Genomic DNA, 144,179 nt, shown 5'->3' with positions numbered 1-144,179 from the left:
CAGCTCAGAAGTTCATGTGACGTGTAAGGTGAGTTAATGCCACACTGGCACCATACTTTACCACAATTCTGCCCAATGCTACCGTGGACGTGTAACACAATCGGAAGGTCATCACAACCCCTCTTACCCACATCTCACCCTTTTTTTGACGCCTCTGGATGGCGGTCATAACCATAATGCTCAGTGTTGAAATCATGTAGTTTTTTTATGAGTGGCCAATGAAAACATTTGAGACACACCTCCATTGAGAATTGGCAAGGAATGGCCACAGGGGGTGGCGTAAAGGATGTCAATGAAACCACCCTTCCTCTGGGTTGTTGATTCCCACACATTTTGCTGTCGAAAACAGTTCGCCATGTGATGAGCAACAGGAAGATGTTCTTCACAACCTTTGACACTGCTGACACCCTCAGGTGTTCTAACCCATCTCTAAGGACATTGTGGGGCTGCATCCTCATTGAACGTGATAGCACCCATTTGGAGGGCAGCACATCCACAGTTTTCGCTCTCATGTACAGGCCAAAAGCCCTACAGACAGAACCCATGACAAAGTACTAGGCACTTGCAGACCAGCAAACCCTTCAACACTCTCAGATTCCAAATGGCCTAATGTCAGGCGTAAGAGGAGTATTGAGCGGCAAAAGAGCAGCAGTATAGCTTGCCTGCAGGTATCTGGGACTCTTTTATCACAGGTTCTGTCTTTACAGGTACATTTTTAAAATTATTAATAAATGTGGGTGGCCGAAGTGGGGAGTCTTAGAGGGACCCTTTGCTATTTCATTCATGCATGTATGAATGTCGCATTTCCCCATAATCACATCACAGGAAGGCACGAAACAGAAGTGTTAAAAAATCAGTAGCACCCTTTGCTGCTTCACATCACAGTCAAATTTCATTGGATGGTCACTAGTGGTTCCAAATTTTAATACAAGAGCAAGAACTGCAGCAGCGTTGCACTCCAATGGGTGCAGTCACATTCAATGGAGATGCAGCCCACATTGTCCTTAGAGATGGGTTGAAATGCTCGAGGATGTTAGCAGTGACAAAGGTTGTGAAGAATGTATTCCTGGCACTCATCACACTGCGAACTGTCGTTTTCGACCACGAAATGTGTGGGAATCAACACCCCAGGGAAAGGGGCAGTTTCAATAACGTTTGTACCATCCCCTGCTGACATTTCACACCAATTCTGAGTAGCAGTGTGTCTGGAATGTTATCCTTGGCTACTCATACGAAAACCATACAATTTCAATGCTGAACATTGCAGTTTCACCTCCATCACATAGGTGTCAAAAGTACGGGTGAAGTGGGGATAACAGAGGGAGTGACGACCTTCCAATCATGTGATATGTCTACTGTGATACTGGGCAGAATTGTAGTGAAATTTGGTGTCACTTCGCCATCATTAAGGGGCTCCGGAAAGGCTCAAAATCATGAAAAGTTCAATTTTTACTTTTTTGCGTTTTCTGAATCTGCAGACTATTACCTTTTAATAGATATATAATTTATTCAATTCCGAAGACTACAACTATTTTTAAATTTTTTTTTGAAATGTGTTCTACATGGGCGTGACCCACTGTGGCGCTGTTAAACTGCTGTCAAATGGTGTTATTATTAATGTCCGTGTTCATCAGGTACATTTTAGTGATGTGAGATAAAGTATGTGTTGTGGCTAACCTGTGATGGTTCAATATATATCACTGGTGTGATTGTCAATTGTTTCATGTTTATTTACTCTGTCGTTATCTCGAAAATATTCGTAATTAATTCTGTTTCTTGAGTCTCTGTTTTGTTGAAGTATAATAATGAGTAAAAGTAAAGTTATTAGAAATCCTCTGAAGGCTTTTAAGAAAAGGAGAAATGTTGGAAAGCCAAAGGTATGTGTTATTACTGTAAACAATAAACATGATGAAAATCCCCAACATAGCTTGTGTCCCAAAGAAGAAGACAGTTGGTGTAAATATAACAAAGGATTGCTAACTGGTGAAGTGTACACTCATAAGCATAGTCTGCCTCATGCAATAATGGAGGTGATAAAACCTACTTTCAGAGACTTAGCAGCACCTGAACTGTTGAAAAAGTGTATTCACGGAAAAACTCAAAACCCCAATGAAAGTGTAAATAGTGTTATATGGTCGAGAATCCCCAAGACTGTATTTGTTGGAATAGAAATACTTCACTTTGGTGTGTATGATGCTGTTGCGACTTTAAATGATGGCAACATTGTAAGGTGCAAGGTATTTAGAAATATGGGAATGAAGATAGGTTCTAACATGGTACGAGCGATGCTTGCCTTAAACAAGGAACGCCTTCGGGCTGCAGACAGGGCTGTAAGGATTCTAGAAATACAAGCAAGAGTAAACAGGAGGAGGAACAAGAGGAAGCTGGAGGAGGAGTTTGCAGAGGATGAAGATAATCCATCCTATGGACCTGGAATTCACTAAAAAGTTAATCCAATCTTTGTCGCTCGATTCCCAAAACTTTTATTTTCTCATACTAATTACATGTTTTCTAAGGATCTTCCAAACATATTTGTTTAAAACTTTCAGTAAATGTTACACAGTACCTTCTGCATAATTTAACACAGCCTTTTTCCAAAAAACTGTATATTTTTGAATATATAAATAAAAAATTGCAAAAAAATGTTGTGAATTTTCATTACAATTGAAAAAAAATCATCTTTAATAACTGAACTAAAATTTTGTAAAATCCCTGTGTTAAGTTGTAACCCATATTCCAATAAATAATCTGTAAAAAGTTCAACTTCCTACCTCAAATACTTTGTGAAGAAAGATGTAATTTATAAGAGTTATTTTAACATTGCAAGTATAGGGCGTTCCGGAGCCCCTTAATCCAACTTATGTGTCACATGAACTTACTTCTGAGCTATGATATTTTTTCCTCATGTGGCGACAGTTTGCTGCATGAAGCATCGTAAAATCTGAGGGTGGCGTCATGTTGTTGTGGTCTTCAGTCCTGAGACTGGTTTGATGCAGCTCACCATGCTACTCTATCCTGTGCAAGCTTCTTCATCTCCCAGTACCTACTGCAACCTACATCCTTCTGAATCTGCTTAGTGTATTCATCTCTTGGTCTCCCTCTACGATTTTTACCCTCCACGCTGCCCTCCAATGCTAAATTTGTGATCCCTTGATGCCTCAAAACATGTCCTACCAACCTATCCCTTCTTCTAGTCAAGTTGTGCCACAAACTTCTCTTCTCCCCAATCCTATTCAATACCTCCTCATTAGTTACGTGATCTACCCACCTTATCTTCAGCATTCTTCTGTAGCACCACATTTCGAAAGCTTCTATTCTCTTCTTGTCCAATCTGGTTATCGTCCACGTTTCACTTCCAAACATGGCTACACTCCATACAAATACTTTCAGAAACGACTTCCTGACACTTAAATCTATACTAGATGTTAACAAATTTCTCTTCTTCAGAAACGATTTCCTTGCCATTGCCAGTCTACATTTTATATCCTCTCTACATCGACCATCATCAGTTATTTTACTCCCTAAATAGCAAAACTCCTTTACTATTTTAAGTCTCTCATTTCCTAATCTAATCCCCTCAGCATCACCCGATTTAATTTGACTACATTCCATTATCCTCGTTTTGCTTTTGTTGATGTTCATCTTATATCCTCCTTTCATGACACTGTCCATTCCGTTCAACTGCTCTTCCAAGTCCATTGCTGTCTCTGACAGAATTACGATGTCATCGGCGAACCTCAAAGTTTTTACTTCATCTCCATGAATTTTAATACCTACTCAAAATTTTTCTTTTGTTTCCTTTACTGCTTGCTCAATATACAGATTGAATAACATCGGGGAGAGGCTACAACCCTGTCTCACTCCTTTCCCAACCACTGCTTCCCTTTCATGCCCCTCGACTCTTATAACTGCAATCTGGTTTCTGTACAAATTGTAAATAGCCTTTCGCTCCTTGTATTTTACCCCTGCCACCTTCAGAATTTGAAAGAGAGTATTCCAGTTAACGTTGTCAAAAGCTTTCTCTAAGTCTACAAATGCTAGAAACGTAGGTTTGCCTTTTCTTAATCTTTCTTTTAAGATAAGTCGTAAGGTTAGTATTGCCTCACGTGTTCCAACATTTCTACGGAATCCAAACTGATCTTCCCCGAGGTCCGCTTCTACCAGTTTTTCCATTCGTCTGTAAAGAATTCGCGTTAGTATTTTGCAGCTGTGACTTATTAAACTGATAGTTCGGTAATTTTCCCATCTGTCAACACCTGCTTTCTTTGGGATTGGAATTATTATATTCTTCTTGAAGTCTGTGGGTATTTCGCCTGTCTCATACATCTTGCTCACCAGATGGTAGAGTTTTGTCATGACTGGCTCTCACAAGGCCATCAGTAGTTCTAATGGAATGTTGTCTACTCCCGGGGCCTTGTTTCGACTCAGGTCTTTCAGTGCTCTGTCAAACTCTTCACGCAGTATCTTATCTCCCATTTCATCTTCATCTACATCCTCTTCCATTTCCATAATATTGTCCTCAAGTACATCGCCCTTGTATAAACCCTCTATATACTCCTTCCACCTTCCTGCCTTCCCTTCTTTGCTTAGAACTGGGTTGCCATCTGAGCTCTTGATATTCATACAAGTGGTTCTCTTCTCTCCAAAGGTCTCTTTAATTTTCCTGTAGGCAGTATCTATCTTACCCCTAGTGAGACAAGCCTCTACATCCTTACATTTGTCCTCTAGCCATCCCTGCTTAGCCATTTTGCACTTCCTGTCGATCTCATTTTTGAGACGTTTGTATTCCTTTTTGCCTGCTTCATTTACTGCACTTTTATATTTTCTCCTTTCATCAATTAAATTCAATCTTTCTTCTGTTACCCAAGGATTTCTATTAGCCCTCGTCTTTTTACCTACTTGATCCTCTGCTGCCTTCACTACTTCATCCCTCAGAGCTACTCATTCTTCTTCTACTGTATTTCTTTCCCCCATTCCTGTCAATTGTTCCCTTATGCTCTCCCTGAAACTCTCTGCAACCTCTGGTACTTTCAGTTTATCCAGGTCCCATCTCCTTAAATTCCCACCTTTTTGCAGTTTCTTCAGTTTCAATCTGCAGTTCATAACCAATAGATTGTGGTCAGAATCCACATCTGCCCCTGGAAATGTCTTACAATTTAAAACCTGGTTCCTAAATCTCTGTCTTACCATTATATAATCTATCTGATACCTTTTAGTATCTCCAGGATTCTTCCAGGTATACAACCTTCTTTTATGATTCTTGAACCAAGTGTTAGCTATGATTAAGTTATGCTCTGTGCAAAATTCTACCAGGTGGCTTCCTCTTTCATTTCTTCCCCCCAACCCATATTCACCTACTATGTTTCCTTCTCTCCCTTTTCCTACTGACGAATTCCAGTCACCCATGACTACTAAATTTTCGTCTCCCTTCACTACCTGAATAATTTCTTTTATCTCGTCATACATTTCATCAATTTCTTCATCATCTGCAGAGATAGTTGGCATATAACCTTGTACTATTGTAGTAGGCATGGGCTTTGTGTCTATCTTGGCCACAATAATGCGTTCACTATGCTGTTTGTAGTAGCTAACCCGCACTCCTATTTTTTTATTCATTATTAAACCTACTCCTGCATTACCCCTATTTGATTTTATATTTATAACCCTGTAATCACCTGACCAAAAGTCTTGTTTCTCCTGCCACCGAACTTCACTAATTCCCACTATATCTAACTTTAACCTATCCATTTCCCTTTTTAAATTTTCTAACCTACCTGCCCGATTAAGGGATCTGACATTCCACGCTCCGATCCGTAGACTGCCAGTTTTCTTTCTCCTGATAACGACGTCCTCTTGAGTAGTCCCCGCCCGGAGATCCGAATGGGGGACTATTTTACCTCCGGAATATTTTACCCAAGAGGACGCCATCATCATTTAATCATACAGTAAGTTTTGAAAAAGTGATCCTTTAATTCTGTTATGCAATGTAATTAGCACTGTTCACCGGAGCCTGTTGCTCTTTACATGCCATATGACTTTAATGCCTCCTCCCCCTTTCCCTATTTTCATTACTTTTATTCTGTTATTACTTTAGCTGTTAACCATTTTGTTGTTGGAAATCAGGTGCTGGGTGCTCAGGGTGGCTTTGAGTACACTCATTCACACAGTAAGCACCACCTACCCTAGATTACATATCACCAGTGCCTGCACATCCTAGTCAGTCTGCTAATGTCACTTGCGTAGCATGTGCCACACTAAATGTCTGTTGGAGACAATGTCATGTGTATTCTGTTTTAAAGTTTTATGACAAAGCCCTAAAGTATTGGGCTGCTACCTTCAATTATGCCTTTTAACTGTTGATTTTGAATTGCACATGTACTAGACAAGAACCTTATAGCTTCAACATCCATATTTGTAAGTATTGTGTAATAATTTGTTCAGTAGGTCCATTTTCCTACTGGAGAAGACAAATTTATATCTGTCAAGTCCATGGTAAAATGTTTTAAAACTTTAATTCTGCAATTGGTTGGCTGTTATTTTCCAGTCCTACCAAGTTTCCACAGTTGTTGATAATGTTGACTGGAATATGTTACTTGAAATTCTGTCAGCTGTAGGGATAAATTACAGGTCGCAAGAGGTTAAATACAACTTGTACAGCAACCAAACAACAATTAATCTGTACACTGAGCAAGCAATAAAGAAAAAATCCGAAAGAGAATAAAAGTTCAAGGAGAAGAAATAGGTCTTGCTGTTTACAAACAAACTGTGCAGTGTTGTCAGCAATGTGAAGGTGGTTTGGATACTTTCCATTAGCACATATTCCTTCTTTGTTTTCTCACTTCACAGACCTGAAAATTTAGTTTACAACAGCTGATATTAGTTATAATGACATGGAATCACTTTGACTGATTCTCCTTTCAATTTTGAATTCCATCAATTCTTATGAAATCTAATGCTAGTGTAGTATTCATGCATATATCAGAATCAGTGTCTTGTATCTCAAGGACACATAACATTGATTTTGTCAAAATTGAGCGAAAAGCTTTCATAAAATCTATGAATCCTACATAAAGTAATAAGTTATACTTAAGGAACGCTTCTGAGTCAGTCCATGTGCGAAATCAACCAGTGGTCTGGTTCTTGATCTCTCAGATTTTGATAATTTTTGTTATGTTTGTAGTAGTAGTTGTTTGCATGAAAAACTCCAAATTAAAGTTTTTTCGGATCTTTCTTATTGAGTCATTCATTTTTAAAACTTTCAGAAATTATGCATTTTTTGTTACATTTTGGAACCTTATTATCACCATATCTCAAAAACTATTTGACTTACAAACCTAAAATTTGTACCATTTTATGCAGTTTCTTAAAATCTTTAAAAGTATGTGCTAATTGATGACATTCACAACAATGCTGACTTAACCCTGCTGAAATATGTCAAAAACCAATGCTGTTGAATCATTATTTTTTATTTAATGACCATCACTTTATTACATTATTAGAATTACAGTTTTTGAATTCACATTTGGATTTCCCACGTTAGCTGTGAAGATATTTCAACATACAGCATGACAAAATATGCTCAGGAAAGATTATGTGTAATTTACTTAATTATCCCATCAGTCCATGGACACATTATTATTAAGCAATGTTATCATGTAAACAATGATGTACCTGTTGTTATTTAACAATTGCTTTTCAGTGCCTAGAAAAGTGAAATTTTTTACTCATCTTCAGCAAGAAATATGTTATTGTGGTTCACTAACAATCTCGTTAAGAGTCTACAATGATGTTTCTTTCAAACAATATAATTGTCCCCCAAGCAATAATGTGATTGTCTATACGATCTTCCAGTGGCTTTTGAGGGACTTAATTTATGAAGTATGAAGTAGGTTTTTTTGTGTGTGTGGTTTTTTTTTTCCCTTCAGTCAATTTATCTGCTTTTCTTGGTTATGGAAAAGAGAGAGCTGATCAACACAGATGTATAAATAAAAGATAAACTTTCACTTTTTATGTCTGGATCCCACAGAAGCCATCCTCCATTTGTTGTCAGAGGCACAAGCAACAAGTTCTGTAATCTCTTCAAAAGCATGCAGCATTTGGATCCATTTGATTTTTATGAATATCAAAACCTTAACATCAGAAACAATTTCTGCTTTACCTTTGGCTTTTCTCATACAAATACATGCATGATACTACTGCATCCATGTGACTGCAGAGGTTTGATAAGGCCTTTTTGCCAAGCTTCTTTTTTATGCTGCATGCTGATGATTTAACATACAGAAGTGACTAATGGCATGTAACCTTCATCCCAACCAAATAACTGGAAAGAAGTTAATAATTAATCATCTGTGCTTCTGCAGCTGATTAAGAATGAATGTTAAGAAAACCATTTCAGCTACTCACTTACGTGCACTTAAGCCACTGTTTTCATTCTTGATGAACATCCTCAGGTGACAAAGAGGCACAAATGTACAGTGTTATGATTTAAAACACTTAGTTTACTAATAAAACACTGAACTGCACGTCAGAACATGACAAGTAAAATATTCCATTTTGTGCCCTTGGTACTTGTTATATTCCAACAAGTGTCCTTCAACATTTTATTGGGCGATTAAGCATTTTAACTCATGACACCAGGTTTTTTTTTTTTTTTTTTCCACTTGATCCCCTGAGCACATTTGCTTAAAATAGTTATACATGTACAAAGCAGCCTGGTGCTCTTTCCCTCACCAGTGCTTTGCTAATTTTATCTCAATAATTCATCTCTACTGAATTGAATTACTGTCAATACAACTAAAACTACCATAAACTAAATGTTACCTAAAATGCAAAGTTCAAACTATCTCTTACATTGTTTATGTTAACTGTTATAAGGGGTGGTTTATAACAATTTTAAACGATAAAGTGAAGTTTGTTTACCTAGTATTCAATAATTTCATTTTAACAGTAGTTTAATGAACCAGCTTGAAAACCAAGTGCAGTTGAGAGATATTCAGCAATACGAATAGTATTAAAATAAAATTTATTTCCATACGTTTCCTTTGGAATACCATCATGAAACTGGCACACATTATATGATTTAACATACTCTTTTTTCAAAAAAAAAAAAATTGAAATTTTCAAAATTTAAAAAAGCTTTGGGTTGGAAAAATTTACATTTTAATGAACTTGGTCGAGTAGCACATATTTTCAAGGCCTATAAAAACTGAATAACATATGTATATTTTAGGTTTGTATGTCAAATAATTTTTAAGAGATGGCCATTTTAAGGTTTCGAAACATGGCAAAATACACACAACTTCGGGAATTTTAAAAATTAATAACTCAAAAACAGAATGTCCAAAAAGTTTAATTATGGATACAATAAAATGACAAAAATTATAAAATTCTAAATCATCAAGATTAAAATTTTTCTTTTTATTGGTTGATTTAATATGGAATGACCCTACTATAATTACATTCACAATATGCAAGTGATCGTTTTACAACATCTACTCCTTAAGCCAGCTTACTCCTTTATTTAATTAGGATCCAATTTTCTTTCTTCATAGTTGATGAAAATTTTAGTGACTCTCTTGCACTTTACACAGAGGAATCTGATAAGTCTATACTTTATTATGTGTTTTCTTCTTCCTTTCTTTTGAAATAGAACAAGTACACGTCTGTCACAATTTTGGGCACAGCCTTCTCCTTAGGTATGCTGTAGATAATTTTGGAAGTTCTTTACGTAAACAGTTAACATAATGAAAATTTCATGTTTTCAATTATAGACTTTTAAAAGTACAACAAGCATTCTGAAGTCATGTGGGAAAAAGAAAGATGTTGACAATAAAGTGCGACAGAGACATTTCAACACCAGAAAAACAGTAATAAGTTGTAAACATGGTCAATGTCAATGAAGCACTATTACAAATTTCTTATTAAGCCTTATTGTCTCCTATGGACAAAAACGACAAAACAAAACGTAACACCAAACAGCAGAAAAGTACTAGTAGGCCAAAAATAAGTACCTATCAACCAGCAAGAATAGGTAAAATTAGTCTAAATGCAGTTAGCCATGGTCAAAATTTAGCTGTGAAATTGAAAAATTGAAGCAGTCGCAATATAAGGAGCACAGCAAACCCAAGTGCGAAATTTCAGGCAGGGACTTTTATGAATCATCACGATATCAGCATCGACAAACAAAGGCATTTTTGTGATCTTAGTTGGAACAAATGCTGCAGCAAGAAATGAAACAAAAGCGCTAGCATTCTCACTCAAAAGAAGACTACACATGCTGAAAAGCACCAGTGTGATCATCTTCCCTTCTCCACATCACACCACTTATCAAATTGCTGTATGTAAATAAAGAAGTGGAAAGTGCAAATAAAAAGATACAAAGTATGTGTATGAGACTTAAAAATGTAATATTTATTAACACAAGATGTATAGGAAGAAGATTCTATTCAGTGCACAATCTATATTTCAATGGGTTACGGAAAGAATGTAACAATACGGAAAGGATAGATTACTACTCACCACATAGAGGAGGCACTGAGTCACAGATAGATGCAGTGGAAAAGAATGCTAGAAATATTGAGCTTTAAGGCTCTATTCTTTATAAGAACTAGAAAACACACACACACACAAGCGCAATGCACATACACAGATGGCCACGGTCGCACACACAGGGCCCAACTGGCAGGCGTTCGGACATGATGGAAGTTGTGTGTGTGTGTGTGTGTGTGTGTGTGTGTGTTTTAGAGAGAGAGAGAGAGAGAGAGAGAGAGAGAGAGAGAGAGAGAGAGTCTCTACATCATGAATACCATTTATCTTTTCCATATTGTTATTATTCTGTCCTGGACTTGCCATTGTTAGATTATGGCATGACTTAATAATAACAAGGATTCTAGAAATAGTAAGCAATAAATTGAATGTGAATCTGCAATGTAATTTCTCTCATGGACAAAAACTGGTTTTCATGTAAGAAAATACCTGTGTGGGGTTGTTAGATCCCTCCTAGGGTGCCTACCCAGGCAGAGGATAGGGGACAGCTTCCCAGATATAGGTGGTACTGGGGACATGAAATACCCAGGACAGACCAAATACCATCACAAAACTGGTATCCAGCAGCTGCTGGTCAGCGTTTGTTCACCTAGTCGGTGTGGCCAATAAACATACAGCTTGATCTCAACATTTAAGTCTTACACTCTTGTGATCTCCATCAGAGATTACCCAAAAATATTGTTAAAGTTGAAGCACTGGATTCCCATCCTGGTAATAGGATTCTGGTGGACTAGACATGTCACACAGAGAAGGATTGGAGCTTCTCAAAACCTCTTTGAAACAAAATTTTTTTTTTCATAGGTACACTCAATGTAAATACTTCACTGAAACAGGGAAACTGGACCACCTAACGAATACGCTGGACAGGTTCATCATCAAAGTTATGGCATTGGAAGAAATCTGGTTTACTGATGAAAATCACTTTTACTCTGAGAACTACAGGTTCTATAGCAAAAAACATGCAGTGCAAATCAACATAGTACTGAAACAATTTGGCACAGGTTTTGTAGTTCATTAGTTAATCGCAGATTTAGTCATTGATTTTATGTCACCTTGAAAAAGACTCTCAACACTGTCAGTAAAATCAGGAAATGAGGATTACACAATGATTAACACGCACACAGCAACAAATGACTACAATAAAAAAGATCCATAGGTGTTAGAGGATTTCTGGAAGATATCACAAACAAAATTCTATTAGATGACTTCAACGGGAAGTTAGGAAACACAGGAGAATCAAAGGACTGTACACCAGCCACAGCATGCCCAAAACAAATGATGAACATCTCATAGGCTTCTATCATAATTTTACTCTCGAAATTACATCAACAGAATTCAAGAAAGCCACACAAAAATCTAAGAGATTTAAATTCCCCAATAAAACACTTGGGGAATGCCACACTGACCATACTGCTATCTCCAGGAGGACCACCAAAGAAGTCCTCAACATAAAAACCAGTAAAGGCTTATTCAAGTCAGACCACCATTACTTCAAAACAAAACAAAAACAGAAAACAGTCAAGAGTAACCCAGAGCTTTTGGACTGATCCCGAATACCTAGGACTCAAGAAGAAGAAAATTATTGGAGAAATCCAAAAGGTGGATACCATTAACCGGTCCGAATTTGCGGAGAAAGTGAAGTGAACAATAAAATTTGGTCAACCTATGAGGAGGAGGAAACACAGGTGGTAGAACATCACATGCGATCAAGCTGTTGAGTATAGGATTAAAGCATGGAATGATTTCAACAGTCATGAAACAACAGGAAAGTGGCAGGTATGCATAGAGTGACAGGGAAACACCTCAAAAATTATTCGACAAGAAAAACACAAATACGATGAAAACAGGTTGATTGAAATAGAAGAAGACTTTACCAAGAACAACACCCACAAGTTTTAGAAGACCTTCAGACAAAATTTAGCTGACTACCACCTCTCAGCCCATGCTCCCAACAACTGATGAATCACTGGAAACAACTACAAAAAGTAATTGTGAAATTCTAGCCAAATATTTTAGTACACTCAACTGCGAAGAGCCATCCGAACAACTCCGATTTGTCAAACCAGCACCAAACCCTGGTTTGCTTCCACTTTCAACAAAGAAATAGCGAAAATAATCATTAAAAAACAACAGAGCACTTGGCAAAGATGGGGTTATTACAGAATTATGAAAATTGGACCACAGAGAAAACAGAGAAAATCCCAAAGGAATGGAAGAGAGCCTTGATACACTCACTCCACACAAAAGGAGACAAAACAGAGTCAAACAATTACAGAGGAATCTCATTTCTCCCAGTAACTTATAAAATGCTTTCTAAAGTTTTCCTGATCTGACTTGAGCCATGAGTCGATCCACAGGTTTGCGAGTATTGCAGGAAAGGGAAATCCTGTGTTGACCAGATCTGGAACCTCGAAACCACACTACGTGTCAGACAATGTCATGATTCTACAGTAACATTTGTGGTTTCAAAAAAGCTTACAATTCTGCTGACAGACAAAAGTTGTTTAACAGCCTAGAAGAATTAGGAGTCAACAGAAAGAAAGAGCTGTCATCCAGGACACTATATCAGAAACCACCTCAAAAGTGAAATTCACACAAGGGTCCAACAAGGAGATGGCTTATCACCACATCATACTGGAACAAATATTCAGAGAATGAGAAGAGCGTCTCAAAGGTATCAAAATAGGAAAAGAGAAAGGAGAAAAATGCCTTTGTGAAATGCTTGACCTTTGCTGATGATCTGGCTATGTTAACAAAGATGAAGCCAAACTAGCACTAGATATATTACATAAAATATACTACTAGGTATACAAAATAAAATCTCCTGTAAAACTGGACTCCAAATTTTCTGTGAAAAAACTCAGAATATAGGCCGAATCAACCCAAAAACTTCCGTGAAAACGAAGTATGGAAAAATCTAACAGGTCACTCACTTCAAGTGCTTAGGAGAAACCACCCAATCCATAGGCCTGAACAAAATCTTCAGCACAGAAAGAATATTCAAACAGCTAAAGGTGTACAAACTGATGTGGAATCACTACAATGAAACAGTAATATCTCACAACACAAAACTATGGCACTACAGCATGGTCATTTTACCAGAAGCCTTGTATGCAGTAGAACCCACAGTTTGAGGGTGATGAAGACTCATGACAGAGACAAATAAGAATGAAAAATTCTTAGAAAAATCCATGGTGCTGTTCTCTGAACCGGAACATGAGTCAGATGACCCACAAAGGAACTCTACGCACACACAGACGCCACCATAGATAAATTTAGAAAACAACACCTGTAGTTCTATGGACACCTATGAAGCATGGATAAAAACACTCACAAAGAAAAATTTTTAACACTGTTAAAGCAAGGAAATTGAAGGCCAATTGTATAAAAGAAACACAAGAAGACATGCAACAGCTGAACATTTCAGAAGAATAAACTGAGGACAGAAAATAGTTCAGAATTAAAGGAACATGAACAAGTCTCAAAGAAAGAAATGAAGGGAAAAAATGGGTGGGCGAAGGGAAGGAAAAAATACTGTGAATTAATGAGGAGGTCTTGGGAAGAAAAGAAAAGGAAGTGAAGCAGTGATCGGCTCACATTCAGACAGACTTAAATTATCATAAGAGTAATCTAACTTTTTGTATTACACTGTACAAGGCTTACGTGATAAAATTGATGCTTTTGAATCATTTACTGCAGGAATGGTCCCACATGTATTAGTTGGTACAGAACACCAAAAATTACTACATAACATTCATTAATTTAAATTAGAAGGCTATAACCTAGTAACATCTTGTGCAAAGCACATAATAAAGATGGTGTTGCCATTCAACTGAGAAAAAATAAGTTTATATCCATCACAGAAAAAGTGCTGTGGGTGGGTAGGTTGTGCTGAGAAATACCTGTAAGAAAAAAAAATCTGCACTGAAGTTGGCCAACCAGGCCACCGTGCTTCCCAATTCAAGGAGCCTCACCCATACAATTAGTTTCAGTTGCTCTCATATGGTAGATGATAGCGCACGAGACTGGTCAGCCTTTGGCTTGGGCTCGATCCTTACTACTGTCCTATGTCCTATTTTTGTACTGCTCTCATTTGGTTTTAGGGAACCAAATGAAGAACGTGTTTGGCAACACTGTCTCTGGTGGGCCACTCGAATTTGCGTGCCCAATAGCCTGATTGGCTAATTTCAATCCTAATTAACTCGGAAACGACACAACATATGGAATTTTTTCTCAACCATTATCTCTCAGCACAACCTACCCTGCTACACTCTTACAAGCTTTTAAGACTGTTTCTGACAACCCTGTATAAAGAATTCTACGAGGACTGCAAAATCAGTTCTGTAAAGTCAGGAGATTAAAAGTAAAAAGAATCAGCTAACAGACACAAAGCTCAGATAATGTTTCGAAGTCTTGCTAATCAATTGTAAATAAGATCAGTAGAAACTAAAATTAATAATGGTTCAAATGGTTCAAATGGCTCTGAGCACTATGGGACTCAACTGCTGAGGTCATTAGTCCCCTAGAACTTAGAACTAGTTAAACCTAACTAACCTAAGGACATCACAAACATCCATGCCCGAGGCAGGATTCGAACCTGCGACCGTAGCGGTCTTGCGGTTCCAGACTGCAGCGCCTTTAACCGCACGGCCACTTCGGCCGGCTAATTAATAATGTACAATTAACTGTGAATAATGATGATATTTCTGATCCCCTTCTAGTTAGTAATATTTTAATGATTGCTTTATAGATGCTGTTGAAAGTGCACTAACAGACAGAACTGCAGTACACTGCCTACAGTATTTACTAATGACTTTCTGCGGCTTACTGTTAGTCCAGACACAAAAAATCAACATCATCATTTTGGAACACTGCAACAGTGCTGATACATTATGTGATTTCCAGAATGCTTTACGTAGTAGTTTGACTCCCATGTCCATTACATGCTCCAAAAAATAAATGAAAAGTCTTGAGTAGCAAGGACACTATTCTTGAACCTCTTCAAATTTTACAACAGAGCACCTCATCATGCTCTCTAACCAAAAATTGCAATGAGTGGTGTCACTGGAAAACTTGTGCAATTACTAGAAACATGTTTAAAACGTAGACAACACTGTGCAGAACTATATGTGATAATGAAGAAATAATAGAGAGATGGTCAAGAGCAAGAAATATACATTTTGGTGTCTCTCAGGACTCCATTTTACATCTCTTTCTGTTCGTATTTTGTATACATGATTTACCAAGTTCTCTCAATAATAAGCACCTGATTGCTATGTATGCCATCAGATTTCCATTGTGGTGACGGTGAAGAGTTTCAAAACTTTAGGCAAAAGCTGGTTTTGAAAGAGACAACTTTAAAGTTAATGCAGAAAAATCAAATATTATTGAGTTTAAACCGATTATTCCAAATAGACAAAATATTGTGAATGGTGAGTTCTGTCATAGACCTACCTGTGGTGTTAATTTTTGGATTTATACATCGGTGGGTCTTTCACGGAGGCAACAGATTCACCATGTGTATAAAAAATAACATACTATATCTTTACTTGTCTTATGTAATAATACTATTTGACAGGGCCTGCCGAAATATGAACCAGTTTTTCACACTGTGGAATAGAGCCTTGACGATTATGGCAAAAGTGAAACAAGAAATATCTACTGACTAATTCTGATATCACCACATAACTATTGTATAAATTAATTGTGGAATTTTGTAAAATAACTTCTCTACGTGCACAAATAATATTGTAATTTGTTGATGTCATCCATGCATGTTGTTGTTGTCTTCAGTCCGTAGACTGGTTTGATGCAGCTCTCCATGCTACTCTATTCTGTGCAAGCTTCTTCATTTCCAAGCAACTACTGCGCCCCACATCCTTCTGAATCTCCTTAGTGTATTCATCTCTTGGTCCCCCTCTACAATTTTTACCCTCCACACTGCCCTCCAATACTAAATTGGTGATCACTTGATGCCTTAGAACATGTCCTACCAACCAGTCCCTTCTTCTAGTCAACTTGTGCCACAAAATTTCTCTTCTCCCCAATTCTATTCAGAACCTCCTCATTAGTTACGTGATCTACCCATCCAATCTTCAGCATTCTTCTGTAGCACCACATTTCGAAAGCTTCTATTCTCTTCTTGTCTAAACTATTTATTGTCCATGTTTCACATCTACACATGGCTACACTCCATACAAATACTTTGAGAAAACACTTCCTGTCACTTAAATCTATACTCGATGTTAACAAATTTCTCTTTTTCAGAAACGCTTTTCTTGCCACTGCCAGTCTACATTTCATATCCTCCCTTCTTCGACCATTATCAGTTATTTTGCTCCTCAAATAGAAAAACTCATCTACTACTCTAAGTGTCTCATTTCCTAATCTAATTCCCTCAGCATCACCTGATTTAATTAGACGACATTTCATTTTCCTCAGTTTGCTTTTGTTGGTGTTCATCTTATAGCCTCCTTTCAAGACACTGCCCCTTCCATTGAACTGCTCTTCCAAGCCCTTTGCTGTCTCTCACAGAATTATAATGTCAGCAAACTTCAAAGTTTTTATTTCTTTTCTACGGATTTTAATTCCTACTCCATTTTTTTCCTTTTGTTTCCTTTACTGCTTGCTCAATGTATAGCATCGTGGATAGGCTACAACCCTACCTCACTCCCTTCCCACCCACTGATTTCCTTTCATGCTCCTCGACTCTCATAACTGTCAACTGGTTTCTGTACCAATTGTAAATAGCCTTTTTCTCCCTGTATTTAACTCCTGCCACCTTCAGAATTTGAAAGAGGGTATTCCAGTCAACATTTTCAAAAGCTTTCTCTAAGTCTACAAATGCTAAAAAAGTAGGTTTGTTTTTCCTAAATCTATCTTCTAAGATAATTCATAGGGTCAGTATTGCCTCACGTGTTCCAACATTTCTACGGAATCCAAACTGATCTCCCCAAGGTCGGCTTCTACCAGCTTTTCCATTCGTCTGTAAAGAATTCGTGTCACTTATTAAACTGATAGTTTGGTAATTTTCACATCTGTCAACACCTGCTTTCTTTGGGATTGGAATTATTATATTCTTCTTGAAGTCTGAGGGTATTTCGCCTGTCTCATACATCTTGCTCACCAGATGGTAGAGTTTCATCAGGGCTAGCTCTCCCAAGGCTATCAGTAGTTCTAATGGAATGTTGTCTTCTCCAGGAGCCTTGTCACAACTTAGGTCTTCCAGTGCTCTGTCAAACTCTTCCCACAGTATCATATCTCCCATTTCATCTTCGCCTACGTCCTCTTCCATTTCCATAATATTGCCTTCATTTACAATGCCCTTGTATAGACCCTCTATCTACTCCTTCCACCTTTCTGCTTTCCCTTCTTTGCTTAGGACGGGTTTTCCATCTGAGATCTCGATATTCATACAAGTGGTTCTCTTTTCTCCAAAGATCTCCAAAGGTGTCATGAGCAGAAAATAAAATTTGAAAATTTGATGTATTACTATAGTGTCATTTTTAACCAACTGTATTTTCAACTGAGTTATCCCCAGGTGCATTTCCTTTTTTCATCCCTCTATTGGATTTATACACCGCATCTCGCATTACTTCTGGGTATTTCATTATTACCTGTTTGCTTCGAATTAATCTAATTACATAAACTTTAAAAAAATATTTGAATGCTTGCACATTTTTTTTCCTCATATGATATACCTTCCAGTTAAGCAATCAACAAATCTGAACATGATGGTCTTCTATTAGAACATAACGAGCAGACTGTAGAATGTAAGAAATTTGTAGCCCTTGTGCAAACATGATTTAGTTCATTTCTCCAGTAGATAACGGTGTTCAACATATTGAGAGCAAGTTTCACGTCTACAGGGATATCTTGCATCAGTGTTCATTTAGATCTTGACTCGCTTTAAAAAAAGTTAATTTTGTCATTGGGATACTTGTTTTAATACAGTTCTGTGAAACTTGTTGCACAGGTTACATACAGGCTGACAACTATTGAATTAAATGAAAAAAAATGTAAATTAATTGCAAACTACGGCATGCACACACTTTATTCAACATGTAAACGTCACTACAGATACTCACATTTAGATGATGACATTTTCAATATGCCTGCCATGATTGACGATTATTTGGTGCAGACGAAAAGAGAAATTCTGATTGACCCTCTGAAGTGTAGGAACTTTGATGCTGTCGATGACCTCCTGAACGGCTGTTTCCAGCTCAGAAATGGTTTTGGGGATATTGGTGTACACCTTTTCTTTAATATAGCCCCACAAAAAGGAGTCACATGTGTTCAGATCAAAAGAATACTGTAGCCAATCTAGGCACACGCCAGTGGCCTCTGAATACTCCAGAGCCAGAATGCAGTCCCCAAAGTGCCCCTCTTGGACATCAAACACTCTCCTGTTTCAATGGGGTCGAGCTCTGTCTTGTTGCATGAACCACATCTTGTCGAAACCAGGGTTACTTTGGATGATGGTGATGAAATCATCTTCCAAAACCTTCACTTACCGTTCAGTAGTCACCATACCATCAAGGAATATCACACCAATTATTCTGTGACTGGACTTTGCACACCACACAGTCACCCGATGAGGGTGAAGAGACTCCTCGATCGCGAAATGCAGATACTCAGTTCCAAAATGAGCCAGTTTTGCATATTGATGAACCCCTCCACATCAAAGTGGGATTCACCACTAAATCAAACCATAAAGCACATACTAATTCCCATCATGCTCTGTGACCAACCATGCAGTCTGAATGTCCTAACACAAACCATCCAGAAGTTATGGCAGTTTTATTTAATATAGTTCAATAATTGTGAACCTGTAAGACTGTTTCCAACGATCAAATGCAGGCTGAAATTGTTCAAAACTTTGCACACAACTGACAAGAATTTTGATCATTGGTCATGTTGCTTAACAAAATTCCTTGATCTTTTGAACAAAAAAAAACAGAAGACTTGTCATTCTACTCTTGTATAGAGATGCAAAAGTTGTTTGAGAACAAATTCAACAGACTCATGACACGTACATTTAAAAGAAAAATTTTTGATACTAAAGCTATAATAAATCAAAAGCAAAACTGCAAAGCATGTTTTGAAAGTAAAGGCTCAAGAATTGTAAAGACAAAATAAAAGACTGATTATGTCATGTGCACTTAGTAACTCCAACTGGACCATCACTCACACAATTTTCATGTTGTCATCAGGTTATCAAAGTTTACTTTTGTAGTCAAGGGATACAAGATATTGATGGAAATAAACAATATTGTCTCTTCTGCAATCCAGCAGCCAATATTGTTTTATGACCACAAAAGACTTTATGTTTCTACACAAAAGTGATTATGTACTAAGAATGTGGGTTTCCCAGAATCAGTTGAATTAAATTTGTGACACAAATTGTTAAAGGGATGTCATTCACTAATCACAATGAGTATAGGAATGGGTGACGCAGCATTTAGATTAACAATGTTACAAAATGTGTGGCAGTGTAAAAAGAAGAGAAAACAATAATTTTACAATTAGTAACCTTTTCTACACCTACATCCACTCTGTGCCTGACAGTGGGTCCTTCCCACTGTATCAGTCATTAGGGCTTTCTCTCGTTCCATTCACAAATGGAGTGTGGGAATCTGGCCTTCACGATTCCTACAAGAAAGGTATGTAAGAAGTTGTAGCATATTCATAAATTCAACTCTTAAATTGGTTCTTGAACTATGCTGCATAGGCGTTCTTGGGGTGGTTTGTACTGATCTTCAAGTGTTCATCAATTCAGAAATTTCAGCATCTCCATGACATTCTCACATTCATCACAGATCTCTACTCAAGGTATCTACGGTACACTGTAATTAAAAAGGAGCCTAACTCAAGCTGCAAATTCTGTATAGAATTTGATAGGGATTCCACTGGGCTCTGTATTTAATCTATTCTAATGATTTCAGCCATTTCTCAATTTCACTTACACTAATATCTATATTGCTCATGTTTGCAGTGGTACAAAAATTAAATTATGGGAATAATCCTGAATATTCAGTTGTGCAGCAACCATTTGAAAACAGAGTTCAGCATTTCTGCTTCTGGTTTGATGCCCTCAATTTCTGAACAGTATTTTTGGTCCCACAAACAGGCTTTACAGATGACCAGAAATTCTTTTGAAGAGAGAGAGAGATCTTTTGATAAGATCCTGTTGTAGTAATTGTTGAAGGCTTCATGCATTGTCCTCTTGATGGCCAAATGTGTTACCTTCAGCATCTCTCTGTATATAGCTCAGTGCTTTGTTTTACAGCCATTATGCAGTAGTCACTGTTTCTTTATAAATTTCTTCACAGTGGCTATATACCATGGTGGGTCTCTCCTGTCACGAACTATTCTGCTAGCTACATCTAAATCTACATATTCCTCAAGTCACTGTACAATCTATGGCAGAGAATATCCTGCACCAGTACTAGTCATTTCCTTTCCCATTCCACAATTACAGCGACAGAAAATCGACCATCTATATGCCTCCATACAATTCCTAATTTCTCTTAGCTTATCTTCATGGTCTTTATACACAATGTTCTGAATCGTTCTGCTGTCAGCTTCAAATGCCATATCCATAAATTTTCTCAATAGTGGTCCTCAAAATGAACGTCACCTTCACTCCAGGGATCCTAATTTAAGCTCCCAAAGTACCTCCACAGTACTTGCGTGTTGTTAGAACCTATCAGTAACAAATCTAGCTTCTGAATTGCTTTGATGACTTCCTTTAATCCGACCTGGTGCAGATCCCAAACACACACTCATTATGCAAGAACTGGTCACACAGTTTGTCCCATTTCATACTGCTTTGCAATGTTATGCCTCGTTATCTAACCCTCCAGCAGGTGCGCCTATGTATAAATTGTGCCAGCCACAAATAACATTGTCTTGTACTATTCCCTTGTCGTTTTACAATTGTATGCCCATACCTATTCCTTCATTATTGCCTCAGCAAACACAGTGATAAATTGTGTTGTCAAATGTCCAAGTGAGCAGCAGTAATATAAAATAAATAGCAAGTTATGTGAGAAAAAATTTACGATCTGTGGAAGAAAATGTAGCAGATTCTAAGCTAGCAACACAATCTCATAATGAGGCAGTTATCAATGAGATAATTAGTAACTGAACAAGCGTTTGACTGGGATCTGATGTAACTGTGATTTTAATGCCTAGAGTGAGTTATTACTGTGAGGTAACGCTTATATGCAGCAACGGAGTGATACAATGGAAGTTTATTTAATTATTGCTTAATTAGCAATGTTTTAGCTCATATAAGTTTATTTTGCCATTTTTAATGAAACTAAGATTAAACTGCAATTTTGCTCATAGATGTTTATCTTGATAACGTAATGACAGCCATTCTTTACATGAGTATTAAGTATGCCGCACATCCACTTGTGTAATGAAAATCAGCACACCTGCCAGAGAGTTAATAAACATGACTATGTCAGGCAGCACACTATTAATGGTGTATTTGAACATTATGGGTCAGTTTTTCCTACTCAATTGCATTATATTACAGTTTTTCTACATTTAGAGCTAGCTGCCATGCATCTCATAAACTATAAATTTTGTCTAAGTTATCTTGTATCCTCTTACAATCACTCAATGACAACACCTTCCCATACACCAAAGCATAAGCAAGCAGCCGCAGATTGTTGCTCACCCTGTCCATCAGATCATTCATGGATACAAAGAATATGGGCAGTCCTATCACACTTCTCTGGGGCACTCCTGATGGTACCCTTGTCTATGATGCACACTTGCCACCGAGGACAGCGTACTGGGTTAAGAAGTCTTTGGGCCATTCACATACCTGGGAAACTGTTCCGTATGCTTGTACCTGCATTAACAATCTGCAGTGGCGCACTGTATCAAATGCTTTTTGGTAGTCTAGGAATGTAGAATCTGCCAGTTGCCCTTCATCCATAGTTCGCACGATGTCATGCAAGAAAAGCGCAAGCTTAGTTTCACAGATGTGATGTTTTCTACAACCATGCTGATTCGTGGACAGAAGCTTTTTTTGTCTCAAGAAACTTTATTATATTCAAACTGGGAACATGTTCAAAAATTATGCAGTGAACCAATGTTAAGGATACTGGTCGGTAATTTTGCAGTGAACCAATGTTAAGGATACTGGTCTGTAATTTTGCATGTCTGTTCTTTTACCCCTCTTATATACAGGATTCACCTGCACTTTTTTTAGTTGGTTTGGACTTGTGCAATAGTGAGATTCGTAATAAAAGCGAGCTACATAAGGGACCAATAATTTAGAGTACTCTTTGTACATATCTATCCAGTGCACAGTCCACTATTCTTTCAAACTTGGACCACATTTCTAATGCATGCTCCAGTACAAAGCAATATATCTAAAGTTCCTCAATTAGATATGATGCTACTGCCTGTTCCTCAGTTTCCAACTTCTGCATTTGTATGTGATATAGGTTAGATGTTTGCAGTGCATCTCCATGTCAGGTTGGATGCAGGTAATGGGAGGATGGTAAGGAGTAGCCAATTACAAAATCTAAAGTGGATGACCATCATATGTTGCCAAATATGAAATGCTCTCATTGTGTGGACAGCTCAGCCCTTTCCTCACTTTCTGTTTTCACCTCACATTCACAGTTTTGCCATTGATGTCTATATAGGTAATATACTGAAACGTTTATTAATTATTTCATTTGAAATGTAAAGCCTTTGGCTGTGGAAGTAAACTAGTCTGCAGTGTAGCCTGAAGTCTAGGTTGGATTGAAGGTGATAGTTTTGTTATGTAAGACTAAGCTAACAAATCTCAAATGAAATCTTGGTAGTGCTGACAGACTGATCTGTAGTGTCACACAAGCTCTGTGTTATGTTGGAAAGCAATAGCTTTATTTGCAGTCAACAAAGTGAACAGTGAGAGCAAGTTAACAACATACATCCTAGAACTGTGCTGACTAATCACTGCGGGTCATTCATGGGCTGTGTTAACTAATTTAATATGCACTTACAACTAATTTTTGCAAAGACAGTATCATTTGCTTGCATTCTGAATGCCAGTATTTAGAAGCTGACATCACATTAGAAACTAATACTTACTTTTCCCATGAGTGAAACAAAATCATACTATTAACATGTCACTGGCTGCTAAAAGCCAGGTGCTAATGTGCTTTCTTCATTCCTCTGTCTTTCTTTACAAATATTAGCAATATATGCCTCAAAATAAGTTAGTGGACAGCATTCAAACTTTTACCCAATGAATTGCAACAGTACCATTCATAATTCTCTCTCTCTCTCTCTCTCTCTCTCTCTCTCTCTCTCCCCCCCCCCCTTAATAAAAGTCAGAATATATGCGAATCAAACAATGGAAAAACCAGGATGGAATGTAACAATATTAGAGAAGGAAAGCTGCTACTCACCATATAGCGGAGATGCTGAGTCGCGATAGGCACAACAAAAAGATTCACACAATTATAGCTTTTAGCCATTATATATCTTTTAGCCATTAAGGCCTTTGTCAGCAATAGACACACAAACACACACGCAAAAACACACACACACACGCAAAAACACACACACACACACACACACACACACACTCACGCAAATGCAACTTGCACACGTCTGCAGTCTCAGATAACTGAAACCACATTGCAGTGTAATTTCAGTTATCTGAGACTGCTGCTGTCTATTGCTGACAAAGGCCTTAATGGCCGAAAGCTATAATTGTTTGAATCTTTTAGTTGTGCCTATTGCGATTCAGCATCTCTGCTATATGGTGAGTAGCAACTTTCCTTCTATTATAGAGTATATACGAAATGTGAGGAAAATCCAATACTTGACAGCTGTAATAATTTTCTCATTCTTAGGTCAGAAACTGGCTGTGTTAATTCCCAGACTGAATAACACTTATGAATTTATAGATAAATACCATCAATTGAGTCAAGGTCGTAAAACGACTGTCATGTATAAATATTTGTATCTTGATGGATTCGGAAATTTCAGGGTAAAAAAAAGAGAGATAATAGCATTATTAATTAGTAAGGAATAACTAAGCCATGTTAGTTTATTAATCAACAGCTGACAATTAAAACACACACGCACGCACCCACACACACACACACACACACACACACACACACACACACACACACACACACAATCTCTCTTTAATTAGTAGACACACAAATTCTGATAAATACTGTGGAATGTAATTTTCTTCCACATTCGCCCAATGGACAGAAAACAAAAATTACACATAAAATCACTGAAGGTGCTTGTATGCCAAGTCATTATACAATAGGTAATTCATATGAATAGGTACTAAAAACCTGATATAAATGATGGACGAGATTAAATGTCAGTGCATCAATAAACTAGCAGCAAATGACGAGAAAATATTGCACACAATTTTCTTAAATACAAAACTTGTGATACTAAAGACCAATGATAAGGAATTTGCATATTGAGCTACAAAATATAATAAATTTCTCTGTATCAAACAGTGTACGTAAAATGAGGTACAACGCTGTTTGTTCCACGTATAAATATTTTATATGATGCATGAGACTGAATGAAAGATATGAAAAACCAGTAAAAAAAGTTACTGGAGTGCTATTACTGTGTCACAGTAACAGACTGTCTATCACCGTATAACCAGTCTCTGAATAGAAAATTCTCTCTAAAAAATTGACAATTTCTATGTCACAAATTTCTTTTTCACTAAGCCACTATCTTCATAAATTTTGTATAAAACCAGTTTTCTGTGATAATATTGGCTGCTTGACATGGACCAGCAACTGATTCCACTTTCTCTAGAGTCCTGTCTTCTGAAAGGAGGTAGCCTCATTCACCACTAAATACTGCCAGTAATTTTCAAACATTAAGTCTGTATGCTACAGTCACACAAAAAACGTTCTGTTTTGTAGCACATGTATGAAAACAATCTGAAAAAAAAAAGAAAACACCCATTACTGTTGTATATAGATAACAAAAGGGTGTAAATTAATTACTGAGAGTTTGTAGACTGTGTGTTTCTACAAACAAAAAATTACTTGAATCAATAATTCAGGAACTAGGATCAGCCAATGCAAACAGGAAATTTGTCTGGAATTCAGACTTAGAAAACCTTGGCCACATTCTTCACATGGAGAAAGATTTTTCAACTTCATGTCACTGGATGGAATGGGTTAGCTGAAAAGAAATTTACATGCTATCATAGCAGAAAAATGTCATTATTCAGTTCCACAATTCTTAAGTGGTGACACAATTAACTCTGGAGAGTAAGCTGATGAACTAGTACAAGTGGCTGTAAATTAAGATTAACTTAAGTTTTTGATACTATATGTGTGTCTCAATTATGTTATTTGTGAGTCTGATGTCCATTAAAATAGTGATTTATGTATGCACATAATGAGATAATAAAACTGATTTTGATTCAGAAAAATGAAATGGCACATTGTTCACCTTAGATGTTTATGTTTTTTCTTTTATCAGTTTCTTTGTTTCTTTTGGATGGTTATCACTGCTCTTAAAAATGCTATATGAGACAAATGTGTTTAAAATATATCAGACCAAAAAATGCATGGAACACAAAGTCAAGACATAGTGGCTGACTAATGACTTACACATAAATCAATGCGCCAACCATCTTTTGTGGGAAGCAGAAGGTGCATGGGATAGGAACAGGAATGTAACATGGGTACTAGCGAGTTCATGTGGAGACTGAGCCCATGAGATTTATGGTAACCCCAATATAATAAAGTTTCGCCATGCACCCACAGTGAAATCAACAGAAACTAACAGTAAATAATGTTTATTAGTTCACTATTGTTCAATATTGTACCAATAAAAAATATTACCACATGTAAACAATCCAAAAAGGAAGCAATCACAGAAAACTACAAACACAGATCTCAGAATACAGATAAATGCTGAGTTACACATTCATAGAAACCAAAGAATTGGGGAAATCTTGTTGATGATGATGGAAGACTGTGGGCACTTCAGATGACAAACACTTCATGTAGAAAAATGAATATTCGTTTATTCCCTTCTTTTTTTCATTCACTCTGCAGTAGTTACTGGTTTCAAATTTCAAATATACAGACTACCAATTTCAGAGCCAAAGGCCTCCATCTTCAGGCATCTTAAAATGATGTACGAACTAATTTAGATCAATATCTCTACTCCTGAAGCCACCTTATAGTGTGTGATGGAGGGCAGCGATGGTACTACTATCACAAGTTCCATTCACAAATTGTGTATGGAAAGAACGGCTGTTTATAATGTCTGTGGCTTTTTCATCATGATCATTTCACAAGACATTTGTGGAATGAAGTGATATGTTGCTCAACTCTTCTTCAAACACACGCTCTCAGAATTTCAACATTATGCTCACTTTCAAAAACAGTACCTCTCTGGTAGTGACTGCCACTGGAGTTTTTCGAGCATATCCATGATTGTCCCAAGACTCGATCAAACAAGTGTTTTGCAAGTCACTTCTTTTGTGGATGAATTACATTTCCTTAAGATTCTTCCAATGAATCTCAGCCTGGCATCTGCTTTTGCTACAATCCGTTTTATGCGGTCATTCCACATTAGGTTGCTCTGGAAGGTTACTCATGGGTATTTTATGGTTGTTACCAATACGGTTTCCAATGATTTCTCATCAGTAGCATAATCAAGCAGTAATGGATCTCTTTGGCTATTTACACATATTATGTTACATTTATTTATGTTCATGGTCAACTGCCAGCCACTGCACCAATCATTGCTCCTTTCCTATACAAAACACCACTGACTGCAAAAAGACTCACGGAACTTCCCACGTTACTAGATCATTTATATACAGGGTGGTCCATTGATAGTGACCAGGCCAAATATCTCACGAAATAAGCATCAAACAAAAAAACTACAAAGAATAAAACTCGTCTAGCTTGAAGGAGGAAACCAGATGGCGCTATGGTTGGCCCACTGGGTGGCGCTGCCACAGGCCAAACGGATATCAACTGCATTTCTTAAATAGGAACCCCCATTTTTTATTACATATTCGTGTAGTACGTAAAGAAATATGAATGTTTTAGCTGGACCACTTTTTTCACTTTATGTTAGATGGCGCTGTAATAGTCGCAAACGTATAAGTACATGGTATCACGCAACATTTTGCCAGTGCGGACGGTATTTGCTTCGTGATACATTACCTGTGTTAAAATGGACCATTCACCAACTGCGGAAAAGGTCGATATCGTGCTGATGTATGGCTATTGTGATCAAAATGCCCAACGGGAATGTGCTATGTATGCTCGGTATCCGGGACATCATCCAAGTGTCCGGACCGTTCGCCAGAGAGTTATGTTATTTAAGGAAACAGGAAGTGTTCAGCCAGGTGTGAAACGTCAACCACGACCTGCAATAAATGATGATGCCAAAGTAGGTCTTTTAGCTGCTGTCGCGGCTAATCCGTAAATCAGTAGCAGACAAATTGTGCGGGAATCAGGAATCTCAAAATTGTCGGTGTTGAGAATGCTACATCAACATCGACTGCACTCATACCATATTTCTATGCACCAGGAATTGCATGGCGATGACTTTGAATGTCATGTACAGTTCTGCCACTGGGCACAAGAGAAATTACGGGACGACGACAGATTTTTTGCATGTGTTCTATTTAGCGACGAAGCGTCATTCACTAACAGCAGTAACGTAAACCAGCATAATATGCACTATTGGGCAACGGAAAATCCACAATGGCTGCGACAAGTGGAACATCAGCAACCTTGGCGGGTTAATGTATGGTGCGGCATTATGGGAGGAAGGATAATTGGCCCCCATTTTATCGATGGCAATCTAAATGGTGCAATGTATGCTGATTTCCTACGTAATGTTCTACCGATGTTACTACAAGATGTTTCACTGCATAACAAAATGGCGATGTCTGTCACATAGCTTGCGTGCAGTTGAAGTTGTATTGAATAGCATATTTCATGACAGATGGATTGGCCCGCACGTTCACCGGATCTGATGTCCCTTGATTTCTTTCTGTGGGTAAAGTTGAAGGATATTACAGAAGGAGAACTACTCACTGTTGAGAGGAATGTCATTACACATATTGCCAAATGCATTGAGGTTGACTGACATCATTTTGAGCATTTACTGCATTAACTGTATTTACAGGTAATCACGCTGTAACAGCATGCGTTCTCAGAAATGATAAGTTCATGAAGGTACATGTATCACATTGGAACAACCAAAATAAAATGTTCAAATGTACCTACCGTATTTACTCGAATCTAAGCCGCACTCGAATCTAAGCCGCACCTGAAAAATGAGACTCGAAATAAAGGAAAAAAAATTTCTCGAATGTAAGCCGCACCTGAAATTTGAGATTCGAAATTCAAGGAGAGAGAAAAGTTTTAGGCCGCACCTCCAAATCGAAACAAAGTTGGTACATTGTAATATGAGACACAATTTAGGTCGAATGAATGACGATACAGCTACAGTAGTTTGGTTCGAGTCGTAAGCTTAGCAGTTAAGCTTTACCAGGTAGCCATTGCTATGCGTCAGGCGCTCCGTACGTATTTATACGGGTACCCTTCCTTTTTGACGTGCTTCGTCTGATTTGAATCGATTACTTATTTTGCTTTGATCTGATAAGTGCCGTTTTCTTTGTTATAGGTGTTTACATGACTCTAAGCTGAAAATGCATTACTGTACTGTCATGCATTGTTTGTCGCATTCTGATAGTGCGTGTTTACGGCCTGTCGCCGCTCACGGCATGGCTTGCTTTTGTGCGCAGAGAAAGCTTTTGACAACGTTAACTGGAATACTCTCTTTCAAATTCTGAAGGTGGCAGGGGTAAAATACAGGGAGCGAAAGGCTATTTACAATTTGTACAGAAACCAGATGGCAGTTATAAGAGTCGAGGGGCATGAAAGGGAAGCAGTGGTTGGGAAAGGAGTGAGACAGGGTTGTAGCCTCTCCCCGATGTTATTCAATCTGTATATTGAGCAAGCAGTAAAGGAAACAAAAGAAAAATTCGGAGTAGGTATTAAAATTCACGGAGAAGAAGTAAAAACTTTGAGGTTCGCCGATGACATCGTAATTCTGTCAGAGACAGCAAAGGACTTGGAAGAGCAGTTGAACGGAATGGACAGTGTCTTGAAAGGAGGATATAAGATGAACATCAACAAAAGCAAAACGAGGATAATGGAATGTAGTCAAATTAAATCGGGTGATGCTGAGGGGATTAGATTAGGAAATGAGACACTTAAAGTAGTAAAGGAGTTTTGTTATTTAGGGAGTAAAATAACTGATGATGGTCGAAGTAGAGAGGATATAAAATGTAGACTGGCAATGGCAAGGAAATCGTTTCTGAAGAAGAGAAATTTGCTAACATCGAGTATAGATTTAAGTATCAGGAAGTCGTTTCTGAAAGTATTTGTATGGAGTGTAGCCATGTATGGAAGTGAAACATGGACGATAACCAGTTTGGACAAGAAGAGAATAGAAGCTTTCGAAATGTGGTGCTACAGAAGAATGCTGAAGATAAGGTGGGTAGATCACGTAACTAATGAGGAGGTATTGAATAGAATTGGGGAGAAGAGAAGTTTGTGGCACAACTTGACTAGAAGAAGGGATCGGTTGGTAGGACATGTTTTGAGGCATCAAGGGATCACAAATTTAGCATTGGAGGGCAGCGTGGAGGGTAAAAATCGTAGAGGGAGACCAAGAGATGAATACACTAAGCAGATTCAGAAGGATGTAGGTTGCAGTAGGTACTGTGAGATGAAGAAGCTGGCACAGGATAGAGTAGCATGGAGAGCTGCATCAAACCAGTCTCAGGACTGAAGACCACAACAACAACAACAACCACCACTTAAAATAAAAAAAAGAGAGAGAGAGAGAGAGAGAGAGAGAGAGAGAGGAATCGTCTCATTAGCGAAACAATGGCAAGAGACTGATATTTGTTGTTACTTACACTGCTGCTTTCTTTGATAATGATCAACAAGAACCAAATAATAGAGTGCGTATGATAGAACATGTTCTGAACGAGAGTTAGGAGAAAATTTTTCTCCGTTTGAAAATCTTTGTGGCCGCTTTTTTAGTACATCAAATTCTGCACAGAAATTAGTCATCTTAGATTTAAAAATCTAGTCAGTTGCCGTGCTTCATTTCTGACTGTATCACTATTAGGCACAAGAATAATACGAATATAAACATGACAAGATACATATATTCTTCCGCGTTTGCTGTTGTCTCACTCTAGTTTCGTAGTTTATTAGGCAGACAGGATTTAAATGAGATAGCAGCAAATGCAGTGGTCGAAACTCGGGGCGGAGAAAAAAAGCTCGTCTCCCACCTTTCTTTTTTTTTTTTTTTTTAATTTATTTACTGATGCAGAAGTTTTGGCGCCAGTATTTATCTTTGTGCCTACAAAGCATGGCTGTGCAGCGCTACATGTATTCGACGGCAGAAGTTAGTTGTGGCGGCACCTACCAATATTTTTCCGAACTTCCGCTTCCTTTGCACTCGATTCTAAGCCGCAGGCGGTTTTTTGGATTACAAAAACCGGAAAAAAAGTGCGGCTTAGATTCGAGTAAATACGGTACATTCTGTATTTTAATTTAAAAAACCTATCTGTTACCAACTGTTCGTCTAAAATTGTGAGCCATATGTATGTGACTATTACAGCGCCATCTATCACAAATTTCTTTACGTACTACACGAATACGTAATAAAAAATGCAGGTTCCTATTTTAAAAAATGCAGTTGATATCCGTTTGACCTATGACAGCGCCATCTAGCGGGCCAACCACAGCGCCATCTGGTTTCTCCCTCCAAGCTAGACAAGTTTCGTTCTTTGTAGTTTTTTCGTTTGACGCTTATTTCGTGAGATATTATGCCCGGTCACGATCAATGGACCGCCCTGTATATTACAAACAATAATGGCCCTATAACTCTCCTTTGGGGTACTCCAGAAATTATCTCTACATCTGTCAGTTTCATTCCGCTCAGAATAACACATTGAGTTCTACCTCCTGAAAAATACTTAATCCAGTCACAAATCTGGTCTGATATTCGATAAGCTTGTATTTTGTTCACTAAATGGCAATGCAGAACTCTGAAAAGAGCCTAAGAACATGGCTTCAACCTAGATGCCTTTGTCTATGGTACTCTGGATTTCATTGAAGAACACAACGAGCCATGTTTCACTAGGTCTCTATTTACAGAATACATGTTGGTTTTTGTAGAACTGATTTTCATCCTCCAGAAACACGGATGTGTGGGTATCGAACATGTTATATAATTCTTCTACAGGTTTACGTCAGCGACACAGGCCTGCAGTTAACTGCATAAGTTTGGCAACCCTTTTTGATAACGAGAACGTCCAGTATGTTTTCCCTATCATGAAGTAACCTTCATTGTTCCAGCGACCTATGATGCATTACTAATAGAAGGGAACAAGTTCTCTTGCATAATCTCCATAGAATAACACACAGGTATATCATCTGCTTCAGAAGGCATACATGTTATATCCTTATTCATTTAATGCAAAAACTGTTTTTCTTGTATCAACAAACACAGTTAACCTTGTCTTATTGACACAGCTGAACTACATAAGAAATTGGGTATTATGATACTTTATGAATGTGCTATAAAGCCAGTACAAAAGAGATAACTGTAACAATGCATTATCCAGCAAGGCAAAGTGTACATAAAAAGTTACAAAAGAAATATAAAGCCAAAAAGTGTCAGAACTGTTCTTAGCTATAAATAATATATCCTCTCTTAATCGACAGCATTTTGTGTCACTGAAACTTGGAAATATCTCAATGGAACAGCTGCTCACAATTTTCAGGTGATGACAATATTGTTTAAAACTTCAAGGTACAATATTTATTTATCAATAGAAATCATGAACTGGGATGTTCTACAGTATTACTTTATATTTTGAACCAGTTTTCAGCCTATACGGGCATCCTTCATTTATCCATCCACTTATTCATTTCATCAAGAAAGAGAACCTTTAAATATGTAGAAAGTGTCAAGGTATACACCAACAAAAGCTAAATTAATCGTAGAACCTTAATCTGTCTATCACATCCCTGCAAACTCCCAAGGTGGCACTAGCATCTTCCGCACCCGTATCCTGCTATCGCTCCACCTCTCCACCCCACACCTCTTATGTGTCCCCACTACCCATCCCAGCAAAGATCACTGCTCACGTGAGATACAGTTAGGCCTTAGTGTCATGTGTGTGTGCGTGTGATATGTTCGTGTGAATGTGTCCGAGTTCTGCTGTCTGTGTCTGATGAAGGACTTAGCTTGATAGCTGCATTGTGCCTTCTGCAACCAATGGCTACTCTATGTGATGAGAAGCAATCTAGCCTCTTGTTAATCTGTATACTATATTATACACTGTATTAACAGTAAACTATCGCTACACTGCTTAATTATATTCACACCTACTCTATCTAAACCAAATCCAGAAATTAGAAAGGAAGCTGCTACTTTGAAATAAGCTGCCTCCTTCTCAATTTTACTACAAAACTGCTGTTTATATCCTTTTTCAAAAAAATGATTCTTGCATCTGTACTTGGTGAGTCTTATTTGCAGTACATTACTACCTTTCATGTAGCTTCATAACAAACACTGCTACTTGGCATGGAGCTAAAAGAACTTTCCAATTTCTGAATCTAGACATGCATATTTCTTAGAAACAGTCGCCAATGAGGTACATTTTTAATTTTCTTTTGAATTAGTAAGGATTACCAATGTCTTGGTTTATGGTGAATGGAAGTTTGTTGATAATCTTCCTCTTGTAATTCCTTTGACTGCACTGTTACCTAATGTTGACAGTTGTCTGGCACACAGATTTGCCTGTCTGTACAGTGTAGTACTGTCTTCGTGTAGTGTTCAAGAAACAGTTGTGTCTTCAGTGAACGAACCAATGGCATATGGGTGCACCGATAAAGTGGTTTGTATTCAAGTGCTTCCCAGCTGAACCAATAAGCAATGTTATCCTGCAGTGACATATAAGTTTTTGAATGAACTTTCAAAGTACTATAACGGCCGAGAGGTATCCACACACAGGAGTTCTTCATTGTGTGCATTTCCAGAAGAGTCGGGAACTATTACTTTTTGTGATTTATTTTTACATAATTTGTGCTTAAGAAAATGTGTGTTGTTGAAAAAGCAGACATACTACAGTGGTGACAAGGACTTCTTGGAATTGCAACCCACCCCATGTCGGAACAAGACTAGCCAGGCAGTCCTGCTGAGCATTTCAAGCATGAAGGACATGCAGTTTTTTGAGCTGTGGAAAGAACAGCTTGAGCAGCAGGACGAGCTTGTACTGAAGCTGACAGATTCCGCACAGCTGAAATCACATCTGGTAAACCTGGCTTTCCAGCCATTCAATGAAGCTCTTAGCATTTTATTTCCAGTGACATTAAGTGCTCTGAGCAACAGCAATGCTTGCTATTATTTCCAAATCCACAGCTCTATTATCTTGTGCAAAAATTGTCCTCTTTATCTGACCATCAGCACCGCTCCTCACCACTATTCACTTGTTTTTAAGTGAACATTGTGTAACAAAAATGAATGTGGGGGCTGCCATTTGTTTAGATGTTCTATAACATGGCAACATAACATCAGACAGTTATGCATCATTGATGGCAGACTTAAAAGACCTGACAAGAAAATGCAAGTTTACGTGTGTGTGTGTGTGTGTGTGTGTGTGTGTGTGTGTGTGTAGGCGGGAGGGGGGGGGGGGTGGAGCAGGGGGAGCTGAGGGGAGCGATGACCTCACTCCACCCAGTCCCACACGATGTGGAGAGCATCTCTTCTGCAGCCCCCACGACAGCTCGGCTCCAGGATGCCCTTGTCTGCGGGCAATCAAATCTAAGGCTGAAAGAGGCCTGGATGGCAGTGGTGGGAACACAGGTCAGGTGGTGGAAACTGGAGGCAATACCTTGACGGCATCTAGGCCTGAGAGTGGCAGGCACTCTGCCGGTACACCCTCCATGCACATGCCCAGCCGTGGTACCTCGATCCGAAGCATTTATCTATCCCTGGATGGGGAAGCTGGTGGCAAGGCCAGACTCACCCCTGTGGCTGTCGCAGCTTGGAACAGCTAACAGTGGAAATGGAGGTGGCAAATGGAGGAGGATGGGGGCAGGATAAGCTCTTCTTCTGCCAAAGAGTGGGAAAACTGGGTGTGGTGGAAGAACAGGGGAGAAAGAGGCTATGGGGCACAGCTATGTAATCACAGAGCTGGTTCTGGTGTCGGATGACTGGCAGTCTCCAGAATCAATCGTAAAAATCTGCGGCCTCTTTTGCCGATGAATGGTGGCTGGAACCCAATGATCTTGTCAGCCGAATCCCCAGGCCCACATTGCATGCCACCAGGCTGGAACTTTGGAGAGGCGGGAGGAACAGAGGGGATGGGTGCAGGCAGCAGTAAATGTAGTAGAGAATGGGGTTGGAGTCTGTGTAAGAGCTTCCAAATGACATTGCCCAATATGAACTTACATAAAGTCAGGACATCTTAAGTGGATGAATCTTGGATGTATTTCTTCATCTACTGTTGAATGTCTGAATGAACCTCTCTGCCTCTTTATTCAACTGGGGATGAAAAGGAAGCAAAAGATGTGCTTCACTCCATTTCTAGTGCAGAAATTCTCAAAGGCCTCCATCAGAAATTGTGGACTGTTGCCAGTCGCCAATGTCTGCGTCACACCCTCAATGGCGAAAATCTACAACAGCATCGTCAGTGTGAATTCCACTGTGATTTTATGGCAGTTGACAATACATGGGAATCTGGATAAAGCTTCATTGATGATGAGCCATGTGGTATTCAGTAATGGGCCTGCAAAATTGAGATGCACTCATTCCCAAGATTTGGTGGGCACTGGCCAAGGTGAAAAAACCTGATTTGTGGCCAGCTGCTGTTCTGCATATTTAGTGCCTCGATGGATGATGCTCTCTATTTCTTAGTGGATGTCTGAAGCAGAGCGAGCAGCTTTGCCCTTGTAGTGCCCTTATGCCTCTGATGCAGCAAATGTAGGATCTGCTGTCGTAAGGCTGATGGAATCACAACATGAGGCACAGTGTGGTCTGCGGTTAAAAGAATAACACCATTGTCTAAAAGCTTACAATGTCACAGCCCATAGTACTGGCAAAGAGCTGTAGGTTGTTGCCTGGCCATCTCTCTGGTCACCCTCTCAAGATGAAGGTGCAAACCGTTTGAGAACGGAGTATGCCTCTTTGGTGGCACTGATGCACACTCCCGTAATGGGAAAATTGTCCACAGCTTGTTGCGTCTCGTCATCCACAAAGAAGCACAGAGTTTCCTCCTGATCAAACATGTAGTCCAGCCCCAAGGGTAGTCGGTTAACAGCATTAACATTTACACACTAGGATATGGTTCTGAAATGGATGTCATAGGTATATCCTGAGAGGAACAATGCCCAGCACTGGAGACAATGAGCAGTACAATCTGTGATGTCAGCTGTTGTGTTGAACAATGAGATCAATGGCTTATGGTCCATTACCAGCTGGAACTTGGCACCATAAGGGATGACATGAAATGCCTCCAAAGCGAACATAATTGTCATACTTTTTTCTCAATTTAGTCTATTTTATTTGTACAGAGGTGAGGGTTTTTGAAGTGTACGTGATGGGGTGGTCTGAACCATCAAGACAGCCCTCAACCTGTGGTCCGATGCATCCATTGCAACCACTATGCTTCCTTGGTAGGAACATTGCTAAACAAGATGCTGAGAGTAGACACTGTTTGAGATCCTGGAATTTCGTTTCACATGCAGCCTACCACATGAAGACCACTCCCTACTTACACAAGTGATGTAAAGCATGTGCTATCCGAGATTCTGCTGGAATGAATTTTCCATAATAAATAATTTTTCCCAGAGGCTGGAGCTGTTAGAGGTTCGCCGGCCTAGGCACGAATGCAATTGCTTTGAAATGTTCCAGAGTTGGTAAAAAAACCTACATGGGAACGGATGTTGCCTCAATACTCAACTGAAGGCTTAAAAAAATCACATTTGCTTAAGATGGAATGTAAAAATACCAGAGAAGGAAAGTTGCTACTCACCATACAGCGGAGATGCTGAGTCGTGATACGCACAACAAAAAGATTCACACAATTATAGCTTTCGGTCTTAATGGCTGAAAGCTATAATTGTGTGAATCTTTTTGTTGTGCCTATAGCGACTCAGCATCTCCACTATATGATGAGTAGCAACTTTCCTTCTCTGGTACTGTCACATTTGCATAGGATGTACTTTAATCTTAGCTCGTGAAAAACAAAAAAGATTGACTTCAGGTTCGCTACATGCTGCTCAGTGGTATTTCCCATAACAACAATGTCACCAAAATAGTTAATGCACCCAGGCACACTGTGAAGAACTTCTGGAAAATTGCCAGGGAACTGGAGACCCCAAATGCCAACCACTTACATTTGTATAAACCATAAAGAGCTTTAATCACCAATATCTTCTGTGAACATTTGTCTAATGATAGCTGTAAATATGTCTCAGCAAGGTAAATTCTGGAGAAGAAGTGTCCATTCACCAGCTGTGCATGTAGTTCCTCAGGCTTAGGAATGGGGTATGTGTCCACGCCTACTTGAGAATTCACAGTGACCTTGAAGTCCCCACACAGTTTGAGTCTGCCAGATGGTTTCTTGATGACAACTGATTCGATGATATGGGTTCTATCACAGCCAATCTCTGCAACCTGCCTAATCTGCCCTTGACCTGGCCACAGAGTACACCAGCCAAGGGAGAAAAAAGTGATGTCGTGCTCTAGGTTTCAGCAAAATGTGCGTTTCGACATTCTTTGCTTTTCACAGACGAAAAGGAAAAAATGTTACGGAATTTGGTGCAGAACACATCCAGTTGTGGGTAAGACCGTGTTTACTGTGTCACTGACGGAAAATCTAAAGGACGTCAATGTGTCCAGATCAAAAAGGTTCTCAGTATCAGAACTGCTTATGACTAAGAAAGTTGTCCCTGGGTTCCATTTTTGTAAATGGCTTCCATGGCAAAATTAATCTTTCAATGGGATGAGTTGCTTGTTTTAATTTACCAACTGATAAACTGATGGCTTGAGTTTGGATACGGGCGGATATGGGCGCTCTTTGTATGGATGCCCCAAATTGTAAATATGTTTGAAAATTGAAGAGACTGGCAGCAGCCCCTGTATCACCTTGAAAGCTGACTGTCCATTCGGCCAATCACAGTGAAATGTACAGTTCATCACAGGGACCTCCTTGAATGGATTGTGCGGAACATACAACATTAACATCCATTTGATCTTGTGATCATGAGACGGGAACAGCTTCCTGACAAACACATGCAATGTGACCCTGTCATGTGCATTTAATGCAATCCACCCACTGGAATAGAGAGTTGTCTCTAGCATGCTTCTGAAAACAGTCCAGGCAGGGTGGGTAAGGCTGTCACAACCTGCGACAGTGTGAGACCCACTGTTCCTGTGTGGAGGGACACGTGTGATGTAGTTTGTATACTGTCGCAATGTCACCACTGGCTGCCAAATCTGCCATGTGTCTGGCTTCACTGTTTACCATGGAAATGTCCATCCAGGAATCTAAGCAGAGGCCCGCTGCTTATGTGACTTCGTATGACTTTGCTAAATGCAATACTTCATCTGACAAAGGGTCACCAATTTGTAAAGGTTTTAACTGAAACACTAGCGGGTGCTGCATAGACAATCGTGCCTCTGATCATGCCTTCTGCATAAGTTTCTTTGGTGGTACGCTTAAAATTACTTGCATTCACAACTTAAACCTGGAGTTCAGCCACCCAAGCTTGATAGGATTGACTTGATTGTTTGCAATATTGGTAAAACTCGAGATGAACAGAAATCACGACAGTATCTTTGATAGGGAGCACTTAACAGAGAACGGATTTAGCTGAAAGTCAGTTTACTAAGTTCCATCAGGGAGGACAGCTTGCACAACAACCGATAAGTTTGTGGCAGAGTCCACGACAAGAAAAGGGATTTAGCAGCATCATAGTCATTTGCCTTACACACCCTAAAACGCTGTCACAGCCTTTGTTCATAAGAGTCCCAGTCCTCTGATTTCTCCTCGTGTGGCGGGAATGGCAATGGATTGACCTTCGGTTGCTGCAGTACTGAGGCCACGACATCCTCAATACGCTTTAGACTTTCTGCTTGATGAGCCGTCAGCTATCACGTAACAGAGAAAAGAGATAGTTCTGCCATGGTGACTGGAATGAAGGAAACACTGGTGACCATTCAGCAGACAAGGTCTGTAGCTCACTGAAACGTTCATTGTTCTAAAGTGTTACTCGAGAACCAAAATTTGCACGCCCATTTTCAATGTTCGACGCAAACATGGTCAGTCCACAGTCACCAATTGTGTTGTGGCATACAACACAAATGAATGTTGGTTTTTTATAATCAGTTTATTTGTAGACGACAAAACATGACAGCACAGTGTTCAATAACATGAAACTGCCCGAGCTGATACAAGGTCAGCAGTGTAACAAAGTCCAAATCTTGAGGGATGCACAATAAGTAACAGCTGCCAGTACAGCATAGACTGATGCCACGACATTCGTGTCAGCATAGATATAAACAAGTGTAGACATCACTGACGTGGGTGGCACTGTTTTAAGTCAGCGCATACAGCCAGTGCAGATTTGTGCTGAAGGCAGATGGTGGAGCCTCTGGTGTCGATCTCTGCATCGACAGCTAGCGAGCCTTAGCCAAGTGCTTCGAGTAAGATCTGAGGTGTGCCAGCGTGGTCAGCTGTGTGTGCAGCTGGCACAGCCTATGGTTCTAGAGCAAGGCAGGCAGCGAAAGGTAGTGGTAACTGTGGGTTTGCCACAATGTTAAACATAGTTGTCCACATTATAAAGATGTCTGTCAAACAGGTTCATGCCCGCGTCTTACAGCAAATGTTTGTCTGAGACTGCCATTCTGTCAGCAGTCGAGTGCACAAAAGCAAATAGATGACATCTCAGAGTCAAGTGCACCTTCATGCGATCTTACACTGCCAGCAAAAGTTTATGATACAACTATTTTAGTTCTCTTTGATACAGGGTCCTAGGACTCAATTTTTAATCAGCTTACATATCTCCGATAGAGGTATCAACCCTTACAATTGGTAGCAGGTACGCTGTGGGCTTATGCTCATCATGAAATTCTGAAAATAGGCCAGATAGCTCTGAAATTAATGTGTAAGCATTGAAATATGCTCACTATTTTTATATACTTGAATTTAGCATATTTCGTGACAGTACTCACTTTTCCGTGAAATGTTTATAAGATGATATTTGACTTTTCTGTGTTGGCTTCAGTCGTCTAGTGAAAGTACGATTCCACAATGCTGTTTCGTCGGCTGCAGAAATGACCTGGTTCAATGTGTTTGCCTCATTTTTGGTGCTTCAAATACCATTTCTTCGAATGTGGTTCCTTCTTGATGCTTATATAAAAAAAGTAGTAACATTATTCATTTTTCCTGTTCACTTGCAAGTTATTATAATGGCGACCTGCACATTGTTCCACCGTCACACACACCGAGAGTTCACTGCTGACTGACTACGGTCAAAGACGACTCCAGCATCAAAGACATTTTACACAACACACAAGCTTCTACTTGTAACCAGTCTCTTTGATATTCTTCGTCACATCTACTAATATTAATCAATATGCTGTCACTCTCAAACATATAAGCAAATTAGCATAAAATAAGGCAAATTACAATTCACAAAAGAAATATTCTGACAAAAATATAAGAAAACATTTACAACCTCCCTCATTAGATTTGGTATCGACAAATCCGGTAGAAAATAACACATCTCCCAGATCCATTACAGCATGTAACCAGAACCTTTCCTTCTTTGTAGTAACAGAACCCTCACCGGAAAATATTTTTTTCCTGGATATGTACACAGCCTCTGGATTTTCTATCCAACACTCGACCCAAGCAATTTTGAATCTTGTCTCCAGCCCTGGGAATGGCTTCTAAATGTTTTTTCCCGCATTACATTTAAAGAGTAGGCAATACCAAAATTTTTCCTGTGGACTCTGTAAGAATTGGATCCCTTAGAAAGTTAAAAACAGTTGTTCCCAATTGCTTATTGCAGATGGGCAACACCTTTAGTCCTGTTCATAAACAGCATGGAGCATTACACATTTGTGGGGACTTCAAAAATAGTGTGAATGCTCAATTGTTGGTGCCTCCTAATGAATTATTTTCAAAATTAACAGAGGGTCAATATTTTTCTGACCTTGCAGTGCTGCTAGCATACCAGCAATCTTTTGGAATTTTTGCGAGCAAACTATTACCGCTACGCCATGCTGTGTCACATTCCATAACCCACCTAACTGACACTACATCCTTGCCCATCCCTGCTCCCAATCCCTTGCTCCATGGTTCATATTCCTGCAATAGATCTAGCTGCAAGACCTGTATCACACATCTTCCAAGAACCACCTAATCCAGTACTGTCACAGGCATCTGCTATCCCATCAAAGGCAGAGCCACCTGTCAAAGCAACCACATAATCCGCTAACTTAGCTGCAACCATTGTATGGTACTGTACCTGGGTATGAACACTAACATGTTGTCTGTCTGTGTTGAGTTGCCACCACCATACTGTAGCCAAGACACAGCTAGACCATCCAGCTGCTGAACATACCAATAGCAACATGATATCCCTGACTTCAACAACTATTTCACAGCCTGTGCCATCTGGATTCCTCCCACCAACAGCAGCTTTTCTGAACTACACAGGTGGGAACACTCCTGGCAACCTGTCCTCCACTTCCCCAATGCCCCCGGCCTTAACATTCACTAGCCCAGCCTTCACCTGCTTACCCCTTCTTGGCTCCCATTCCAGCTCTATAAATGCCTTTTATGCTGCCTATGCACCTGAATATTTCTTTCCCCTTCTCTTTTCTTTGGAACGGGTGGTAGCTGTCGAAGTGGAGGTATTGCTGGTGGTTAGTAGATGTGATATGGATGGAGGTACTGATGTAGCCATCTTTCAGGTGAGGGTCAACCTCTAGGAAGGTGGCTTGTTGAGTTGAGTAGGACCATGTGAAGCAAGTGGGCAATAATTTGTTAAGGTTCTGGAGGAATAAGGATAGGGTGTCCTCACCCCTGGTCCAGATCACAAAGATGTCATCAATGATTCTGAACCAAGTGAGGGGTTTAGGACTCTGGGTGTTTAGGAAGGATTCCTCTAGGTGGCCCATGAATTGGTTGGCATAGGATGGTTCCATGCGGGTGCCCATAGCCATACTTCGGATTTGTTTGTAGGTAATGCCTTCAAAGGAAAAGCAATTGTGGGTGAGGATATAATTGGTTATGGTGACCAGAAAGGAGGTTGTTGGTTTGAATCTGTCAGGCATTGGGAAAGTTAGCGTTCAATAGCAGTAAGGCCATGAGGATTAGGGATGTAAGTATAAAGGGATGTGTCACCAACAGTGACGAGCAGGGCAACATGAGGCAGAGGGACAGGAACAATGGAGAGCCGGTGGAGGAAATGGTTGGTATCTTTTATATAGGAGGGTAGGTTCCGGGCAATGGATTGCAGGTGTTGGTCTACGAGAGCAGAGATTCTCTAGTGGAAGCACAGTAACTGGCCACAATAGGGCATCCTGGGTGGTTGGGCTTATTGACTTTAGGAAGCATGAAGAAGGTAGGAGTGCGGGAAGTGGTAGAGGTGAGCAGAGAGATGAACTCTGGGCAGAGGTTCTGGGATGGGCCTAAGGATGTGAGGAGTGACTGGAAATCCTGCTGTATTTCTGGAGTGGGGTCACTGTGGCAAGGTTTGTAGCTGGAAGTATCTGACAGCAGGTGGAGCCTTTCTGCCAGGTAATCCTTGTGGTTCAAAACAACAGTGGTGGAGCCTCTATCCGCAGGTACGATTATAAGGTCAGGTTCAGTTTTTAGATGGTGGACTGTGGTTCTTTCTGTGAATGTAAGGTTAGTTTGCATGTTGAAGGATTTAGTGAATGATGGTGAGGCAAGGTTCCAGGTTAAGGAATTTTGGACAGTTAACAGGGGGTGATCTGGGGGCAGTAGGGGTGGATCACATTTGGATGCAAGAGTGAACTGAGTTAGGAAGTGTTCAACATTGGTCTTTGGTTGAGTCTGATTGGTAGGGTTGGTGGCAAAAAAGTGTTTCCACTTTAGGGACCAGCAGAAGGAAGAAAATTCTTTGGCAAGTTCTGCATGATTGAATTTGGGAGTGGGGCAAAAGGTGAGACCTTTGGAAAGGACTGATATTTTTATGGGGCTAAGGCTTCTGGAGGAAAGGCTCATGACTGTATAACAGGTCTGCTTAGGTTGTGGATTCTGTGTGGTGGTGGGAGAGAGAGTTTTGGAGAGTGGGGTAAGTGTAGTAGGTCTGCGAGACAGGGTTTGTCAGCTATGAGGGGGCATGGGGAAGGTTTGGAGGTTGTTATAGTGGTGTTGGACGGTGGTACTCCAAGGTGGAAGTAGGAAGTGAGCAGGGTGGAGAGCTCTCCACTCTCTACACTAAAAGCCCTAATGCCCATGGCTATACCGCTATTGAACACTACCTTTCCCAATGCCCAACAGATTCCGAACCAACAAACTCCTTCCTAGTTGCCATGATCAACTATATCCTCACCCACAATTACTTTTCCTTTGAAGGCATTACCTACAAACAAATCCGAGGTATGTCTATGGGACCCGCGTGGCACCATCCTATGCCAACATATTCATGAGCCATCTAGGGGTATCCTTCGTAAACACCCAGAATCCTAAATACCTCACCTGGTTCAGATTCAGTGATGACATCTTCATGATCTGGACTGAGGGTGAGGGCATCCTAGCCACATTCCTCCAGAACCTCAACAACTTTTCGCCCATTTGCTTCACCTGGTCCTACTTAACCCAACAAGCCACCTTCATAGATCTTCACCTTCACCTCAAAGATAGCTACATCAGTACCTCTGTCCATATCAAACCTACTAACCACCAACAATACCTCCACTTTGACAGCTGCCACCTGTTCCATACCGAGAAGTCCCATCCACACAGCCTAGGCACCCGTGACCATCGCATCTGCAGTGACAAATGGTCCCTCTCGAAATATACTGAGGGTCTCACGGAAGCCTTCACAGACCTTAAATATCCTCCCTACCTTGTAAAAAAAATATCCTGTGCTCCTGTGCCTTATCTTTCCAGTCTCCCTCCACCTCCCAAAGTCCCACTGTCCAGCCACAGAGGAGCATTCCCCTCGTAACTCAGTACCACCCAGAACTGCAGCAACTGAACTACATTCTCCACCAGGAGTTTGACTACTTCTTGTCGTGCCCTGAAATCAGAAATGTCCTGCCCACTACCCTTCTCACCCCTCCCACAGTGGTATTCTGCTGTACACCGAACCTACACAATATACTCGTCCATCCATACACAACAGCTGCTCCCAACCCCTTACCTCATGGCTCATACCCCTGTAATAGACCTAGATGCAAGACCTGTCCTATACATCCTCCCATCACCATCTAATCCAATCCGGTCACAAAAGTCACCTATCCCACCAAGGGCAGGGCTACCTGTGAAATCAGTCATGTGATCTACTAGCTAAGCTGCAACCACTGTGCTGCAACCAATAAGCTGTCTGTCCACATGGATGGCCACCGACAAACTGTGGCCAAGAAACAAGTGGATCACCCTATTGCTGAGCATGCTGCCAAACATGACATCCTTCATTTCAATGACTGCTCCACAGCCTGTACCATATGGATCTTCCCACCAACATCAGCTTTTCTGAATTGCGTAGGTAGGAACTTTCCCTGCAATATATCATAAATTCCCATAACCCCCTGGCATCAAACTTCATTAGTCATTGTCCTCACCCAACCAGCCCCTTCCCTGTTCCCATTCCGGCACTACAAAACCCTCATTCCACCACTGCAACCCATCTTTTTACATCTCTCCTTTTCCACTCCCCCCCCCCCCACCACCTTTGCCTGCCCTCTGTCTAACCTGCAGCACTTCACTGTCCGCCACCCCTATCCTACTAACCCTCCCCCTCCCCACCCCAGCCCAGTCTCTTCCTTAATCCCACCTAGTCGCTACTCCCATCATGTAGTGGTGCTGCTCTGCTCGCAGTGTGGCCTCATTTGTGAGTGACTGTGTGTGTGTGTGTGTGTGTGTGTGTGTGTGTGTGTGTGTGTGTGTGTGTGTGCGCGCATGCATGTGGTCTATTTTTGATGACGGCCTTACCGGCTGAAAGCTTTATTTTTGACAGTGTTTTTGTTGTGCCTATCCGCAATTCAGTTTCTCCGCTATATGGTAGTAGCAGCTTTCCTTCACATAATATTGTTAGCAATAATTATGTTATTTAAGTGCACCATATCATTTAAGCTTAAATACTATCCCATACAGCTGCAAACTGAAAACTTATTCACAAAAGAGTTTTGTACTGTATAACATTCACAGTTTGGATTTTTCATTGATAAATATGATATTGTTCTACCAAACAGTTATTTATGTGAACAACATATAATACATGTCACTGATGGTGCTTCGAATTTTGTAAAAGGGAAGTATGTGTGGTCAGCACTTTCTTCCTGGTTAATATTAAGATGAGTTTTAAAAGTGCCATTAATTACTGAAGGACTATTTTCAAGTTTCCAGCCAATTTAAAAATTCTATTTATACACAAAATTTTGATGACTGGTCCAAATTCCTTCAGATGTTCCCAGCAGGGCCCTTATGTGTGGTCACTGGCAGTACTCCAACCAGAATATAACTAATGTATTATTGGTTTCAAATCCCTGTTTGTGGTCAAGCTCAACTTTTAGTACCAACCATACACTTTGAGGAGTTGTAGTCTACCACACATAACAGGACTGCAGCATAGCTATATTGGCTAGCAGAATTGCTTTTCTTTTTTCACATTCTGCAGTTTCTGCTCTTCATTTTGGAACATCACAATATAGTGCATAAATTTGGAACAGTCAACTCAGTTGGAAGCCTGAAAACAACTCCTTCGCAAATTTTAGAATAGGGGCAGTGTCAGCCAAAGTATTTTCTCTGTACAATGCTTTGGTGAGCAATGTGTCTGTTCCACGCAGCCAACCATTCTGAAAAAAGCCTCGAGTATCACATCAGTTAATATCACTAACAACTGAAGGATTAAAAGGTCACAATGCAACATGATGCTTATAGGACTTTTCATTACATATATACAGGATGAAGAAAAATTCACACACTCAGACTTTGCAGCGCAATACCTCACATACTAAAAAGTGTATGACTTTGCTTCTGCAGTTTGCCGATAGGTGGCAACAACGGTAGGTAGCGGTCGAAAGAAACAAATCACAGACACCAGGCAGTTAGTTTGGATCTCGGTCAACATAACCTCATTCAAACATTAGTTGATTTGTGTCTGCATCATAAACTTGTTCTTGATTGAAAATTTTAGTTTACGTGCCTAATTCTCATCATTTGCGGGAGGTGTTACTGTTTTGTTTCAATATGGAGAAAACAGCGGCTGAGTCTCATCAAAAGCTCTCAAGCACTTATGGTAAGGATGCTATTAGTGAAAGAAAGCATTGTGAGTAGTTTCAACGCTTCAAGAACGGTGATTTTAACATCATAGATCAGCATAGTGGTGGAAGAGAGAATGTTTTCGAAGATGCAGAATTGGGGACATTGCTGAGTGACGACTCGCATCAAACTCAAGAAGAATTGGCACAATTAGTGGAAGTGACACAGCAAGCCATTTCAAAACGTCTCAAGGCTAAGGGCATGATTCAGAAAGAAGGAACTTGAGTCCCGTGTGAGCTGAAACCAAGAGACACTGAATGGCATTTGTGTGTGTGTGAATAGTTGCTTCAGAGGCAAAAACGGAAGGGATTTCTGCATCGCATTGTGACCGGGGATGAAAAATGGGTTCATTACGATAACCCTAAATGCAAAAAATCATGGGGATATCCCGGCCATGTTTCCACATTGACAGCCAAACCGAATATTCATGGCTCCAAGATCATACTCTGCAAGATAATGCTCTGCATTTGGTGGGACCAGCTCATTGTCGTGTACTATGAAGTGTTAAAATCAAGTGAAACAATCACAGGTGCTTGTTATCGAATGCAAATAATGCATCTGAGCAGAGCATTAAAAGACAAACAGCCGCAATACAGTGAGAGGCATGATAAAGTGATTTTTCAGCATGACAACGCTCAACCCCAAATTGCAAAAAGAGGTCCAAATGTACGTGGAAACGTTAAAATGGGAAGTCCTACCCCATCCACCGTATCTCCAGACATTGCTCCCTCTGACTATCACCTGTTTAGATCAATGGCGCATGGCCTGGCTGACCAACACTTCCGGTCTCATGAAGAAGTCACAAATTGGATTGATTCGTGGATCACTTCAAAAGATGAACAATTTTTTCAACGAGGGATTCGTACACTGCCCAAAAGATGGGAGAAAGTAGTGGCCAGCGATGGAAAATACTTTGAATGATACATGTGTAACCAATTTGTTTCATTAAAGCCTCAAATGTTGGGGAAAAAACGGCAGAAGCAAAGTTGTATACCTTGTAGCAATGCAAAAATGTCTGTCACAAAATTTCGCCCTGAGAATATTTCTGGCAGTAAATGAACGTTAAAGATTGGCAATCTGACAACATTGTAACTACATGTTCATTAACTACCTCTGTCAGCATATAGGATCACCACTGTGCAGTTGGTGTTGTGGATAGCGTTTTGGGTTAGTATGCAGAAGGTCGAGTGTTCGGTTCTGCAAGGTGTGGATGCAAACTGTTTCACACCACTGCATCTACGAGATTCCGGACTTGTTTTCTGTGTACATCCACAAATGGTCCCATCGATTATTGTTCTTACCATGTTCAGGTCCATTACATTCCATTAGGGCCTTATGTCTCCAGTAGTGCTAGCAACGTCCTTTGCACATAGTTTCCAAACTCGGTTACCAGTTATACATATCACCATGGAACCACTAATTATGCCTTTTAACACTGCCTTTTAACACACATTCTGTTTAGTATCTCCATACGGTATTACTATTATTATCTTCTTTCCTTTCTCAGACCTTAGGTCTGGTTAAAAATGGAAAGTGACGCGGACCTTGATCAAGCGTGACTTCCTTTTAACTGTACGGTATATGTTACATTGCATTTAGGAACTTTAGGATAATTGAACATGTATCAATAATTACAGATTTCTGTACTTGTATATATACGTTTAGATGTAGCTGTATTGCGTTGATGTACTGGTGGATATTGTGTGGTATGACTCCTGTAGTTGATAGTATAATTGGTATAATGTCAACTTTATCCTGATGCCACATGTCCTTGACTTCCTCAGCCAGTTGGATGTATTTTTCAATTTTTTCTCCTGTTTTCTTTTGTATATTTGTTGTATTGGGTATGGATATTTCGATTAGTTGTGTTAATTTCTTCTTTTTATTGGTGAGTATGATGTCAGGTTTGTTATGTGGTGTTGTTTTATCTGTTATAATGGTTCTGTTCCAGTATAATTTGTATTCATCATTCTCCAGTACATTTTGTGGTGCATACTTGTATGTGGGAACGTGTTGTTTTATTAGTTTATGTTGTATGGCAAGTTGTTGATGTATTATTTTTGCTACATTGTCATGTCTTCTGGGGTATTCTGTGTTTGCTAGTATTGTACATCCGCTTGTGATGTGATCTACTGTTTCTATTTGTTGTTTGCAAAGTCTGCATTTATCTGTTGTGGTGTTGGGATCTTTAATAATATGCTTGCTGTAATATCTGGTGTTTATTGTTTGATCCTGTATTGCAATCATGAATCCTTCCGTCTCACTGTATATATTGCCTTTTCTTAGCCATATGTTGGATGCGTCTTGATCGATGTGTGGCTGTGTTAGATGATACAGGTGCTTGCCATGTAGTGTTTTCTTTTTCCAATTTACTTTCTTCGTATCTGTTGATGTTATGTGATCTAAAGGGTTGTAGAAGTGGTTATGAAATTGCAATGGTGTAGCCGATGTATTTATATGAGTGATTGCTTTGTGTATTTTGCTAGTTTCTGCTCGTTCTATAAAGAATTTTCTTAAATTGTCTACCTGTCCATAATGTAGGTTTTTTATGTTGATAAATCCCATTCCTCCTTCCTTTCTGCTTAATGTGAATCTTTCTGTTACTGAATGTTTGTGATGTATTCTATATTTGTGGCATTGTGATCGTGTCAGTGTATTGAGTGCTTCTAGGTCTGTGTTACTCCATTTCACTACTCCAAATGAGTAGGTCAATATTGGTATAGCATAAGTATTTATAGCTTTTGTCTTGTTTCTTGCTGTCAATTCTGTTTTCAGTATTTTTGTTAGTCTTCGTCTATATTTTTCTTTTAGTTCTTCTTTAATATTTGTATTATCTATTCCTATTTTTTGTCTGTATCCTAGATATTTATAGGCATCTGTTTTTTCCATAGCTTCTATGCAGTTGCTGTAGTTATCCAATATGTAATCTTCTTGTTTAGTGTGTTTTCCCTTGACTATGCTATTTTTCTTACATTTATCTGTTCCAAAAGCCATATTTATATCATTGCTGAATACTTCTGTTATCTTTAGTAATTGGTTGAGTTGTTGATTTGTTGCTGCCAGTAGTTTTAGATCATCCATGTATAGCAAATGTGTGATTTTGTGTGGGTATGTTCCAGTAATATTATATCCATAATTTGTATTATTTAGCATGTTGGATAGTGGGTTCAGAGCAAGACATAACCAGAAAGGACTTAATGAGTCTCCTTGGTATATTCCACACTTATTCTGTATTGGCTGTGATGTGATATTGTTTGAATTTGTTTGGATATTAAGTGTGGTTTTCCAATTTTTCATTACTATGTTTAGGAACTGTATCAATTTAGGATCTACTTTGTATATTTCCAATATCTGTAGCAACCATGAGTGGGGTACACTATCAAAAGCTTTTTGGTAATCAATGAATGCATAGTGCAGCGACCTTTGTTTAGTTTTAGCTTGATATGTCACCTCTGTATCTATTATCAGTTGCTCTTTACATCCTCGTGCTCCTTTGCAGCAGACTTTTTGTTCTTCATTTATAATTTTGTTCTGTGGTGTATGTGTCATTAATTTCTGTGTAATGACTGAAGTTAATATTTTGTATATTGTTGGTAGGCATGTTATGGGGCGATATTTTGCTGGGTTTGCTGTGTCTGCTTGATCTTTAGGTTTCAGATAAGTTATTCCATGTGTAAGTGTATCAGGGAATGTGTATGGGTCTGCTATGTAACTGTTAAATAATTTAGTTAAATGTGAATGTGTTGAGGTGAACTTCTTTAGCCAGAAATTTGCTATTTTATCATTTCCAGGGGCTTTCCAATTGTGCGTAGAATTAATTGCTCGGGTGACTACATGTTGCAAAATTATCACTTCTGACATTTGTGGTATCATCTTGTATGTGTCCGTTTCTGCTAGTATCCACCGTGCATGTCTATTATGTTGTACCGGATTTGACCATATGTTGCTCCAAAAGTGTTCCATGTCTGTTATGTTTGGTGGATTGTCTATTTTAATGTGTGTGTTATCTATTGTCTGGTAAAATTTCTTTTGGTTTGTGTTGAATGTTTGGTTTCACTATTATTATTATTATTATTGTTATTATTTTTATTATTATATCAATAGAAATGTGGAAACATCACGTCCATTAGCATTAGGGAAACAGTATAATTCAAAAACTAACGTTTCACAAGTAGCACTGTCAGGATGAATCATGCAGAAAATATCTGTAAGAGAAGTGATCCACGTTAGGTACAACAGCCCAATGCAATTAGTGATGTGTTCATACTGTATGCACTGTTCACCAGACAGGGACTAGCTGCTAGAGAAGTAACGCACCCACAACAGACTCCATGTACATTCATACACAAATAGTATTTTCTTCTTGTGTTATTCTAAAACAGTGTGGCATACGTATGGCATACACAAACAATGATTATGTGGATATGCTTCTGGACATTGGTGTATCTGACTGTCGGGCTGGTGCTGCTGCTCATGAACATGCTACTAGATATCCTGGTTGACCTCATCCAGGTAAAAACGTGTTTTGTTGTCTGGAGCCATGCCTTTGGAAGACGAGTTCTCTTCTTTCACAACCACATGACAGAGGTCATCCATGGACTTGCTGTGCTCCAACTACTGAGGAAGCTATTCTGGACATCATACCGTAAGAGCCCCAGCGAAGTACACATAGCTTACCAAGGCAGCTGCGTGTCTCGCAACGCACAGTCGTTGACGTACTGCACGAGCATGGGCTGTGCACCTGTCATTATTCTTTAATGCAACATCTGCATCCTGCAGATGGTCATCTGTGGTAGCAATTCTGTGAAAGGTTCTAATAACAACAGGAAGCCAACGACGACTTCATAAACACTGTAACATGGTAAGATGAAGCAGCATTCTCTTGTGAGGGTGTCTTCAATATGCACAATTCCCACCATTGGTGTAACATTAATATGCACGTCACCCACCACAGAGGATATCAAGTTTGCTTTGGCATCAACATCTAGGCCAGAATATTAAGAGATAGGATTTTGGATCCGTACTTCTTGTCTGAGTGGTTGACTGCACGGAGGTATCATGCATTCCTCTCAAACTATCTGCTGACACACTGGACTATGTTCCTCTTCGTGTTCCACAGAGGTTATCGTTCCAATATGATGGTGCACTTTCACACTTTGGAATTAACGTGCAATGGTATTTAGATAGAAAATTCTCAGGGAAATGGCTAGGATGGAGAGGTCCAGTTGTATGGCCTCCGTGTTCACCTGACCTTAAGCCCTGGATTTCTTTCTGTGGGGACAATTGAAGGAGCACAAGTATTCTACTCCACCGACACATATGGAAGAACACATAGTGTGTTCATGCTGTTCTTGTAACTGTGGACGCAGCCATGTTGTGAAGAATCCAGAGCTGTATGATCCAGCGGGTCGTGCAGCGTCTGGACATGCAGGGGGGTTGCTTTGATCATCTGCTCTGAGGGAAAGGTATTCCTTTGTAAACGTCATGTGGTCATTAATATGGAAATTATTGTCACTGGTTGCTAATGTGTTACATCTCAGAGGACTCACCGCATGTAGCGTAAATGACTAGTAGATACTGAATTATTTAACAGTTCAATCATCTTTACCACCTCGAAATTGATATTGTTTTTGTAGTTATTGCGTTCTATAACAGGTCATTTGTTTCAACTGTCTATTCTTACTTGTCTGACCAAGTTTTCATTATGTTCACCATTACAAAACACTATATTATGTAAATGTCAGATAGGTGTGGCTTAAGAAATGGCGTATACTACAGTACTGTATGGCAGAATGAAACTGGCAAATAAAAACAAATATGCCTCAGTCCAGAATTGAGCCCTTGACTTCCTGCATGCTGACCCAAAATGCTATCCACTACACCAACTGCACATCACTATTCCTATGCCAACAGAGGTAGTAGTTGTACATGTGATTACAGTGCTGCCAGGTGCCAACCTTCAATGTCCATTTTCTGCCAGAAATATGTACAGGATGAAATTTTGTGACAGACTTTTTTTTATTGCTAGTATGTGAGTAACCGTGCTACAAAGTCCAAGTGAGTTAATTTCTCTTAAGCCTGTATAACATGTTACTTAAGTTTATATCTGTAACATCTTCATCTTCACAGTTTACATACCTGGCAACATGCATTTACTATCATGTCAGTTCACTGTATTCTGTCCAACCATGGTTTGGAGCACCCAGGCGCAATACACCAACTGATCTGTCCTTAGATGCTGTAATTAAATCTGCAAACAATTTCAGGAAAATAATTTAATACTGAGTGTACAATACTAGGACTACAAACGAGTCATTGCCATTTTCAAACTGTTATCTCAGTTTACTGAAATGTGTCAGAATCAGGTGTACTCATCATGAGAGAATCAAAAGAATAATGACTACTAGCTAGAATTTTGAAATAATACCTTGCTCACTACTTTATCCCAGTCATCACATGCCTGTCCAAATAATCTGTTTACTGTGAATGGAACAGTGGCAGTGATGGACTAAACATAGGATGGTGTGTGTGTGTGTGTGTGTGTGTGTGTGTGTGTGTGTGTGTGTGTGTGTGTAGGATGGGCAGGGAGGGGGAGGGGGCGGAGAGGGGGGAGGGGAGGATTACTTTTACACTGAGTTGCCAGAACTGCTGAACAACCTTTACTGCATGAACCAAGAAGAGACTGAAATTTTCCAGTTAATCCAAGACACAATTACAGTATCCCATACCGTCAACAAAATAGTAAAAGCTTTCAAATTTATATTAGGAATCCTTGAATGACATTACTCGACTTTTTATCTGCACCCTGTATCCTTCCAATCATTTACTCAATGTAAGTTGTGCATGATTTAGATTTTAACTGGTGCAAAATATCGGTAAATTCTTGCTAAGTAAGAAGATGATGAAAAGCTAATATCAATAATAAACAACTGTTACAGAAAAATGCCTCAAATGTATCCATTATCAACTGTTCAGTTACGTTGTGTCTCACTGAAAGAGAAGTGCCTCTCCAACCCCTTTCACCCAGTGAGATCACCTGAAATATAGTTAATTATTAAGACAGATGGATCAAAAACAGTGTTTTGGAAGAGCATTTGCCTTCCACTTTGAATGACTGACATAAACCCTTTAAACATGCAACAGCTTTATTGGATTCAGTTGCATCAGGTCCTCCCAAATACGAGTCACACCTAAACTGCTTTGCTACTCCAAACCTTTGAAAAATATTTCACAAGGGAATGATCATACACCTAAGGGAACATAGAAAATTTGCTATTAAGTTCTGGGTTTTACATAATGTTTGACATTTGTCAAAGCAGTCATTACTATTATCTAATATTGTCTTTCATTTTATGGGTGTTGTCATTGTTATTGTTGTTATCGCTGCTGTCGTTTATGGTCACCGGATTTCTTCTCGTGCATGCATTTTTCCTACACTGATGCCAATTTTTATCACAGCTATAATACTATTCTCAATATTTTCTTCTGCTACCTCTAACTTGTCAACTGCAGTCTCCATAATTCCTAACTTATAAAAGACAAAACTGTGCTTTGCTTGGAACATCATAGTGCCTTACTGAACATGTTCCTGAAGGCTGCGGTACTCCACTGCATTCCTCCAATTTTCGAACAAAAAACGCTGTTAAAGGGAGACCTACAGAAATAAAAATGTCAGAAATGAATCCATATACCCTAATCACACATTCATAAAATAAATAGACCAATGAGATTCAAAATAACCAACACATCACAATTTGGAAAGAACGGTAACCCAAACAACACTAGAAGAAAATAATAAATTCCACACTCATCATTAAAGCTGTTAGTGACTCCACATGGTGACATTATGTTCTCACAAAAATCTTTGATCGTTACCTAGTGGCATAAACTGCATTAAAGTAACAAAATACAGTAGGAAAGTTCTGGTAGAACGTAAATATTTTAGGAGTAAAAGGGACCACTCACATAATAGTGGAAGTGTCGAATTATCGACAGTTACACATAAAAGGGAAGGCTAACTTGTTATCTTTTGGAATAAATCCTTTCTTGAGCTAAAGAACACACACACACACACACACACACACACAGGCAGGTACACTATGTGATCAAAAGTATCTGGACACCCTCAAAATCATACATTTTTCATATTAGGTGCAATGTGCTGCCACCTACTGCCAGGTACTCCATATCAGAGACCTCAGTAGTCATTAGACATAGTGAGAGAGCAGAATGGGGCGCTCCGCAGAACTCATGGACTTCGAATGTAGTCAGGTGATTGGGTGTCACTTGTGTTATACACCTGTAAGCAAGATTTCCACACTCCTCAACTCCCTACGCACACTGTTTCCAATGTGATAGTGAAGTGGAAACGTGACAGGACACGTATAGCACTAAAGCGTACAGGCCACCTTGTCTGTTGACTAACAGAGACTGCTAACAGCTGATAAACGTGGCAATCAAATGGTAGGGTGTGGGTATGGCAAATGCCTGGTGAACGTCATCTGCCAGCGTGTGTAGTGCCAAAAGTAAAATTTGGAGGTGGTGGTGTTATCATGTGGTTGTGTTTTTCATGGAGGGGGCTTGCACCCCTTGTTGTTGTGCATGGCACTATCACAGCACAGGCCTACATTGATGTTTTAAGCACATTCTTGCTTCCAACTGTTGAAGAGCAATTCGGGGATGGCAATTGCGGCTTTCAACATGATCAAGCACCTGTTCATAAAGCACGGCCTGAGGCAGGTTGGTTACACAACAATTACATCCCTGTAATGGACTGGCCTGCACAGTCTTGACCTGTATCCTATAGAACACCTTTGGGGCGTTTTGGAACGCCTACTTCGTGCCAGGCCTCACACTGAATCGATGTCTCTCCTCAGTACAGCACTCCGTGAAGAATGGGCTGCCATTTCCCAAGAAACCTTCCAGCACCTGACTGAATGTATGCCTGCGAGAGTGGAAGCTGTCATCAGGGCTAAGGGTGGGACAACACCATATTGAATTCCAGAATTACGGATGGAGAGAGCCACGAACTTTTAAGTCATTTTCAGCCAGGTGTCTATAGTGTACAATGCAGGAAGTTGGAGGTTCTTAAAATCATCATCATCATCAACAGCCATTCGGTATTTAGGCCTGGGTAATAGCTTCCTTTAGACTTCCCCACGAATTATGACCGTTTGGAATACAGAAAATTACTTGCTTAGTCCATCTATTATTCATTTGCCTTGCTCCATATCTTGCCCTACTCCTATTCATTAACATTAAAGTCACTATTAATCAACTGACTCCATGACTTCATTGTTAATTTGTTCTGTTTTCTTCTCAATGCATTACTTTAGTCTTCTTAAGATTTATTTTCATATCTACCTCCAAGCTGTCTCTCTAAGTTGTTGCATTAGTGGTGAAAATTTTATCTGCACTAGAGGAAAACAGTACAATCAAAAGCGAGTTATAAATGTTCCCCTCTTTTTTTCCCAGTTTAGGGCTCTGTGAATGTCCTCTACGATTGTTGAGAATAGTTCTGGCGATTTGAAATCTCCTTGTCCGACTGACGTTTACAGTTCGAAAGTTTAAGGCAGCTGTAAGACAGACATCTTCAGCAGTATACTGAAATAGGATCAATTAATATCTTGTTGTATACGTCTGGTTGAAAGTGTCAAAAAATTTGTGAAATCTTTGACTCCTATGCAACGTGATAATTCATTTCCTTTGCTTCATCCTACAATTTCATTCTCAACTTGGAAATTTTCCATTATGCTATCGTCACTTCTGAAATTAGTTTGGTCCTTTGCTTCATTACACAGTTTTTATGCATATTTTAGTGAATACCAGTTACATTAGGAGTGAGGATCCTGATTAAGAGGTGTACAGTTTAATACATCATGTCTGTCTCCTTTCTTGTGATGCATAAAACTTAACAGCATTATTCCACTTCAGAGAATTGATTTATTTCAAAGATATTCTGTAAATAAGTTTGCCGTTATCTTTCCTTCAGTTTTAAATGTTCCTACAGATGTCCCATCACGTTGGGTAGCCTTTCTTTTCTTAATGCCAAAGATGACTGTATACACCATCCCCAGCATTACTTCTTGAGTGTAGTTATTTTCATGATTAGCTATGTGTTTAGCTTTCTGTATCATCTCTTTAACTACACAGACATTTAAAAACAATTTTATTTGCTTGGGCATTTGTATCTCAGTTGTTAGTTAGAGTGCCTTCACACGTAATAACCAAGGAAATGTGGTATACACCCGACATCTGATTTTCTTCTTTTTCTTGATACTGTAGTCTTGCTACTTAGTTTATACCGAAATTAATAAGAAGTGGTAAGAAAGCCGCCGTAAAGTACTGAAATAGCAGTTGTAGGCTGGTAGTCATGGTGTGGAAACATGCGAGTCAGAATAACAAGTACACAGGACTGCAAGACGGGATAGCCAAACTCAGTGGAAAACTGCACCACACAATGGTAATAGCCGTAGCGAGCAGGCGAATGTCACCACAGTAGGGCAAGACTCCTGTTATGGACTAAATGATTTGGTGGCAGGTTTTGGTATAACAAATGGTCACCAGGCCCAAATAAATATCTGCATTTTGAAGAGAGACACTTCAGAGTTCGGCAATACCACGACACCAGGGCCATGTTGGATGATGAGATGACTGAGCATTGTCAGCAGCAGCCACAGGTTTGACACTAGTTTGGGTCAGCTGCCAGCAGCACTGAGATGTGTGTGGGATTTGGTGCCACAGTGCTGCTGACCTGCCAGCCGCCATCCGACTGATGCCAGTGAGCAGCAGATCTTGTCCCACACACAGCAGTCTCTACATGTCACCGCGATGAATGCATGCAGGGCTGAGTCACCAGGAGACGCTGTTCCCCAGAGGAACACCATCACAGCACAACACAACACACAGTGCCACTGATGCCACATCCATGACCTACTGAGGCTGCTGGCCATCCTCTGGACTGTTGTCAGTATCGCAGGGAGTCTATGTGTGAGAAACTCCTTGCCGAAAGAAGCAGCCGTCCACAAGCCAGCGCTGGCAAGGGCCAACAGAGTGAGGTGTGTTTGCCTTGCTAATGACGCAATGTGTAATTGAAGTTCAATAAACACCTTTCTTTCCGTCAGCAGTGCATCCACGGGCCTCCTGGCCCATTGTCACTACCACTCACCCGACTGAGTGCAACAACACATCAGACTGGTGTCAGCAGGGGATCTTCAAGCCAATCACCATGCCACTTGCTCGCAGCAGAGGGAGCAGATAATGCCTGTTACTACCATTCGTGAACAAAGAAGATTGCTCGACTACTGCAGGGGTCGGGGGTGGAGGTAAGTGTAGTGTCATTATCCAGTTTTTAGTGAAATTAAAAAGAAGGGGTAAGAAAGCCATTACGAAGTGCTGCACTCACACTACTGAGTGCAATCGCACTCTTCATTGCTCTTATTGTTTTAAATTTTTCCTCTTACTAAAGTTTCAATGCATCTTTCCACTCTCTCTTGAAGATACAGGGTGTTTCCCATACAGAGTATGCAATATCTCCAGTCCTGCAAACCAATATACCTGTTGGTCATTTCATTAGTTCCTTGGAATAAAAGGTTTCACTATATTGTCCAAATACGTGTCAGAAGTTATGTTTTGGTGGGAGAAGATAAGTAGAATAAGACCTGTTGCACTAATTGCATACAACACTCCTAGTTTCACATTGTGCAGAGGCTCCTGCAGGGTGTATACACATACTAGGAAAAAAAATTCCCGGATTTCCCAGTTAAAAACACACTTTCTCCTGGATGAAAATACACTTCTACCATGTTAATTGTAGAACTTATCAATCCTTTGAATGGTTATGGTTTTCTACACCGGCATAGAATTTCTAAACCATTTAGAAAACGAAACTCAGAAAAAAAGGCCACGTACACTGCATATTTTCATATTACGAAAGTATAAATTCAAATTCCACCAAACACCGCATGTTACTTTCCGAAGCATTGAAATCAAGATTGTGATGCGCTTTTGTATGTCAGTCATAGCTCATGTCACGTGATCTCGTCAGCTGATACAGCAGATATTCAGAGCTTAGGACACATGATGTAGTCAGCCAACAACATTATCACTGTTAAGTAGCACATACACACAAATAGGAAAAGTTAATGGTGTAAATTAATATACATGGTGTTGCTACAAGAAAAGCAGAGCTTTCACATATAATACTGGTCTCGACAATTAATAAGCTGCAAGAGAAGCTAAACTTTCACGTATAATGTTGATCTTTTTTTGCATGTGTTACACTTTAAGATACATCACACAAATGCGCCAGTAAATTTTTTAATACCGACATAAATGCCTGATCTCCTGGGCTCAAATTTTTTTCTAAATGGTCATCCTCAAATAGTCGATTTTTCAATGAGAGTCAAACGCTCTGCGATTTAAGAAATTCATCGCATTCTCGCACTTAGTTCATCTTGCATAAAAGGAAATTTACTTTGAAAGTAACACTTTCCAATCAATCATTTGCAATTTTTTTCCCACGACCTGTTAGAAAGAGGTTTGTTTCAGCAGTTGCCAGAGAGCGCCAGATAACAGGGGTCACCGCGCTTGCGCAGCTACGATGATGCAGGAAGCCTGTATGTTCGTATGTGTAAAACATTAAAACATTTTACATTATGTCATAAAAGAAACAAGACATCAGAGGAATTTTGTGAACCATACAAAAATGCATAATTCGGTTTAAAGTGCACATTCGTATGTCCAGATTCGGTTGTAAATTTTCTTCAAGTACCAGTACTGTATTATCTCATTTTTGGTTCTTTATTGTGGCATAATGCCATACGTGCTAGAAGATCAAAGCATACTCTTTTGAAATGCAGTGAACAGTTGAAACTAGCCAATAGTGTGGAATTAAAGACTTTGTTTCAAATAAATTCACTGCCTCAGCAGAAAAGATTAATAAAGCCATATTTCTTAAGCAAACTGACAAAAATAACTTCATCGTTCTGCAAGACGATTAATGCTTGACTTAAATTGCTGCCCAGGGTAGATACCCAAGTTTGCTCCCAGTGAATATGGCAGCTTGTGCACGCCAGTACAATTTTTCCAGGTAGCATGTTGCTGCTTGCTTATACAGCTAACGGTGACACTTTTGTAGCCAGACGCGGGAGAAGGTACATGCGCGACTCAACTGCGCATGCGCATGGGCCCGCTCACACGAATCTAATGTAAACAGTTGTGGCATCAAGCTCATCGGAGGCAATTTGTTGTTATGAAGCATTGCACTGTGTTCCTAAAGCCTTTGATACATTTGCTACTGGCAGACGCTAGTATGGGCACTGTGTTTTGTTGAGTACATGGCGCATTTCCTTCGCAACTTAGGTTTTATTTTTGTTTTTTTCTCTCATTCATGTTTTATTGCTGCAGTATTATTCTGCAGTAGTGGGATGCAGTAATATCCTTTGCTAGAGTATTATTTCTTACCAGTCAAAATTACAAAAATTTAACTGAAAACTAAAACAAAAAAAATATCCCAGAATTCTAAAATATTCCCAGGTTTTCCCCGGTTTTCTCCCGGATGAAAAAATTCTCGGGTTTTTCCCAGATCTCCCTGTTGTCCTGGGTCATATACACCCTGCTCCTGATGTAGGTGATGAGCAATTTCAGAGCTTCAGTGTCAACTGTATTGAGAGTTCATATGCCCTGATAAAGCCAGACATGTTTCGTGAGATAAAAGGAGTATTTCAGGGTCAACCTGCACAGGCTGGAACAGGTAGCTACAGTACAGATGTTGTGTATCAGTGTGTGAATTCGTTAGCTAACGGTCTACTGTTACTACGTAAAGTTTCAGTTTAAATTTGTACGTAGTTCTATGAGATGATGTTACTGACACATCAGTCTGAAGTGCTAAATGGCACAATGATTTTCTCAGGATTTTTTTAAGGTTGCACCTAAATCATCCTGTTTATTCTCTGTTAAAAACGGGATGCCACCCACAACCATCTAAGCGATGGGCTGGGAATGCAACATAGTGAGCGCAGCCTATGGTTCCATGCAGTACCTGAGACACTCCTTGCACTGTACTTGAAACATGATGTTCATCTGAATAGTTTTGCTTAGCACAGCGTACTCTGTTACATTCCTATTATTATTTGGTTGCCTCAGTTAAGTTGCAGTGATGGGAGAATGTAGCCATATATGTGAAGGTACACACTCCAAAATCTCAATGACAATTACAGTACTGTTTACGTGACTACCAACGCCTCAACCTTATGGTGAGTGTTTACTTTAATCCTTCCATCATTTAAATCTTGTACAATTTCCTCATTTTTCACAGAATATACAGAATTTCATTTTTAGTTTAACGTGGCCCTACTGAGTACATTTTCTATGCTGTTACATCACTACCTTCCAAAGTCGCTTATACAACATGCGACCAAGAGCACTGGCAAGCTGCTTATCAAATTCCACTGTCAGCACTGGAAGAATGTTGAGCCACCATGGTAGAATGTTCTACTCTGGCAATGAAGCACGTGCAGATTACCACACAATGGGCTTGTCACCTGTTGCTTTGGCCTCATAAGATACCCAGTGGCAGTTTTTCTAAGGCAAGCCAGAATAAAAGCTGACCTTCCTGACCCAACAGTATCTATCATCAACCACTGCTTGCAAGGGGATATAATCATCGCCAGCTGTCAACTTGATGTGGGTCACTGGTCTCAAATACAACGAATACCTGCCTCTGCTAGCTGCTGACCTATGGGCCTAGTCCTTATGCTGCCACAAGCTGAACTAGTGCCTCCCACTGGGGGCCTGCTGCTGGCTGACATCAACTGATTTCAGCATACCTTCCAAGGATACTCGGTTAATAGTCTGCACTCGGGTGCCTCTTGCACTGGGCCACTGCAAGCTGCTGGTCTGTTGCTGCATTTGCACCTAATAGCATGGCCAGCCTGCATCAGAGTTTGCTGTGTGTCTGACATCTGTAGGCCTGATGCAACTCAATGGCCACGAAAGTGCTGACTTCACTTCTTCACTGCAGCCACCTGCCCAATCCGAAGGCCTTGCAATGGTGGCCACTTCCCACTGCTTTGTGCCAAATTAAGAAAGCACTGTCACTGGGACACTGTCTACATCTGCTCTATGAATTCTGTTCAATAAATCTTGTCATAATTACCATAACCCCTAGAATTTCACAGGGGTCATGGCACTGGTTCTCTGTACCTGTTGTCCAGCCTACCATTCTCTGACTATGGAATCAGTAATGTTCAGACTATCTTATCTCTAATAATGTGTTTGCTTCTGAAAGGATGTCTTAAGGATAGGCCTAAACATAATGTTCTCTGCAAATTCTACTAATATGTGACCTCTGTCACTTCTTGTATCATACTCTCAGTTTCCCATTGAAGAATCATTCTTTTGTTTTTGTGCCTTTTTTGTGTTAACATCACTCATTATCACTGTTTAGCACAATCTGCCGGTAACACTTCATGTCGTTCTTGTACCTCTATCCTATTAACACATCACCATCTGACGGACTCTCCAACCTTTACTCATATTGTACATCTAAAAAACAAAGTTAGTTTCTGGAGCAGCAATACTTGATCAATGACCTTCATGCAAGACATGTATAGCTGTCCAGAACTGTGCTTTTGCTCTTCTTGCACCAGCAGCAGCACTGAATCAACTGCTCTTAAAAAAGTGTCAGGCATAATTGTTTCACCAGCATGTCTGTATTTAAGCCACACTTCTGTATATCAATGGTAACATTTGGTTCTGCTTGATAATACACAGGACCAGCAGAAATTTTAATTCTTTCCAGAACCTTCTCCAAGTTATATTTCAACAGACTGCTGACAATAAATCAGAAGTCACCTCTCAACATCAATTAAGTTAATGCATAATTCATGAAAAGTGTACATCCTTTGGACAGCTGTATTCATATGTGAGTGCCTACTTGGATAATACCAGTGAGTACTCTAGAAATTCTGGTTGATCATTATTCTTCAATGGACAAAGTGAGGTTATGCAGTGGTGTATACACTGAACTTGCAGTGGGAGAAGCAGGGCTCAAATCCTTATCCAGATTTAGATTTTACTTTCATTCCCGATGAATGTCAGGAAAATTTCTTAGATAAGGAAACGGTTGAAAGTAATACATAAATAAAACACACTAAAATAACAATTGTTAGCAAAGTAAACATATTTTATGGTACAGGTTTTTTTTTATATAAAGAAAAAGGATACATTCATCATATGGTGAAATGTCCATGTCTTGGATATCCCCCTTGTGCTGATAAACTTCACCAAGGAACTCGTGATGATCTGGGTAACGACGATAACGTCTCACCAGGCCACCTTCACAGACTGTAAATAACTGGCTTCCATTTGATGTGTACCTGCAAAAATTAATCAACTTGTGCAAATACATTTAGACAAAATTTAATGACAGTTATAAAGAAGTTTTGTTCTTGAACACCTACGTTTCTGTTTCAATAAAGAAGAAAGGTTAACCTAAAAATGTGTTAGTACAACCATACAGCTACTTTTCTGTTCACAAAAACAAACACATTTTCACTTTTTCACTTACACATCTAGAACAAAGAAAGAAGTTCTTTAAGCTGCATTGACAAAGTCATTAAAGATGGAGTACATGCTCAATACTGAGCATATCTCTGAGTAAACCACTCAAATTCACATAAGGAGATGTGGAGATGTGCTGGTAGCTGCCTGGAACAACTCAAGGAAGCCATGTACAATATGTAATCCAATCAAATCAAGTTTAGAAGTATAGCTCGGTATATTGCCATAGAGCCAACTTATTAGAGAAAGGAATAAATTGTACAATGCCTCCAAGTGCAGTGTAATTTATTATAGTTAATAAAGTTCTGGAAATGCATAATTATTGACCAGATAAAATTTGAGTGAAGAAGTTGTTTGCCTCCACAGTCATATGGTTAACAGCCTCCATTTACCTGCTTGGTAGAGGTGCACAGCATAACATGACTTGGGAGTTAAAAAAGATGAACACAATACAAAAACTTAAGTGTGAATGTCAGGCAACAGAGATAATTTCTCTGATATGCCAGCAGTTCTTAGACATTCAACGAGAAATATTGTATGCTTAGGCTTTTTGATTTATTCTTTCCATGTTTCATACTGTGCGTTCTCTCTTCCACTCCATCAATTGTTATGCTTATAATTTCAGTATTGTTATTTTGGGCACAAATATGGTCAGCAGAACATTACAATTCTGAGCTTATGAGGGTCAGTGTGAATTTCATGCTGTTGACTGGTATCTGAGGCAGATTATGTTGATGCAGTATTCCCACTAATGTGTTGCTTTCACTGTCTTGTGACAGATAACAGCACCAAGGGAGAATCCCAAAATGGCATATGACATTGGGGTGTGTACTACAAACAGATGTTTCATTGAATTCTTCACTGTTGAACAAACTATGTCAACTGAAGTCTACTGGCACTTGCTACAGGTGTGTTGAAACCCTGTAGTAGGTGTGGGTAATGAGATGGAGTGGGTGAAGTGGTTGCATGTAACAAGCCACATCCTGGTCACCCCTGCTCAGCTCCTAGCCCTCATAATGAACATCATCCCACCCACTCATATGTGATGATCAGCAGGGCAAGGAACTGTGTGCACTGGTGAATACTGGCTGTAATACCTTAGACAAGATGATATGCAACCTTGGTTACTGCAAAGTTCGCAAAGATGGGTCATCAGGATGCGTATCCAAGAATGGAGAACTTGTCGGGACCTGCTAGACCAATAAAAGGCTGAAAGCAACAATCTTCTGAACATCAAAAACGTAAGTGATCAGACGTGGTGTTGCCATTATGAGCTGGAACATTAAAGACAGTCTATGTAGTGGTAACATGCCAATTCTCTGATAAAGTAGAAGTTCAATCCACAGCCATCTGCATGCAAAGTTAAGTGCACAGTCTTTTGAGACAGGCTGAATGTTAAGATGACTGATAAGCTGAAAGCTCAAACTTCCAGTCATATCAGAGAAGAACACTGAAGTCCAGTAGCAACACGATAATGCCGGGCCCAACAACATTTATATGACCATGTAACTCACTGACAAGTTTGGCTGGACTGTCCTATCAGACCCACAATACAGTCCTCATTCAGCATCAACAAAATCATCTCAGTTTACAAACTGCAGCATTTTGAACAAAACACTCGAGCTTTTAACGGCTGTCTCCACCACTGTCATCAGGAGTCAAAATCACTGACTGCTGGGACTGGGAAGGTGTTCTGCTTATACAGATGCAATGGCAGCACCTGGAACCTTCCAGAGAGGGCCAGAGTGGCACATGCGTGGAAGCAAATTGGGCAGCTCCTAGTGGCTCTGTCCTGCCTGTTGTAATCTTACCCTCCCACACATCACCATTAAGTTCCTCTTAGTCTGTTCATTATTTTCAAAAGCTTCAAGAGATGTAAGATACACGAAAGAAACAACTTTTTACTTATCTTCATTATCTCATTGCAGTTGGCTCCTAGTCTTGCATCTATGGTACATTCGTGAGGCTGTAATTTTTATAATGTTGCAGGTTCTTGTTGAACCGAATAACTGATGAAGATTTGCCAGTTGCTATGAGAATCTTTTTATTTTATCCCATTCTTCTATAACACATCAACTTCACAATCTCCATTTTCATAAAAACCATCAATTACCCCACGTGGAATGTTTCCCTCTATTAATTTAGATTTGCAAAATAAACGCATTTCCATCAGAGTCATGACCACTACTTCTTACATTCTGCGGTACTCACAATATTCCAGAGTTTACAAAGCAAAAGAGTTCACAAACTTTCTTGACCAAAGAAGAATCTTCACTAAAATATATCATTATTTTGAAAATGAATCCAGAAATAAATTTAATGATTAACGTTAGACTGTACAATTAATAATATGATTTTTAAATGTGCCAGAAATTTCATAATTTCAAATATTTTTAAAAGAAGAGTAAATTTAGCTGTATGTACAGACTACTAACAAATTAATTTCTTTATACATATTTTAGCCCAAATCATAACACATCATATACAAAATTATGTAAGTTCATTCATTTAGTCAGCTGATATAAAGTTCACCTATACAAGAATCAATAATATACATGGTATCAGTTATTTCTATAAAAAAAAGTAATGTTAGAGAAGGGAGACCCATTACACAGGGGACCAAGTGATGTCACATTGTACAAGCAGTCAGCATTATGTCTGAAACTGCCATTCCAGCTGCTGTGTCCCTATAAGCTCAAGCCTACATCTTTTCTATTACTCAATGTCCAAAGTCTGCCTCCATTGCCTACTGAGGGTATGCCCCTGGTCTCTATTAAAATTTTAACAGAGACCGGAGGTACACACTTAGTAGGGAATGGGGGCGGGCTTTGGAAACTTAGCAAAAGCAAAGACATAGGCTTGATACACGTAAGGATGCGGGAGTGGCAGTTTCAAATGTGGCATTGGGAGCTCGTGCAGGTGATGTCACTTGGTCCTGTGACAGTATGGAGTCACTAGGAGCTGCCAAACTTGCCTTCTGAGCAAGCGCAACTCCAGCCCTCTCTGGAAGGTTCCAGATGCTGCCATTACATCTATATAAGCAGAACACCATGCCAGCCCCAGCAGTCAGTGACTGCAACTCCTGATGATGATAGCAGAGACAGCTGTCAAAAGATTGAGTGTTTTATTCAAAATAACATGTTTTCTAACCTGAGAAGATTTTATTGAAGCATGCCACTGCAAAAGATCCCGAGAACACAGTCTTCATTTCCTCAATGCGCCTATGAAAGATGGACCCAAATACTGTAATTAAAAATGTAAGGCAGTGACTAGACTCACTTGGTTCAGGTTTTTTCAAGCACAGCATCCAGCCTCTTGTTCATTCTTACCAAGAGTGTGTAATGAATTAGTGTTGTAGTTTGAATGAAAATATAAGGTGTGATCAAAAAATAATGGGAATTGTTTAATTCCGTAGGCTTTATAAATCTGATTTTCAAAAAATGTTTTTTTACCTTGCTGGTACACATTTTCCTAGTTTAAGTTTACATTTTCAGCTGTTTTGAATATTTAGTTTATTGTGTATAGTCAAAAAAGTTATATGTGTTTTTGACTTCTCGGTGAATTTTACTTTAGAAGATAAATTTGCCTGAAAAATTGGAATAAAGTGCAGAATGGCATTCGAAACATTGACTCTGGCTTTTGAAAAATCTACTATGAGTAGGACGGGAGTTTATGAGTGGTATAACAGATTCAAGGAGGGTTGAGAAGGCGTAGAAGACAAAGGCTACCCCCAACACACTAGCACATCAATTACTGACGACAAGGTGGCAGACGTAAAGAAAACAGTTCTGGAAAACTCTGAATCAACATCAAAAAGGTTGCTGATGATATCAGCGTATGCTTTGGCTCACACTAAACAATTTTTTCAGACATTTTGGGCAAAGATAGTGTAGCATTAAAGTCTGTTCCAAATCATTCAATTTCGACCAAAAATGAAGTCACGCAGACACTGCTCAGGAATTGCTGAATGAAGTCAACAACAACCCAGAACTTCTAAAGAAGGTTATAACAGATGACAAACCATGGGTACACGGGTATGACGTCAAAACCAAGGCCCACTCATCCCAATGGAAACTGCCTGAAGAGTCAAGACCAAAAATTTAGACAAGTTTCATCACATGTGAAGGTACTTCTCACTGTTTTCTTCAATTTCAATGGGATAGTGCACCACGAGTTCCTGCCTTATGGTCGTATGTTCAATAATGAATACTACCCAGAAGATAGGCACCATTTGCATGAAGCAATCCAAAGAAAATGACCAAAAGTGTGGCAAAATCACTCATCAAAATTGCATCATGATAATGCTCCCACTCACACCTCAATGATTGTTCACGATTTTTTTGGCAAAAACAAAACCATTATGTTGTCTCAGTCACCATACTCACCAGACATGGCCCCATGCGCCTCTTTCTATTCCCAAGACTGAAGAGAACCATGAAATGACATCATTTTGCCTCTATTAGTGACATAAAAACAAAACTGTTATGTTGCCTCAACCATTATATTCGCCAGACATGGCCCATGCGACTTCTTTCTATACCCGAGGCTAACGAGAATGCTAAAACGATGTCATTTTGCCACCACTGTTGAAGTACAAACAGAATCACTGAAAGAACTGAAGAACATCATAAAAATTGGGTTCCAGAAGTGCTTCCAAGATTGGAAAAAGTGCTGGTGTGAGTGTATTATATCTGAGAGAGATAACTTTGGAGGGGCAAGGTTGATATTGATGAATAAATAAAGATTCTTTAAGATAAAGAAAAATTTCCTTTACCTTTTGATCACACCTCTTAAATGGGAGGAATCAGTTTTTGAATGACCCTCATGTACTGCCACTGTAAAGTTAAAGTTATATGCACTTTAATTTCAATTTCAGAATTTCCAAATAGATGAGCATTACTATCATATTTTCTGCAAAATGGTTCTCAGAAGCGACCACTAATCCACATCTTCAAAAATATCTGTCTCATCAGAACATAAAAAATCACATTCATTGCATTTTATTGTCATTCTGCACTGCAAAGTTAAAATTATACGCACTTTAAATTTTAGATCATAGTTTTTTCAATCAGGGCTCGGACAGCTGTTGGGTGTGGCCATCCCGAGGTTGGACATAGGCAAGGGCAGAGCATCTCCACAGAATTGCTCCTAATGTAGAACTGTGATGTCTACAATAACTTCTGAGTTCACTGCAGCTTCTTTTTACACTTACTCCAGTACAATTTCGTAACTATTTTTAGGTGTGTAGAATTTAACAGCACAGTTACAGGGGCTAATAAAAATTGAGCTATCACTGTTCTTTAAGTATGAATGCCAAATTATACAAATCATAACTGGACTAATTAAAGGTCTTGATATACATAAACAATCAAAACAATCACATAGTATGTATACACCTTATAGGGGAATTAACAGAATTCTCCCAATTGCAACAGATCATTCTTAAAGCATATAACATTGAGCCCTTTGTGTAAGGAGGAATGTTGTGTGTGTGTGTGTGTGAGAGAGAGAGAGAGAGAGAGAGAGAGAGAGAGAGAGAGAGAGAGAGAGAGAGAGCGGGAGAGAGAGAGAGAGAGCGGGAGAAATTTAAAATTACCAAATAAGCAGCAACCAGTCGCAAAATCATGTTTTATTTATTCACTTTTGCAAATTGATTTCAACTGATTAACAGCTTGGCTGTGAATAAATAAAACATGATTTTGCGAGTGGTTGCTGCTTATTTGGTAATTTTATGATTTACGGTGGCTGCACAACTTGGAAACCACATGGAGCCTGCCATTCATAAAAACAAAATTTGTTTCAGAATACATATAGCTCTGATTCACTGAGAGACCAACAGTTAAAATCAAGTAGTACATGTAGGAGGATTCAATTAAATGGCTACATATAATAGAATATTACCTGAGTTTCCAAATTTGTTGGTCTTTATGTTCTTTTAAAATTTCCTGAATACCTGCATCAGGCACATATGCAGAAACTACATCGCCGCCTGTCATTATCACACCTACAAAATCGTAAAGAAATATTTTACAATTACATTTAAATACACATTAAAAATTCATCTGCTACAATATATATATATATCTTGTGTAATAAATGCTAAACCCTGAATGGTTAATCAGCAAACATGTATGAAAACTAGCCCAAGCATTCAAAAAAACAAATGTTCAAACTACTCATATAAAATTATATGAGTGAAATAGTTACTTGGTGAAGGTATCGCAAGTTATGATAGGGAACAAAGCAAACATTGGAATGTCATTAAATGCAAATGTGTGCCTTCCAAACTGGGATAAATTCTTTTCTTTGTATATGTTCAACTGCACTAGTTCCTGGACAAGTGTCAAAAAGGTACTGCTAGCTGACACAATGCCAAATGTATTCAAGTTGCACCACTGCACATTCACCATGGTAAAAGAAAGTCTAACATTCAGCCATAAATCAGCTTCAGGCAGATCTCTTTCAGAAACTTATATAACTATCTACACCCACTGCAACATCACAATGTGACTCAGCTGTATGTTCATACTAATAATTAGGCTAAAAATAAATACTGTGAATACAAAGATTGCAACACATTTCCATGCTATATTCACACTGCTGCTCAAATGAAGTCCAATGGTACACCCACATGATAGATACATGATACTGCAAACACGTGTGACTTTTCAGAGGTGTGCTTTGTCCACATTTTCTCTTCATGGGTCACAATGTCCATGCGCATGCTATGTCCATTATGGAGCTCTGGTGCATAATTTGCACAAAGGTGACGATCTCCATGGAACTGACTGGCCAGTAAGGTTCCTGAATTCTACAAAACTTGTGTTGGGTGCTCTGTGGAATGGAAGAACAAGTTACAGCTTGTCAGTTACTGCCAAGGATTCTTCAAATTTCTACATAGCTCTTTCTCGGGATTGGAATCAGTTCTTAAGAAACTATTGAAACACTTCATAACAAGCATCACATGTTGCTGGCAATGCTTTGTGGCTTCAAATCTTATTCATTGTTTTGTTGCTGTGGAAGAGGTCTACCAGTTTTAAGACATTTTGACATATATCTGAGCTGTTAGCATTTTTACTTGTTTGGATAACACTGTATGTCAAACATCTTGTAATTAAGTTTAGCTTTGTTGTATGACTCTATCCACAACCAGAAAACAAATTATGTTTCATTTTTGAATACTAAGAAAGTGGCTTTCTGAACTAAGAAGTCATTTACCCAGGGCAAGAGGGGGAAAGGTTGGAAGATGAAGTGTTATCCTTTTATGTGACCTCTAAACAATATTTTGTCTGTGAGAAAGTGATACTGAATTCGTAAGTGTATTTACGTGAAGATATTTTATATGAAATGATATAAGCAAAAACATATAAATTCTTATTTTTTAATTTTATAATCAAAGAAACCCTATGATAAGAGAGAAGTATCTGAAATGCCATACAACTCTCACGTTATGTCATTGATAACAAATGAATAGAATGATCTTCATCTACCTTATCTTAAATTTTCATCTTCCTTCTACAGGAGCTCTGAGTGAACAGATGGAAGTTTCAATGTACCACTGACAGAAATAATTGAAATGTTCATTATACTTAATCACATATAATTACTGCAAAATCAATTACCTTCCTCATTTCCCTGTCATGTATATAATTTTCATTGTATTTGTATGATATTCAGTGATCCTCAGTGTGAAGTTGGAAGCGGATTGTCTGATGATGGAATGACCAAACACTATTCGTGTTCTATTGTTAAGCCCTCTGAGATTAATGTAAGGATGGCTTCTCTTGGTTCTACATAATATTCTGTGTAAGATTTGTTCTCAACTGATTGGTCATAAAGCACTGAACAATGACAACATGTAACATACAGGCTTGATGCAGTCCCATATTTTTGACAGTGGTGCATTTAACTGTTCATTGCATTCATTTTCAGAATTATCAATTTATCTGCAACTTACAATGCTTTCAAAACGGGTATTTTGCCCACCATCATTGGAAAGTGCATTCTTGATGTGGTTATTAATTTACTAAAAGCCTAATATTATTTGCAATATTTTGTTAAGTCACTCACTGAGGAACCTTTCATTGATATGTTTAAGGCACATTTCAAGGAGAAGGAACCCATTTTGGATCCCAGCTCTACACACACAACAGAAGAAGAGGAAGGAAAAAAAATCAACATATAAACTTGAAATTGAACTTCTATGACTTGCAAGATGTTTAAAAGAAAAGCAAGAACCAGAAAGAACTTCTTTCAACTAAAAAGTAACAAAATGCCCTCTGTCAATGAATGAAAGATATAAATAACAACCTAAATGAATATTTTAAAGGACAGCACTGCGCTATTACATTAGTGAGTCTCTGACCAGTTTTTTATTATCATGTGTGAAACAGAGAAAGAAAGGAACAGACAAAGTGAGGATTCACTAAAAATTGGGAATAAAAAGACACTTTGCTTGGAGATCATTTAACATACAAAACATATACATTATACGGGTTGTTTCTCCCAAGAGTCGTCTGGCGCATTTTCTCTGGCATTTCAGCAGATATCTGGAATTTCATTTTTGTGATGTGTAGCTAGAGTCAGTCCAAATACTGCTTTTCACATCTTTCACACGATGCCCAGTGTTGGCAGAAAGAGTCAGTTTGCTTCCCATTACAAACAAAATTATTTTTAAAGCAGCGTTTTACCTTCCAATTGTATAGAAATGGCCCAAATTAGTCTAGTGTGATATTTCTTTATCGATGTGAATTAAAAGGTAACTTGAAACACAAATATTAACTAGTACTCTGGCAGTGATTGAACAGCGCTGCTGCGTGCTGGTAGCAGCAAGTGCAGGCCAGGGTGGTTATGTTACTGCTGCAGTATTTGTTATTCTTCGTGTTTTATTGTCCTTGTTAATACAAATCAATGAATGACCACGTAAAATTTCACTATAAAAATAATTTTTTTAAACAGGGAACAAACCCTCACTTTCCATCAACAATGGGTGTCACATGAAAGACGTAATGAGAAGTATTTGTCTGGTCTGACTCAAGCTCCACACTGCAAACATTAAATTGCAAATATCTGCAGAAACGCCACAGAAACTGCACCTGACAACTCTTATGAGAGTCACCTCGTTTATTATGAATTAATAGCATTACAATATAATGAATTTTGCATCACTGACTGCACAAAGTCCAAATGCATCAACCTACAGATCATCAAGCACACCGGAAATGTTGGATAAATGGACAGCTTTGCTTCCAATTACTGTTTTCTAGCAGCTGCAGATTCCTACATCTAATACATTTCATTATTTTACAATCAGTAACTTACTGTAAAAGCCATCTTCAGCAGCAAGGTTGAAAGGTTCTGGTGTAGGACTGACAGAATTTACTCTGTGTCCTGCCTGATATGAATGTAGCACTCGCCCATCAAGTGTTGACACCTTGATGGTACCCTCTGCAGCAGCAGTCACCAGGGCACTTTGCTGGCCACGCACCCATGGCCAAGAGGTATGCAGAAATGTAAGGTCTCTCACCACACTCCCATGTAACTGTAAGGAGATCAATTGTAGCTTATTAAACTCAATAAAATCTTATTTTACAACAGTAGTGTTTTCAATGGAACTATTAGCTTTTATAAGTTGAGTTTGTTAAATTAAAATTCTTATTCTGTGACATAAGACAACATTACAGCCACATCTATTTTCAAGAGTTGAGTTTCGCTCCACCAGGAAACTTTTAATAGAAACCGATATCTATTGTCATTGATGATTTTAATATGCAAGGTATCATATTGGGCTATAAGCAGGATGTCGAAAACGGAGATGTTCTATTGTCATGGGCTGAGCCCAAAAACTATCATTTATCATTTATCCTTTATTTACCAGCAAAAGGTGGGAGAAAGGTTATAAACTCCACTGACTTTTTACAAAGGAAAGTATAGTACAGCAGTATCTAAAGTCTGTGTGTACCACTGTACTGAACACTTTACATAAATGATTGGCATGACAGATTTTGCAGGTATTAAAGAGTTCTGATTTAGAAAATTGCACAGAATGAACATTTTTTATTGCATTGATGGCAAATTAACCGATAACAGGCTTAAGAGCCATGGCAGGACTTGAAAAAGGCAAGAAAGGTGACAAAATGTTTGAAAAACGTGATTATAAGGTGATAAAATATTTTTAAAATATAGTTAAAAGGTGAAAAATTACTTCGATAAACACACATGGCACAAATTAACTGTTCATTTTTGATAATTGCTTACCAAAAAGACCGATTAAGACCATAATAAACTTCTTTATTATGACGCTGGATGGAGTATGGCCATTTTCTTCCCTTCATACAAACTTATTAACATATTCGGCATCGTCTCCTAATGTGTGCTTCAAAATGGAATATTTTCTCTCTGTGTCTGCATCTCCATCAGACAATGTAATAGAAACTTTAACAAGTTTTGAAACATATGGATACTTTAAGTCTATAGATGATGAGTCTTTTTTTGAGGTGTGCTCCAGCCAGTTAATTGTCAATACCTCTGTTATCTGTAACTGGGTCATCTTTCTCAAACTGTAGAACCTTCCACTAGTCAAGTAAGTAATCATGGCCAGCCATCAAATTCCATCATTTTTGCAAACTTTAACATGTCACTGCAGCTTCTCCTCTTTATTCGTTCTTTGGGGTCTAAAATACTAAAACTTTTCAGCGGTGCACTTGACAGCCATGCCTTTTGTGGTGTCACCGCCAGACACCACACTTGCTAAGTGGTAGCTTTAAATCGGCCGCGGTCCATTAGTACATGTTGGACCCGCGTGTCGCCACTGTCAGTGATCGCAGACCGAGCGCTACCACACGGCAGGTCTCGAGAGACGGACTAGCACTCGCCCCAGTTGTACGGACGACGTAGCTAGCGATGCACACTGACGAAGCCTCGCTCATTTGCAGAGCCGATAGTTAGAATAGCCTTCAGCTAAGTCAATGGCTACGACCTAGCAAGGCGCCATTAGCATTACATAGCTTGTATCTAAAGAGTCTCACTTGTATCGTCAAGAGCGATGTACCACAAGGATGGATTAAAGTTAAGTATTCCAGGAGCTATGTACTTTTCTTTATAGCATTCATTACGTATCCTGTTTCAGACCTATCTACTAGCCTGCGTGAGTTAACGCGTGCCTTTCGGCTACTTCCGAGTGGCGTGGCTGTCTTGTTATGCCACAACACCTTTTCCAATACTTGATTGAAAGCCAAGGTGTAATGATTCTGGGCATTCTTTAGAAACCAAAAACTTGACACAGTCTTTCAGTTTACTAAGGTCTTCAGTTATTCACCCGCAAACAAGGGCTAGTTGTTCAAGAGCAAGCAAATTAGCTGAAGGAGTTCATTATGAAAGACTTGAGAAATACTCTGTATTTTTCTCAAGGCAGAAACCTTCAAAATACAAACCAGATAGGTTTGAAGTATTACTTCATTACTGATGCAATTTGTAAATCAAAGGTGTTTGGTTTTGAAAGTTCTGTGTGAACTTAATGAATAGTTCTAGAGATGAAATTATGAAATGAAGTTCTGCTTTTGCTGAAGGTGTTTTGTAAAGTATTCACAGAGACAGTGTAGGGTTTGGACTGAACAGTAACAGACTTCTATTTAGAGGCAAGATGATGAAAACCAGTCATGCACATGTACCAACTGGTGTGGAATGATTTCCCATAAAGTGACCGAATTAACAATATACAGGGTGATTCAAAAAGAATACCACAACTTTAGGAATTTAAAACTCTGCAACGACAAAAGGCAGAGCTAAGCACTATCTGTCGGTGAATTAAGGGAGCTATAAAGTTTCATTTAGTTGTACATTTGTTCGCTTGAGGCGCTGTTGACTAGGCGTCAGCGTGAGTTGATGCTAAGATGGCGACCGCTCAACGGAAAGCTTTTTGTGTTATTGAGTACGGCAGAAGTGAATCGACAACAGTTGTTCAGCGTGCATTTCGAAGTATGGTGTTAAACCTCCTGATAGGTGGTGTATTAAACGTTGGTATAAACCTGAACGTCAACTACCCGAGGCGATGGATCGACCGCCAAGCAGCCCGTGACAGAGCACTTCATCACTGGCCTCCAAGAAGCCCTGATCTTACCCCCTGCGATTTTTTCTTATGGGGGTATGTTAAGGATATGGTGTTTCGGCCACCTCTCCCAGCCACCATTGATGATTTGAAACGAGAAATAACAGCAGCTATCCAAACTGTTACGCCTGATATGCTACAGAGAGTGTGGAACGAGTTGGAGTATCGGGTTGATATTGCTCGAGTGTCTGGAGGGGGCCATACTGAACATCTCTGAACTTGTTTTTGAGCGAAAAAAAACCTTTTTAAATACTCTTTGTAATGATGTATAACAGAAGGTTATATTATGTTTCTTTCATTAAATACACATTTTTAAAGTTGTGGTATTCTTTTTGAATCACCCTGTATTTTCCACTTGAGTAGCACTTTCAGAGACAGTTCACCATTTCTATCTTTTTTTGCACGTTAAAGTAATGTTGGGATGGACATCTAGCGAGATTCACGAACTGCTGCAAGTGAATTTCATTTCACTGTGAGGTTATTACAAGGAAGTATGATCAATATATTAGATAGTATCACAGACCAGAAGCTCTATCATGATTCTACCGTAGAAGACAGTAACGATAACTGTTGAGAGCCCAAATGTCATGTATGGAATGAGGAATTTTGTAACACTCACAAGCCTACGGAATTGTTTTATTTCTTATACAGTTCAACATTCATATTATTCTAACTAAGACTGTATCTTTTTCTCAACAATATGGCGACACAGGCATCAGGCTGTGTAACAAACCAGCAATAGTCACATTAGCAGATGGAGTTCGACAACTACCTTTGCAAAAAGCTTTGAAATTTAACTCTATGACGTTTGATTATACTAAAAATTAACAAATGCTGTATGAAGATATGGGTGACTGCCTTATGTACTTCATGATTGGTGTTCAACTGATAACTGTAAGTACTGGAAACGGCTCAGACCATCGCATTATATATGTCCTCTTGTTTCAGCAAATGTGCTTGAAAAACCACGTAACACCCAAAACATGTTGCGCTTGACAGAATAAACTAGCATTAACCAGCAAAGGTGGAGTCATTATTTCATTTACAGTGTACAGAAAAAAATGCCACACTTGGAGGTCAGCATGCAATTCCACATCCAGATTCAAGACAAAAGTTTATCTAGCAAAATCAGATTAAGTGCATTTTGAAAACACATGTATGAAGATAAGAAACTAGCACCACTGCCACATCATGCAATGTATCAGAATGTACAGAGGAACATGTATCACCCCACACTACCATACTTGCCATCGCAGCTCACTGAATAGACTGCTGGGATGTCAAACCCCAAGCCTACATCCACCACAAACCTATGGTTCGAATCCTCATCAGGTTCTTCCATTAATTTTTAGCCACCCATTCCCTAGTTCTCATTGTTTATAAACACGATATCATTTTGTCACATGACAATAGCCTACCACATGACAGTGGGCTCCATTAAACTGAATGCATGTGTCTATTAATCACATAGTGCACAACCATAACTGGCCCTGTCAAGTTCATATAGGGTAGCTTCCTGATGGAGTACACAAATGATGAATATGTCACTACGCTTTGAGTTTCGTTTTTTTGTGCACGAAAACAACTAGTGTCATTTGCGCCCATGTCAGAACTGTAGAACACTAAGGAAAAAAGGAAAGGCGTTAAAAATGACTACTCGTTAACCCCAAGCGACGGAAGGAAAGACAGCTATATAAAGGGACTTGGAGAAAGGTCCACAAAATATGCCATAGAGAAACGGAGGTCATGAACTAACGATTAAATGTCCTTCAGCATATTGCTAAGACAGATAAAAAGTAAAATGCTATTGACAACCCACATGTCGTAGGCTAAAATGGCCGGCAACTCAGATGCCAAACACAAATGAAAACATAAGTGGTTAAAAAAAGGGCATTCTATTAGGAAATGGCAAACTGTTGAGGGCAATGAGAACATAGTGGTGGGGGAGCACCACTTAACAAATGGCAATGGCTGAAGACACAGTGCCCAATACACTACCTAGATGAACCGATCTCGAGGCGAGAGGGCCGAGAGGAGGTCATCCAAGCTGATGGGAGAGGCTTAATTGCCCAGAGTTTGTTCTCATAAAAGGAAGACCAGTAGTGATACCAAAGTGACACCACCTGCTGACAGACAGCAACACAGGTATCATCGGAGGGAACGGAAGAATTAGCGGACCAAGGTACGAGGGCTGCAGCCTTGGCAGCAGCATCTGCACCTTCGTTTCCTGCAAAACTGATGTGATCAGGAACCGACATAAATATCACAGTGGCTCCATCAAGAGTGAGCAAGTGGCAGCTTTCCTGTATACGTTGTAATAAGGGATGGATGCTATACAGCACACTGAGGCAAAGGTGGTGAAGGGTTCACGCCCATTGGGAAAGTGCAGGTAGCATAAAGTGAGAGCTGCTGAAGCAAGAGCGAACTCCAGGAGGTAACAGAGAAGACAGATGCGCCTGATACTGGTAAGCAAAGAAATCATCAAAGAAGGTGGTGTAGGATGGGTGGCCCAGCATGGCAGACAAATTGCATGCATATCTGCTGAGGAGAAAGTCACCATGACATGACAGTGGTAGTTCGGTTGCTTCAGCATACAGACTCTCAATTGGGCTAGTGTAAAAGGTGCCAATGGTCAAATGGATGCCACGATGGTGGATATTATTGAGACAGCATAAGAGGGACAGATGTGCAGATCATAAACAAAACACTCATAATCTAGTTTTGAAGGGACAAAGGACTGATACAAAAAGAGGAAGGTGGTCCAATCTGCTATCCAGGAAGTGCCACTGAGGACACATAGAACATGAGGAACCGCATACAGCAGGCGGACAGGTAAGACACGTAAGAGGACCAAGAAATTTTCCTATCAATCATGAGCCCTAGGAATTTTACACTTTCAACGAACAGAAGAGCAACAGGTGCAAGATATAAAGGCAGTGTAACCAACAGCACTGCCAAAAATTCATACAAATTGTTTTGGCAGTGGAAAAGCGGAAGCCATTGACGATGCTCCATGAGTGAAGACAATTGAAGCATAACTGATGATGCTGCTCAAGGAGACAACTTTGTGAAGAACTGCAACAGATGGCAAAATTGTCAACAAAAAGGGAGCCAGAGATGCCCAGTGGGAGACAGGCCAGAATGGGACTAAGGGCGACAGCAAAGAGGATGACGCTCAGGACGGAACCCCGAGGCACACCGTTTTCCTGGATAAAGGTGTTCAACAAGTCAGAAACCACATGTACCTTTGAAAACCCAGTATTTTGAGAATTCCTGAAGGAAACGGGGCATGTGGCCATGGAAGCCCCACATGTAGAGGGTAAGGATACCAGTCCCCCTGCAGGTGTTGTAGGCTTTCTCCAAATCGAAAAACATGGCCACAGTCTGATATTTCCAAAGAAAAACATTCATGACACCTGAGTTGACAAACAAGATGGTCAACCGCACAACGGTGCACTTGAAATCCATACTGTGCAGTGGTTAGTAAACTGCGAGACTCGAGCCACCATACCAGCCGGGCATGAGTCACACGTTCCATCACCTTGCACACAAAGACGATGAGAGAAATGGGGCGATAACTAGACGGAAGGTGTTAGTCCTTGTTGGGCTTAGGTATTGGTATGACAGTGGCTTCACTGCAGCATGTGGGAAACATACCCTCTGCCAGATGCAACTGCACATATGAAGAAGAAAGTGTTTGTCCGCAAGAGAAAGGTTCTGCAACATCTGAATGTGAACATTGTCCGGCCCTACGCCGGAGGATTGGGATGGAGTGAGAGCAAGATCTAGCTCCCTCATAGTAAAGGCAGCATTGTAGCACTCACAAATTCTGAAAAGAAGGATATCGCCTGAGCCTCCTCCACTCATTTCTGATGGAGGAAAGTGGGTGACAGTGAGTGGAGCTCAATATCTCCACAAAATAGCAGCGCAAGGTGTTGGAGATAGCAGTAGGGTAGAAATTCGGGGATGGACCTTGGTCCCTGAGAGCTCTTAGAGGCTGGCCCACATGACGGAAAATGGTGTGGAACTGTTAAAACAACTAGTAAAGGAAAACCAGCCAGCTTTTCTGCTATCCCAAAGAATGCAAAGACACTGTGCCTGCAACTGTTTGTAACAAATACAGGTGGCCATCGTAGGATGATGGTCATAAATGTGGAGAGCACGTCTCCATGTGCGATTTGCGTCGCAGCACGCGTAAGTTTAATAAGGGACTGGGACACAGCAGGGCAAGGAGGAAGTGTGATGGATGGAACATTCTGAGGCGATAAGGATAATATTTGTAAGATATTCTATCTGATCACTGCAACTGCAATTCATTGAAGGTCGCCAGGGACAGGTAAAGCCTCCAGTTGGCCTTAGAAAGCTGCCATTTAGGTGTGCACATAGGTGGGGTAGGAGTCTGCAATCTGATAGCACATGGGAAATGGTTGCTTGAGTACGAGTCAGAGAGAACGGATCACTTGAGATGATAGGCAAGCTGGGCAGTGCAGAAGGAGAGGTCCAAAAGTGAATAGGTTGAGTGGAGTCTGAAAGGGACGTGGGTTCTCCCATGTTAAGGCAGATGAGGTAAAGGTGACTGAAAAGGTCAGCCACGAGGGCACCTCTCTGACAGGTTCTGGGCAAGCCCAAAGGGGATGGTGCACATTAAAGCACCAAGCAGCAGAAGAGGTGAGGGAGTTGCCCAATAAGCTGAAGGAAGTCTGCCCTGGTGACAATGAATGACAGAGGGCTGTAAATAGTAGAAAGGGAAAATGTCAAGTGAGGAAGGAAAAGGCGGAATGCAACAGCTTGAAGCCGGGTAGTCAGGGAGATGGGGGTGACAATGAATGTAATTCCAGATGAGCAGCATGACTCCCCCATTAGATGGAATGCCGTCCTCGCGGGGAAAGGTCAAAGCACACCGAGAAGAAATGCAAGAGCTCAAAGCGATTGTGAGGACGAAATTTTGTTTCCTGGAGGCAGAGAACAAGCGCATGCTGTGATTCTAAGAGCAGCCACAAGTTCTCTTTCTGGGATTGAAGGCCGTGAATGATCCACTGGAGGAGAATCATAATGAGGAACGGGGAGGGGGTACAAAATGAAGATGTGTCACCTCGGCAGCTGCCAAGTGCCAGCCTTCGAAGACTCACTGCTACAGGGTGCAGAGGCTGGAGGATCCTGCTCCATGAGATCTACAGAGGTGTCGGCATTCTCTCTCTCCCTATCTGCTGAGTCCCAGGCAGAAAAACTGTTGGTGGTGCACACTGGCAACATGGAGATCAGCTGGGCAAGGTTATCATGTGGCGATACCATTGAAGATGGTCTTCGATTAGGGAAGGAGAAGATAATTTGCTTTTGTAGGACTTCTAGGAGCCTTTCTGGTTGGCAGAGGAAAACTCAAGATGTTTGTTGGCTGAAGGGGTGCACAAAGTCTTCGCAGAAGTATTGCTTCTGTCCTTTCCGGCCTGCTAGTTGTGTAGCAGGTGACTTTGCCCCACGAGGCGAAAGTTTGGTGCCTTGCTGCACAGCTGGAGGAGGAGACGGGGATGCTACCATAACACTGGGAGATTTCATAACCACAGTGCTGAATTTGAGGTCACATGTCTGCATGGCCATGTCCTTCATGGAGTGAGATGTAGCAAGAACAGTACTGTAACTGCTGGATGGTAAAACTCAGGGTTTCCAACTAGCCAACAGCTTGCGAGCAAACAGGTGAAGGCACTTTTTCCTTCACCAGGAAATTCTGGACAGCCCACTCATCGAGATACACAAGGGTCAATCTCAGGAGGAGGCTGCATTATCGCCATTGCAATTGATACAGAGATAGAGGCAGATAATTACTCTCATGAGCATCCCTACCAAGGTTACACATTTGGCCGGGTGTCGACAGGACAGTCGAGTGTGGTTGTAAAGATGACACTGGTAGCAGCACATCAGGTTCGGAATGTACGGTCGGACTGTGATAACTTCATAGCCTGCTTTGATCTTTGATGGAAGCACCACTCTATCAAAAGTGAGAAAAAGAGTGCATATGAGCAGTAATGATGCATCTACCTTTTGCATCACTCGACGGACTGCAATGACACCCTGGATCAGAGAGTTATGTCTGGATTTCTGACTCAGTCACATCATCAAGCAGCCTCGTGTGAATAACACCACAGGAGGAATTCAGTGTTTGATGGGCCTCAACACAAACAGCGAAGCTACAAGAAGTAGTTGTGCTCGAAAATCAGAAGCAGTCCAGAAAATCAAAAGCCATCTCATACACGAAAGCAGGATTTCACAGGGCCAGCAATTACATCAACACCTTCCTGAATAATAAACAGATTTAATGTAGCAAAGGACTGACTGCCTTCAGGACATGAAACCACAAGGAACCATGGTGCACCTGGCAGGGTCTTTGAATCGTTAGCCTCATTCTGTTTACGTTTGGTAGATATTGATTGTAGAGAAGATGATTGGCTCATTATGAGAAAATCCCCCCATGATTGCCAGCTTCTTCAATGGTGTGCTCCTTCCAACTGGGGAGCCCCCTCAGAAGGTGGCGCAACCACCTTAGGTGTTCGTTTACACGTCCTGTCACACCTCCCAAACACTTGACAGAGGGACCATTCGGCAATTTGGGAAGGTAGCAGCTCAGGCAATTACCCCTCCCTAGACCTGGCCTGTACTATGAGGTACAGGCAAACCATATCTGTCAGCCTGGAGCTGGGAATTACGCGTTACCCTGTCATCTGTTACACATCAGACCCGTGGGCTGGCCTTCGGTAGAACACAGGGAGGAAGAAGAGAAGAGGAATCTCAAATGCTGAAGTGGAAAAAGGATAGGAGAAGGGGAACAAATAAAGGATAAAGGAACAAAAAACAGTGGAGAGAGTGTGGCTACTGAATATGCAGAACATATTTCCCAAAACATCCCAAACAAGTTCCCCAAGGGAGGGAAAAAGAATAGCAAGAGATACACATGCAGCACAGAAGAGAAAAGATGCTGCAAAGGCTGGGGCCCCGTGGTAGCCTAAAAAAACCCAAAGAGTGGCGAGTCCCCTGGGGGGAGGTGCTGGTGCTGGGTGAACCCAATAACCAAGCTGCTGCTGCTGCTCATGCATATACCACATGGTATCCTCAAAAGGTAACATCCCAATAACAATGTTTTTCTTTACCTGGAGCAACACCTTCTAGAAACCGATAATCTTTGTCCACAAGTAATGGACAGAGGTTGCCCAAGGACTAGACAACACCACAAAAATGGCAGGACGCGATTCTTGAAACCACTCACCAATCACCTTCGCAAAGTATCCATTACTCTGCAAGGCAGTCCAGATATCTCAAAGACAGATTGTTGACGTGTTGCACGACAAAGAACTTCATCCATATCATTACACATTAACTAAACACTACTCGCCAGAAGACCACAGTCGACGAGTTAAATTTTATGAATGGACTTCGCACTAAGTGGAAGATAGCAAACATTTTATACGTGAAGTGATATAGACTAACAAATCTAGCTTCACAAGCTGCGACATCGTCGCGAAAAAACAGTGACCCGTATATGTAATAAGTTTCCTTTAATTTACGTCTATGGTCACAAACTTTTTGCTAACAGATTACTGGTTTTGGTCTTTAATGACTATCATAAGATCTGCAGCAAAAATGGGAAAAACATAAATACACTCACAAACTGTATACAGCTTAAGAACAATACATAGACCATAATGAAAAGTAATACTGACAAAATTTACATTTATGTGCTTTAAATATGAAGATGCATACCTGTTTCATAAAAACAAAGTCCTAATGTACTGCAGCCATAGTAGCATCGTCAAATACATATAAATAACATCACATGCACGAGTCATGCTGTCAGTAGTACTGCTGTTTAAAACAAGCTGCCGTACAGTAGCCACAAGATGTTTGTGCAGTAAGTTCACCAGATGTTGCTAATGTCGGCATACATTAGTTTTCAATAATTAATTGAAACAGCAAAAATAAATTGGGATATAATAGTTGAAGTCTTGACCACCGTTGATAGTGTACTGGGTAATATTAAACAACCATAAAGCAAATTGCTAAAGGAGCTATAAATGAAACAAGACATAGTGCTGCACATAATCAGCACCCCCTGTTAGCACTAACGCCAGAATTCTGCACAGGCACGAATTGGTTGGAGGAACGTGACCAGCAGAGGGCCCCCTCGTACCTTACGGTACTCCGTTGCAAGAAAAGAATGATAAAATTCCGTAACAGTGGATGATCCACATTATCTGATTAATGTAGTCTATGAAATGAATAGAGAAGGAACAAGAACATACTAGAGTCATGTGTAGAATGTATGAAAATAAAGTAAATACATGATGCACTCAATACTAGGTGGACTTATCAACACACTTTATATAACAGAGGCGTGCAGTGATTAGAGTAAAACATTGTCAAATAAAGCAAAGTAGGCATGGGGCACAAAGTCATTTTGCCAGTTAAGCTGTTTAGATGGTTTTCCATTTTTTGCTTCAAGCTCCTCTAACAAATTAAGAGCACGGCCTTTTTCCACTCTGTGAAGAATACGCATACAACTCTCAAAGCTCCCTGTGAAATGACCAGTTTCAGATAAATGCTGTCCCAGTTTAAACCTTATTTTGAAAGAGCGGACTGTTTAACCGATATAATATTTGTCACAGTTACTGCCGTCAACCCTGTATACTCCAGAGCCATCAAATTTATCATAGTTCCCTTTCAGTTTACATTTTATTCGTAGTTTTAGGGTGTTATTAACCTGAAAGCCACATCTGACATCAGACTTTTTAAAACATTTTTCTATTTGCAGGGACATTTTGCCGTTAAATTGCATAGGAATGGTTTTCATTCTATCTTTACCGATTCTCTTTTGTGTGTGGGTGTGTGTGTGTGCCTGGTGTACAAACGTTTCTTTAGCCTACTGTAGGGGCGCATGACGTCATTTATAGAAAAGCCGTTCGCTACCGCGATTTGCTTCAAAATGCTAAGTTCTTTATGTATTTCATTTTCGTCCAAAGGTAGACAAAGGAGCCGGTGAACCATGGAAGTGAAGAAAGCTTTTTTGTATTGGGGAGGATGGCATGAACTGGCATTGATGATACTGTCTGTATAAGTTTTGGGGTCAAGAATAGTGCTGAGCTATCGAATGTAATTAAGAATATACATATACCAAATAATGCGACATTAGCATCCTTGGATGTAAAAAAATCTTTACAGTAATGTCCCAGTTAAAGAAACCATTGATATTATTAGATGCAATCTCCTCTCCCCCAACAAGATTAGTACTGCAGAGTGTACAGAACTAATCGAACTCCTAGATTTTGTCTTAGCTTACAATTTTTTTAACTTTAATGACAAAATTTATTATCAAAAGGACGGGCTTGCGATACGTAATAGCCTAGCTGGCACTTTAGCAGACATTTTTATCAATGATTTAGAACGTAAATTTTTTGCCAAGCATCCACAACTAAAATATAAAACGATTTATTACAAACAGTATGTCGATGACATTTTATTACTGATAGAAGGGGATACCAGTGAGGCCAACACATTCGCCCAAGCAATAGGTAGCATGCACACCGAAATAACTTTTACCACTTAAATAGAAGATGGCGCCATTAACTACCTAGATCTCACTATTAATATAGTTAATAACAAACATAACTTTTCGATTTTTAGGAAACCAACTTGTGCAGACAGTATCATCAATGCCAGTTCATGCTATCCTCCCCAATACAAAAAAGTTTTCTTCACTTCCATGGTTCACCGGCTCCTTCGTCTACCTTTGGACGAAATCGAAATACATAAAGAATTTTGCATTTTAAAGCAAATCGTGGTAGCTAACAGCTTTTCTATAAATGACGTCACGCGCCCCTACAGTAGGCTAAAGAAACGTTTAACAAACACCAGGCACACACACACCCACACACAAAAGAGAATCGGTAAAGATAGAATGAAAACCATTCCTATGCAATTTAACGGCAAAATGTCCCTGCAAATAGAAAAATGTTTTAAAAAGTCTGATGTCAGATGTGGCTTTCAGGATAATAACACCCTAAAACTACGAATAAAACATAAACTGAAAGGGAACTATGATAAATTTGATGGCTCTGGAGTATACAGGATTGACTGCAGTAACTGTGACAAATATTATATCGGTCAAACAGCACGCTCTTTTAAATTAAGGTTTAAAGAACATTCACAGCCATGAAACAAAACGGCTTTGGGACAGCATTTATCTGAAACGGGTCATTCCATAGGGAGCATTGAGAGTTGTATGTGTATTCTTCACAGAGTGGAAAAAGGCCGTGCTCTTAATTTGTTAAGGAGCTTAAAATTTATAAAGCAAAAAATGGAGAACCGGCTAAACTGCGTAACTGGCAAAATGACTTTGTGCCCCATGCCTACTTTGCTTTATTTGACAATGTTTTACTCTAATCACTGCACGCCTCTGTTATATATATAGTGTGTTGATAAGGTCACCTAGTATTGAGTGCATCACCTATATACTTCTTTTTCATACATTTTACGCATGACTCTAGTATGTTCTTGTTCCTTCTCTATTCATTTCATCGACTACATTAATCAGATAATGTGGATCATCCACTGTTAGGGAATTTTATCATTCTTTTCTTGCAGTGGAGTACCGCAGGGTACGAGGGGGCCCTCTGCTGGTCACGTTCCTCCAACCAATTCCCGCCTGCGCGGAATTCTAGCATTAGCGCTAACAGAGGGCACTGATTACGTGCAGCACTATGTTTTCTTTCATTTATAGCTCCTTTAGCAATTTGTTTTATGGTTGTTTAATATTACCCAGTACACTATCAATGGTGGTTAATACTTATGTCATTATCTAGAATATTGACACTAGAGCACATGTCAACCACTGTTTTTTAACTCTTCCTCTTTTTAACAATATTACTTTTGTCGTGTTCTTCTTTTTATTGCTTTTTATTACTGTAATGCCTTTTATACGTTATAAGCTTATCACAGAATTCAACTATTATATCCCAATTTATTTTTGCTGTTTCAATTAATTATTGAAAACTAGTATATGCCGACATTAGCGACATCTGGTGAACTTACTGCACAAACATCTTGTGGCTACTGTACGACAGCTTGTTTTAAAAAGCAGTACTACTGACAACATGACTCGTGCATGTGATGTTATTTATACGTATTTGACGATGCTGGTACTGATTCCGCATGTAACATTTGATGCTACCATGGCTACAGTACATTAGGACTTTGTTTTTATGAAACAGGTATGCATCTTCATATTTAAAGCATACAAATGTAAATTTTGTCAGTACTACTTTTCATTATGGTCTATGTATTGTTCTTAAGCTGTATACAGTTTGCGAGTGTATTTATGTTTTTCCCATTTTTGCTGCAGATCTGATGATAGTCATTAAAGACCGAAACCGGTAATCTTTTAAGAAAAATTTTGTGACCATAGACATAAATTAAAGGAAACTTATTAAATCTAGCTTCACTTGTGAAGGTATTTTCAACCTCCACAATAGCCTTTATAGATCGGAACACAAGTCCCGTTACCCAATAAACATGGCTTTCAGGCGCACTTTGGCATAAACCTGTGGGCTGGAAATATTGGATGAGTGTTTTTGGGCCCTTATCTATTGCCGAACAAGCTGAATATCCCCCTATATAGTACGTTTCTTTGTAATACTTTGCTTTATGCATTAAAAAATGTTGCACCTGGTGTTTGGTGTCAGCTATGGTTTCCATACAATGGTGCACTGCCATGCTTTGGAATGAAAGTGTGTAACTATTTAAATGAAGCATTTCCAAGGAAACGGAATGCTCATGGAAGTCTAATGCTCTGGCTCCACATTTTCCGGACCTTAATCCACTATATTTGTATTTGTGGGGACGAGTGGTGAAGTGTTTGCAACTGCAGGGTGGTCACTTTGAACATATTCTCTACAACGTATGTTGCTCGTACATGTACATACCAGCTCTGCAAAGAGAAGCCTCAATGTCAAATGTACTTCATGGAATTACTGTGCGTTGCGTAATGTGCAATCTATTGTAGCCTACCTATTGTGTTTTTTGTACCCCATTGGACACAGGTGAGGTTACTGTATCCTCTATTATTTTCTATTGGCTTTATTTGTGTCATGGACGAAACAATGTGGTCATTTTTGTGTGTAAGAAGTTCATATTATGTCTTAGTGTTTAAATGAGGGTAATAGTAACAGAAAGAAACACACAAGATACCACATTGTAGAGGTGTAAATTCGATACAATTTGATGCTTTAACTGGGAAAAATATGTTTGGCAGAAACTCGTCTCCAACATTGGTGACTCTGAATACCCATTCCCCATAGCACTGCCTAGTCTCACTGACCTAATGGGACAGTTCTGGCACATTGTATAGTTCGCGCTACCTATTCTTGGTCACAGTGCATGCAGTTACAGCATTGCCAGAGCCTTGTTTTTAAAATCACGTTTCTATTAAACCTATTGGCAGGACTAGGTTTTGCTAGATATACTTTTGCCTTGATATGAGATGAGAAATCGCATGCTGAATGATAAGTGTGGCATTTTTTCTTCACCGTGTTATCGACACAGATGTAATACCACAATATGAAACTATTCCATCATTATTACACTGGTGCAGCTTGAGAACTGAAGGTGATTTACTGTCAAACCACCATGAATGGCTCAGAAGGTACAGAATAAAAATTTAGAAATTCTAGCTGAGTTAACCAAGGAAAATGGAAATTACCTAAATATAAACACACTGGCTGTGTCTGTTTCCAAAAACAGAAATAGTTATGATTATATTACAGTGAATAATTGTTAGTAGCTCAGCTGAAAGGCTGCATGGTATCACAATATAGTATACAACAGATTTATTTATTTATTTATTTATTTATTGTGGAAGGACAAAATTCAGGTTTTTCACATCTGATGGTAGCTTGAATTCATTTAATTATGCTTCTAACTCTTGTAGCACATCATACTTATTTTGAGCTTATTAGGGCTGTTATCTACTTATTGCATTTTGTGTCTCACATTTTCCTTTCCTGTTGTAAGGAATGCTTTATCCAAGTGATTATAAACACAATAACATCTTGTTGATATAGTTTGTTATAGCTTCCTGCTGTCTGGTCCAATAAAAACAAATAAAAAAAAGTTATGAAATGAAATTTTAATACCTTTCCTTCCCTCCCTGCCTCTTTGTGCTCTAATGTTGTGCATTTGTTATTGTCCAAGCTTCACATTATGTCGGTAAGCGTATTTTTACATACTTTCAACAATGTAATTGTTTCTAATGAAAATGTTTTTGAGGTACGATAGATTGACCTTTTTTAAAAAAATAAAATTGTTGTTATTGTTTTTCAATTTGTCTTTTGCACATAAATGAATTGGAAAATAGTGTATCGGAATGTTTTCCATTTTCACTATATTTCATAGGTCTGTGGAAAATAGTGTATCAGATTGTTTTTTTTTATTTTCACTATATTTCGTAGGTCTGTACTGCTTATGTGATGTGATACAAAGTATTGTGAATGATGGCATTAGCACACAGTACTTCCCCACATATATTTTTTAATTAGTGGGCTTGATTTTTGTTGGTGATGTAGAAATCTACATAACTACTGACTCTTGTTCACTAATAAGCTGTCAATTCCACAGTCCCATGTAGCTGAGACTCACAAGCAGCTGTTCATCATCATCCTCAGAAGGGTTAAATCTGATCAAAATATTACCAATGTCTCTTCAAATATAAAATTTTACAAGCATGTTTAGTTCTCTTACTAAACAAACATTTCTATGTCGTTAATAAAAACATCTGCATGATACTAGCGATGCTGTTGCTTGTGGCATATCTTCTTGATGTTGGTGAATATAAATTAATTTTGCTTAACCAAGTGTGAAAAACTTGTGTAAAGTGTAACAGGTGAATCTTTAACCTTTGATAACAGTTCTTACATCATATACAAAATCCAAAGGAAGAGGCATGCGTAAGTCAAGAAGTGTGAGGCCCCTTCCATTAACATTGACAAGAACAGCCATGTGAGGACATGCTGGATCTGCAGCTAGGCCTGTGCGATCACGTCCACTGAAGGCACAATTGTCATATGCAACCAACTGCTCACCACGTTCTACATCCACCACAGCCAGCCGCCGAGCTGTAGTAGCAGCCAAGATCTGTATAACAAAAAATCACGTGTAATATTTAAAATGCACTTCTTTAACAATAAAATAGTTTAGACGAAAAAAAGCATGTAGTTGAAAACATACTTAAGGGATACGCAAAAAATGTGAAATAAAAATATGTAACTACACCAACTATTTAATGTTTATGAATGTCATTACCTAAACAAATAACTTTTTATTCACTAAATACACCTTATTTTATTTAGAAATGTATGTGACCCTTCATGATTTTTTTTCAACTGTGTGATGGTTTCACATATATAAAACACAATTCCTTTGTAGTTTTCCTTACCAAAAGTGAGGAAAATAGCTTCACGCTTCACACTTGGGTTCTGGAGCATGTTAACAAAGAAATTGCATAACAGCAGCCTCATGTTTAAATAAGCGAGATGCTGTAGTTGGCAGTCACGTGGGTGTGAGGTATGATTGCTTGTGTGTGTGTGTGTGTGTGTGTGTGTGTGTTTTACTGACAAATAATGTGGCTGACAGCTTTATGTATCTTTTAACTGTGTATGTCTGCAACTGACGTGTCATATTTACATAAGTAGCAATATGTATTTTCCTACATGGTTAGTATTCAAACCTGGAGTTCCATTGTTTGAAGAGAAATAATTTAATTTTGCTATTTAAATGAATTTTTATACAAACATCAAAAAAGTTTTGCATCAGCCCTATTCCCAGAACTCCTGAAGAAAGAAGTTGACTGTGGATATTTTATCACAGACACAATCACTTTGTTCAGATATGTCACTAAACCTGCCCAAAGATGTAAACAACCATGCGTGAGCAGTGCCTATTAGACGGAGAGGGTCCAGTAGTCGATCACTTCCAGTCATTCCACCAGAAAGGTGGTACATGGCTTGTGTTGTCAGTAGTTCAACCATGCCTAGATGATCAATACTGCAGTTCGATCGCGTCTGCATTGTTACTTTATGCCAGGAAGGGCTCTCAACACGGGAAATGTCCACGCATCTCAGAGTGAATGAAAGCGATGTTGTTCGGACATGGAGGAGATACAGAAAGACAGTAACTGTCGATGACATGCCTCACTAAGGCTGCCCAATGGCTAATACTGCAGTAAATGACCATACCCACAGATTATGACTCGGAGGAACCCTGACAGCAATGCCACCATGTTGAATAATGCTGTTCGTGCAGCCACAGGACTTCACGTTATGACTCAAACTGTGCGCAATAGACTGCACGATGCGCAACTTCACTCCTGACGTCCATGGGGAGGTCCATCTTTGCAAATCACGCCATCATGCAGCGCAGTACAGATGGGACCCACAACCACCATGCAGCGCGGTACAGATGGTCCCAACAACATGCCAAATGGACTGCTCAGGATTGGCATCACGTTCTCTTCACCAACGAGTGTCGCATATGCCTTCAACCAGACAATTGTTGGATACATGTTTGGAGGCAACCCGGTCAGGCTGGACGCCTTAGACACACTGTCCAGCGAGTGCAACAAGGTGGAGGTTCCCTGCTGTTTTGGGGTGGCATTATGTGGGGCCGATGTACGCTGCTGGTGATCATGGGAGGCACCGTAACAGCTGTACGATATGTGAATGCCATCCTCCGACCGATGGTGCAACCATATCGGAAGCATATTGGTGAGGCATTCATCTTCACGGACAACAATTTGTGCCCCCATCATGTATATCCTGTGAATGACTTTCTTCAGGATAATGACATCGTTCGACTAGAGTGGCCAGCATGTTCTCCAGACATGAACCCTATCAAACATGCCTGGGATGGATTGAAAAGGGCTGTTTATGGACGACGTGACCCACCGACCACTCTGAGGGATTTATGCCGAATCGCTGTTGAGGAGTGGGACAATCTAGGCCAACAGTGTCTTGATGAACTTGTGGATAGTATGCCATAACAAGTACAGGCATGCATCAATGCAAGAGGATGTGCTACTGGGTATTAGAGCTACCAGAGTGTACAGCAATCTGGACCACCACCTCTGGAGGTCTTGCTGTATGGTAGTACAACATACAATGTGTGGTTTTCATGAGCAATAAAAAGGGTGGAAATGATGTTTATGTTGATCTCTATTCCGATTTTCTGTACAGGCTCCAGAACTCTCGGAACCGAGGTGATGCAAAACTTTTTTTGATGTATGTATATTTTCCCCCATGTTTAGTATTGTCAACAAGAGGTACACAATATAACTTCCATGCAAATTATGAACCGTGTGCAACTAACTGACTCAATGCGTACTTCTTATCTATGTTCGAGGCTGGTGAAGCAGCAAGCTAAATGCCACACTACAAATCCAAAACTCCAAGACCAGCTCTTGATCAGTCCTAGAGTTTGGTCTCTCGCTTATTGATTCTTTTATCTTGGGTAAATAATTTTTATACATGAAAAACACCAAGCTGCACCATTTGAAGTCCACACTGCAGATCACCATATAAACAGCTGGAGAATGCCTTGTAGAGGAAACTGACCTCTAGATTGAGGATAGCTTTATCTTTACACCTGTATCCACACACATACTTGTGCCAGTACTAGCCTTCCCTTTCCTGTTTCACTCACTAATGGGGTGAGGGAAAAACAACTGTCTATATGCCTCTGCATAAGCCCTTATTTCTCTCATCTTGTCTTTGTAGTCCCTGTGCAAATTGTATAAGTGTGTATCAAATATAAACCAATTTATGTAAGCTTGAGAAAAATTCAGACACACAAATTCAGTTTTTCTATACAGCCTCTAGAATGGAAAATATATTTTTCCCCATGGATACACAGTTTCTCAATCATATTTTCATAAAATGAATATGGCTGTGACCAGCCAGTTGCACACAAACACATCAACAATGCAATCATCATCAAATCTGTGTCACCCGACTGCTTCCTTTGGTGGTCCAAACAAATGAAAATCGCAGGACAATAAATCCAAACTGTGGTCAAGAACAATTCCTGAGCTTTTGTTTAGTTGAGGCAGCTGTGTGGGGTAATGCATTGTCATAAACCAAGCTCACACCCCACATTGGAAATGCATGCCTTTTCTGACAATATGCAAGTTTTGTTTGGTCCAAAAACTGGCAATAGTATGCGGCATTCACAGTACGATGTTCGTGGAGAAAATAGATGACAAGAACTCCTTTATAATCAATCACGAGTGTCACAAGAATCTTCTCCACACAGTGATGGTTTTTGGCTTTGACGGGTACAGATTTGTTCTTTTTCCGCCATTTGATGCCCCCCCCGCCTCACCCAATTTTCTTCTCTTTTTTGATTGCATGGTGTAACAGTGCATCCAAGTTTCATCATAGGTCACAAACTGGTGTAAAAAATAGTTCCCCTTCAATTTGGTGGTGTCAGTAGCTGTTCGCATACTTCAAGATAATGAAATCAGACAGTTTCGGAAACCCAAGGTTTTCAGTAAGGATTGCCTGAGCACTACTATCGCTTATGCAAACATCAGTAGCAATTTCAGCAACTACTACTCAGTGACCACCTTCAGTTAACTTACTAACAATGTGACTATCCTCCTCCACAGTCATGCTGCCCCATGGGAGATGTTGGCGAGCTGCCTTCTCAACTATTTCCCATCTCATAAAAACTGTTTTCACCACACATACACTTGAGTCTTTCTCAGGATGTTGCTTCTAAACTATGCCCCAAGTCTTTTCAAAATTTCAAATGGTTTTGTGACCTCTGTTGTGGAAAACTCAATTGTAAAGCTTTGCACAACACAACGGTCCTTGTGCTCTGGCACTGCGATTGTGACTAAGGATATGGTGCAACAACATTCTAGTTGTGGAGAACAATCAGTGGATACAAGAGCAACAATGAGCAGAGTTCGCATGGCTCTCCATTTACAAAAGGCATGTAAAACAAAACTTTTGGTTTATATTTGATTCACCCTCATATATTGGCAGCCGTAGAATTCCATTGCAGTCAGCCACAAATGCAAGTCCTGTATATTTTCTCAACAGCATTTCGTGAAACACTATCATCCGTCATCTTCCCATCAGAGATTCCCATTTGAGTTCTCATAGTATCCCTATAATATTCACGTGTTGATCGAACCTACTGGTAACAAATCTGCCTGCCCCTGAATTACTTCACTGTCTTCCTTTAATTTGAGCACTCTAGCAGTATTCAAGAGTGGGTCATGCTAGTGTTCTGCACACTGTTTCCTTTATTCTCCCAATGAACCAAAATCGACGATTAACTTCCCTACAACCTCATTTCATTTCGTTTCGCTCTGTAATGTTACACTTAGATATTTATTCGTCTCAAGCAGCATACCAATAACACTGTATTCAAACATTACAGGACAGTCTTTCCTCCTTATCTGTACTAACTTACATTTTTCTACATTTGGCAAGCTAACATACATCAAAGCAAACAGAAATTCTATCTACATCGTCCTGTATCCCCCCCCCCCAGTCACTCACCCTTGACACTCCAACTTTCTCGTACATTACAGCATTTTTTGCAAATAGTCACAGATTGCTGTTCATTTATCTTTCAGATCGTTACTGTACATAGAGAACAAGAGCGGTCCCATCATGCTTTCCTGGGACACTCCTGGTGATAACCTCATCTCTGATGAACAACTGCCATCCAGAACAATGTACTGGGTTGTATTACTTAAAGAGCCTTCGAACTACTTGCATATATGAGACCCAATTCCGCATGCTCAGACCTTCGTTAAAAGTCTACAATGAACCACAGAAATAAACACTTTCCAGAAATCCAGGCATACCGAAACTGCCTGTTGCACTTCATCCATGGTTAACAGGATATTATGCAAGGAAAGGGTAAGCTGCATTTTGCAGGAGTTATGCTTTGTAAATCTGTGGTGATTTGTCAAAAGAAGTTTTTCTTTCTCAAACAAATTTATTATGTTAGATCTTAGTACATGCTCAAGAATTCTGCAGCAAACCAATGTTTTGGCGTGTTGATATGCAGTATTTCAGGTCAAATTCCCCCCCCCCCCCATCCCCCCCTTCTTATATACAGCAGTACATGTACTTTTCTTCCAGTCACCTATGGCTTTGCACTGGCTGAGAGATTTGTGATAAATCCAAGCCAAGGAAGGGGCTAATTTCACAGAGTACTCTGTAAAACCATACTGGGATTCCATCTGGACCTATTGGCTTACTTGTTTTCCAGTTGCTTCTCAACTTCAGGGATGCCTATGTCTAAGGTCTCCTTATAGAAGTCTGTGTGATGATCAAAGGATGATGTGTGTGTGTGTGTTTTTTGGGTTCCCTTGCACGAATTTTTTATTTATTAATTTTTAATGCAAAATTTAAAGCTGTAGCTTTCCTTTTGCTGTTCTACTGCCACACCCAACTGACCAACAAGTGACTGAATAGAAGCGTTCAATCCACTTAGTGATTTTACATTGGACTACAATTTTATCGTGTTCCCTGCAAGAGCTTTCACTAAGATATGACAGTGGATGCTGTTGCATGCTTCACGCATCTATTGTACGCTTTGCGCATCTATCAAACCAAGAATGCAACAATCCCTGTTTCCTCAGCATTTTCTGAATTTTGTTATTAAATGACAATGGCTCTTTTCCATCCTTAATCCACTTACACGGTACACTCTTCTCCAGTGTGCAGTTTACAGTCAGTTTAAGCTTTATCCATAATTCCTCAACTTTTCATCAAACTGGAACTAAATGAGGCAAATTCATTGTGTAAGTAGGATGCTAACAACTGCTTATCTGCTCTTTCCAGCATTAAACCTCATCTTATTGATAGATATCAACTCTTGTAACCAGTCACTACGATGACACCACACACGTTAATGCCTGTCTCTATACTGACACTGTTGATACGGCCAGGCTCTGTTCGTAGCAAGATCTCAAATATTTCTGAGTTGTTGAACTAGGTGATCAAGACTGTTTTTGGACAATTTGTTCAGACCTACTTCACAAGAATGCCTGCATCACCTGTACTGAACTTTCTTTGTAATTGTACACCTGTTATGGATGAATCAGGTAGCCAATAAAAACATGCAATGACCAACTTGAGTTTACCTAGGCAGGCTACTCGCATCCAGACAACTTCAATGTTGGACTCTTACATCTACATCTACATCTACATAGATACTCCGCTAGCCGCCAAGCGATGTGTGGCGGAGGGCACAATTCCACTCGCGGATCGCGCAAGGGAAAAACTACTTTCTGAACACCTCAGTACGAGCTCTAATTTCTCTTATCTTTGAATGGTGATCATTGTGTAATATGTAAGTTGGTGGTAATAATATACACTCTACATCCTCGGTAAAGATCAGATTTCGGAATTTAGTGAGCAGCCCCTTCCGTTTAGTGCACTGTCTATCTGGAAGTGTGTCCCACTTCAAAATTTCTATGAGCTGTGTAACCCTCCAGCGATGGCTAAATGTACCAGTCACGAATCTTGCCGCTCTTCTTTGGACCTTCTCAATCTCTTGAATAAGACCCAACTGGTAAGGGTCCCATACAGACGAACAATACTCTAAGACTGGACAAACTAACATATTGTAAGCTATTTCCTTTGTTGAAGGACTGCATTGCTTCAGATTCTACCAATAAACTGCATCTAGAGTTTGTCTTACCCGTTACTTGTGTAATCTGATCATTCCATTTGAGATCATTTCGAATAGTTACACCCAGATACGTGACGGATGTTACCACTTCCAAAGACTGGGCATTTATTTTGTACTCGTACATTAATGGGGATTTTCGCCTTGTTATCCATAGTACATTACACTTACTAATATTGAGAGATAACTGCCAGTCATTACATCATGCATTTATTTTCTTCAAATCCTCATTGATTTGTTCACAACTTCCATGTGATACTACTTTCCTGTAGACTACAGCATCATTGGCAAACAGTCTAATGCCACTGTCAATACCATCAACCAGAACATTTATGTAAATCGTAAAAAGCAGCGGACCTATTATGCTGACCTGGGGCACACCTGAAGTTACGCTTGTTTCTGTTGAAGTCAGCCCGTTCGGGATGACATACTGCTCCCTGTCTGTCAGAAAACATTATATCCAACCGCATACGTCATTTGATAGACCGCAAGCGCGCACTTTTTGGAGCAAGCAACAGTGCGGAACTGAGTCGAATGCCTTTCGAAATAGGAGAAATATGGCATCAACCTGCGAACCGGTATCTAGAGTCTGTTGTATATCATTCACAAAGAGGGCCAGCTGTGTCTCGCATGACTGCTGTTTCCTAAAACCGTGTTGGTTTCTGCAGATGAGCTTCTCAAAGTTTAGAAAGGTCATTATGTCTGAACACAAAATATGTTCCATGATTCTACATCAAATCGATGCCAGTGAAATTGGCCAGTAATTATGTGCATCCGATTTTCTACCCTTTTTATATATTGCTATGACCTGGGCCTTCTTCCAGTCCCGTGGAACTTTCCACCGTTCCAATGATCTCTGATAGATGATGGATAAGAATGGTGCTATATTTGTAGCATAGTCAACATATAATCTAACGGGGATACCATCTGGGCCAGATGCCTTCCTTGCGTCTAAGGATCTTAACTGTTTTACAATCCCAGATACACTAAACATGATGTCAGCCATCCTTGCGCTTGTTCGATAATTGAAAGGGAAAATGGTGCTGCAGTCCTCTACCGTAAATGAGTTTTTGAAAGCTAGGTTTAGAATTTCTGCCTTCTGTTTATCATCATCAGTTACATTACCCATACTGTCAGCAAGAGAAGGTACTGAATTATTTGTAGTGTTCATAGATTTTATTTATGACCAAAATTTTTTGGGGCTATTTTTAAAATCTGCAGATAAAATATTGCTTTCAAATTCATTAAAAGAATCTCTTATTGTCCTTCTGACAGCCACTTTCATTTCGCATAATTTCTGTTTGTCAGTGGGCCAGTGACTACGTTTAAAGGAATGTGAAAAATTTTCTGCTTTCTCAGCAACTTCCTTATATGTTTATTGCACCAAGGTGGATCCTTTCCCTCCCCTATATTTGCTAGGCACATACTTCTCTAGCACATGGTGAACAACACCTTTAAATTCCAACCAAAGATGCTCAATATCTCTGTCCCGCAGTGAATGCTTGGAGCTGACTATGAAGATATTCTTTAATGACACTTTTATGTGCTTTCCCAAACAAGAAAACTCTACGCTGTTTTTTGTCTGTTTTGTCGCCAAGATATCTAATATGTTCCCATCTTGCGTAGGTTTTCTAACCAATCGCTCAAGGTTGTATGTTGAGAACGCTCCTAGACTAACTTCACACGCATCTTTGCTTCTGCCCCCTGTGATAAACGTGTAATTTTCCCAGTCAATGGATACAAGAGTAAAGTCTCCACCTATAACTAGTGGATAATTTGGATATTTATTTCCTATGTACTCCAGACTTTCCCTGAAACGTTCTGCGACATTTGTTGCAGGTGCTGGTGGTCTATAAAAACATCCTAATACAATGGTCAATCCTTGTCTGATTGACAGATTTATCCAGACTATTTCACAGTCCAACCCAGTATCGATCTCAACTGTGTTTAAACAGCTTTTAACTGCAATCAACACACCACCTCCCATAGCATCAGTCCTATCCTTCCAAAACATTGTCCAATCTGAGTTCAAAATTTCACTGCTTTTTATGTCTGGTTTCAACCAGCTTTCGGTACCTAATACAATATTGGCATTGCTACTGTTTATTTCGGAGAGTAACAAGGGATCTTGCTACAGACGCTTCGACAATTTACTAACATGAGATTAAGCACATTTAAATCCTTTGGAATGCTTTTTTTAGGCAAACTAACAATTTTTACAGTTGGCACACCCACATCAGTGACATGAAATGGTAATTTTTCAGGCCAACGGGTTGTTTCCCATGGGGAGGAATCTAATCTAAAAAAACCCCATGAGCACGCCCCAAGTGCTGTGCTACCCACATAGCTGCTTCCTGTGTGTAGTGCACAACTGATCTATGGAGGGGCGTCCTACAACCTTCCACCCCATACAGTAGGTCGAGGAATCTACAACCATTTTTGTCACAGAGTCGACATAGCCTCTGGTTTAGATTCTCCACTCGACTCCAAACCAGAGGACCCTGGGTACGATGTTGCAGATTGTCTTCTTGGCTTCCACTCCTCAACAGATGGAGGCTGTCTTCACCAATTTAGCCAGCCGTCGAAAGGACCCAAGGATTTCCTCAGAGCTCCGACGACAGTCATCGTTGGTGCCAACATGTGCAACAATCTGCAGCTGGCTGCACCCCACATGCTTGATAGCCACCAAAAGAGCCTCTTACACATCGCGGACAAGGCCCCCCGGCAAGCACACCAAGTGAACGTTCGACTTCTTCCCCGCCTTAGCCGCTATGTTCCTGAGGGGCTCCATGACCGCCTAACATTGGAGCTCCCAATAACTAACAAACCCCTACCCCCACGTGCCTGTCCAGACCTTGCTGAAGGAGTGGCCACTATCCTGGCAGAAGGTGCATTCCGATCCGGCTCAGCCTCAGCCTCAGCCTCAGCCTCAGCCTCAGCCTCAGCCTCAGCCTCAGCCTCAGCCTCAGCCTCAGCCTCAGCCTCAGCATCAGCCTCAGCCTCCCCCCCCCCCCCCCCAAGCATCAGATAGCACACGAATCTATTAGCAAAGTGCTTGGGATTTAGCAGGAGCCTGCATCCCCCATGCAGCCTTCGCCTTGGGGCTTGAGACCTCGACACAGTCTGCCGCCCAATTCTAATCTCAACAGCTCCCCCACCCCCATGGTGCCTAACCACTTTTCATGCCACATTAAATATGTCAGAGCTTTCCACTTCAGATCTCACTCAGCTCTCGGTTCTGAGTGGAATTTGAGCACAACAGCTTTTCGTTACGAATGCTTCGAGAATTTAGTGTTAAAATTTTGACATTCAAAGTGTTTTTGACCTCACATGTGACACAATTTCACATTCTACGTGTCAACTGGCGCAGGTTCATCAGAGGATCTCAAACTATTGCCTAGTCTAAAAAACCTGCACATGCATTACATAAGTAATCTACTACCCAAATAGCTTCTTCCTCTGCATAGTGCACCCCTTACCTATCAAGGACAATCCAACAATACTCCATAATGCACGCCCAGAAATCAGCAGCCACGACAGTCTATGGAGCCTCTGGTTGAGATCCTCCGCTCAGCTCTAAATCAAAGGACCCTGACCTATTCTGTGTGTGATACTGCAAATTGTAAACTCTTCTTTCAACTTGTGAAAATGGCTAGCAGCTTTCACCACTCAGAACCCAGAATCTTCCTAGATGCTATAATGTTTTAGACCATAAATAAAATCAAACAAAATACTTTTAGAATGGCCCTCTGTGGATGGTGCATTTGCAGGGACAAGTAATCCCTAGGCCAGTATGCTGAAAGTCTTCCTAAGGCTTTCACACAGGTAATACACTCCAAATTTAGTCCACAAACACACCTCCTACATCACACTTACACATGTCGCTAATCTTCCAGCACATTCTTTGAACCAGCTTTAAGGAAGTAACCCCTGGCCCTGCCATTATCCAGTACCATACCTTTTAGGACAACTTAAATATTGCTTTGACAGGGCTTCCCCTAGCTATCGTTGTGCTTAGGTATGAGAAATATCCTACTCAAAATCCTTCTTAAATCTTCGATAGTGATAGCCCACTGTCCAGCCAACCTCCAAAATGTACGAGTGTGCCTTATGCTATACCTAATCCCAACCCCTATCCCCATGACTCACAAGTCTTATTCCTGTGGAAGACCCAGGTATGAGATTCGTCCTTTGAAACCACCCATCACATTCTATTCCAGCCCCATCACAGGTGTATCCTACCCCAGAGGCAGAGCCACCAGCGAAAACAGTTATTTTATGTACAAGCCCTTGTGACTTTTTCGCACTCTTCAATGCGGATATGGCCAATCACACAATACACCTGGCCTCAATCTCCATTGACTCACATTCCAAACCCTCCTACACCCTCACAACCTCCTTAACTCATTCTACACTCAAACTCTGACCTCTGGAGTATTCCTCTTCCTGTTCTCCCCCCCCCCCCCCCCTCCAAAAAAAATTCACTCCACTACTTCAATGTATGCCAAAAGCAACTCTCCAACTCAGCACTAGAGTGCACTCACTAGTGCCATATTCCAATCCTGTTTCCTTAATGCCTCTTCCCCCCATCCAATCACTCTTGACCACCCTTTCCTCCTCCAGTCCACACCTACTTGCAGATCTTCATTATGTGATCTTGCAACTTCTAATTTCCAGAAAACTTGTAGTCCTGACAAGTATACAGGTTATGGTATCTAAGACAATCCACGCAAAATGAGTAAATATATTGAGGTGTGGGTTTTGCTAATTGGCAAATTTTCTGATGTACAAACCACATATCCTTTTTTGTAGGTTTGGAAAAATGCTTCAACAAGGACTTTTACGGCACAATACTTGTGAACATCATCAAAGAATAACATCACAGATGTGCCGCAAACTACTGTTGAATAACCAGGAGAAGAGGTCCCATTAATGTCTGCCCTACTCTATCAGCCGTAAGCATCTGCTCTATTCTACCAACTGTAAGCAAACACATAACTTGGGTTTTGTTCATGTGTTTATTATATGACTATCCTATCGAGAACTCAATAAACTGAGCTTGAGCACTGATACATGTTATAAAGTGATTTTAAAAACACAACACTGCATGCTGAATTTCATCTGGACTTACCATGTTATACGACAATTCATGGCTTCAGGAGCTGTCGATTTTCCCTACTTTCAATTTTCACCACAGATAAAATTTCAGAGGTGTAAAGACTTGTGAGTGTGCAAACAGTTTTGTGTAATCTGAATGACTGATACAACAATCTTTGCTGATTCCGACATGCTTGCAACATGTCGAGCTGAGCGCTGTGGCCCCATTTCCCAATGTGTCTTCTTAAACATCTGCTTACAAGAAAATTTGTGTGAAGTTACCTATCACTTGAGTCTCTCAGGGCCCAGGGAAACAGACAAAACAAAAAATATTTTTACTACTTATAACATGAACCATCTTTGAGGCATAATTACTTTTAAATAATTTTATGTATTTGAAGTTTACATTTTAAAAAGAACAATATTTTTGAGGATACACACTTTATTCTCATTCTACACAAAGTGTTTTTATAACATAATTCTTACTGCAAGGTTACACAAGGTCCATAGGCAATAACGAAATATTCTGTGGGTTATAGGTTTGGCGTGCTTACAACATGTAATTTGACTCTTCCTGGATCAGTGATACTAATGAATTCATTCTCTTCTTTACCCCTCCCAGTTGCTTTTGCAAATTACTGATAAAAGTCCGATGTTTCATTTTTTACTGGTAGCCAGGTATCAACCAAATTATGTATGCATTCATTACACTTACATATATCATGTCAAAGAAAACCACCAATGTCCAGCACCTTGTTTTTCTCTCTATACTGTAGCGTCACATCTTCTGGTCCATGGTGTCAATGCCAGCTTTTGTGGCATTGTACATCTTTATAACTTCAGACTTCTTTATACTTCTGATCGTAACACTGTTGGCTCATCGTGAACAGAGCTAAGGATGGGTACAACTTCGTTCTTCTTAGGAACATAAGAGGTTATCATCATATCTGGTTGAAAAACCCAATAATGTAGACCATACTTTACATCCTTCAGATGTAATGAAAGCAACAGGCTGTTCACCTTTGTTTTCTGCATAGTATTGACTAGTGTGTGATCTTCTGACAGCAAATAATTAATTAAATTGAGAGATGTAAAAAAAATTATCACAGGTGATATTACATACAGACTTTTTAAGCTCAACCACCAGAGTTTTCGTAACATTCTCTCCAAGTGCATGGCTCTGCTTTCTTCCTCCTTCCCAAATACATTTACATCTTCCAGCAGTAGCTTGTTGCACTGTCACAAACCATCCAGAATTTTATTCTGTTCAGATTTTGATAAAATGTAGTGACAAATCAGACAGCAAGTTCGAAATGTGATCAACTGTTCATCCGCAGTCATGCATCATCCTGGAATGCAGGGTTCCCTCAGAGGAGTTTCCCACACCTCAAAAACTTCTCTGATTGTTTCCAGTTTGTCACTTGACCTATGTTCATGTGGGGCTGCTGCACTGTAAAGTGCAATATCCTCAGAAAATAATTTCATTGAACAGCTGTCAGCCATTCTGAACACTCCAAAGCTGACTGACATCTTCATTCTTGACTTGGAAATATTAGTCAGAATCAGAAGACAATTTTTCTCATGTCATACAAATCTATAGCCACCCAGCTCTTTTAACCAAGATAACCTTCCTTGCTGGTCCACATAAACTCTTTCTCAATGAGGGGTACATGAAAGAACACCATAAAACAAAAATCTGCATTAACACACCCTTCCTAATCTAATATCTTGTAGTTCTCTGGTCTTTTTCGATACATCCTTTTTACTCCGCCTGCCAGAAGTTCCAGCCTGAGAAGCCATAGCCCATACTTCCTTCCCATTACAAGAAAACAATAAGTCACACTCAACAGAATATGCACTAAATTGTTGTTCTTCTTCATCAAGGGATTCTTCATGACCATCATCATTTTCTTGCTGTTTTGGATTTTCTGCAATGTCTACCTCACTATCACAATCACTGGCACATTCAAATTTACTAGGTAGATTTTCAGGATCAGAAGACTGCTCCAACAATTTCCTTATCTTCTCATCTAATAGTCCTCTTCTCTGTACCATTTTCAGTTTGTAGAACAGATAACTTTATGAACTAATGCACGAAAATAAATGTGCTTATCACTGAACACTGAAACAACACAGTAAGTCAGCAATAGCAAATGATGTAACAGACGCTGCGCAGACACACATTTTGTTGTTTAAAATTTGCTTCTTACTGAATAGGCTTGCAAGGCTCATGTGGGAGAAAACATGTTCCAACACTTTATCACAAAGCCATACATAAGTGTTTATATTTTCCAAAATTATGACCAACAAGACAAATTCGGCAAAGTTCTAAAATTTCATTAAAACAAAATGTATAGTTATTAATAAAATGATGATAAAAATCACAGGCAGGCCTCTGAGGCCCAGTGGTAGTTAAAGGGTTGAGTAGAACTGAAGAAGAGAGAAACATTGTGATGCCAATCCTGATGAACAGTTAAGGAGTAAAGCTATGTTGAATATAGCGAAACAAGATCTCTAACAGAAAAAGTTCGAACTTAGCTGCCAGAAATGTAACAAGCTACTGAAATATGGAGCAAAGAATCCACTGTACAATTAAACTCATCAACAGAGTGCAGGTATCCGAGTGGTGGCATGACTATACATGTCACTTGCACTTAGGGGATAGCAAGGAGGCCAGAGTTGACTAATCAATAGCACCCAAGAAGAATCCAGAGGTCACAGTTAAACTTGTCGACAGCACTCTGGGAAGGAACGGGGTATGGCATGTTAACTCACGTCAAAGGGTTAAGAAAGTCTGTAATTATCTGTGCAGAATGGGCAAGAGAAAACCATGGAGATATAACATGAATTGCCATTTGACCAATGAAATGTCTTACAACTACTGTGGCAGCATATCTGCTAGGAACTGTAGATACTTAGGGTTAGTTCAAGTCTCATCAATAAAACACACACAGATTATATGAATCTCTAAAAGGCCACATGACACACTGACAGATTAAGGTAACTATTTATCCTCTTATCTTATCCACCATGGATTTTCAATCTTGCACACAAACATTGCATCGCTGTGCAGATTTTACAGATACCATTTGGAGAACGGTAGACAATTCTGAAATTCACTGCCATGAAGCTACTGATGGAGAAAAATGTACAAATGATGAAATGTTTTGAAATGTGGAACACACAGAACACTCTTCTGGCTGACCCCACTCACACATTCAAGATGCCTCGAGTGAAATGAAACATTTACAAAGGCGGAGAATGAGGGCTTGGCAAGATCAGCTTATCTTTCAGCACACAACCACATCACTACTCCAACAATTTGGTGACATCTTCTCTAATATATAAACTGAAGTTCCCTGTTTGCTCCTGCCTGTATGTATGAGCTAATCTCACAAATTACTGTAAGGATTTTCATCCATTTTTTACTAATAGATCGATTGACACAAGAAAGGTTTGAGTATATTATTTATAAATATTTTGTGAAAACTGATTGAACTATAATGAATTAAAAGTCTGCAGCAACTGTGAAAACATTGGTGCTGCCATTCAGTGATACAGCCACCACAACTCCAAACAGCAACGAAGATTGAACAGAATTGAAGTCAGGCTTGGTGGCCTAGTGTATACCTGAACACCTAAAAGGCTGAGGGATCGAATCCCGGTCGGACCTACCAATTACCTCTCAATGACCTGGAGATTCACCAGAAATGAAACTTGTTTCAGATTGCACATTAAATAGTGGGTCATCTTTTCCCAGTTCGACAACTGACTAGGGAGATACAAGTCACTGCAATGACATCCAACAGAAAGATTTGCAGCACTACATTAAGCCACATAAAACTGTTATTACCAGAATCTATAAGAATATGTAAAGATTCTCCTTCTATACAAATTGTCCCCCTTTGCCTTTTTCTGCCCATATATGAACGCTAAGCTCAAGAAAGACTCTGATAATGTTTTCACTAATAGATCATTGATCCATGAGAAAGGTGCATGTAAACAAAAGTACGTATTTGGCAGTTACTGAACTATGATGAACTGCAGTACCCTGCTGCAGTTTTTCTGTCTCTATGTGAAGGCTATTCTCAGGAAGTACAGTAGGGATTCTTATACTTCCAGCATGCTGGTGCAACAGCCCTGTCAACAACTGGGCAGCTGCAGAATCTTTAATGCAAGGCTCTCATTGTTAGTGAGTTGTGATTGGGCTACCCATACATGACTTTAGGTGCTGCAGTATGCCAGCAAGGGGCTTAGGATGCTGAAATTGTTTTATTTATATGGAAGTGATGATATTAAGTTACCTAACATTGTTTTCTGATTTTTTTTATCGCAGTTCCACGCAGTGTCCCATAAACAAAATTACCACTATTCCAGACAAGTTGTCCGGCTGTAGATAATGTGCAAAGCTGGGGCAGATCACTAGTTCACTACAAATGAAAATCATATCCACTTTTTCAACTGGTATTTGGTGGGAACGGAGCTGGCACATAACAGGGTCCCAGATGGGTTCCATCATGTTCAGATCAGGCAAATTAGGTGGCAAAGACATCAACATGAGTTCACTATCATGTCCTCAAACAACTGTAGCACAATCCTGGAATTTTGATAAGGACAGTTGCCCTGCTGAAAGATACTGTCACCATCAGAAAGACATCAAACATGAAGGCATGCAGATGGTCAATATTGTTCATGTAGTCCATGTGTGTCATGGTGCTTTCAATTACTACCAAATGCCCCATGGCAGCCCAGATGAATTTCCTCACAGCATAAAACTGTTCCCAATGGCCTGCATCCATGGTGCAGTGCATGTTATGAGCGGCCATTTGCACGGATGAGGCATATCTGTACATAGACAATTGACTGGCACAGCAATAAGTGATTCATGCACCAGACAGCATGTTTCCACTGATCCACTGCCTGTCCTCAATGGTTTCATGCCCATTGCTTTCTTAAGCCCTTTGGATCCACTGTTGGACTACATCAGACATGATGATTTTCTGTAACTGTTCTGAAGTCAGGTGATACCAAACACATTTCCATTATTGTAAAACGAAATAAGAATTGGAATGAATACAGTGAGTACAAAAATTGGATTGGAAAGGGTTAACTGACAGTTCTATTGGATCAATAAAGGAACATGTAGAGGATGTCTGATCTGGAGCCCCATGTTCAACCATGTGCAATGAATACTGCGCTACAAAACACTTGTGCTTGCTCCAACACTGTACTCTGTCATAAAATCTGCCACAGATCACCCCTTACCCCACTTTGCAGAGCAGGCAAGCCTCCAACTACACATTCGTGATGAGACATGGGCAGCCAACACCTTATCGTCTAATCATTGTTTCACCAGCCTTCAATGACTTTCCTCAGATGCGCACAACAGCAGCAAATGGGAAACTCCACTGTTTCTGAAACGTTTCTTCCTGGCACATGGTCTCTCAGTGGATTTCTCCTCACCTCTGCTTCGCTTGAATAATTTCCTTACAGCATCATGTGCCCACAATGCCAAAAGGTCACTAAGCACATTTAATATAACAAATCCATCACAAAAAGGTTTGCGGTTATTCAGGAAGTCTTCCATAAAATGTTCTGTTTTGGTAGCTCTGGTAATTATTTATTTTTGACTGATCAGCAAATTTGTTTAAATTTAACTGTAAGATTGGTGTAAAACATAGCAAAGTTTTAGAAATGTTAAATATTGCTTTTGATGAATGTGCTATGAGTAAAACAAGAGTCTGTGAATGGTATAAGCACTTTGAAGAAAGCTGTGAAAACAACAAGTAGTGCACTGGGTGCCCCAAAAACCAATTAAATTGAGAAAAATGTGAAAGGAATGATTGTGAACTTAATCACAATCAGAGAAATCACTGATGACATTGGTATATTAACTGGATCGAGTAACAGAATTATTTTGGACTTTTGCTTATGAAACATGCAGCAAAATTTGTTCAAAAATGGTTGAATTTCAAACAAATACAGTGGCAAGTGCAAGTTGCTCAGGAATTGTAAGATGAAGCCAACAAGGATGCAGAAGTAGTGAAATGTGTCATAATTTGTGATTAAACATGGGTTTACAGAAATGAAATCGAAAGTCAGGCTGAACCGTCCCAATTGAAACATTCTGGACAACCAAAACAAGAAAGTTTGACAACTGTGATCTAACATTAGTTTATGCTCATTGCATTCTTCAATTTTAATGGCACAATGCACCATGAGTTTTTCGTAAAAGGTTGTACAATCAATAAGGAATACTACTTACAAGTTAAACAATGTTTGCCTGAAGCATTCCAAAAAATATTTAGATTTGTGAAAAAATTATTTGTCGCTTTTGCACCATTATAATGAACCTGCTCACACTTCATTGCTTGTTTGTGAATTTTTGGTCACAGACAGCACTATAATGATGCACCAGCCTCCATATTCACCACACATGGACAGATGGAACTTTATATGTGCCCAAAAATAAAGAAAACAATAAAAATCCATAGTGTTACAAGTGCAGACAAGATTAAAAATACATTGCTGCGAGAAAGAAAAGCTATCCCAAAGAGCAAGTTTCAGAAGTGTTTACAGGATCTGAGAAAGTATTGTCTTATCTAATGGGTACTATTTTGAGGGAACAAAATTTAAATACACGAATAAATAAAATTCCATCAAAATAAATAAATAAATAAAATAAAAATAAATAAAAAGTAATAAATCAATTTTGGAGAACACCTTGTGTATAAATGTAGGTGCAGGTATACCAACTGTTTCCTAGCACAATATTCTTCAGGCCAAACATTATTTTAAAAAATTATTAAGCCTGCTCCTTGGTTCAGTGAACAAGAATCTTGATAGGATGTGTGTCCATTTTACCAGGAGCTACTAGTGACACTACTGAAGTGGCTCATATGCAAAACATATTTTTACCAGCAGTGGTCAAAACCATGTGACACCCTGCAGTAACATGTTCATATTGCAACCGTTTAACACAATCAATATCCACAGAGGAGAAACATGCTATATTTTATGACCAATTTGAATGTTAATTATGTTTGTGTGTTATTTTTGTTCCAGTTATCTTACATCCTATGTCCCTTTTTGTTCAGGTTGCTTACTGGTGCTATTATATTTACTAAATATTATAAATCACATTTGTACATATCAAATTTACAAAAAATTAAAAATTGGGGAGTTAAGAAGCTTTTTTTTTTTTTTTTTTGGCCTGGAGACATTTAGTTAAACTCTTAAAGGACATCTTTGTCATCTTTGACTATTAGAATGGCTATATTTGCAAACTCCACAATTTCAATTTCAGCCTTCGAGCGATTTTCAAGTAGGACAATTTCATACTGCAGCACATGATAAATTTCGAAACTATCGGACAATGTATTAGATAGCATCATCAATTACTCCACCTGCAGTGGTTGTGTATACAAGTTACTCACCTGTTCTGCTGCAGTCAATCTCATCATCATTTTAAAATATATATTTTGGTATTTAATATATATTTTGGTATTTAAAAGAGTCTATTGTCTCCAGCAGTTTAATCTTTACGAACTATGGATTATGCTACAGTACCTGCATATTTGAAACTGTTGTAGACCGTTAAATAGTGTAACAATATTTTAACAAGCCTTACTGGCCAAAAGCTATATTTGTGACAGTCTTTTCATTGTGCCTATCTGCAACTCAGCATGGTGAGTGGCAACTTTCCTTTTCATAAAGTTACGTTCCATCCTGGATTTTCCATTGTTTGATTTTGACAAGAATAATAACAATTAATGTTTGGCCAGTGTTAATTTTAGACAAAAATCCTCATTCTAATTGAAAATGATGCCTTACTAACAATTCCACAAAACATGAGAATGTCTCAGGTAAGAGCAAATATACGACAGAATCCCAAAAGTAAGATCTCCTATATTTTTAGACAGACAAATAACTGTTTACTTTCTGTAATAGTTTCATCACTTTAACGGTTGAAAAATGCTTTATTTTTCTACATAATTGCCCTTATAGTCAACAACTTTTTATACATGCTGTGGCAGTTTTATAATTCCCATGCCATGTCATTCAGTATGTTCTGAACCTCATCTTTCACCTTGTCATCTGAACAGAACAGTTGTCCAGGCAAGTGTTCCTACAACTCAGGGAACAGATGATGGTCACTTGGTGCCAAGTCTCGACCATACTGTGGATGGGTGAAGATGTTCCAGTCTACGTTTTGGACGAGATTAATGGTTTGACAGGCATTGTGTGTGTGGAGGGGATGTTGCCGTGGAGAATGCTTATGTCACTAACTCGAAATTCCTCTTCTCCGGTTCTCAACTGCTCTCCTGAGTTTTTCAGTGTTCCACAGTACCTGCTATCCCAGCAGCAGAAAGTCTGCCAACAATAACCCCTTCCTATCCCAGAATATAGTTACCTTGATTTTATGAGCAGATTGTGTTTGTCTGAACTTTTGCAGCCCCCTCTCAAAACTTGCAAACATTTTTGACATCAATGTACGACTATCCATATACTTCTACAACCGATAATGAATTTCAACCAGTTTAATGCCTTTGGCATTCAAAAATCAAATAACTGCGCACACTTGGTAGTAGCATTCAAAGGGGAATCCATTTTGAATGGTTGCCAAGCCAAGACGGAGCATCCGAATGAAGCATGAGCATGCTTACTTGGGAGCTGGGGAAGCATCAAGCACAACATTGTAGCCAACAGCTGTATGAATAGTTCCTCTGCATCCTCAGTGCATTGGAGACCTTGATTTTGGAATTTCCCTTGTAGGTTCTGTCGAATAAAGTACAAATGAACAGTCCAAAAATCCAGACCTTGTATTCAGAGTAGACCATGATACACGAAAGTATAAAAATAAGTTACAACAATCAGGAAATGACTAAAAGAAACCTTACAGCGGATCCCAGTTTGATCTATGTTTGTAACAAATAAATTGAAGTATATGGTGAATGTATTATACCACTGAGAGAATAGTGTACCACAGTGTCAGGGTCAAGGATGGGAAATGAGAGAGGTAGGGACTGAGGACAGGCATTAGGGGTAAAAGGGGAGAGGGAGGGGGGGAGGGGGGGGGAGAGGCAACAGCATGTTCATTCGACTCGAGGCAGCCACACGATACACACAGCCATGCCTTACAGGAGGGGGGAGAGAGAGAGAGAGAGAGAGAGAGAGAGAGAGAGAGAGAGTTGGATTTTAGCTTTCAATTGTTCTGTTGCAGCAGATCGACTACAATACTTTTGTTTTTAAGTTGGCACAGACATACCAGAGGGTTTGGGAGGCTATAAATGTCATTCTTTCTCGAAATTGTACAGTTATCAAACAATTAGCATACAACAGCCACAGACATACGTGCTATGTGTGATGCTGATATGTCTTGCTGAAACCAGATGTTGTCAATAATATGTGGAAATGTCTGTAGTTTTTGCACAACAAAGATGTTGAGCACGGAAATGTACTGACCCGATGTGACTGTAGTCGCAAAGTCATTCTTCTCCTTAAAAAAAAAAAAAAAAATAGGCCCAGCATGCCATATGACGACACAGCACACCACACGGTTGCTTTGTTGCTGTCCAACTGAAGTTGGTGTAGCTGAGTGGGATTTTGTAACATCCAATAACAAAAACTCTTGTTTATTAACAAATCCATTGGGCTTCATCCAACACCCAAAGACTGATAATTCATTGTCATTGTTTAACTTCTCAAGCATTCATTCACTGAATTGTCATCACATTAGGTGGTCTTTGGTGTTCAGCTCCTACATGATCTGCAACTTGTATGGGCAGTAATGTAATCCAAATTTAAAGATGATTAACTGAATGACGTTGGCTTTGACAGCTGCTCGAACAGCTTTGATATTGTATGGTCATGTTCGCACACGGTCTAGATGTAGCAAAATTTTCTATATGCAGCCTCCACACACTGTGATTTTGTAAAAAGCTATGATGATAAAAGAATGTTGTGCACCGCTCTAAGTATCCATGTTAAGTAAATGGCAAGAATGTGCGAGTTGGTTTCTGTCTGTTACCCAGCGTTAACAATCGCCCAGACCTACCAACACCAATTTCAAAATTTCCCTTTCCTTTCAATCACTCTATATTAATCTATAAAGGTAGCTTTATAAGAAACTAACAAAACACGTTTCAACATAAGTTTGGACTTATCTTCCCTACATTTTCTCTACAGCAAACCTGATGATTTGAAATTACAGTGTAAAAGTAACATAATGTATGTTTCATATTTATGGTAGCTTGCAGGTATCATGGAAAGTTGAACCTTAATACTTTTTATGGTAAACCCACAGTTACCATTACCTTTCACTGTCCGCCTTGCTCCCGATCCATACACAGTGCCAGCTGCATGAGCAACTGGCCACTCAAGCACACCCTGGGTGTTACTCAATGCACTGAGCTAAGGCTTGATAGCCATGAATATGGGGGATTGACACCAGAGGTTGCACCGTCGGCCTCCAGCACAAGTCTACAACACTGGCTGCGTACGCTGACTCAAAACAAGCACCACCAACATCACTGATGTTTACACTTGTCCATATCTAGGCCAACAGGACCCTCCCAGCGGTTTAACATTACTGTATGTTGTGTCAACATGTGTCGTATTAAATAAACAGATACACAAACCAGTTTTGGTTTGTTGGTTTGTGTTGTGTGCTGCGACACTTTTTATTTGTAAAAATAAAAAAAATATGCTGGTAGACAGAAGAGATACATCAAAGTTGTCTAGAAAAGGCTCCATGTAGTCCAAATGTTACTTTAACGACCAACATAGTGAGAATGTTTATTATTTTTACTTACTCAAGTAACAGTGTTAAACCTGTCATTTAATGGAGTCATAAAAAAGGTCAGAACACCTGACAAGTCAGTCTATTCCACAAGAATATTGATTTCAAATACAGTTCTATTACAAGTGAAATTCTGTTACCACTATCAGAATTCCGTGGACCAGAATAATTCTTCAACCAGAAATGTGGAGTTACCTAAAAGTGTGCTTCAGTAGGATATTGTTTCTAAATTCTGAAAATATATTCCATATTGATGTGCAGCATTCCGTAAAAATGGTTTATTAAGACGAAAGATTAAGTGGCACAACATATAAAAACATTAAAAATAAAAAAGTGTTTACTCCACTCAGTGCCACACAGAACTGTTTGCTTCCTAACATTTGTTACATTCACACAGAACAATTAAAGTATAATATAGAATAAGGGCACAAACTGTACAATAATATTCTGACACTGGAGATATAAAAGCTAAATTTGATGCATGCCCATAACGGGTTGGAACCAACTTTTAAAACACAGTTTTTTAACTGGACTGAAATTAAATATTGAGCTCTGTACCGTCTTGTAACAGTCATCCTTTTTTTAAAAAAAATGCTGATCCCACTGGCCAATCTTCAGAAACAATTTATTTATTAGCTTGTGGAAAATACATACATAAAGCAAATATGGAAACACACTTTTTCAAGTTTGGCAAAAAAGCATTTAATACACCGTAGTTCTTTCTAAGAAAACCATGATATTTACCCTGGAGCCATCTGAGGTGAAACGGACAGCATTGACATTCCGAGCTAATGTCATTGTTGTGATCTGGTAGCACATAAGTAGCTCCATACGCAATGCAGAATATAAATTCACTTTCCCATCACAGGCACCAGAGCAAAACAAGTAGCGGTCCTGCAGCAGAAATAAACTATTCACACAAATATAATCATTACTGCTAAAAACACTGAAGTTCAGCAAACCACTGATGAACATGCTAGGGTTAGGGCTTTACCGTGTACATGAAGGTGTCTGGCATCATTAAAATTTAGATAGGTACATATGCTTGTGGGCGCAGGGAGGAATCAACAAAGCTTTCCAAAATTACAAAGCAGGCGGCATACATACAAGTGATGTGAAGGGTTTAATGACAGAAAGCTGTGCATGCAATCATTTTGCATTTGAACAATGGTCAGCTGATTTAAAGCACAGGTAAAAACAATGACGACAACAGTAAACTTAAAGGTACCTGATGACTGTTTATTAATACAGTGATATAAGTTGAAATAATCACCCAGCATCGGTTCTGTATGATGAATGCACCAAACAAGAAAAATAAATTGGTATTTGAATTTCCTTGCATTCTGTAATGTGTCTCAGTTTCCAGTTACAACTGGCGCCTGCAGCCTGATATGTATAAAAATTTCTTTCTGTTAAATGAAAAGTACAATCACAATTAGCAACAAGCTATATCCTAGCTTGCTGTAAGTGGTAAATATGGGACACATTTTTGGCATACCTTGTGGAAACATTTTCCGTCAAGTATTCCCACATGCGGAGTGACAACCAATCGGTTTGTCTTTAATGCGCTTTACTATATTGTTCCTCGACATTCGAGAGATTACCGCCACATTAACTTCCACATCGTGTGAAACAAATGTGCACTGCTGCAATAATTTTACACTTTCACTCAGTAAAGGACACACACAAAACACACATCAGCAGAAAAAGGATTATGCACAAGACATGAAAAGTAGATCACAATGCTTACCAATCCAGGTACAGGCTTAGTGTCCTGTGAAGCATATAAAAATAATACTAATTTCAGTGTAGCATGAAAAAGCACAGTCTTACACATAAAAAAATCTGTCATTTTAAATTACAAGAGAACTTTACATGTACCACACTGAAATATAAATGGAGGCTATAAACTACACTCATCTGTGCAAAATATAATGTAGCATAAAACAGTTTCAGATGTTGAATCTCAGTTATGAATGGCACTTGAGATAGATAACACAAGTATCTAGCAACAGCTGCAATGAAAATAAATAGGTAAGATTCCTCTAGGTGGTCTGTAAACAAGGTAACACAGGATGGTGCCAAGCTAGTATCTGTGGAAGTATCCGAGATTAGTTAGCGGATTTTGGCTTCAAAGGCGAAATAATTATGACTCAGAATATGGTGGGTCAAAAGGATTAGGAAGGATGTGAAGCATAAAACGGACATTACAGTTCAAAATCCTGTTGACAATGAGGTTAAAATCAATGGAGCATACACTCAGATTGGGTAAAGGGGAGGGGATGGGGGAATCACTTTTATCTTTTTTCAAAGAAACAACACTGGTATTTACCTTTAGTAATTAACAGCAACTCAACTCTAAATTTGCATGACTACTGAAAGATTTGAACCACCATCACCCTGAATGGGAGTCCAGTGTCTTACCACTGTGCCACCTTGTTCTGTCAGATGGGGTGGGTTTCATACTAGGTAGGACGATTATCATGGGGCTGTCTGTGCACATAGGCTTAGCACTCACAGTAAGAAAAAAGAAGTCTGGTGGTTATTGTTTATTCATTTAGCATATATGACACACTGTATTACAACACATTAACAGAGAAGAAATATGAAAAATATAAATTCCATATGCTAATATTGGTTAACAGTTACCCACTCAAGGCACATGAGTGTTAGAACGAAGAATTCCATTGGATTAGCAAGAAATGCTCTCAGCTCACATTCTTCAACAAGATGATGACTCATTGTCTAGGAAATCCAGTTTCAGTTTCATGTTGGAAGTTTTCTCCATTTGTATCAATTTTCTGCACAAATACAATGTCCCATGCATATTCAGCTTAAACTTTTTCATATACAACAAGAGAATTCAAAACCATTGGTCATTTCTAGTGGATCTGTTAGATTGTGTAGATATGGGAGCATTTTTATTCCAAGATTCCAACTATTTGGCACTGAGGTTGAAGCTGCTACCTGCAGGCCGCTGCGCAAGATGGGGTTTCAGCATCATAGTTGATTTATTGCCAGCTGGGATATGTCATGACGAATGGGCAGTTCAGGAATGTTCTTAATTTTCTTGCATTCCTTTACAAGCACTTCCTGTCCGCACAGTAGGAGTGAGGCTATGTGGCTGAGTTTTGGACAGCAATGCAGTAGACTTGAGTATCCAGTAACCATCCTCATAGTTGTATTGTTTTGGAGTGAGCTCTATTCAACCAGACTGGTGCACAATACTTGGCTACAGAGTATGCCAGGTTTGATGCTGAAGTTCGTAAATGTTTGCTGAAGCTGCCCCTGTAGTGCCACTAAACTCGATAATGTTGTTGTGAGTCCTTATCTTGGAGGCAATATTAACAACACGTTGTTTGAAACCTACGATTGTGTCTAAAGTCACTCTTAGATATTTCGGATGCTTTTGGCATTCGAGCATTGTGTCATTAAAAGAAAATTTCAGCTGGCAATTTGCATCTGGGATATCTAGGTGAACCAACTAGCTTGGGTATTGTAGGTGAACCAACTAGCTTGGGTCTTGTCAAGATTTAGTATAAACCTCAATTTCTTAAAGTACTCATTTTAAGTGGATAAATCTTCTGCTAAATTGCCTCAGTGACTTCATAGTTTTTATGTTGGATAGATAAAGCTAGGTCAACAACATACTCAAATTTCCTTGCAGCAGTGTTCAGCAGGTTTGAGATATAAAGACTTGAGTAAAGTGGTAGCCAGAACACACCGTTGTGGTAGCCCTTTGTTCAGCTTTCGCTGTATGCTTGTATTGTTGCACTGTACAACACTACAGTGTCTAGTATTTCATCCATCCTCAGCAACTGTAGTTGTATATATCAAAAAAATCAGTGACCAGTTTCACAAAAAAAAAAAAAAATTAATTTCTTACCCAGTTTCGTGCACTTAGTGGCCTTCTTCAGACGATTTTACCTAGTCTTCTATCTTGGATGCAGAAAGGGAGACAGAAGTCAGCTGGCAGGAAGTGATGGTCAAAGAATGCAGAGAATACTAGGAACTCCTCCAATAAACTTTTTTCACAGTACATTGATAACACTGGCATCTAAGTAACTTTCTACAGCAAACTTTCCAATGAAACACTTCGAAGTCATAAACAAAATTACAAAATGGAACAATGGGTATGAATTACCAATTTTCATGGAAATCACAAATTTTGAGGAACATTTTGATTCAGTATCAAGTAAATTTGTACTAACAGCCTGTAACAGTTCAGTTATATTTTAGCAACATATTTTCTTCCCAAAAGTAATCCAATGCAGCACAATACTGTTGAATGTTACAGAAATTGAAGCCTTTGAGTCTTTTACGCAGCAGATACAGAGATAATGGGGGCAGTGTCTCTAATGTCTGATTCACGAAAGATGCGATCCACACAGGTCGGGGCAGAGACGAGAGTTGCAGTGATGCCGGTTCCAAGCAACAGTGGCATTACAGGAACAGTGGGGCTTTGTGCTTGAAGAAAGCATGTATCCTGCTAATTATGTCTTTCACTTGCTTACGCAGAATTTGTAGCTTAATGCCATTACCAACTCAGAACAAACTGAATAATGGTTGGGGTCGTTGTGGGGGAAGAGACCAGACAGCCAGGTAATCAGTCTCATCCGATTAGGGAAGGACGGGGAAGGAAGACGGCCATGCCCTCTCAAAGGAACCATTTGCCTGGAGAGATTTAGGGAAATCACGGAAAACCTAAATCAGGATGGTCGGACACGGGGTTGAACCGTCGTCCTCCCGAATGCGAGTCCAGTGTGCTAACTGAATAATAATTCACCAAATAACTTGTTACAATCACATTTAATGTTAACACTGACTACAACATTCACAGCACAGAAAACACCAATGAATGTTTCTTTGGCTGCCAGAGACTGTGTGACGTCAAGTGTGCAGAACAAGCCTAAACTCTGCTGCCTACATTTGCGACTCTAACTATAATATCAGACAAGAAGCCTGTCTTTGGCAGAAAACCGGAGAGGCAAATAAACAGATTGACGAGTGCACCAATCCCGGTCAAAAAGCATGATAACCAAGGTCCTGCAATCATGGTTAAAAGTAAACCGTGTTTAAAATGTTTCTGCAGGGCACCAACATTAATTGCTGGTCAGCAAACCATCGTCAGCCAACCGTGCATTTGACTGCGGTAAACTCTGTACATTGCAATGGAACGTGTCCTGACGATGCAAAGATGTTAGTAAACATGAAATTGCACAGATAATCGCTGGTGTCACATTCTCTCTTTGCTGTGTTTCCGTCGACAAGCAGAAGTGTGTATACGTACCTCAGTACCTATTTCTGATATGTTCCTTTTTTTGGAGAATAATGGAGAATAAAAGAAGAACCCCGAATTTCTCGAAGTACGAGACAGATGTCCTTCTTGAACTGATGGTTGCAAATGCATCTCTTCTTGAAAATAAGAAAACTGACAGCTGCAGCTTAAAAGAAAAACAGGCAATGTGCTCCCATGTGGAGGCGCAATTTCATTCTACTCCTCATAAGTTCACTCATAAATTAATAACATTTCTGTGTTCGTCGTAAGCATAGGATACGGCACACTCTGGCTTTTAGTTTGAAATTTGAAAGTGTTATTGGCGTACCACTGAATGTCTCATTACACACCCATTCAGTGAGTACTTTCATGTTCCCTAGATGACAGAAAATAATAGATTACATGCTGAAATAATTGGAAAAATTAAAAATATGGTGAAATCCCGTAACTATAATCGTAATTTTTCATTCTGAACAATGTATTTATGTTACCTTATCAGAAATGTTCATTAATTATAGTGCGGCGGACTGCTCTTCCTGGTAATGTGCCATCAGGACACATCTGCTGTCCAGGTAGCACAGGTTCGTTATCTTCAATGTTGGGGCCTCTCTCGTCACGTAACTGATTTAAAAGTCAAAAAATTTCTGGATCTTCTGGTGGTTCTTCACTGCTTGTACTCCTCGCAATATTATGCACGACAGCAGTACCCACAATTATTGACATTGTTTTCTGTAGATCACATCTTGTTCCTACAGATAATATGGGATATCTTCTCTTCCACAAGCCATATTTTTTCTCAACAGTGTTTCTAGTTTTAATATGAGACCTGTTATATCGATACTCTGCTTCATTTTGCAGAAGTGACCTTGTGGTATTTCTCCGTTTTCAAATTGAGCTCTGCGAGCACAGTTGAGAAATATGGTACTGTCGTGCACAGAGCTCAGCCATCGAGCAACAATGTCTCTTATTAACAAACTGTGATCACTAATGGTTTGACAGTTAAAGGAAACATATGATGTCCTATTACGGAAAAGTTCCGCATTGTGTCCTCCAGGAGACTGAATTCTTGTATGGGTACAATCCAAAGTACGAAGAACACCAGGAAATCAGTCCAATTGACTAAAATCATATATCACAGAGTGCACTTCTTCTCTTGTAGGAAATTTTATAAAGCGAGGAGACATTGATGCTATGATGTCTGATACATCACTGATGATTCGTTGTGCTGTTGTACGATGTACATTATTGTTGCCCCCAATAAGAATGTTGAATGCACCTGTTGCATATGCTCTTAAAGTAATCAAAAGTCTGTTCATCAGAGAAATAGGGTTGTTCCGATCAGTAGGAAATTCTAACCTATCATTAATTTGGTCTAATAACCACCACACTGTTTCTTTTGACAGACAAAATCTCTCTTCAAACTTCCTGTCACTATAATCTTCAAAAGGGTTTCCCCTTTCCATAATCACTCCAACACGGTTTTGGCCACGATTTAAATGGTGAAGGTATAAAAATTCTTTCTCAATGCCATCCATAACATCAAAATGCACCACCATATTAATAGCGTATGCCTCTAAAACCGCGATTATGTTGAGAAAACCGGGAAAGAGCCCCGGTTAAAGATAACCGTGGTCGATACCCTCATTTAACTTAGATCGATGTTGGTGCACCAGAATCTTGAGTTGAACAGGATTATATATCGACTTAACTGCAGTTAACAGTTAATCGAGATTGGTACACTCGGCCAAGAGACTTTTCTTTTATTATGTAAATTCTTATACTGCTACATTTACAGTATTACAAAATAAGATGACGATAATTTATTTTAGACAAAGATAGTAATTTTTTGTACTAATGTGAACCATGCAAGTATCTAAATTATTAATATAACAAAGCAGGGTAAAGGATAACAAACAAGAACATTTCTTTGTGGGGGTAGCAAAATGATGAGAGAGAGACATAAAAGTGGGTCCTTTGTGACAGAGGTATGTACAATGTTGTCAGAGGCAAGAGCCTGCTGCTGCTGTGAGTGTGTGACATACAGGGCAGCAGTAGCAGCTAGCAGGGGATCTTCAGAGCAGTCAGGTGAAGAAAGATAAGGCACCTGGTCCCACTTGATGCTGCCATCACAGGCGACATCTACTGCTGTTTTGAAGACTCCATCCAGAATTACTGGCTAATTCAGCTCATAACACCTAAGCAGCAAGGATTAGATGGGTAATAGTTTCAAAAGTAAAGATGTCTGCCGCTTGCTGAGCCACGTAAGGAAAAGGACCACAACATTTAGTACAACAAACCTTGTAGCTTCACAGCCTTGCTGGAAGGACATTTTATTAATAGATCTTAATACTGAAGTGATGGTTTGGAATTTCATTTACAGAAGTTACCATGCCTGCTGAGTGAGAATACATCATTCATAAAAGATATCTGAACCTGTGAGTTATCATCTCCCTCGTAAATTACTGACTCTGCCCCACTGTGAAGTTTCCTCTAGAAAATCGAGGGAGCAGCGATATCAGAGCTGGTAGGGAGCTGCCTGGCATCATCTCGCCAAACTCAGCAATATTAAGACATTGTAGGTCTCACAACATAGAACTGTGACTACCTTGATTTGAAACAATAAACTTAACTGCCTGAATTACTTTTTTTCTTGCTTACCTCTGTTGTAACTTGTTGCTGGAATACAAACACAATTACTATTTTTCTCTCATTAACATACTACTAGCAAAGTTATACCAACAAAAATAATCAATTTTTGAGAATATAATATAAATGTATGGATAAAAAAAGTCTACTCACCCAGCTGGAACAGGAGAAAACACTTATAAAAGTTAAGGAAATGTGCAAGCTATCCAAGCCAGTGGCTCCTCCTGGCAGAAGGGCTGAAGGGGACGGAAGAGGGACGAGGACTGGCAAGGTTTCAGAGATGGGAAGAGTTACGGAAAAGTTGCCCACAATCTCGGGTCAGGGCAGACTTACTGGATAGGATTAGAAGGAAAGACTGATTGTTGGGGACTGTACAAGACAAGATTCAAAAACCTGAGGACCCAAAAGGTGGAAGATTGGGTAAAGAGTAAGACAGAGATTTCTGATATAACATCTTGCAAGCATTAATAAGAGCAGAAAGCTAAGTGCATTACACGTGGCAGACAGGTGAGGTGAGGTGGGAAAGGGGGATGCACGGAAAAATAGACACATCATAAAAATAAGAGACATGGAAAAGTGAAAAAGGCAATGAAAGGAATAGTTGCTGAAAAGAAATACCGAGACCAAAGAAAGTAAAGAATTCAATGTAAATTAAGGCCAGGTACGTGGCGAGAAGTAAGGACATATTGTAACGCCAGCTCCAACCTGCGTAGAGCTGAGAAACTGGTGTCAGGGGGGAGAATCCAAATGGAAAGTGTAGTGAAACATACACCAAGATCACAACTGTCATGTTGTATAGCATGGTCTGCAACAGGATATTGTTACTGCAAGTAGACACCCCTCTCTCTATGCCCATTCATCCTAATTGATAACTTGGTGGTAGTCACACAACCATAGGAATACCAGGGCCGTGGGATATCCTTATCAGATTCTACTTGGAATTTGCTCTCCATACAAAAAACTGTGCTTTTAGTTATTCACAAAAATACCACTGACATCCATCTATTGCAGAATCTTTGAGTGTGTTCTGAGCTATAATGTAATGAGATGTTTTCACTGAACTTTGGTCCACAGCTACGACAAATGGATTAAACGAGTGCTTCCTGCCTGCAACTGTCACGTTTACTTTATTTAAAAACTACAGAGGCTTTCATGGCCACTTGTTGACATATTGCCTTTTGGTTTCTGTCTCAAATTCTTCGGACGATGTTTGTTTGACAATTTTTCTGATGTTTCATCAGTGCTAGTGGCTGGCATTTTCAAAGTTTCCCTCCTCCTTTCCTCGTGGTGGACTGGAGTCTAGTCCACAGCTGGAGATCATATACAGCCTGAGGCTATCAAACTATTGTGAACAGTTGTGGCTCAGTGACATGGCACATTGTCATTCATAAAAATTCCATTGTTGTTTGGGAAAATGAAGTCCATGATTGGCTATAAATGGTCTCGAAGTACCTGAACGCAAAGATTTACTGTCAGTGGCCCATTCGGTTGGTCCAGAGGACCAAGTCCATTCCGTGTGAACACAGCCCAAACTATTATGGAGACACAGTGCCTTGTTGACAACTTGAGTCCATGGCTTTGTGGGGTCTGTACTTCACTCAAACCTTACTATCAGCTATTCCCAACTGAAATTGGAACTCATCTGATCAGGTCACAGTTTTCCAGTTGTCTTGAAGTCTAACCAATATAGTCACAAGCCCAGGAGAGATGCTGCAGGCAATGTCGTGCTGTTAGCATAGGCCCTTGTGCTGCTGGTGTAAGCTATCGCCAGCACACCAGTTGGCAGAGATGTAGCATGAAGATCGATAGTAGGCACTGGATCAGGTGTGCCTATCAGGAGAAAGGCCACAGGCACACTCGCAAGCAAAAAGCCACCAATCCCCTCTCGCCCACAAAGATTTCGATTGTCGCCACTGACTGGAGGGTCTCAGTCACTGATGGACTAACTCAGCCCCCAGCTCAGTCTCTCAGTCACTAGTTCAGTCACTCACTACCTCAGTCACTCTCACTGACTCATTCTAGGTTGGTGTTGTCACTCATCCAGCAGAGCAGGCTTAAGCTATAACAGTACATAGTGTAAGATTATAGCAAGACTTCCAACAGTGTCTGCAAGAGGACTATTGCTGAAGAGCCTGTACCAGAACACATACACTCTATTGACAATAAGTAGCCTTTTATGTAAATAAAGAACCCTGTTAATCAACGTGTGCATTTGTGTAGCAGAAAGAGGATACCAGCAACCAAACAACATCCTCTCAGTTCCTCCCTACAGTACAAGACTCTTCAGTGGCGACAAGGATACTCCAGTGGCAACAAGGATAATTCAATGGCGATCGAAGATAATCAACTTAGCCAAAAGATTTTGCTTGTTTCTCTTCTGTTTTAGCTTTCAGGAGTGATTGTGTTCAAGTGTTTGCTAATTTTTTGTTCCGTTCTTGCATGTATTTCCATGAGGGGAACCACGGAATTAATCAAATTTCACTTCTCAGAGGCTCTGGTTGCTCTTTGCTATAACGTCTTTGAGTATACCATGAATTCCCTGCCACCTCCAACCCCTGCCCCCAAATTTCAGCTGCAGATGACCAATGTGATGGATCTAAAAGAAGCTTTTCAGTTTCAGAACCAACAAATTGCTACCTTACTGATGACGGTACAACTCCTGGCTGCACAAGCTGTGTCGGCCACACAACTGACCAACCAACGAGCCCCACAAGTGCCGCCGACCAGCATAACAACATTCCGGCAATTTAACAACATGGAAGAGGAATGGCTCGAATACCTGACACTGTTCCAAACACACTGTGAAGTTCATTGTGTTCAAGGTACTGTATAGTTACAATCCTTCTTTTCAATTGTGGGGTCCCCAGTGTTCACAGGTTAATATAAGAACTATTCCCAACTGCGTCTCCTGCTGAACTCAGTTATGACCAACTAATTGCTGCAGTAACTACATATTATGACTGGCAAGTTCAAGTAGCTGCAATTAGATATCAGTTGTTCTGCTTGCAGAAAAAGCTGGAACGGACGTACCGCCAGTGGTACACAGAACTAACAGGCATGACTAGGAAGTGTAAATTTAAATGTAGCTGTTGCAACTTTTACAGTGATCTCATGATACATGATGTCCAAGACAGTAGAATACGTGAACAGATCTTAAAGTACTCTGATCCATCACTCCCCCAAGTATTGCTAATCTTAGAGCAATATAATTTGGGTGCAATAATGGCCGATAAGTTTGACTAGGCCCCAATTTGTCGGGTTGAATTACCCCTTGCTCACGACTGCCCCAAGCAGCCTCAATAACAAGGGCGTACACAGCCAAGCGGACAGCCACTTAGACAGGTAAACAGGCCTGTGAATTTAGTGAAGTCTTGCCGTAGATGTTTTGCTCGCCATCAAAGACAAGATTGCCCCTCACATAACACAACGTGTTACATGTGTGGAAGAAAAGGTCATGTCCAAGCAGTTTGTTTGTAACAGCACATAAACACCAATTTTGCCTGCTCCCACAATAAACATGCTCACGTACATGTAGTGAACACTGTGTTTTCAAAACCTACAACAGGTTCTGACAAAGGTAAAGTTGAAGTTGTGCCTCCCTGTCGCCCTAGTGCTGTGCAATGAGGTTCTAACAAACTATTTGTCTCAATATGAATTGCTGGCCATTGTGTGAACTTTCAGTTAGACACAGTGCCTCAATAACCTTGCTTAATCATGCCACGTATGAACAGGTAGGCTCACCTAGCCTTTCTAAATCTGGCAAGCACCTCACTGCTTACAACGGATAGGAAATTCCAGTGCTTGGAGAGAGTAGTTTGCCTGCCACTTACAAATCCTACACTAGGGCAGTGGATTTTACTGTGCTGAAATCAAGAGACAGTGAAAACATTTTCAGTTTAGATGCCTCCGCTTTGTTTGGCTTTCGCATCCAAGACAACATACTTTCAGTAGCGGCTTTTGCACCAAAAAAAAGTGTCGCCAGCTTGCTCAAAGAATTTCCTGAACTATTTTCAGAAGGACTGGGAAAAGCTAATAACTTTGTAGCCTACGTTACATTAAAAGACAATGCACAGCCGAAATTTTTCTGGGCTCACTCCACTCCAACTGCTTTAAAAGACAAAGGAGCCAATGAATTGAAAGAATTTCAAACTTGTCATGTGATAAACAGTCAGGGTGTGCACCCCCTCCAATCTCATTTGTGTGCAATCCGTGATCTGTCTGTTCCTCACAATGTGTCTGAACTGCAGTCAGTACTAGGCAAGATGACGTACTATATTTGGTTCATACCGAATGCTGCTCAAATTGCGGCTGCACTGCATCGCTTGTGTTGGAAAAATGTGCATTTTGTGTGGACTAAAGAGTGTCAAGACACACTCCTGAAACTCAAAAATGCCTTGCTCAGTGGAAGATGTTTAGTACATTTTGATCCTGTCAAGCTGGTAGTTTTGCAAGTTAACACTTCTTCCTATGGAATCAACACTGTGCTTTCACACAGAATTGGTGCATAAGACAGATCCATTGCTTTTGCCTCAAAGTTGCAATTATTCACAAACTGAAAAAGCAGCTCTCACTATTGTGTATGGCATGATCAAATTCCATCACTATTTGTTTGGTCGCAAGTTCTATTTAGTGACAGATCACAAACCTTTGCAGTTCTCGTTTCATCCGTCAAAGCCAGTTCCTGCACGCACAGCTCAGAAATTGCAATGTTGGGCTCTGTTGCTTTTGCACAATCAGTATGAAATTATGTACAGACCTAAGACAAAGCATGGCAATGCAGACACCCTATCTTGCCTTCCAATTGGCCCAGACTCCGATTTTGATGCATCTGCCACATCTCGTTGCCATATCTATGCGCAGGACTCTGAACTGCTGGAGTATTTTCCCTTGCACTACAGGAAAATTGCACAGTCCACAGAAGCAGACCCAGATCTCAAGATTTTGTTGCATTACATTCACACATCTCGGCCTCGTTCATTGAACAGTGTTCAGAACTCAATTGTGTGCCGATATTTTGCATGTGGGCATAACCTTTCAGTTCAAAAGGATGTGATTCTAGTACAAAATGACAGTGGATAATCGTGTGTGCTTATTCCCAAAGTGTTGCAAAAGGATGTGTTACGATTGCTCTACTAAGGACATTGGGGAATTGTTCGCACTAAACAGTTAGTGCAACAGCACTGTACTTTGCACGGCTTCGACACCCACATTGAACAGATGACGGCACAGTGTCACACACGCACGGAAAAACAATCCCCTCCACCATTGACATTCTCAGCTTGGCCTATGACTCAATCCCCGCAGCAAAGAGTGCACACTGACTTTGCAGGACCAATTTGGAACACTCGTTGGCTCATAATGGTAGACTCTTTTAGCAAGTTCCCATTTGCGGTGCCTATGGCTTCTACACATCATGTAGCACCATTTAAGCGTTGACCTCCATATTTTGTGCTGAAGGTTTGCCCAAAGTACTTGTGTCGGACAACAGACCACAGTTCATTTAATGTAATTTTGAACAGTTTTGTGAAGGAAATGGCATTTGTCACCTAACAAGTGCTTCATTTTACCCCAGTCCAACGGAGAAACAGAACACTTTGTTTGCACTTTTAAGCACCAGATGGCCACGCTTCACACCACCCACACGTTGGAACAGGCACTGTAATTCTTCCTCACCTCCTATCGCTCCCACCCATGAGACGGACGATCTCTGGCGGAATTTCTGCATGGCCGCCACCATCAAATGCTGCTACACCCACCGCAGCATCCAGTGCCGCCAGTGGTCCACAAGTATCGCTTTGTGCCATGTGAGCTTGTTCTTATCAGGGTTTATGGCAACCATGGTGTTGGGAAAGAGGCATGAACCAGGAACTCATTGGTTCTTCTGTGCACTTGATTGAGGTCCCGATGGTTTGCAGTGCTGCCAGCAGAACCAAATTTGTGCATGTCATTTGCCCCACAACTCTGCTGCTTTTCTTCCCTCAGATCTACAGCCTCATGGGACCAGGCAACCTTCGCAGCTGCCCCTGGTGCCACCAGGGCACATCAGGAGGAGCGGATGGTCGGTGCGTCCTCGCCTTAACCGTCTCTACTCGACAACCTGATGAGCCAGGACCCTCCATCGCTGTTGCCGTCATCGCCCCAGGACACACCCTCAGGCCTGGACATGTGCCCTGGCAGCAGTTTTCTGGAGGATGTTCCTGTTGTCTCGCAAGCCAGATAGCAGGGTATGGTCGGGAGTACACCGTCCTCCACAGTTATGGGCTCCTGGCTCATCTGTAAGTCCAGCGTACTGCCTCCATTCCCATTGTCGTTCGCAACCTCTCTACACGACAACGGTGCGGTGGAACGAGGGGGGCGGGGGGCAATGTGCTGGCATAAACTGTCACCAGCAAACCGGTCGGCAAAGACCTAGTGTGAAGATCGATAGTAGGCACCTATCAGGAGAGAGGCGAAAGAGACACTCTCAAGCAACATGCCACAACGCCCTCTCAACCCTAAGAATTTAGATCGCCGCCGCTGACCAGAGGGTCTCAGTCACTGATGAACTAACTCACGGTCCCTAGCTCAGTCTCTCAGTCAGTAGCTCAGTCATGCACTATCTCAGTCGCTCTCTCTGACTCATTCTAGTTTGGCATCTGTCACTCATCCAGCAGAGCGAGCTTAGGCTACGACCGTACATAGCGTCACATTATAGCAAGATTTCCAATAGTGTCTGCAAGAGGACCACTGCTGAAGGGCTTGTACAACATATGGACTCTATGGAAGACAAGTAGCTAGCTTCCTGATCATGTAAATAAAGAACCCTGTTAATCCATGTTTGCATTTGCATTGTAGAAAGAGGATGCCGGCTACCAAACAACACCCTCTCACTTGCTCCCTACGGTACAGGACTGTACAATCCATTTGACTGTGAATGGCATGACAGTAACAGGTCCACAGGCACTGTACAGGGGAAGCAGAGACCAGAGACTCATGGTATTACACCTGTCTCCTTACCCAAAAGGTTCAACTTGCTGTCTTCCACTTAAAATAAACCCAAGCCAATGAGTCACACTTCACTCGTTTACAAACCTGCAGTGTCCAGTGTCAAGGAGAGCACCAAACAGTAGGAATCTTCAATATATTGATACTTTAAATTCACAGAAAATAATGGTAAACCTTAAGTACATGGCCACAACACATGGAAAAATTACATTGTGCCCTCTTTCTGTATGGCTGACAGCTCATTCAATATGATGAAGAGCTATTCCAGTACCTAGTGAATGAAAAAGATGCAACCAACTGCAGATTGTGTCGCATGCTGCAACATATGATGCCTGTCATCCAGACTCCGAGATCATACTATGATCATCCCATCAACTGGCAGAGAGGTTTGACAAGACCAGCCTTGCTCATAGAGTTTCAATCAAGTTCACAATCTACAGTGTTATTCCCAGAAATAATAGGTACCCTCTGGTTCTGAGTAGAGTATAAGGCCTGAACCAGAGAGTTTGAAGTTTCTATGACAAGCTAAGCTGTGACTACTGGATGTGCACAATACGGCTGAGAATCATAAGGTCCCTGTAAATATGTGAGAGGGGTACCACACATCAAAGGCTGCTACGTAGATGGCTGTCTGTGTGTGGAGTGCATACAAGGGTTTCTTACCTTAGATAACACCCTCTCTCTTCCAGATAATGATAGCTTTAGGATAACCTGAAGCATTAAAAATTTCAGTAAGATTCAAAGAAGCAGTCCCCAGATAAAATGATTACAATTCTAGTGACCACAGCCAAAGCATTTGCAACAAGGTACTAGAGTTGCCATCAATCCTACAAAGCTGTGGAGCTCACATACTACTAGCTACAAAAAGTTAGCTAATAATCGAAATTGGCAACAGAGAGATATTTTGTGGCAAATCTAAGAGTATATCTGAACTCTCAACTCAAACTGAAGTTGCATACAGTGTGTGTGTGTGTGTGTGTGTGTGTGTGTGTGTGTGTGTGTGTGTGTGTGTGTGCGTGCGCGCACACAAAGTTGAACATAAACTTACTTAGCTAGAATGAAAGTATCATAATGTCAACATTGGAGGAGACTTATCATCTAACAACAAACTGGGAAAATTACAGGTTTGTTAGTGTTGAGAATGAAAAGACTTCCTGTAAGACATTACTAAATACCTTCTCCGAGAACTACAAATTGCTCAGAAAGCCACTCATGACAGAAATATATTAGACTTAATGGATAAAAATAGAACCGACCTCATGTCCATATCAAAACTGGAATCAGTGCCCATGAAGCAATTGTAGCAACAATGCGTGCTAATGCACACAGAGTTGCTGAACAAGTAGAATGATTTACATATTTAGTAATTTGAATAAAAAGGCAGTCTTGGCACCTCTCAAAGAGGAACTCAAAAATGTTCACCCCTGAACTGTGGTGCAAGTTTAAATCGATAGCTGATTATACATTTGATAATTATATACCTAGAAGAACAGATGATGAGAGGAGGGACTCATACAGCTACTTTAAAGAAATTTCTAAAGAAACAATGGCTTCTGCATAACAGGTATAAAACAAACCAAGGGCTGTAGATATGGAGATGCTGAATGAAGTGCATTATCTATCAAGAGGATGATGTGTGAACCTTCAGAGACAACCACAGCAAAATCTTATCACACGATCTCTCACAAAACCTAGATTGCATAGGCTGTCAGTAGCACCAAAGTTGTGTCCATATGATCATGGTGAGACAGGAGCTGAAATTGATGGTAGCAAAGCAAAAGAAGACATGCTGAACTCTGTTTTCAAATGGAAGATACAAATGTACAGCCATAGTTTACTTCTTGCACCACTGTAAAGACGTAATTGATATAAATACTAGTATCAGTGGTGTTGAGAATCAGCTAAAGTCACTCAAATTAAACAAGGCTTGAGGGCCCTCTCAGAAGGTGTACAAATTTGTAGCTAAGTTATCTCCCATTTTAGCCATAATACAGAGCAGATCTTGTGAACAAAACATGGTGACCAGTCCTCTAAACATCCATGTGTTGTATAATCCTACAAAATATTCTGAGCTCAAATATAATGAGGAGTCTTGATCAAAATTAGTCCCTACATGCTAACAAGCAAAGATTTAAAAAACAATGAGCATGTTAAGCCCAACTTGACCATTTCTTACATGGTCTCCTGTAAGCCACGAATTGCGGAGATCACCTTGTCGCAAAACTTGTCGACTTCCAAAATGCATTTCATTCAGTACTACACCAACATTTATCAACTAAAGTACAATTATACATGGAATTGTACAAAATCTGTAAATGGATTGAGAAATTATAGGTAGGACGTTATCTGGGATGGGGAATCAATGAAATAAGCATAAGTAATTTCAGGCATAAAGATGACACATTGAGCTGCAGACAAGCACAACAAAGAGACTGTTACACATAGAGCTTTTGGCCAAAGCATTCTTCCAAAAAGCAAAGAAAACACACAAGCAAGCACATCTTAAGCATGACCGCTACCTATGGCCGCTCCAGACAGAGTGCAACTGAATCAGGGGCGGGGAGCCACGATCTGGAGTGGGTCAGGGAAAAGAGGAGGGTAGGAGATAGAAGGGTACAGGTGAGGGGAGAGCCGTGAGTGTTGCCTGGTGGAGTGATCAGGGACTACCTGGTGGCAAGACACAGGTGGAGGTGGAGTGTGGAGAGCGGAGAGGAGTGGAGAGAGTGGAGTGGAGTGGAGGGAGGGAGGGAGGGAGGGAGGGAGGGAGGGAGGGAGGGAGGGAGGGAGGGAGGGAGGGAGGGAGGGGGAGAGAAAGGAAAAACCACAATGACGACGGAAGGGCAACAAACACTTAAACGGAAAAAAAAGGGGAGAAGAAAACCACAGAAACGCAAGAAACAGCTAGAAGAGATTAAAATGACAAAACAGATTACCATGGCTGGCTGACCATGAGAATAAAAAGGAGAAGCCAGCCCCCCTGCAACACATTAAAACCTCCACCCTAAAATCACTAGGGTGGAGGACACAGAGGGACAAAGGACATGCACTAAAATTAAGATCAAATGATCAAACCCACCCTCACAAATAAAACGTAAAACTAAATCAGCCGATGAGGTATTGCCAGATAAAATTAGCGGCAACGAGTCCGGTAACCGAAGATTTCGTCACAGGGCAGTCAAAGTGGGACAGTGCACCAGAATATGAGCCACTGTCAACCGGGCACCACACCAACACTGAGGCAGGTCTTCACGGCACAGGAGGTAGCCGTGGGTCACCCAAGCGTGGCCAATGCAGAACAGGCAGAGGACCACAGAGTCCCTGCGAGAGGCCCGCATGGAGGACTGCCACATATTCGTAGTCTCCCTAATGGCACGCAGTTCGTTGTGCGTACTGAGACTATCCCATTCCATCTCCCAATGCCGAAAAACCTGGCAATGTAAAATCGAACCCAGGCCAGTTATTGGAATGCCGATCTCCATAAGCGGTTTCTGTGTAGCCTATTTGGCCAGCCTGTCAGCAAGTTCGTTGCCTGAGATTCCGATGTGTCCTGGGGTCCACACAAACACCACTGAACGACTGGACCGTTCCAGGGCATAGATGGACTCCTGGATGGTCGCTACCAAAGGATGACGAGGGTAGCATTGGTCGACAGCTTGTAGGCTACTCAAGAAGTCAGTACACAGAAGAAACAACTCCCCAGGGCATAAACGGATGTGCTCAAGAACACGAGATACAGCCACCATCTCTGCAGTGAAAACACTGCAGCCATCAGGCAAGGAATGCTGAGGGAGGGAGGATGGGAAGTGGAAAATAAGAGGAGCAGAGAAGGGGAAAATACCGGTGCATGTTTCTGCAGAGAGCAGCAGACAATGATGGTGAGGGAACATGAAGTGGGAGAAGATGATAGGCCAGAGAGGGTGAAATGATTTTGGGAGCAGAGAATGGGTTGTAAGGATAACTCGCATCCGCACAGCTCAGAAAAGCTGGTGGTGGAAGGGAGGAGCCAGATGGCCTGTGATGTGAAGCGGCCACTGAAATCAAGCACGTTATGTCAAGCTGCATGCTGTGCCACGGGGTGGTCCATTTTGCTCTTGGTCATACTTTGGCAGTGGCCACTGATCCTGGGGGACAGATGATTGGTGACCATACCAATATAAAAAGCTGTGCAATGATCACAGTAGAGCTGGTCTATGAAATGGGTACTTTCATAGGTTGTCCAGCCTCTGATGGGGTAGGATAAGCCTGTGCCTGTGACAGGACTGGGATAGGGAGTGCTGGATAGGTGGATCGCTGTAGAACACCCAGGTGCAAGACCTGCTCACTCCACAAAAAGGTAAGGAGTTGTCATTGGGAGTGGCATAGGGAGTCCTAAAGGGTGACAAAGGGGTGTTCCTTTGTATATCATCCTTGGAGGTGGTGGGAGCATTAGAGGTATGTTGGGATATGGCATGGGAAATCTGTTTGCAGACTAGGTCTGTGGGATATTGCCTGTCTGCAATAGGCCTTGTGAGACCTTCAGCATACTGGATTCTTGTCACTTCATATATCCTGGCTTCGGGTGGGCAGGCTGAATGGGAGGCATTTTTTGATGTGGAAGGGACAGCAGCTGTCGAAATGCAGGTACTGTTGGTGGGTGGTGGGTTTAATGTGGAGAGTGGTGTGGATGGAGCAATCAGAGAAGTTGAGGTCAACATCATCAAGGAAAGTGGCACGCTGGGTTGAGGAGGAACAGGTGAATCAGATGGAAGAGAAGGTGTTAAGGTTGTGAAGCAATGAGGGTAGGATGCCTTGGGCCTGAGTCCAGATCACGATCCAACGTGGACTTTCCATTGTATAATTTCAGTCACGTCAAGAGAGGTTTGACTGCTTTGAAACTCTGGTTGTTCATGTTATATTAATGACCTGACAGACCATATTAATAACAGCCTTGGATTTTCTGCAGATGATGTGTGTGTCAATAAAGAAGTATGATCTGCGGGGTTGAGGGTGGGGGACAGCTGAAATATTCAACTAACAGTCTGCTGCTCACCACATAGAGATGGCATTGTGTCGCACACAGGCAAATGAAAAAGATTGCTAAAATATTAAGCTTTCTGATAAAGACCTCTTTCTAAAATGGAAAACACACACATTCACAACTTGCATACACGACTACTGTCTCCAGCCACTTAAGCCTGGAGACAGTGGTTATTTGTGTGCGAGTTGTGCTTTTGTGTGTGTGTGTGTGTGTGTGTGTGTGTGTTGTGTTTTCTATTTTGGAAGGAGAACTTGGTCCGAAAGCTTAATACCTTAGCAGCCTTTTTCGTTGTGCATATCTACATGGCGAGTAGCAATATACCTTTCCATATAGTCATTATTCCAGCGAGAACTTTCCACTGCATGAAATATTCAGTCAGTTCTTGGTAAGACTTCTAAGAGACGCAAAGGTTGCCATCATAAATGTAAAATTATGCACTTCACAAAACGGGGAAAAAAATATTAACCATTTATACCCACAATTCACAACTAGATTCAGTCAACTCATACAAATACTTGGATACAACCATTTCTAGGGACATGAAATGGAATGACCACATAGGCTCAGTCATAGGTAAGGTATGTGGGAGACCTTGGTTCACTGAGAGGGTACTGGGGAACTGCAATGAGTCTACGAAAGAAACTGCTCAAACACTTATGCATCCGGTCTTAAAATATTGCTCAAGTGCGTGAGCCCATAGAAAATACGAATAACAAGGGATGTTGAATACATACAAAAAAGGGTGGCAAAAATGCTCACAGGTCTTTTTGACTCATTGGAGAGTGTTACAGAAATGTTGAAAAGCCTGTTATCACAGACACTTGAACACAGACACAAATCACTACACAAAAGCAAACTTACAAAATTTCAAGTAGTAGTATTACGGGAAGAATTTTGAAAAATGCTTCAGGCGCCTACGTATCACTCCCACAGGGATCAAGAAGACATAATTAAGACTAACTATAGCACACAGAGAGGCATTTTAAAAGTCATTCTTCCCACAAACCATATGAGACTCAAAAAGGAAAAATGCCTACCATTTGATATCGTCCTAAAATCTCTAACATGGACTTTTCAATGTTTTGCAGACTTCACACCAATAGTTTGACTACCGTGCAATATTAGGTTTTCTGCATTCTTGAGTTCAGAAAAAGTTGATTGGCAATTTTAGTGAAGACGGCATTTTGTCCCTGATTTGACATTGAACCACCACCTATGAAAAGCATAAGATATTATGTAATTCTTCAGGCTTTTCCAGCGAGATCTTGACATGTGGAATAATCAGGTCTACTGCCGGATGTTTGTGTCGCTCTGGCACAATATTTCAGCCATGTAACTCATTGCCTTCTTCAGGTGCGACCTGAGACCTGAAGAAGGCAACGAGTTACGTGGCCGAAATATTGTGTCAGAGACACAAACATCCGGCAGTAGATCCGATTATTCCACATGACATAAGATATTACTTTAAGCCATTTCCACAAACAAGGCATCTCTGCAAAGGACAAAGCAAACAGACTACAGACTTCAGACAATGACACAAGACAAAGTGAAGAAAGTTTTGTACACAGTCCAATTTAAGTCAGTCAGTAGAGTGAATACCTCAACCAACTGTAAGGATGTATAAGCCATTCCACTTACAACCTGTGTAAGGTCTTGTTGAAAATAAAAAAAGTAAAGCTTGTTAAATTTTGTGGTGACATGGTAAGAAAAATGGTGGATTAAACAGTTCTGCATTTAATTTTTAGTGAAATGTGACATTTCATCTTAGAGGAAAGCTGAATGGGTACAATGTTTACACACAGGCTCTGCTAAACCCACTGAAACATTGTCACATGAGAGAGACAGCAAAACAAAACATGCTTTGTACTTTATTGCAATCTCCATCAATGCCTTCCTCAACAACAGATGGGTCACACGGGAAAAGACCACCTGGACCTTACATTCTGACCAACGAGATCTCCTGATCTCAAAGCAGTTTACTTTTTTTCCATTGGGAATTGTATAAATAGCAGTTTACACTCAAACTTTATCAAAAACTCTGGCTGACCTGTGGGACAGGATAAAACCTGCAGGGAACTCAGTGACACATGAGATAACTGTCTGCATGTTGAATGAGTTTGACTACCATTTTTCTCACTTTTCTGAACATTCATTATCTATGTCTGTAATCTTCAAAACAGCCTGTTTCCATCAACATATAGATTATTTCATCAAATTTACATTTCTTTCATGAAATAAAAATTTATGTATTAGGATCCATCTTTTTGAATAACCCCATATTGAAAATGGAGTATGCGACTTGTATCTATACAGCTTCCAAATTTGTAAGATCCATAGTCAAAATATTACCATGCTATCATCAATCTCAAGCTATAGTGATTAAACAAATGCTCTCTATATCTAGAGATGTCCTTTGGGGATTTTTTTCACTTCATTGCAACAAATGAATGAATAGTAGACATTTCAAAACATTATGTGACTACTAAAAACCAAAATAAAAAGGTATGTTCTAATTAATAAAATAACAATTAAAAAGGATCATCCACACTCTACCCAAATACATATTATTTCATTTCTCATCGTCCTCCGCCCCTCCACCCTCTCTCAATTATCTATACAACAGTGAATAAAAAGCCTACACTCTAAAACAATTGGTGACACCAGTACAACAAAGAGACAAAATAAATACAACTGCTAGTTTTCACAACCAGAATGCGTTCTCCGAAATCTGAAAGAAAGACTGCTTTGAAAACAAACTAGAAGAGGGCCTGTGGCATACTTAAGTGTTTCACGCAGGAACACTGTCAGCACGGAAACGAAAGAGGATGTGTCAACTGTTCGTGCTATGCAGCCAATGCAAGAGAAGGCAGATGACATGTTTCAAAGTAATACATTTGGAAGAAAGGCTGAAACACTGCTGTGAATGAGGATAATAAATTTAACTGTTCTTTGTTTGGATTGCCGCTATTTAAACTGTGCTAGTATTTACAAACAAATGGACTGCCTCATAACCCATGATGTATTAGAAAAAACTGTGAAACATTTTCGACAAACAAGATTATGAATGTAATTGCTGCTTGTTTCACTCGCAGAAATTTAAAATGTGCTTTTACCCCAAATCTAACTTTAACTTCGCATTCGTAATATATTTGGACAGCAGCAATGAAATACTTGTGTCAACGAAGATTATTAATGGAATTCTTTCTCATTTCACAAATAACAATTAACGCTATGCTATTAAAAAAACCTAGTGTGTTCAAAAAAGTATTGCACTGTCCTGTGCCAAACAGGGACCATGTACTTGCAGCACATGTGACCTCTGTAGTACCTGTATGGGCACATGTCTTCGTATCCTTTAAAGTCAATTTGTCATTGATAGTAAGGTGCTGGAAACATTCATTTTCAGGTGTCTGTATGTGGAGAAACAGTCTAAAATCACCGTTGTCTGCAGAAAATATTTTGTTTAACAATTTTTCAGAGAACAGCTTTTGAAAGCTTAGGCACAATGCAAAAAGATATTTGTATGTATCTTGTTTGGTACCACCAAACACTTGTCTTCCTGTTCTCTGTTCCCTCATACAAACTATTACTTGCCAAACTGAGATTCATCGATTTTAACAATCTGTCCTTCACCATCCAGTTTCTCCCTCTGTCTCAGGCAGATTTCCACAAACTTCTCTACAAAACTGTCACCAGTCCACCATGGTTTGTTTGGTCAAATCCACTTCTCGGGATGTAAATTTTGATTTACACTCATAAATACATAAATTGCAAAATAGTAATAATTTTTATCTAGCTTCCACAAAATCAAGAATTCTTTCTGATAGAGAACACTCAGAAAATCCGTGGCTTTTTCTGCACATCCAGATGATTCCATCCACACAAATCTTTGACTATTTAAGAGCCATTTCACCATTGCATCTGATACATTTTTGTGTCTGGTTTCAATTTCAGCACTAGAGATACATTGCCTCTCAATGGTTGTATGAAAGTATCATCTCACTGGCTACGTGAAACTGACGCATTGCAAACCTATGAATAGGTAAACACTAACTGCCGCTGGCCCTGAGCTAGAATTTAGCCCAAATTAATGACAACATTCACATCAATGTTTCTGATAGGATCAGATAGTACTGCAACAGACAGAGCACCTTTGAAAATATTAACTGGAAACAAGACAGGATGGCTTAGATATATATTTAGGGCGTGACATAAGAAAGGTTTAATGAGAAGATGAAAAACTAAACAAGGGAAAAAGAGTATGGAGGAGATAAAACACAGAAGGAATACAACAGTAGACAAGTGATAAAAAAGGGAGGAATTAAATAGGTAAAGTAGAATGCAGAAGGAAGGAGAAAAGCTGGAGACATAGTGAAAGGCATAATGCCTGACTGTTGTTCAGCTCAACGTGTAGCTTGCTACCTTGCAAGAAAGAATGGCGAGCCATGGCCAAATGTGTTCTGGGTACTGAATTAATGTAAATGACCACTGGTCACATACACTAACTAGATGGTGTTTGGATTTTTTGGTAGTTTTCAAGAATCTTCTTGATAAAAGTCAGGATGGTTTTCAACCTCTGCCTCAATAGCATAACATTCAGACATTTAAAATACAAAAACACACAAAACAAAGTTTACGTGGCTTACACCAAATTGTACAAAAAATTATTCTCATCTTTGGTCAACTGACAATTACGACTGCAAAAAGACATCTGATCTTTTCTTCAATTACCCATGTATATATTTTCATGAACATTCTTTTTGTGTGTGTGTTTTTTGAACACCTGTCATCCATTAACCTCGTACAATATTTTATTTATTGATCTGATGGAATTACATTTTCCTGGAGTCATATGAATTTCAACGTTATCTTCCATAACGATAGAAGTTGAAGTGAAGTAAAGTGAAGTACACCTTTGTGCCAAGGCCAGGACTTGAACTGGTCTCCTATTTATGAGGCAGATGTGCTAACAACTGCACCACCGTGGCATAGTGGCCCACACAGCTGCGCAGACAATGTCCTCCCTAACACAAACTTCAATTCACATCTTCAGCCAATTTTCCCCTTCGTACATTGTCAGTATTTCCAAGGCTCTCTGATTCGGAATAGCACCCTCCCTTCATACGTAATAGGGAAATTCTGCCTGCACCTCAGGCATAGGTGAGAGTCACAGCAAAACTGACGATTCAAGAAGGGGATAATGATCTGAAGGCATGAACTGAGATGTGTGTTAGGGAGGGCACTGGACTAGAGTAGTGAGCCACAATACCACGGTGATGTAGTGGTTAGTAAACCTGCCAGATGATTTAGTGGTTAGCACTTCTGCCCAGTAAGATGGAGACCCGGTCGAAGCACTGGCCTTGGCACAAATTTTAATTCATTATTTCAGCTACTATCCTTTTCAAACATTTTACTTACAATGAGAGGCCACGACACCGAGATCATGGATTTACTTCAAACTTGGTACAGCTTTAGTAGGCCATTAAAACAACACAACGTACACGTAGAAAGGTGTACTGCTCTGTCAATTACAAGAAAATCTCAAGAGAAGTTTTACGCATCTATTATGTATCCCATGTATCTATGTGACGATGCTGGCCCTAAGATGTCAGTGTGGTCAAGTGGTTAGTGTTCGCACTTTGCAAGAGAGTCGTGGATGATGCAACAATTCGAATTGTCAGGACATTCATTATCTGCAGTAGTCGAGGAACAAGTAGTAACCTTCATTTTTGTAGTACAAGTGTAAATTCTGTGATATTCAAAAAAATTGCACCTACATTATTCCTTCTTGCTACATTAGCAACGTCTCATCGCTGCACAGGTTAACTGCCAAATCTGGCCTGCCTCTGTCTCTGCAGCTTGAAGTGTCAAGATGCAAGGTAGTTCTGGGTACTTTACCAGATTGCATGTATAAGTAATTTCGCAAATCATGACAGGCATAAATTTTCATGAAAAATTCTGTGTGTTTCTTTGCTTACTTGTTGATAGTAATAATAATTAAATTTAATTAAAAATCTTTTTTTATAATTATACTACCTCTCAAATGTAATACAAATTAAATAATATGACCAGTGATGTAAAAAAAAAATATATTGATTAGAAACTATATTTGAGGGGGAGTCAAACCATCACGTCATAGAAATTTGTTTAACAAACCCTCGAACACTAACTACAAGATCACCATGAACTCTATAACGTCTAGAAGATACACACAGATACATAGTCCACATAACAGATGCGTAAAACTTCTCTTGCGATTTTCTCGGAATTGCTAGAGTAGTGCACCTTACTACTTGCACATTATGTTCTTTTTAATGGCCTACTAAAGGTGTACAAAGTCTAGTAAATCTGTGACCCCAATGCCATGGCCTCTCCTTGTTAGTTTTAGACAACATGAAACACCAAAAAAACATGCTTTCACACACAGTTCTAGTTACAAAATGTGAACAGCAACCTAGATACAATTTTGCAACATATTACTTACCCTGGGACTGAAGGCAACACCACGAACACTTCCTTGATGATATCTGAGAAACCGTGGCTTCCCCTGTTGCTGCATGCTAGAGCTGTTTTGACTGCTGATGCTAGATCTTTTGCAGCCCCTGGGACCTAGAACCTCTCAAAGTGAACGAAGTAAAAACTCCAACTAGCTGATCATCTTATAGGAAAGAAATTTCTTCCCTCATACTAGAAATATATTCTTAGAGAGGTCTCCCAATTGACATCCCACCTGAAAATACAAAATTTATTAACAAAGAAAATTAAGATTAATATTATTTCTGCTACAATTATTTGATTGACAACAACATTAAATTTATAGAGTACCCATGTTCTTTGTATTAGTACCAACTCAATGACTTAAGTAAGTCACAGTAGTACTGTTCCAAGGCTTTGAGACTCAAGTACTTCTTACTGAAAAGATCGTGGTAACTACAGCACACAATTTTTTCTTGGTCCTTAGGTTTGTCTCTTAGTCCTTGCTCTGGGTAATGTGCAACCAACATCTTAAAGTGATAATACCTAGTTGTTACAGCAAAACTAGAAGACTACTAATCACCTTGGGAAAAAAGTTGCAACTTTCTGAAAACTTTTAAATGCGATACATTCCTTACAATAATATGGGTAACAAAATTAATAATGAATTCTGGAATGGGGTCAACCTACAATACCTGATGTCATTTTAATCCCAAAACGTAATAATGAAGTGGCATGTGGTGTTATGTGTGTCCAAACAGAATACTGGCAATAATTCTTTTGCACCTGTTTTAAATTTTTAACTAAACATTGTGGTGGCCGATAGATCTCATATCCTATGTGTCGGTTAGGCTGGAAAGTGACAAGTTTCATTGTTAGACGGTGAAGCTGACAAATGTGAATAGAAACTTTAGATGTAGAGTTGGCAAAGCAGTATCGAACGCTTCAGTTAATCCACGCAATATATGTTTTTTTGATTTATGGCCAGTGTATGCTGTGCCCAGAATACGAACACACTAATGTTGTCCACATGGTCACAGATGATACGACCAGTTGGCACAATCTCCACACACAGTAGCTGTTGGTTCCTTTTCTCATTTTCTGCCACCAATGTACCATCACACAAACAGATGAGGCTGAAGTGCACTTACAGTATACCAAAGCTCTTCCATTGTATGCTGTTGGCAATTTGTTATTGTTGTTCACCCCAATTAGGTGATAGTATATGATGGCCAATAAGAATCACTGACTCTAATATAGTTTCTTTCAGCAGAAGATACGAATAGATTACATTTGTTTTCAATATGGGCAGCACAAAATACCTTTTACTGACCCGGTTATTATGAACTGAAAGTTGATTACTGATATTCGTATCCTTTTGGTGCCAGGAATAAATTAAATGTGCTGACAAACTGATCTGTTGCAAAGACTGTGGTCTAGGTCAGGCTGGAACGTGATGGTTTGGTTTAGTGTTAATGAAGGCAATGAATGTGAATGGCAGAAAACTAGATGTGCTGAAAGATGGACCTGTTGGGTAGCTCGATGCCTAGGTTAGGTTGGAATGTGACAATCTGCTTGCGATTAGGCGAAGCCTACGAACCTCAATAGAAAAATACAATTGCTACAACAGGCTTATACGTAGCTCAGCCCAAGGCATACACTCACCATTGTAATAACTACTTGTATGTCTTATTTTGAAATATGCCAAAAAATTCTGATGATGTGATTGAATTGTAATCTAATAGAACAAAATACCAGCTAATTTCATTTATTAACATTGAGAAATAAGAACCTCATTGACTACTTACATATGACTAGTGATTAGTTGTGTCGACTTTCAATGATTCATTGCATGAAGCGTTACCAACAGCAGCACACAATGGAAAAGCCACGGTACACTGTAAGCAAACTTTTACCAAAGACAACCTCCTAGCTGTTGTTGATAATGTTGTCAACATCACTGTCTGAAAACAATCCAAGAAGCAACTAAGTCACACACAGTGCAAAAACATTCTTTCTCTGTTTCTTGAGCCTTGTCCCACAGTTATGCAGGGTCGGCCATGGTTAATGGGATGTGGCATGTTAATTTAAGAGGTGGATGGATGCCCTTCCTGTCACAATCAGTACACAAACATTACACCTATGAAATAGTTTCAGATTATCAGGTATGTCCTCCTTGTTGCTTTCACGTGAAATACTATGATCTTGTAGGAAGTCTAATTTCCTAAGCACCCGACACCTGACCTTTCCTGAGGAACCATTGGGTTAATTAATCATTAGCACTCAGAAGTGAGTGTCCTGCCTCTTCCTGGTGGTGGATGACACATTAGTTAGGGCAAAATGTGTGATGCATAGGACTGCCATTCTGCAGTCTGCTGCCAGTGCAGCTGTCATCATGGAGCCTTCTTACCAAATTTTTGATAGTGAAACATCCCATTATCTTAGCTAGAAACTGCTGATTTGGTTGAAAAGACTGTCATCAACAATTATTTCACGGTCTATTTGATTACGGAGTCTCATAAACCAATGACATGACACAGGACTTTGCCTCTTTAAACTCAAATGACCCTTAGTTGATGCTATGCTCTGCCACTAGTCTTGTCTGTTGATCGAGGTGAACACTTCTTATGTCCTCCACACCACACAGTGCTGCAACATGCGGCAACAAAAGCCATACTCACTTCCAATATTGTAAATACCATGCAGTGTCACAGTAGTAAGAACATTAGACAATTAACATTTTCTTTCATTTTCCTTCATTTGTTTTGAGAGAAGATTATTTATTGTTTCTGTTCGCGGGTAACAATTCATGGAGAGGCTGTAATTTGGCAGACAGACTCGACTCTTCTTCTTGCATAAGACTCTTAGCCCAAATTCCAGAGTGGTGTGCATAATATTGTGCTAAGCGAGACATTGTGTGTGTGTGTGTGTGTGTGTGTGTGTGTGTGTGTGAGGGGGGGAGGGAGAGGGAGAGGGGGGAGGGAGGGAGGGAGAGGGGGGAGGGAGGGAGAGGGGGAGAGGGGGGAGAGGGAGAGGGAGAGGGGGAGAGAGGGGGGAGGGAGGGAGGGAGGGAGGGAGGGAGGGAGGGAGAGAGGGAGAGAGGGAGAGGGGGAGAGGGGGAGAGGGGGAGAGAGGGGAGAGAGGGGGGAGAGGGGGGAGAGAGAGGGGGGGGCCATAAAGAGTCACAGTGAAAATAATGGAAATCTCACGGGTTGATTACTATCCTGTCGAAGATGTGACTCAGTGAAGGTGCGCTGATCATGGGGGAACGCCCCTTCCTCCAAGAAATTCTGCAAGTCTGATGTCATATTTGACTTTACGAGTTATCACAATATCACATATAAATTTATTTCTCCGTCTCAACCAAAGGAATATTATCGTACCAAATGGTTTGCCCCTAACGCGATACACTCGAACCAAGTAGCCTACATTCGACACTCATTTTAAGTAAACAGTTCAGACTAGCAAATGTTAATTATTCATGAGAGGCCATTCCATAATAAAAGAGTTTAACATTCTTCGAATACAATCACTAGTTTCATGATACATACTATGGGCCATGCGTTGCGATACATTTAAGTGATGTATGTATTTAAGTCATATTTTAAGGAGCTGCGAAAGCCTACCGCTTACCTTCACAACGTCATTATCTCCAAGAAAAGTCCATCGTTCATGTTATGCATGTATGTCAACAATATGACTCACTGTTTTAATTTTCTTTCTATCAAAGTTTCGAACAACACACTGACAATCATTCCAGCAAGACTTTAATAAGTCCTGTTTCACTTCAAAGGTATCACAAGCGTCTGATATGCATTTATTCTAAAACATATTACGATTTTACGGTTGGTAAAGATACGTACCTATACTTCAGGGGGTTCTGATTCATGTCCAACTCCAAAATGTTACACATGCTTTAAAAGACAGCGTACCGAAACCACACCACTGCATAATGTTTGTAAAACACACGCTTACATAAACATTGTAGCACTACACATTACACAAACACAATGTATCTCTCTGCATTATTTCTACTGCATATCAGAGATAAACAACCATTACGTAAAGTCAGGCGTTAAGAGCATTGACAGCACTTATCTCTGATAACGTTTTGCCTGCACACTTATTACAATTCAGTAATTTTAAAACAATACATTAGATTTCAATAGCCAGAAGGAATCTTTAAGTGTCAATTATTACTCTGGCATAACTAATCAATAGCACCAAACATTTAGCTCAGGGCACAATGTTTACCGTAGCAGTAATGAAGAGCTGCAAGAAATAATAAAAAAAAAAGTGGGCCGATTGTTGTCATGGAAACCCATGTTATCTTATGTAAACAGTATTTTCGGAAAACCATGATTTCTTGTGTGTAGTCATTAAATACCTTTGTAGGTGGTAAGAATGTAAAGTGCTTTGGGTATGAAGCTGGTAACTGACATTCACTGTATTATACTAATTGTAGTTAAATTTTGTATGTATCGAGTTCGTAGCATCAAAAGATACGTGATCATTTAGAATGTATGTTGTTATTTCCATTTTTCACGAGCGATTGGTGACGTTCACAGTCAAACGCCGATGCAGAGTTTCTCGGCGAGGATGAATATTGCAAAATAAGCTTTCGTTCCATTGTCGGACGGAGCTCGCAAGAATGGTTGCTAACACACTTCTGTGCGAGCTTTTCGTATTTCATCACCGAGCGAGCAGTACATATTAACAGATTTTGAAAATTAGCACAGTTTATTTGCCTTGTCGATTGTTGGTCTTTTCTAACAAGTCGCTACAATACTTCTTTCGTGGCCTGTCTTCCAGTAAACATTTTTTGGCATTTCTGTTACCAGCAAAACAACTGTTGCTGCTCGTCTGTGTATACGTCCTAGGCCAATTGTTAGTTCGAATTCATGTGGCTGTCTCACAAGCTTGAGTCGTATTGCATTACGGTCAGTAGACTGTTTTGTAGAGAAGGTGGACTTTTTTTGTGTCTTACTAATGAATTGAAGCATGTGATTCTCCTCGCATTCAATGGATCAATTTTTTCCATCCAGAAATCAATATTATTGTCATAAGAATTATCTGAATGCCATGTTATTCAGTACTGTTCATGTTTCTAGAATGCCAAAACCAAGTGTTTTTTTTTTTGTTTTTTTTTTGGGGGGGGGGGGCAATAAGGGAGAAAAATGACAGCTCGGATAGCTCAGTTGGTAGAAAACTTCCCCGTGAAATGCAAAGGTCCCATGTTCGAGTTCCGGATCGGCACATAGTTTTAATATGCAGAAAGTTTCGACGGAAGATTAGTTTCCGGTACCATATGAATGTGCGGCACATAGTTTTAATATGCAGAAAGTTTCGACGGAAGATTAGTTTCCGGTACCATATGAATGTGTTCTGCGATCCTAATTATTTATAATACACCCATTGATACTATGGTTTATCACAGGATAATTCAGTTGAGAGATTGTACAACTATTTCTGATTGCCTTGCTAAATAAAATAAAAATAGAGGTGAGTGAACCGAGCGAAAATTGAGGGAGCATCAATGTGTGAAAAAGCCAAGGACGCCTTCCAAGTTATAAAACTATTTAAGCATATGTTACGAAAACAGGAGCAAGATGCATGCGGTTCCTTCACTAGGCTACATCTGGAATATTGCAATTATGTGTGGGACACATACGAATTACATTGATTCTTTATCATCTTCCATTGTTAATCAGCAAACTTTTAATACATGACAGCAAGTACCTTTTGTAGGATTACAATTAGCTCTGGCGGGGGTAGCTACTTTTGAAATAAATTTTTTAGCAATAGTTATGGCACTAAATGTTGCAATGTTTTCTCAAGAGGAAGTTTTTTAAATTGCAGAGACCGCATCTTTCTCTTGTATTTCGCTATTACCATGTCTACCATACCCCACAATTTGATGTAACTGTGTTTACTGAACATGTTGGAAATATGATTAATTACCTGGATGTGAAGTGTGGACAAACATGTTGACATTAAGTGTAAAACTTAAACTGTGGGCCTGCTTTTTAAATTGTTTATGGGCTCTTAATTTGTACATTGTATTCATGAACGAACATCCAACTACACAAGATACGTGCTTGGACAATATAATTACCAACATAAATAAAAATCAATTATATTGTTGTATAGTGGCTCAAATGTTACAAGTGTAGTCCACATCAGTTCAGGCCAGTCACTTATCTCTTCTTTCACCTCTGGCAATGTTAGTTGATGTGAAAAATGCTGAACTGCACCATGGTGCAGAATCTACATTAAACTGTAGATCCCCCTACAACTGTCTGGGGT

General features: G+C 39.9%; 1 protein-coding gene across 5 annotated transcripts; it reads right to left on the bottom strand.

Moving 5' to 3' along the window:
* Window positions 1-24,182: 24,182 nt before the first annotated feature.
* Window positions 24,183-141,974, bottom strand: LOC126198452 (uncharacterized). Of its 5 annotated transcripts, XM_049934784.1 has the most exons (11): window positions 141,737-141,974; window positions 137,884-138,129; window positions 112,973-113,120; window positions 112,748-112,883; window positions 112,219-112,368; window positions 88,782-89,000; window positions 72,047-72,266; window positions 68,627-68,729; window positions 62,390-62,541; window positions 52,301-52,412; window positions 24,185-25,496 (listed from the first exon to the last, which is right to left on the bottom strand). In XM_049934784.1, the coding sequence occupies exons 4-10, from the start codon at window positions 112,814-112,816 to the stop codon at window positions 52,321-52,323; spliced, it is 1,005 nt and encodes a 334-aa protein (XP_049790741.1). In that variant the 5' UTR covers window positions 112,817-112,883; window positions 112,973-113,120; window positions 137,884-138,129; window positions 141,737-141,974; the 3' UTR covers window positions 24,185-25,496; window positions 52,301-52,320. The 5 variants fall into 5 exon arrangements, 3 of the variants coding, with proteins under 3 accessions (XP_049790741.1, XP_049790740.1, XP_049790737.1); XR_007540075.1 differs by lacking the exons at window positions 112,748-112,883; window positions 112,973-113,120 and adding an exon at window positions 39,871-40,048 and having other exon boundaries at window positions 24,183-25,496; window positions 141,737-141,952; XR_007540076.1 differs by lacking the exons at window positions 112,748-112,883; window positions 112,973-113,120 and adding an exon at window positions 25,605-25,743 and having other exon boundaries at window positions 24,184-25,496; window positions 141,737-141,952.
* Between the last annotated feature and the right edge of the window lie 2,205 nt (window positions 141,975-144,179).

This window comes from Schistocerca nitens, chromosome 8, assembly GCF_023898315.1.
Source record: "Schistocerca nitens isolate TAMUIC-IGC-003100 chromosome 8, iqSchNite1.1, whole genome shotgun sequence".
Classification (NCBI taxonomy): Eukaryota; Metazoa; Arthropoda; class Insecta; order Orthoptera; family Acrididae; genus Schistocerca; species Schistocerca nitens.
Note: the sequence above shows the minus strand (reverse complement) of the source record. Positions and strands in the feature narration are given on the sequence as shown.

Bases quoted from the DNA above. Each gene is read 5' to 3' on its own strand.
- LOC126198452 (XM_049934783.1), bottom strand. From the start codon at position 137,958: ATGCAGCAACAGGGGAAGCCACGGTTTCTCAGATATCATCAAGGAAGT. The intron at 89,001-112,218 runs GTAAATATCATG...TTTGTTATACAG, and splicing joins TCACCTCAGATGGCTCCAGG to ATCTTGGCTGCTACTACAGC. The intron at 62,542-68,626 runs GTAATATTCTAT...TAATTTTTGCAG, and splicing joins CAACAAATTTGGAAACTCAG to GTACACATCAAATGGAAGCC.